We start from the raw sequence: 140,487 nt of genomic DNA on the forward strand, positions 1-140,487 counted from the left end.
AAGAATGCATTGACTAATCAAGTCTGGACCGATCAAAGCATGCCAGAACTTTTTCTTTTTAAAGTACCTGGCCACAGTTTACTGGCTGACTATGTGAAACAAGAAAATAATGAACGATCACCCACTGAACTCCCATCAAAATTGATGGAATGATTCATCTGGATCACGCTGGGTTTGTATTGGTGTGTAAAATCACAGACTCAATTAGGCAATTATTAAACATAATACACCATAGTAAACAGACTACCTCACCACTAGCCTGTTTATCATTAAACTTAAATTTAAAGCATTTGACTGCATGGAACCAAAGTATTTAATCAGTGATGAAAAGAATGCATTTGGCCCTAAAGTTGTCAGAATATTAGAAAATATGCATGATAGTACATCTCCTACAATTAGGATAATATGGATTCACAAAGAAATGTCCATTTAGCTGCAGGACAAAACAAGGTTGTCCATTATTTGCTCTAATTCAGGGGTGCCAATTTGAATAAAATATTGGGGAGGCCCAGCTAAGCCCCGCATAATCAATCACAAGATGTGGTGCACGCACACCATCTGAATGGCAATGCCCATCAACTTTGGGGGGCCAGTGCCCTCAAATATTTTACTGGGGGGCCAAAGGGACCTCCGCCCCATGAATTGGGTCCCAGTTGATAGAATAATAAGAGATGATGCAGAGTTCAGAGCCCCAGAGTTCAAATGGACTGCTCCTTTGATGCTGAAGGGAAGGCGATTCACAAGCAAAACAGAGAAAGGACCTTCTTTATGCAGCAGCGCAGAATTAAACTGTGGAACTCTCTGCCACAAGAAGAGGCAGTGGTGGCTGCCAGCCTGGATGGGTTTAGAGAGGGATTGGACCAATTTATGGAAGGAGGGGACAAGCACACCAGAGATGAAGAAGGTGGCAGCAGCTGCAGTGAGAAGAACGTGCTCCCTGCCCGCCCCGAAGAGGCTGCCGGTCAGAGTCCGCCAGCTTGGCCCGGCCTAAACCCTGCTGGTAGCTGTTGGTACGTTTTGTTCCGAGACGCGCCTGAAGGGGGCGATGACGAGACGGCGTCCGTCCTGGGCCCGTTCTCTGCCTCTTCTCTCTTCTGCATCGGCGCCCCCTGCCGTTTTCCGGCGACGCTCTCTCCGGACATCCGGACACCCTTTCCCTCTGTGGGCCCTTCCTGCTTCCGGTCCCTCCCTCCCTCGGCGGCGGCGGCGGCGGCGGCTTTTTCGTGAGGCGATGGCGGCGGTGCGGGGCCTCCGCATCTCCGTGAAGGCGGCCGAGCCGGAGCCCATGGAGGTGGAGGAGGGCGAGCTGCTGGTGGTGCAGGCCAGGCCGTCCCCACCGGGCCCAGACGCCGCGCCTCCTCCGCCCGACGCCGCCCCCGCCGGAGGAGAAGAAGAAGACGACGAAGACGAGGAGGACGACGACGACGGCGAAGAGGAGGAGCTGGAGGTGCCGGTGCGGCGCTCGCTGAGGGAGCTGCTGCCGGTAACGGAGACAGGGGGCTGGGGCGGGAATGCCTCGGGCCTGCAAAGTCGGGAGAGAAGAGAGTTCCCTTGGGCATGGGCAGAGTGCATTTTCACCACGGATAGAGGGGCCTCGTGCCCCCCATCCCCGCATGGCGATGGGTGGGGGCTACGACCCCTCCGCACCCGCCTCCTCACTCAGGGCCGGGCTCTGGCAGGTCGGCGAGAGCTCGGAAGACAAAGGGTGGCCCGTGGCACTCTCAAGCCCCGGGGTCAGCTTTCAAGAAGGCCCCGCTTTTGTTTTTTAAGTGGGCTACTGTCGCTTGGCAGAGGGAGCCGCTGGCTGCATTTGCCCTTTGCCCTGGCCGAGGGAAAAGCTGCAGCAGGTGGAAGCGGCCTTGTGAATTGGCCCTACGAAGAAGGTCACCTGGTTTGGAGCTCTTGACGGAAGGTGGGCAGCAGTAGCGGGCTCCCCACTTTTATCAGTAAACGATTTCTCGTCTGGTGTCCTTTGGCATTCTGAGGCCTCAAAAGCAACACCTGTGTATGGCCCGATGTAGAATTGTAGCTTGCTTATCTGCTTTACTTATGATTTTGTTTTCATTTCAGGACACCAGCAGAAGATACGAAAACAAAGCCGGGAGCTTCATCACTGGGATTGATGTCACTTCAAAGGTATTCCATGCGTGCTTGGAGGTTTTACACTAAACCTGAAACTATAGCACAGGCATGTCCAACTCCCAAGAGACTGCAGTCTACTCCCACCACAAAAATACTGGCAGTGATTTTCCCATTGGATTGACCAAAGGTGTCAAGCTTTTTTGGGGGAGGCTGCACCAAAGTTGTTGAGCTATTTTTTTTTGGGGGGGGGGAGCTTTCAGTATCATGCAGTCGTCCAGAATTAACAAGGGATGCCCTGCGGTCGAATGGTAAATTGTGATCGACAGGTTGGACATGCCTGCTCTAGCAAATGGCGGGTTTCAGACTCAGTTGGTCTATTTTTCTACAGCTGATATATCATTTGTTATGTTTCTAGTTTTTTACGCATTCAGTTGACAAGTGGGCACCTTTATGTTTGTGACACAAGCTGTCTTTGGCTGTTGCACACAGTATTTCTGTGCTGTAACACTTTATTGAAGAGGCTGGGTTTGTTACGGGGGTTGAGCCAAATGGCTCTTTCTGTGTTTTTGTAGCCTATGTAGGTATTATTTTGAAGGGCTGAGAATGCCACCTCTGGACGTGTAGGAGGCTCGTAAGGTGGCAGCTGCTGGGAATCCACCATCATCATTTTATTTGTATGCCGCCTTTTCACAGTTAAAACAATGCTCAAGGCGGCTTACAATATGAAAAGATTTACATAATTACAAACATAGCAAATAGTCATAAAAATAACACATTAAAATCTACATAACCAAACTGAACAATTTCCACATAAAAATATACAAAAAGTTAATATCAGTAACAACAGCAAAAACTCCCAACAAAACTTTCCCCAAAATACTCCAGTCCTTGTTGGACAGCAACCGCAGCAGCAGCAGTCCTTATGAGGCCAGTCAGGCCCTGCCCTAGCCCAGGTGGAGAGAGGCAGGCTCTCAGCAGGGGAGACCTCCCTAGGCAGCTGGAAAGCAGTTCTTGGCAGCTGTGGATTGCTGTGTCACAGCTACACGAAGTATCTGAGTGTCATGGCATTGAGGCTGCAAAGCCCCTCTACTGCTCTGTTTTATAAGAGGAGTTTTACTTCAGAAAGGAAACTCTTCCCTTTTTTGTTGGGGGGGGGGATCTGCTGGTACTAGCAGTAGAGCTAGGACTTGCTTCCAAACAGCCTTTTATGCCAGTTGACGCCTGTCTTCTGAGAGGAAGGTTCCAGCCATCAAACCCAAAGAGAGTTTGTGTCACCAAACTGTTGTAAGTACCTCAAAAGCCAGCCTCCAGCATTCTCCCTCAGATGTTTGCATCCCTGTTTTAAGCCACTCCTTTGGGCACTTTTTGCTGCAACGCTAACTTGGCTCCAGGTTTTACTTCACCCACCATACTTACTTTGGATTTCGTCACCGAGTTTGGGAGAGGCAGAAGTGTCCAAACTGCATGGAGGCTTGTTGTAAGGGAACAGGCCTGTCATTCCTGAAGTACCAGACCATAAGTTTTGTTGCTGATCTGTGTCAGGTAATGAGGCAATCCTTTGTCAGACGAGGGATTTAGCTGTAGGGTTTTGTGATGAACTTTCTCTGTTCCTCCTGTGTCAGGAGCCAGCTGCTCTATGACTCCTGGTTTGCCTATGATGCCTGACTAGCTGGCTCTTTCTCTTTTTGATGCCTTTGCTTTTTGTAGGAAGCCATCGAGAAGAAGGAGCAAAGAGCAAAGCGTTTTCATTTCCGTGCAGAGGTGAATCTCGCACAAAGAAATGTGGCGTTGGACCGAGACATGGTGAAGAAAGGTATTTGGAGCTGTGTGTGGCTTAAGCAACTAGAGATCTTGTTCTTCTGGAGCTTCAGTCTCCTTTCTGTATCAGGGGATTCCAGAGCTGGCCTTTGTGAAGGAGGGGCTTTTCCTCCTCGTGAGTTTTCTTGTTTTATAAAGCAATAAAATCTATTTACTTGGGAGAAGAGGCTGTTGGTGGAAAACTTCCAGTTTTTCACAAGCTATCATATCTGTAAGAAATGACTTGTGGTATAAATATGTGGAGCCTTCTGGCTAAGCACTTTGGGTTACAATGTTTAAAGTGTTCATGTGTAACAGGGGCGGTGGGGACATCAATATATAAAATTTCTGGAAATTTTGAAGCATTGGGGAAAATCGGTATTTTCTGGGTTTGTTTTTTTTTTAAAGGAAATGGAAATATATGCATTATTTCTTACCAGCACTAAACTTAGTTTAATATTAAGAAGCATAATTTGCTATGTTCTTCTAAATGTAATGATCACAGAAATAATACCGATATCCATGTGTTAAGTTATACACAAGCATATAAAATATACTTTTTACTGTCAATAAATTTAGAAATATAAATGTCCCAGTTTATTAAACAAGAATGGCAAATGTTAACGTTAGACAGGCATGCTAACTATACTGTTTCAGTTGGCAACACAGGCATAATCTAGTTATGTATGCCTATTTTGGGGGTGATTTTATTATTGAGAATTAATGTATGTACACTGCTTAGACTTGCTTTTATTAAGTGGTTTATAATTTTTTCTACGTAAATATGCCCCCATGTTGGAGATTGAGCCCAACAGCTTGGCTTTTACCTGTTGAGAATATATAGGAAAAGGGCGAGAGAAATGATACTGAATACAGAAAACATCAGCATTGTAGTAAACTAGAGGATTTTTAAAAATTGGAAAGAAGAGTCAGCTTTATCAACAAACTGGAGCAAGTGCTGCTACAATGCAAATAGTTTTAAACCCTCTCTTTAAAACATAACTGACTCAATCTAAAATAAAATAGTCGCAATAGTTTTTCTCAAACCCTGCCCCTAAAAAATGTCTCATGAGGTGGGTTGTTATTCTCCCCACCATCTTCCTCTCTTGCAGTTCTTTGCCTCTCTGCAAATTGCAATGACTTTTTCATCATTGCCACCTAGTGAGGCCTCTCGTGCCCTTCCTTTCCCTTTCCCCATCGTGTGTTTCTTCCTCCTGTTGCTGGCAGCTAAAGGAGATAATGGGTTTCTTTGCAGCCATCCCAAAAGTCCGGCTGGACACCATCTACGTTTGTGGTGTTGATGAAATGAGCACCCAGGACATCTTTGCCTATTTCAAGGAGTATCCTCCTGCTCACATCGAGTGGCTGGATGACACTTCATGTAAGTTGCTGAGGGTGTGTAACCCCCTGGCTCTCTTGGCTGATGTGGGGTGAATTGGGCCCAGTTCTGTCTGTCTGTCTGTCTGTCATGTCCCCCCGCTCCCCATTCTGTGTTTAGATGCTAACAGTGCAGGATTGTTCACCTCATGCACAAGGCAAACCGTAACAAAGCTTCATGCTTGCCCTGTGCATTGGGACATTGCAGCACTGTCATTTTATCTGGCTGGGCCACCGACTGGCTCTCTGCTTTGCTTGAAGGCAACGTTGTCTGGCTTGATGAGGTAACAGCCACCCGAGCGCTCATCAACATGAGCTCTATGCCTGAGGAGGAGAAGATGAAACCCCAAGAAAACAGCAAGAAGGTGGCGGTGGTGGAGGCAAGCAAGAAAGGTAGATGCTTCTGGAAGCTGACCTTTCCTTGGTCCCTGGGGAGGGAGCCCCTGAGCTCTGACATTTGAGGCATGGCTCGCCTGGGCATCTGCACTCAGAGCTGCTCAGTGCATGTCTGGAGTGCCACCCTTGGGACCAACTAGGGTGGCACACTGGTTGGAGTATTGCTTTCGGCTGTGTGAAGTGCTGGTTCAAGGCCTCACTGTTTCTCAGCTTTGCAAAGGACAAATCCCATTGTAAAGTCGCTGCTTCCTGGAGCTCCTTCAAGAAAAGGCAGGCTACAAGCGGGGTGGCAGAAGCCCAGGGTTCAAAGTTCAGTGTGCTGTGTCTCTGTCACCAGGGAGAAAAGACTCTGGGGTGGCAGGGCTGGGAAGGACCTCTGAGAGCTGCCATAGCTGCCAGCGGAATCTGGCAGCGTAAGGCAGCTGTGCACAGTCATATATTAAAAATTGATGTTTGTGGTCACATTTTCATCCTGGCACATGGGACCCTCAAGGTGGCTACCTGCAGCCCAGGTTAGATGTGCTTATGAAACTGCTTGCTTGGCACTGAGTTACATCACTGAGACAACGCTGAATGTTTTACAGAAAGGGCCTGAGCTCACTGGCAGAGCAACCCCTTGGTATGCAGATCCTTGGGATCACTGAAAAAACCCAGGGTGGCAACCATTGTTAGTGCTGCACAGAGCAAAGCCATTCAAACTAATAGATGTGACATCACATGCCCTTAAATTTTGTGAGACTGACATTGGTTACACCCTCTCTGCCCGAAGCCCTGGAGAGCATTACCAGTCCGTGTAGGCAGTATTGAGCTGGAGAGACCAGAGGCCTGTCTCGGTCTCATAGGGCAGCATCCTCTGTTCCTTCAGGGCTCCATGCCTTTCCCAGCCCCACTGCTGCTGCCTGGGGCCATATGCATGCAGAGCAGGTTCCCTGCCCTTCAGCTGTGTGCCCTTTCGAATATCATCATCCCTCGCTGTTCAGTGAGAAAGCAAAGCTCTACCTTGAGAACGTGCTCAGTTGAGTTCCCTCTTGTAGATGGACTTCTGCTTCTCAGCTCCACGTGGCTCAGGGTGCTGGTGTGTTGTTGCACAAGCTGCTTGCTCCTCTCCCCTCCTTCATGTGGAGGGATCCCACTTCATGGGGTGGTTTCTATGGAGTTGTGGCAGTTGGAGGTGGTGAAGCAGCACATCTTCCAATGGAACACACCACATTTTGACATTCATTTTTGTGTGAACTTCATTTCAGAGAAACAGGAAGAGAGCTCTGATGATGAGACGGAGGAGGGCGAGGTGGAAGACGACCATCCAAATGAGACCGAGGTCAGTGCAGGAGGCTGGGGCAGGAAATTTTCACTGCTTTATAGTTCCGTGGAAAATTCACTAGTAACAGTGAATGGGTGCTAGCGTCGGATAAACATTAGGTGAACTTGGCAGTTTCAAAAGAATAAAGAATAAAAGTAGAATAAACGTGCTAAATTAGGCATGTTTCACTTGGGCATCCGAACATTTTCTGATGCAGACTTACTCATTTCCCCATTTGCCTAGGAATATTTTCTACTGCTATCTGGGTTTGAGGACTGAAAAAAAGGATTGTTTATGGAAAGTAGAAGAGCAAGTATTTTGCATAAGTTTATATAGCTGATAGACAAAGAATCAGAAGTATTTTGCTTTCCCCCCTTCTTTTCTCTCTCTTAGTTTTTATGTTTAAAAAGTGCTTGTACTTGATGATGTTGTTATTTATTACATTTGTATACCACCCTATACCCCCCAGGGTATTCTGTATCATGTTTTCCTTGTTTTTCAAGCTGTAATAAAAAACTGATAATGTTAAGGCTGCCAGGAAGAGTACCTTTCAGCAATCAAATACTTGGCTATTTATCCATATAAGAACACTTCTCTCTTTCTCCTCCCTGCTCCCATGGAATGTCATGAGAAGGCAAGCAGAGCCTTGCTGGAGCACACCAAAGTGGCCTATCTGGTTAAGCCTCCTGTTTCCTCCCCTCAGAGGGCAGCCATATGCTTCCAAGAAGCCCTCCCCCACCCCTTACTGGGATCGTTCTCTGAACCCTGGGGTACAGGACCTCTGGGCTTCTCCGCACCCACAATGTGACTTCAGGCGAAGCTGAAATTGCTGCCCCTTTTTAACAATCAGGCCTTTGCAGTAGTTTCCACCCCTGCAGAGAGATTGAGCCTAACAGGTGTTCTTTCCACAGCTGGACACACTCTCCCAGGCGGAGGAAGACTCCCTCTTGCGGAATGACCTGCGTCCAGCCAGTAAACTGGCCAAAGGCAACAAGCTCTTCATGAGGTTTGCTACCAGAGGTAAAGTGCGTCCCCTGCAGGGATGGTTTGTTCTTATATAAAAATAAACAGGACGGGTGGTTCCTCCTCCAGCAGGACTCTCCCACTTCCTCCTGGCTTGGTCTTAGATGCTCTATGAAAACACATTTTCTGAGGTTAGGTGGGTGGAATGGCAATTGAGTCTTCCCTTGGCCTTTTTAGTTGTTGGGGTGTGTGTGTCTTGCCTGTGCTGCTGCCTTGCTGATTAAAATTGCATCCTGTTTTTTGAATTGTTTTCGATTGGGGGTTCTTGATCGGATGGGCACTTTTAAAGCAAGTATCCGACGGTAGTCCCTGAGCTTGTGCTTTGCTCCTGCAGATGACAAAAAGGAGCTTGGGGCTGCCAGGAGGAGCCAGTATTACATGAAATATGGGAATCCCAATTATGGAGGCATGAAAGGCATATTGAGCAACTCGTGGTGAGTGAGGAAGGGAGGCAGCCTATAGCTCTGTGACCCACCCTGCCGGGGAAGGGAACAGACAGGTATTTCCTTCTGTTCTTGGTGGTAGTGTATGTGACAGCTGTGTCCTCTCTTTGTGGCTTTCCAGGAAGCGGAGATACCATTCACGCAGGCTCCACCGCGACGTGATTAAGAAAAGGACTCTCATTGGGGATGATGTTGGCCTCACACCTCCTTACAAACATCGCCACTCAGGTACCTGAGAGCTACAGGTGCAATGTGTCCCCATGTGGTTTGTGGGCTTTGCAAAAGCAGAGAACAGCAAAGCCTTCCTTTAGGGTTCCTTTTCCCAAACAAAGACAGCGGCTGGATTCTGCATGCAGGCAAAACCCTTTGGCAGAAGAAGCTATTGGCTTGCAGAGGGGCCTTGTGGAATCGGCATGCTGGGGAAGAGGGTGACCTTGCTTGCCGTCAGGGGCTTGAGAGGTTCAAGCCAACACCTCTGGTTGCTTGAAGGGGTGTGGCTGCTTGAGGGGTCATGCAATTTGCTCTGGGAACCCCAAGGACATGTTGGGCAAAGACCTTTTTGTTTTCATTTGCTTTGCTTATTCAAAACATGGTTAGTTTGTTCCCAGAGTGGCTTACAAATCAGTAAAATACATGACTGTTCCTGCTTTCAAACTTACAGTCTAAGAGATATGGCCTGAAAGGAAAAAATGGAGGCAGGAAGAAAGATGCAAACTCAGGCATCAGTTGTTAAGCTGCAAAGGCAGCCGGTCTCTGAGCACAGCCAAGGGAAAAAGACCCTTTTGCTGCCCGATGTCTAGTCATTAAAAGATGTTGGGCTGGATTTTTCATTGTTGCTGTTCCCTGTTTTAGGTCACATAGAAAGCCTGCATGTGTCATGCAGCTTTGGCTCTGAAATGTGGCATTAGAATACTGTATACTAACCCAACAGCCTCTAAAGAGAGAGACACCTGGTAATGAAACACCCTGAAAAGCAGGCAGGGTACGGGATGAATATTTCAAGGAAGTACAGAAGAGTCTTGTGAGAACAAAAATGGTTCTAGTAAGCTGAGCCAGGCTCATTCCGGCTGACTACCATTTGAAGGCACAAAAATTACTCCTTATGAAAACCAGAAATGATTTTATTTAATTAAAAAAACAACCATACAAGACAAGAATACAAGGGAAAAACCATTTTATTCTTATACAGTTAATTTAAAATCCAACATAAGAACTTTCCAACAATATTCTGGAAGTTGTGATCTTGCAGCTAGCCCATTTATAGGGCTTATTTTAAAAACTGTTAAAATCCATTTCATATTATTGAGTACAATTATTTCATACCATTTCATTCTATTGAGTACAATTAGTGATGGTGATTTCAGAGCAGATAGGCTTGTGTTGGGATGCAAACGGGTCCATTTATTTTGCCTTGGCCTTTGCCTATTTTGTTTCCCCCATGTGCCCCTTGCTGCACCTTGGTAGGGCGGGTTCTGCCCCAGTATGGACTTTCCAGCCATTGCTGGGATACTTGGGAAGGTGGTGAGTTATCCTTTTGTAGAATTTTTCCAGCAGAGACCAGGAGAGGTCATCTCCCTTCAAGGGTGTTGCTGTGGTGAAGGCTTTCCTTCCCAAGACGGTTGGGCTGGATGACTTTGAGGTCGCTCCCTCCCAACTCTGCAGTTCTGATGCGGTCTCTTAAAATGACTTTCTTGCCCTGCAGGTTTAGTAAATGTTCCTGAGGAACCTATTGAGGAGGAAGAGGAGGAGGAAGATGATGATGATCAGGACATGGATGAAGACGACCGGGTGGTTGTGGAGTACAGGGATGAGCTGCAGGCCTTCAAGCAGTCGCAGGAGCGGAGTGCCTCTCGGCGGTCCAGCGCAGCCAGTGAGTCTGACTCGGATGAAATGGACTATGACCTGGAGCTGAAGATGATCTCCACTCCCTCCCCCAAGAAGAGCATGAAGATGACCATGTATGCCGACGAGGTGGAGTCTCAGCTGAAGAGTATCAGGTATGTCCACTAGGCCTCCGATTCTCAGAAAGGCAACCTAGTGAAGCAGCAGTGGCCTGAGCCATCCCATTAGGGCCAGGAGGGAGAGGTGGTGGCCAGAGTGCCAGTGTGTGAGCTCTGCCCTTTCTCGAGTGGACAGGGCTGGCTGGGCCTTCTGCATTCAAGGCCTTTAGTTTCCCTGGGAGGCACATCCCCATTGGCTCAGTGGGGCAGAGTGTGAGAGGGTCTTCCAGCTACACAGGGGGAATTTGCATATTTATTTTGGTATAAGGCCTGATCTGCTAGCCTCTCCACTACTTTTTGGGAGCACACTGAGGGAGAGAGAGGAGAAACAAAAGCAACGTGCCTCAGCTTTTTCTTTCCAGGGTGCAATATTGACCTCACCGCCAACAGGCACACCTGCACCCCAAAAAACCCCTCCCCCATGCAGAAAGGCCTTTTGGACAGCCTTGGGCCAATTAGGGATTGTTTTTCTTTTTTTCCTTAAACATCACAGGAACTCGATGAGAGCAGATAGTGTTGCAGCCAGCAACATCAAGAACCGAATTGGAAGCAAAGGGACTTCAGAGAAAGTGGCTGATGTGCGGCTCCTCTTGGAGGAAAAGCGGCAGGGAAACCCCAGCCCGCGCCAGCCACTGAACTCCGTGAGATCAGGTATGGGGGTCCTCTCTGTCAGGGGGCTGCTCCAGTCTGCTTCTGCTTTAGGGAGATCTAGTTTTTGTAAGCATTTTTGTATTATTGATATACAATGCCCTGGAAGCACTTTGAATACACACAGTACAGTGCATTGTACATAAATAAGAAAATTATTTGCCCGAAGAGGAAGGAGTTTCATGTCTTTTGTATGTTCAACAAAGTCTCCTCTGAGATCCCCCAACCCTCCAGTTTCCTTCTCGCATTTTCCCGTGCTTTGAAGCAAACATCTGGTGAAGCTGCAAATTGCTGTCTTGCCTTCTGATTGGCCCTTTTGATCCTTAAAAGTTGCCTGCTGGGAGGGTCCTCAGCTTCAGCACCTACCATGCTCCTACATGCCACCCTGGAGCTGGAAAGCCAACGAGGCTCATTGCTACCTCTCAGAATCCATTTCAGAAGGGGACGCTTTGTGATCTCATCCTGGGCCAGCTTTCCCCCTGCCTTCCCAGGATTGTCTTCCTCCTCTGCTCTACCTTTATCCTCTCCCACCCTTCTGTCACTGCTACCCTTCCATCTGACTTCTGGATCAAAGGCTTCTTACCATACACACAGCTTGGTACGGGTGCTTTGCAGCAGGTAGAGGAATGTGGGGATAATAGCAAGCAGAATTAAGTCCAGTGGGTGACTGTTCCTTCCATTGTTTCCAGATGTTCGGCAGAGGCTTGGCAAGAGGCCGCACTCCCCAGAAGCCCACACCCCACCTGGAAGCCCCTCCACGTCCCACCGTGAGCCTCTCTCCGATGTGCACAGTCGACTGGGCATCCCCAAGCAGGACGGAAAAGGCCTCTACTCTGATACCAGAGAGAAGAAGTCAGGTCAGTCCCTGGGGGAGAAGATGCTACATAATGTCAACCAACCTTGCCTATAGAAACAATGGTGGCCCAGAGAGGACCACAGAATCACCAAGTACGCTGAGGCTCAACCATTGGGCAGAAATGATAGTGTGGCAAAAGAAGATTGAGCAGGGATTTCAGCATGGTGGTGCTGGCTGGGTGAATCAGTCTCTTGGCCTAACTTTCACTCCTTGTTGCAAAGCGAGAATTCCGCTTTGTACTTCTTGGAAGATAATAACAATAATTATAATTATTATTATTATTTATACCCCGCCCTCCCCAGCCAAGGCCGGGCTCAGAGCGGCTTACAAGCAATAATAAAAACAAGTTAAATGATTGCAACTTAAAAACAAAATTAAAAATACAACATTAAAATATTGAAACATTAAAATATTAAAATGTAGCCTCATCGCAGGAGAAGGAAAAGAAAAAAGAGAGGGAGGGAATCAAATTGGCTCCAAGCGAAAGGCCAGGCGGAACAACTCTGTTTTACAGGCCCTGCGGAAAGAAATCAGATCCTGCAGGGCCCTGGTCTCATGAGGCAGAGCGTTCCACCAGACCGGAGCCAGAGTTGAAAAGGCCCTGGCTCTGGTTGAAGCCAATCTAACTTCCTTAGGGCCCGGGACCACTAGGGTGTTGCTATTTATGGACCTTGAGGCTCCGTGGGGCATACCGGGAGAGGCGGTCCCGTAGGTACGAGGGTCCTAGGCTGTGAAGGGCTTTAAAGGTCAAAAGCAGCACCTTAAATCTGATCCTGTACTCCACCGGGAGCCAGTGCAGCTTGAAAAGCACTGGGTGAATATGCTCCCATGGCAGAGACCCCGTGAGAAGCCTCGCTGCAGCATTCTGCACCCGCTGGAGTTTCTGGGACAGCTTCAAGGGCAGCCCCGCGTAGAGCGAATTACAGTAGTCAAGCCTGGAGATGACTGTCGCATGGATCACTGTGAGAGATCACTGTGAAGATGAGTATGATTTAGATGAAACTCTTTATTATTATTAAATTTGTGTACTGCCCTTTATCTGTAGATCTCAGGGCAGTTCACAAAATAAAATTACAATATAAAAACAGAAATGACATAATAAGAACAAAAACAAACCAATAATTCCCCCTCCCACAACTCATTTAAAAGGCCACAGAGTATTAATCAGCCAAAGACTTGGTGTATAATGAAGGTGCCAACCGAACCTCCCTGGAGAGAGCACAAACTGCTGAAAAGGCCCGTTCTTGTGTTGCCACCCTCTGGATCTCTCCTGGAGGCGGCACGTGAAGAAGGGCCTCAGATTACGACTGCAGAGTCCGAGTAGGTTCATATGGAGAGAGGCGGTCCTTGAGGCATTGCGGTCCTGAGGTGTTTCAGGCTTTATAGGTGAAAACCAGCACCTTGAATTGCACCTGGAAACTAATTGGCAGCCAGTGCAGTTGGGCCAGGATTGGTGTAATATATTCAAACAATGCAATGTATTGAATTAGTCTGGCTTCAGAAAGAGCCATTTGAAAATGTTTTGCTTTGTATCAAGAATTGTTTGCATTTGCGCCAGCCCTGAAAAGAGTGGCTTGGTGGAACTACAGTCAAGGAAACACAGGTCCAGGTGGAGCTATTGACAAGATTCAGTCAAAAATATTTCATGTGCCAACATTTGGCTCTTTGTTGTCTCTCCCCCCACCCCCACCCCAAACCAGCTGTTAATGTCCACCTGCCCTTCCATATTCAGCATTACCCTAGAGAGAGAGATGTGCTTACCTAGTCAAGGAAAGAGCAACAATGATGCTGGGTTTTTCTTTTTATTTGGTTCCAGTTGCAGAGTGGAATGAGCCACTGCGAGAACAGGATGCTGGACCAGATGGGCCATTGGCCTGATTCAGCAGGCTCTTCTTACGCCTCTGGCCTCACAGGTCTCAACAGAATAACAAAATGAGGAAGAAAGACTGATGCCTTTGTCTAAATGCTGGGGAAGCAAGGCAGCTTGCAGGCTTCTCAGAAGCAGCATGTGGTTGGCTGGTGTGAGGACAGAATGCTGGACTCAATGGGCCTCCTTTGGCCTGATCCAGCTGGGCTGTTCTGAAGTTCTTATGAATGAGGGGGATGCTTTGGTAAAGCAGGACCACACTTTGAGCCTCACCTTCACCCTCGGTGTGCAGAGAATGTCAGGGCCCATTAAAACCCCAGTTTGGGCAATGTGTCACTTAGGAGTTGGTGCTTATCTGGGAGTGCCCCCTTTCCTTGCTGCTAACAATTCTTCTTCCAATCTCTCTCTCCTTCTGTAAATTATTAGCAAACTTATGGACCCGTTTAGGATCCGCAGCAAAGGTGCAGGAGAAGGTCCCCGAGAAAGCAGAGAAGTCGTCGGCCTCTCCCGAAGAAGAGGACTCTGAGCTCCAGCGGGCCTGGGGGGCCCTCATCAAAGAGAAGGAGCAGTCTCGCCAGAAGAAGAGCCGCCTTGACAACTTGCCCTCGCTGCAGATCGAAATCAGCCGGGAGAGCAGCTCAGGCTCAGACACAGAATCGTGACGGCCTTTGGGGTGCTGCTGCTGCCGCTCCCAGGTGACTGTTGCCCTCGGCTCCAAAGTGGGAGCCGGGCCCGGCGTGACCCAGGAGCCTCTTGCCCTGCTGAATGTCCGATCCCTGCGGTGCAAGGTGGCCCTGCGGGGCAGAGAGAGGTGACCTTGGCTGAGAGTGCGTGAGTGAATGTCTGTGTGTTTGTTCCCCTAGAAAGCAGTTGGGGGTTTTGTAGGAGACTTGTATGTTCTTTAGGCTTTCCACGTACTGGTTTCTTTTAAGAGGGGAAAATGGTTCCAGCAGTTCCCTCAAAGGATTTGGGACTTTCCTTGATGACCTCCTTGGTCCTTCTGCGGGTTGCCAGCTGGGGCAGGCTCTGAGGGCCAGCTCCAGCGGCCGCTGCTGCCTGCTCTTCCTCCTCCGGAATGATAATGGCTGCAAATCCCAAGTGAAGGCAGCAACAGCCCACGCCAGCAATGCTGGATAGAACCCACCAGAACTGGCTTTCTGTTTCCAGGATCCTTTCCTACTTAAAATGAAGATTGAACAGTTGGAAGCCTCTGAAAAGGGTACACGAAATCCCGAAAGGTGCTTTTTCTTTGTCTTTGAAAGTAACTTTAAAATTATTTCCATCTGTAACGTTCAAAGGAATCCAGCATTGGAAATACTAACTTTTATATATATATATATTTGTGATTTTTATTTTTTGCTGTTGGCTACAGTGTGAAAGCTACCATGGTGGTTTCATATGTGCAGTTCAAATTATATATATATATATATATATGAAGAATATGGTTGTGTGTGTGCATAGGATTGAATGGAAGCTCCGCCCCATAGTGTGCAGGCCCTTTTGAAATTATCATTGTTCTTAGTAATAGTAGTAGTAGCCTTAGAAGTATTTATTGCACTTATTGCCCTGCCCTTCCTTTCACAAGAGCCCAGGGCAGCTTGCAACAATCCACAAAACCGACATCTAAAAACAAAGCAAAATCACAATTGGCAATAAAGTACAGTTGACAATTACATCAATTACGTTACCTAATAGAGGCCTGCAGGAACAAATAAATTTTAAATTGCCGCTTGAATGCATGCAAAATAAGGGATAGCCAGGTCGCCACAGGTGGAGAGAGGGACAGAGCTTCCGTTTGTAGGCTGCACCTGCACAGCCTCTCCTGATTCTGATGGAACAGAGAGGAGCAAGTAAGGTGTCATCTGCATATTGATGATGCTGCACCACAAATCCGTACTACACACCCCACTAGGAGAAGTAAAGCAGCATGTGGGACAAAATCTGGAACTTGCAGGCTACACAACGAGGCTGCCAGGCGGCTGAGCATTTGTCTGCCAGTGCTGGTGTCTGGTAGTGGCCCTGCAAGTAGGAGTGGAACCACAGCAATAAATGCCAACTCCCAGGATACTATGATCAGTGGTATTGAAAGCCTCAGAGGGTTTAAGCAGGGGATAGCATTCTGCCCCCTGCATCTCTCTGCTAAAACAAATCATCAGTTAGGGTGACCAAGGCTGGCTGTGTGTGGTACTCAGGCCTGAAGCCAGAGTGGAACTGGTGGGAGCAGCTGCAAGGGCCGGTTTCTGGTGGATCACTGCCCCCAGCATAGGAAGTGTGCCTACATTCTGTCACAATTTCTGTTCTCATGACATGAATGTCTTTGGTTGATTCATTCTCCCTTGCCACAAATGTCCCCCAATGCCAAAGGTGGTTGTTTCTTCCTTCTTCCTTGGGAAGCCCTTCTCTGTGTGGCTCTCCCTCCAACACCCTTCCCCTTTGTTCTGCAGGAAGTTGTGAAGCACCCAGAATATTTTTTGCCTGTAGCAGAAAAAGTTACTGCCTTGCCCTGTTGAAGTTTTCCATGAGTCTTCCATCTTTGGGTTTTCTGCCTCTTCCCCTTGGCAAAGTGGGAGCCCCCCTCCTTTCCCACTTTTATCCATAGACAAACGTTTTGGGCTTTGGGAAATTGAGGGATCATGAGCTGTGAGCTTTTATTTCAGAGAAGAGCAGCCTGGAGCCTAGGAAGCAGGGAGGATAAACTAACAGCATTTGGTCTCTAAAGCTTCCTTTTTAAAAAATTTAACTGAACCTCATGTGTTTAAATATGGCTTCTCAAGATCATACCTGACAAAAGTAAGTAAATGCAGTGTTTAACATTGTAAAAGACTGTTCAAGTGTGTGTGCCCCCCTAAGGCCTGATATGTAGCTACCTATCAATACAATTAATACTTTATCAAAGATTCATGTTGCAAGTAAAGTTCCTACCCTGGACTTGGCAGATCTCAGCATTTTCACTGTTTGTGGAGCCTGGAGCCTTAGTTCTGACTGCCATGTATTCTGCAGAAGAACTCTGTGACAGCTCAAGCAGAGCAAGCCTGTGGATGGCTTCATAGGCGCAAGAGTGACTGGGCACCAGGAAGTTGTGGCAGGCCTTGGAACAAATAGCTCAGCCTTTTCAAGGGAGCAGAGATACTAGAATGCTGCTTCTTTGCACAGGTTGGATGTTGGTGGCAGGAGTGAAGCTTGTACCTTGGATTTGCTATTTCACTTGCATGTTTCAGGTGCACATTTCATTGGGTGCTCTTCCCCAGCTTTCAAGATGGAGCAAGCTGTGAGGTCAAATGAACAGACCGCAGGCAGTAGTTGCTTGGTGGTTTTGAGATAGAATAGGGCTTCATTCCTTTGGAAGGAAGCATCTAATGTATACATTCCTTGTATTACCAGTTTGGAATCTTGCTAGCAGAGCTGCTGTGTGGCATCTGGAGTTCTTGCTTGCTGGTGGTCTTTAACCTGGCAGGGCTGCAGTCGTTGGTGTCTTCACTCAGAAGAGAGTCCCCTTCCAGCCAGCAGGGCTTCTTTCATACAAACACAGGAACAACAAAAGAGCCAGCCAAATCAGGCCAGCGGTCCATCTAGTCTAGCCTCCTGTTCTCACAGTGGCCCACCAGATGCCCTTAATGGGAAAAACACTAGTGCATGGGTAGGCAAACTAAGGCCCCAATCACCTTCTAAATCCAACCCACGGACAGTCCGGGAATCAGCGTGTTTTTACATGAGTAGAATGTGTCCTTTTATTTAAAATGCATCTCTGGGTTAATTGTGGGGCCTGCCTGGTGTTTTTACATGAGTAGAATGTGTGCTTTTATTTAAAATGAATCTCTGGGTTATTTGTGGAGCATAGGAATTCATTCATTCCCCCTCCCCCCAAAATATAGTTCAGCCCCTCACAAGGTCTGAGGGACAGTGGACCAGCCCCCTGCTGAAAAAGTTTGCTGACCCCTGCGCTAGTGGGACCTGAGCACAAGAGGCCTCCCTCCTGTGGTTTCCAGCAATTGGTATTCAAGAAGAGTGGAGGCAGAGCATAGTCATCATGGACATGCTCCATGAATTTATCCAATCCTCTTTTAAAGCCATTTTAGATTGGAGGCCACCACTACCTACTGTGCGAGCGAGTTCCATAGTTATACTGTGTGCTGTATCTGTCCGGAGGCTTCCAACTTTCACCTGCTTTGGATGTCCATTAGCTCTGGTGTTATAGAGGGGAAAGAAACCTGCTGTGGATTGGGGCTGAGGAGGGAGGAGCCACTGGGAAATTTTTATGCAATGATTATATTTCTAGGCTGCCTTTCCCTCATATGGAGCCTATCAACTTCTCAAGCATCCCCTGGGCCCTACTATGGCAGAGTTCCAGCATCAGGGACCACCTTGACTTTCGGGGAGCTGTGCAAAAAAAAAGGGGGGGTTTCCAAAGGCTTGATTTAGCAGCAGGCTGTTGGGGGCTGCCTTGTTCCATTGTGCCATGGTTCGAGTTGCACATGAGTAGCCCAGTGCTGAGGAAGATGCTGCTTCTGAGGGAAGGATGGGTGTAGTGTGTGCAGGAGGGCTTGAACCAGCACCTCTCAGTTGGAAGTACTGCATAGAAATATTCCAGGCATGAGGAACCTCGAGTGCAAGCCCCATCGAGGCTGATCATGGGTCATGCATGCTCACTAGTGATGGGAGTTGCAGTGAGATGACCGGGGAGGGGAGTCGCACTTGCCCTATCCCTCCCGGAGCCCCGTTAGAATAAGGAGGTGGGGTGGGAGGCAGAGAGAAACCGAGGGAGCTCATCCATCTCCCCCCCCCCCCACGCTTGAGTTCCACGGCGCATCTTGTCTTTTAAGTGTAACGCGCTTCTAAGCCAGTGACGGGTTACCTGACCTGAGGCTCACGAGGTGGAGCCACGAGGCAAGAGCCGCCCTTGCTGTGGAAGGGGCCTTTTATGCGACTGCCCCCCCTCCTCCGGCTCAACCTTTGCAGGGCGCAGCCGGGTCCCCCCTTGCCCAGAGCCCCAGCCGGCTCCTTTCCCTCCCTCCCGCCCTTCCCGCATTCTTAGCAGGCGCTTCGGAACTCCCTTTGCACTCGGGAGGGGCGGGGCTTGGCCGACGCTGCGCTGACGTCACCCAGAGCTTCCAGTTCGCGGGCGGCGGAGGAAGTCTGTCCCCGCTGCGCCGCCGTCGCGCTGCTTCTCCTCCCGGGCGGGGCAGCCGAGGAGGGTCTTCGCGCGGCGGCCGCGGCCGGGAAGCAGCCGGAGGGAGGAGGAAGAGGAAGATGCTGCAGCCCCGGCGCTGAGCCTGCCGCCGGTAAGCTCTGGGCGGGCCTCTACGCATGTGCAAAGTGCCCCCCACCGCAGCTAGTGCGTCTCCTTGGGCGGGGAGGGGAGAAGCCCCCCCCCCAGGTCCCGAGGCCTGTAGGGGCACACCGAGGAAGCGGGGAGGCCGAAGAACCGGGGGGGGGGCTTAAAATGAGGGATGGTCCTCCCCCCCCCCCAGCCAGCACACCTGATCTCCCCTCCATGCCCCTTCGCCCTCCTCGGATTTGGGCCTCCCCCCTCCCTCCCCGCTTGACGGTAGCGTCTGGTCAGGAGGAGGGAAACTTCCGGCAACAGGAGGGAGGAGCAGCCCTTTGGGTCCGGCCGCCGCCGCCGCCGCCCTGGAGCCTCTCTGGCTTTGCTCCTTGTGCCTTCGCGCGGAAGGGGAGGGGCTAGGGCAGGGCAGGCTTGGGCTTCTACTCCTTCGCTAAAGGCTAGAAGCAGGAGCATCTCCATCCCAGGTGAGGGGAGCACCTGTGGCCGGCGGGCGGCGCCCCTCCGGATGCTGCTGGCCTCCAGCTCCCATCCTTCTTATCCTTGCTCTTGAGACTGGAAGGCAAGCGCACCTGGGGGACCAGCAGTAGCAGAGAGGCTCCGCCCGCAGGTGACTTATTTCCTGTCCCAGGTGGACGGAACTTGGGGGGGGCCCTTCTGTCTCCCGTCTTCTGCCGTTATGCTTGCTTTTTGCACAAGGAAAGCAGGGTGGGTGAAGCAGTTCCAGGTATTGTGAGAGGACGCCTGCCGCCCCGCAACCCTTTTTGCACTGCTTTCCTTGCTCCCCACAGTTGCTGTTGGGATTTGGGTCAGCAGCAGGAGCAGAGACTGCTCCTGTGCAATGCCTGTTGCCAATCTCAAAAGCAGGGAGTGGGAAGGAATTGGCAACTTGCAGCTGAGTCCAGTGCCCTGCAGGGACTCCATGCACTGTGCCTGTGACTGACAGAATGTCTGGGAGCTCTGGAACAGTTGCAGAACCTCTCTGGCATTCACGGCAAATTCCCTGGAGGAAGCCTGGTGGGCAAGGTAGACAGACCCCTTCCAGTCCTCAGGTGGACTTGTTGAAGTGCTTCTGACATAAGACACAGGTGGCAAGCAATTGAAGGGAGAGAGCAGGAGGCCTAATAAGGTTAAGGTAAGTGCTCTCTCTGCAACCCACTTACCCTGACCTCAGCCTTCCTGCCTGGTTCACAAGCAAATGCTTGGTCAGCTGAGTCTGTTGCCAGAGTCAGGCCCAGGAGGACAGAGTTCTGAGGAGGCTGACGGAGAACTCTCTATTGAGATGATCAACACTGGCCTGCTCCTGTTTTGCCAGGAAAAGGGCCTGTGAGTAATCTCTGCGAGTAATATAGGTTCAAAGGGAGAAAACAGATTTATATATGTATGAAAATTATTATTTTATGAGTAATATATTGAGGCAATAGGTTTATTAGAGTGGAAAAATTGGGAAAGGACAGGAAGTCAAACTTATGTACTTATATATCGTAGGAGGACTTATATTCTTTCGTTGGATTTTCGTTTTGACAAAACTGACTTATGGGAAGTCAATAGGGAAGATATGTATTTGATGTACAGATGCAAGTATGAACAATAAAGCATATTTTTTAAAAAAGGAAAAGGGCCTGTGGCAGCTGTGGTTGAGCTCTGGTGCTCCCACCTGCCCAGGGAGGTCCACCTTCCCCCATTATGGTTTTCGGCCACTGTGCACCTTTCCCAGAAAGCCACCTGGCCTTTAGTAGCTCTTCAGCTGCTGCACTTAATGTCTGTCAGATGCTACCTTTATGAATTTTTAATTGCATTTATGTACAGTCATACCTTTGTTGTTGAATGCCCTGGAACTCGGACGTTTTGGCTCCCGAACACCACAAACCCAGAACTGATTGTTTCGGTTTGCAAACATTCTTTTGGAACCCGAATATCCAACGGGGCTTCCGCAGACAATGAGAAGCCGCAATATGGTTTTCGAACGTTTTGGAAGTTGAATGGACTTCCGGAACGGATTCCATTGGACTTCCGAGGTACGACTATTCCTCCTTTGTGAGCCACCTTCAACTTTTGCAGGAAAGTTGGATATTTTTTTTCTAAAACAAGTTAAGAATCCCCCACTGATGGAGGAAATGTCTGTCTGGGCATCACCTTAAACGCCTGGATGTATTCCAAGTGGCAGCTGACCTCGCCAAGTTTGCTTCCGTGCTTCAGAGACAGCCAGGCTCTTGAACTGATCTTTCCTGTTCTACAAGGCTTGGATCTTCATCCTGTGCTGTTTACCTTTGGGTAATGTTTGACAGTGTGGGGTGGTGGTGTTTTTCTCTCATTTTTCAACCAAAGGACACAAAGTGTTCCCAGCAAGTTAGATTGGTACACCCAGGCAAGTAGCTCTGCTTTTTAACCAGGGACTATCCAGTGTGTATGTGAAGAGGAAAAGCAGCAGAGGAAGAGAAGTGGACTTCTCACCACAAACTCACAAATGCATGTTGCTCATTTACATGCATATATCATTGGTGAGGTTAAATGTTGCTCTGAGAGCACAAAGATTTTTCAAAGTGGTGTTTGCCTCCTGTCTTTGAATGGTCTACTGAACATAAACACCATTTCTCTCTCTGGTTGGGTTGCTGGTTCACTTGGGGGGCTCCCCCCCCCTTTTTAATTTAGGCTTGAGCTGCAAGTAGCTTGCTGGGGTAGGGGGCTGTTACCTTGGACCATATTGCTATTCATTAGCTATGGAAAACTTCCCTGAAATTACCTTTAATTTTGATGAAGTATAGATAACTGCAGCTCCTGCACCAGAGTCCCAGCCCCGACGGCATGGAGGGACAACTTCTTTCTGCTGTAAAACAAACTTCCTGAATGTCAGTCTTGATACAGGGGAAGGATTTGTTTATGAAGAAACAGAATTCAAATCCAAGTTTTAGGAGACCTGGCATTTGTGAAGCAAATAATGACAGCTAATAAGATGGCTTTCTTCTGGTTCTGCTTGTTTTGATTCCCACTCTTGCAAACAAGGGGCTCCTTGACATCTCTCCTAGGCCTTCTCATCTGTCACCATGAACTGCTGACCTGGTAACAAGACCCTGGGAGGCTGCTGAGTGTCTCTCTCTGGCCACACCCAAGCGCAAGAGAAGGGCATGAGGCAGAGGTGAGGGGGCTGAGCTCTCAAGGCCACCTGGAGAACAAAAGCACCTGATTCAGGCAATGGGAGAGCAGGGAGGCCCAAGGCCTCGCTTGCCTAGGAAGTGCATGAGCTAGCCAGTGCTTGGGCCCAGGGGGTGGTGGGTTCGAGGTGAAGACATGGTGGTATGCGGATGCCACAAAATAATACAATCCAGTGTTTCTCAGCTGAGGTGGAAATAAAACAGGTTGCCCATCCTGTGTTCTTGAAATGGGACTTTTGCTCTTGAAACTAGAGCCCCTGAACTTGAATCTAATGATGGCTTGGGGAACTAGCAAGTCATCCAGCACCTTTCTTGAGGCTGTGTGTGTGTGTAGGGGGTGTGATCAAAAAGAGCAGGCAGAAGCCTCTTGGAATTCTTCTCCCTAAGGATCTTCCAGAATAATTGCAGCCCCTTTCGGTTTTCTTCATGGTGGGGAAGAATAACCTATCCCTCTATCTGCATAAATGAAATGGGGTGAATGCGAGGGGGAGGGGGTGCTACTTCTCCTTCTGTTTGCTTGCAGACAAGGTACTGACAAAAAGCCTTTGCTCTGGCAGAGTCTCACTGCTTCTCCATTTATCCTGAAGCCTTTGCAATTGTGTGCTTTGATATCATTGGATTAATCTGCAGGACGAGTTCTGGGCCATTCAGAGTAATCGGGCCTTTGGGGTTCCTGGCAGTGAGTGTGGTGCCCTCTCTCCAGTTTGCGGTTTCCCTGTTTTCCAGGTAGGCCTGACCAGAATAATGTTCAACATAAACCCTCTGGAGAACCTCAAGGTCTACATCAGCAGCCGCCCACCCCTGGTGGTGTTCATGATCAGTGTCAGTGCCATGGCCATCGCCTTCCTGACTCTGGGCTATTTCTTCAAAATCAAGGAGATCAAGTCGCCTGAAATGACAGAGGTAGATCACAAAGCATTGTCTGAATTTTTACACCCCAAGGGTGGATGTGCTCTGGAGGTTTGGCCTTTTGGGCCGGAGAGAAATACCACCACATGGACAGGAATGAATTTACTGCCTTATGAGACAGGAGCTTGGTTTATGGGGGGATGGAGCCAAAAGATAGCTTGTCTCTGCCCAAAGACTCTGGGCTGCCTGGGTCAGAGGAGTGAGGGGTCCAAAGGCTTAAGGCAGATTTCATTTTGATAAGACAATTCAGGTGCTTCCGTTCTGCAGCTATCCTCCTGGGACCACAAATGGGCATTGACCATTCAGGTTTGAAATGATAAGAATGGGGAAGGCCCACAAACGTGACAGTTGTTGTTTCATTGCATGTCTGTCTGCTGTAGAATTGTGGGAGGGAGGTTAGATCTCTTCTGTTTTCTTCTGGGACATTCTGCCTCATAAAAGATGATAGGATACTTGTGAAATTTGAGCCCCCTTTTGATTCCCTAACCAGCTGAATCAGAAATGCAGGATTTCACTGTGATTTAACTGACTTGATCACATTCAGAGGTTAGTTTTGTGTTGGGTTTGGCTCCCTGGAGCTGGTCTTAACAAAGAGTGTTTGGCACTGATGTGGTGAGGGTGAGAGCCAGAGGGGCACTCAAGACCCGTTTGTCTTTAAGGACTGGAATACTTTCCTTCTGCGGTTCAACGACCTCGACTTCTGCATTTCGGAGAATGAAACGCTAAAGCACCTCATAAATGACACCACGACCCCAGAAAGTGCCATGACCAGCAGTCAGGCCCGTCCTTCCACACCGTCGCCACAGACGCTCGAGGATTCTGGTCCAATCAACACCTCGGTTGCCATCACCCTGACACTGGACCCCCTCAAGCCCTTTGGGGGCTTCTCACGGAATGTCACGCACTTGAGCTCCACCATTTTCGGACACCAAATTGGACTCTCAGGTACAACATATAACAGGACTCACAGCTGGATTCATGCTGAGCCCTGTGAGAGATTGCCAAAGGAGCAGAAACATAGTCCACATGCCTCTCTGCTAATACAGCACCATGTGTGTCTGTGGCACTTTACAAGGGAGTGCCCAGGGTGGGGGGTGGGGCATGCATTCCAAAAACAGACACAGGGAAATGTTGGAGAATTAAGCTGGGAGGGAAGGGGGAAGTATTTGCAGTTATTCCAGTTATGTGTACTTCAGCTTAGACATGACTAATTTGGGCCCAGTAATTTCAGTGGGTCTGCTCTTGAGTATTGCGCTCTGCTTCAAATGAACCCTGAGCTGGCCGGAGCAAAGCCTTTGCAGTTCTTTGCAGCTGCAGCTTTCCCCTTGATTATTGCTTATTGAGCATAACTTCCTTCTACTTTGAACCTAATTCAATGTTTTTCTTTTCTCATCCCCCCTCCCCCCAAAGGCAGAGAAGCACATGAGGAGATCAACATCACCTTCACGCTGCCGGCTGCCTGGAATTCGGATGACTGCGTCTTGCACGGCCACTGTGACCAGGCTGTCTTCACAACCTGCATGACCGTCACGGCTACCACTGGGGTCTTCCCTGTCACAGTGTAAGCTGCTGCTTAATTCCTTCGGGTTTGCCTCTGAGACCCTGAGACAGTTCAAGAGGTGGCTTCCCTTGAGGGTTATTCATATGCTTCTTCATATTTTAAAAACTTTTAATTGGCATTTTGATACATATATTTCGAGAAGCAGCAAGCAGAGGCTGTAGTTTATCCACATACAGATTGGGCCCCCTTCCCAAAAATGAATGAGTGGGACTTGAGCTGAGGGGAGCAATCTTGCTAAACAACCCACGGAATATTTTTCTCTTCAATTTGCCCATGGTTGATTGAGTGCCTTTGGGGCGCGCACAGCTGCATGGAAGGGCTGCCCCACACCCTTGCATGGTAAATGGGTTGCTGGTGCCGGAGGTGGGGTGTGAGGGGTGGGGTGGAGGCAGAGCCAGCTTACAAAATGGGGCAGGAGCTCAAAGAGAGGGGCTTGAGAACGGGCAGTACGGGGAATCAATCCATCAAGGTATTAGAGGGGTGTGGAATGCTTAGCTACCTTAATGTGGCAGAGTTGCGTCTCAGGCCGGCTTTGTGCCGTGCTTTGACCAACCCAGCACACCCTTGTCTCTTTGCTCCTCAGCCAGCCGCCACACTGTGTGCCAGAGACATACATCAACGCGACCTTCTGGTACAAGATCTTCACCACTGCGAGGGATTCAAACACCAAATATGCCCAAGACTACAACCCTTTCTGGTGTTACAAAGGAGCTGTTGGCAAAGTCTACCACGCGTTGAATCCCAAACTGACAGTTATTGTCCCGGATGTAAGTGATGCGGTTACAGTGAATGGATCAATGTGCTCAGATTCTGCAACTGTACATGTGGCGGGGAGCTGGGGTGGGATCCACTGTGTACAAAACACAGCCTCGGGGATGCTTCCCTCCCTGCCCCCATCCTTGGTGGAAACTGCATGTAGAGTTCCTGCAGCCTCAGAAAAATCTCAGCCCTCCCCCTCTTCTTCCCTTTGTGCAGGACGACCGCTCCCTCATCAACCTGCATTTAATGCACACTAGCTACTTCCTCTTCGTGATGGTCATCACTATGTTCTGCTATGCAGTCATCAAAGGCAGACCCAGCAAACTGCGGCAAAGCAACTCAGAGTTCTGTCCTGAAAAGGTAGGTGGGCAAGGAGCCCTTGAGTGCCCACGTAATGGGATCTCGTTGCCTCAATTGACTGGGCGGCTTGTGCGCAGCCACCCCAGAGTCAGGCAGGCATGTGGGGGTGCGGCTGCTCTTCTGGTCAATGGCTCAGACAGGGGGAGGGAGTCTCCGAGACGGTCTCCTTTGTGACATGGGCTGCGAGACAGAACCTTGCCTGAAACCCTGGAGAGCCCATCTGCTTAAGAGACAGCACTGAGCTGGGTAGACTCCTGGCCTGCCAGGCTGCTCCCTCTGCCCCAGCCACTCCACGTTACTCATGCCAGCCTGGTAAATTAGCCCCAAGAATATTAGTGTACATAATGTTTTACCAGCTGCCTCCACCTCCTCCTCCATAGAAGGTTCTGGTGGAGGAGGATAGGCAGAGTGCTCCATTTCTCCTTTGCCTTCAGAGTAGAAAGCAGGCTGTGGGCTGGCAGAGTGGAAGCCAAGAGTGCTCCCCTCTTTCTGCCCACTTGGTACTGATGTGTAGCCTTCAGGAAGAGGATTTTTAACTCCTGCAAATCTTGTGTGAAAGCCCAGCAGAGGAGGAGAATGACTTGTCTCTCGACTATCAGCCTCCTTGCCGTCTGTGCTGGCCTTTGCACCCTGCACGTCCAACACCGAAATGCTGTGGGCTGGATTGCTATGACTTCTCCCAGCCCCCACACTCAGGGAAGGAAGGAAAGAAGGGGGCTTTTTTTCCTCCACAGCCAGTACAGAAACCAAGCAGGTTTGTAGAGGCAGGAGCAAAGTGTGACCAGCCCCTGCTGCACCATCCTGCTCACTTTCCTGGGTGGTGCTCAGTGAAGAGCTCAAGGCAAGTTGGACTTTTGTGCAGTTTCTAATTCCCACCCAGGCCCCAGTTCCTAGTTCTGCCCTGACAGTGACAGGCAGGGAGGAGGGGCACTGTACCAGCTTCCTTGATGGGTAGCTCTACCGCCCCTTTCTTTCTTTACTTCTCCTCCTCCAGGTTGCTTTCTCAGAAGCGTGACCCCCTGCCTCCTTTCTCCAAAAGTGACAGTGTCTGCTGCAACCATCGCCTGCCGAACCCAGAACTAGACCCTGGTTCGTTATGAATTAATTATCTTGTGACGTTGGGTTATTCCAACCAAAGACGTTTTAAGTGCCTGTAACGGTTATTTATAGGAGGCGGAGTCTACTTGGAATAAGTTAAGCCGATACAGCCCTGGGCTGTGGGGAGCCTCTTTGCCTGTTCGTGGCAGGCTGTTTTGTGAAGGAGCCAGAGACATTTCTGTGTGTGTCTGTCTTGCTGCAGTGGGACAGTCCGGATGCCTTTTGCAAGTGTCTCAGAAAAAGCACCTTATTTCCCCCCATGGTCTGTCCAGTGTGTTTGAGGCAGGGCACACCTCTCTGCTACTGTACTGCAGCTCTAAAGCCACTGAGTCAATGTGTTTGTTCCTCTTTCTTCCCAATTCCTCCCTGCTTGCAGAAAGATACCAACATTTATAGATTTCTTTAAAAACAAGACAAAAAAAACCCCACCTGGCATATTCATATTTTAATACTGGCTGTAGTTAGGAAAGATGGCGTACTTGTAATTTTAGTTTAAGGAAAGCAAGAGAAGCATCTTCCACTTTGCACTCTGGGTTTGTTTGTTTAAGTGTTGCTAATTTTTTAAGCCAACACAAGCAGAATCTCCATTGGTGCCATCCTGGACCTCAAATCATTGCACCCCCCTTAATGCAGATAAGTGACATGCTACAGAATTCCTGGGATTGCACCATTCCAGACAGTATGGTCAGGGTGTATGAGAGAAAGATTAGTTTGCTGAACCTGTGTCACCACCTTCCAGTCTGTAGAAAACTAGAATTTTGAGGCAAGATTCAAGGCTGGCTGCCTCTCTGACATGCTTGCTTTTTTAGGTGCAGGTATTTTTTATCTTCTTAATGTGGGAAGGTATCTGAGCGCCTTGTCTGGAATGATGCAGTTTTATTATTTTCATGTGTAGGTCAGCTCTTGCTCTTCAGACTGGGAACTTCTGCTGGGGTTTGTTGGGGGGGGGGTCCCTGATGGTGAAAGGAAGTGGCAGCCAGCATTGGGGCAAGCTGCCCCCTGGGTCCAGGCCTGGTGTTTGCCGTACCTTTTGCCTGAGGGGAGAGATGCTGAGGGCCAGTTTGTGCTGCGAAGGGATGCTGTCCAGGCGGGTACAACTCCGGACTCACTCGTTGGAATGGATTCCTAGTTTGCACTTCCAGTTTCACTCTTTAAGAATGTAGAGAGTTCTAGGACATCGCACCCTCCCCCTGCTCTGAAGACATTGCTGGTTGCCTTAACGGCCCCCCCTTCAGCTTCCCTCTCACATGGCAGCTGCGGCATCTTTCCATATCAAAGCAACCCTGTTTCTTCCCCCACGATAGTTTTGAGAATGGCTTTTTAGCGTTTGCACAGGACGACGCGATGTATGGCTTTGTTTTCATTGGGAAGAGTTCCTTCGTCTGTTCATTTGCTTGCTTGGTGTCTTGTCACGTCTCCAAGATATGGGGATGATCTCCAGAGACCTTCGGGGTCTAGGATTGGGCAAGGAGTCTGGTAGTGGATTCAAAAAAATAAAAATGCATCCTCTTCAAATTAAAATCCCAACCAAACAGAAGTTTTAAATGGAAAATAGATGGTGGGCCTCAGAAGAAGAATGTTGTTTCTCTTAACTTTTGCTTTTATGGTCCGTTCTAGACCATTGTAGTTAGTGGTTCAGAGCTGATCTGCAAGGAGGAGGAGGAAGGGCTGGTGGTGGGCATGTAGAAGTCAGACACTTCCAGGCAGGAGGGTACAAGTGGAATGTGACAGTGGCTGTTCGGATCATATTGATCTTGCCTCTTTTCTTTTTCATTTTCACTATTACTTGAATCAGTTTTGATTCTGTTTGTTTCCTCGTTAGAAACCTGCCATTCCAATTTGCTTCTCTGGCATGATATGAAGGTTTGTAATTTCCCTATTCTCCCCCCACCCACCTACAGCTTCCTCTGCAGGAGATGTTGTAGAGTTAAGGTGGCATTTGACTTACCTCTGGGCTTGGTGGTCAGTAACTGATTTGTTAATGACATTTCTCTCCTAGGTTAATTTTTTGTGTTTGTAAGATGTGGATATTGCTTTGCAAAATAAAAGTTTATTACTATCATTCAGTTCCCTTGAGAGTGTTTTGTTTCTGGAAGCACCTTACACCCAGTGTGAGACTTTCCTCCATGAATTTGTCTCGTCCTCTTTTAAAGCCACCGCAAACTATCTACAGTTAGGGTTGAGCAGTGAAGGTGGCCAACAATACCAAATTGTTCAGGGTATTTAAACAAAAAGGGCCTCTCTAAACCCAGGGAATGGGCAGTAAAATGGCAAATGCAATTCAGTATAAACAAGTTAAAGTGATGCATGTTGGGGCACAAAAATCTCATTTCACATATATTCTCATGGGGTCTGACCTGGCCAAGTAGAAGACTTTGGGTTTGTAGCAGCTAGCTCAGTGAAGATGTCAACCCCATATGGAGCAACTGTTTTTTGTTTTTGTTTTTTTTAAAAGAGGCAGATTCCTTACTAGGCATCATTAGGAATGGAAAGGGAAGTAAAACTGTCAATATCTCCAATATGCCATTACAGTCGTACCTTGGAAGCCGAACTCCTTGGCTCCTGAACAAACAGGACTCCTGAACACTCAAACCTGGAAATGAGTGTTCCAATTTTTGGATGATTTTTGGAAGCTGAATGTCTGATGTGGCTTCTGGTTGGCTGCAGGACGCTACTGCAGCCAATCGGAAGCCGCGCTTTAGTTTTTGAATGGTTCCGGGAGTCAAACGGACTCTCATAATGCATTCTGTTCGTAAACCAAGATACCACTGTATTCAAAACTATGGTGTGATAGTGTTTGGAGTGCTGAATACAGTTGTGGTCACCTTACCTCGAAAAGGATATTGTAGAGAGTTGGAAAAGGGCAGCTAGAATGATCACAGGGCAACTCTCCTATGTGGAACTTCTGCCTTCTATGGGGCCAGGATCTGGAGCTGTGTACCAGCATCTGAGCTTCAAATGGACGATAAGAAAAAATCATCAATGAGATCCAAACCATATGGGCTTTTTAGTTCCCAGCAGCCAAGAGGCAAGTGGGTCCAGTGGGTGGTACCCAGAGAACCAGGTCGGTGATTCTGGAAGGGAGTTCCTGGTTGAGTCACAAAGCCACCTTGAGGGCTTCCACTGCCTAGCATTTTGGTCCCGAGGTAGCACCATCTCACCCTGTTTTTACCACCCCAAGTTGCCAATCCAGATGCTGGGGCAATGTGGAGAGAGCCCAAACTGGCTTCTGTGAAATTGACCTTGGACCTCACCATTTATGTGTCAGGAAGCCATCACTAGATGGCGACAGGATCCCCTTTGAGGTAACTGGAATGGGTGAGTTTGGTCCAAGAGCAAGCAGGAATATTCATGCCTATGTTTCCTGTGACAACACTTTGGCTTGCCAGTTGATGCAGTTGCAGTTCTTGCTACATAACAGGCACCTGAAAATAAATACCCCCCTCCTAAAAGACTTAATACCCAAGGGACAGAAAGCAGAGAGGGCTTCCTACAACCCATCTGGTATTTTTAAAGTTGATATTAAGAGGCCAAAATCTACAATAAATGGAACCTCAGGGAGTTGCCTGCTTTTATGCTCACTAAAAATAGCGCTAAGGCGGCTTTGCAAAACATCTTTCCTGGCAAATAAAAAATAAAAATAGAGGGAACCTACTTACTTAAAGTGCTCTTGAGCCAGACTTTCTGAAGCCCAAATGTATTCAGGGAGGAAACTTTACTAGTGTGGGAGAGTTTTTGTCTGTTTCTGAAGAAGGGCTGCATCTTCCACACAGGCTGCTGCTCCAGGCTCAACCCCTTGCTTCTTAAGGCCACACTTGCCTCTTTCTTTCACAGTTATGTTGAAGGAGATGCAGAGCTGAGTTACAGCTGGGTATATTCTGTGGCAGAAGAGCAGCATTTGGGGCCATACCTTAAACGCCAGCCTGTGGAGAACGCCTACCGCCAGTCAGTGTAGACCCAATGGCCTGAGGCAGTAAAAGGCAGCTTCCTATGTTCCTCTGATGTATGAATCCATCCACTGCACCAACTTAGCAAATGAATTGCCACCGAATGAATTTCCACACAGAACGATCCAGCTGGCTTGTGGTGTCTGGTTTGGGGGGGGGGGCGTGGCAAGCTGTTCATTAGTGGATCCACTGCCCGCTGGCAAAAGCCCCCGATGAATTCTGCTTTCCAGGCTTGGATGGGTTGAGCATTTCGAAGGCGGCTCTGCAGTGCAGCTTTGCTGACGGCTCTAGATCCCATCAGCGCGGGCCAGCACAGCGGGATGGGAACTGTAGTTTTAACAGCGCCCCGAGGTCGCCAGGTCGCAGTCCGGGGCTGAGCCGCGCTCCTCAGTCCCAAACGCTTCGCGGGAAGCAAACCACCCCGGCGCGGGAAACCACACGCGGGATGTGGGGAGAGGAGAGGTGGCTCCTCCTCGTCTCTGAGGTGCTCCGGGCAGGAGAGGAGAGGCGCTCGGGACCCCGGGCCTCACAGCAGCTCCTTGGCCAGCTCCGGTCCCGCGGCTCTTCGGGGGCCAGTGTCAAGGGGGAGCCCCGGGAGGCGCCGCCTCACCCGAGTTGGGGCGTGCCTGGTTCTTGCATGGGGAGGCGTCTTCCACGCCCGTGTGTGTTGCCACTGAAGCACCCTTGAGCTCCACGCGGCGGCAGCTGCTCGTGAAGAGGACGGGCGGGGGAGCCCGAGGAGCTGCTTCTCCGTGGCGCGCGCGCTCTGCACGTCCTCAGATGCGCGCTCGTCACGTGCAGCCCGGTTGAGCAGGGCGAGGCGGCGGCGGCGGCGGCGGCGGCGGCGGCGGCTGTGCCTCTTCCCCCCCGCCGTCGGCAGGAGGAGCCAGGAGGAGGCCGGGCGGTCCCTCTCTCTCTCTCAGGCAGACACAAGGCCGCCGCCGGTCGGGGAGAGGCGGGCTCCGCCCCGCCTGAGCAGCTCCAGACGGAGGGAGGCGGCGGCGGCAACAGCAGCAGCAGCAGCAGCAGCAGCCAGAGCCTCGCTCGCTCGCTCGCTCGCCGGGGACACTCGGCGGGCACGTCTCGGTCTCCTCCTCCGTCGCTGGCGGCTCCTCCTTCCCTCCCTCCCTCTTCGGTCTGCCGTGCAACAGTTTTCCCGAAGTTGCCAGAGGGCGGGGGAGGGAGGCAGTTGCGGGCGCCGGAGGGGGCACTTGCTGGGCGCGCAGGAGATGCCCGGAGAAGGCGCTGCCGTCGTAGCTGCTGCTTCCCCCTCCTCCTCTTCGCCTCCGCGGTGTTTCCTGGGCCGGCGGCTGCCCCGCGCTTCGACGGCAGCGTCTGCTCCTCGTGGGCCGGAACCTGCCATGTCCCGCTGAAGGCCGGCCGGCGGCTGGGCACCATCCAGCATGGGCGCCAAGCAGACCAAGGGCTGCCCGCTGCCCGGCAGCCCCCAGGCCGCCGCCCCGGCCGCCCGCCGGAGGATACTGCCGTCGCCCCGGGAGCGCGGCGACTTCCTGGCCTCCCTCGTCGTGCGATCCGGAGAAAAGTTTGGCAAGGGGGGCGGGGGCGGAGGGGGCGGCGGCGGCGGCGGCCTCCCCCCGTATCACCGCCGGATCGGCCTTATCCAGGACATGCTGGGGATGGTCAAGCAAGGCAAGCAGGAGGAGGCCACCGACCTGCTCAAGCACCTGCGCCAGGTAAGAGGGATGGGGGTCGGGCGACCGAAGCGCCCTCCTCCGGGAAGCTTCGGCTTCGCATCCCCCACGTGCCCGGGGAGGCGGAACTGGGGGGCACCTAGAAGCTCCGCTTCTCCCTCTCCCTGTCCCTTAATGGAATGGAAGCCAACTTGCCCCCACCTCCCACCCCACTTGTCTGTCCAGGAGGGTCGCGATCAAAGCCGAGGGCAAGCGGGCGAGTTTCGCCTGGTTCGTGGAAGGTTCGCTGGTTTTGGAAGGGAAATTGTTGGTCTGATGGGTTTGGTGATTCCTCTGGAGCCTCCTCAGGGCAAAGTCTTCCTGGGGGGGTAGCCCGACCACGAATGAGAAAGAAGGGGGTTACCCCAGGAGGAACGTCTTGGCTCTCCTTGGGGGCCTTTCCAAGACCCACGGATGCTTTTAAGCATAGTATATCCTAACGCTTAGCATATGATCTGATCTGGATAAAAGGGGCGATGCTGCTCCTGGCAGGTGTCATGCAACAGAGGGTTGGGGTTGGCTTGTGTCTTGGCCCCAATTACCAACCTTTCTTGGGCTTGTGGACTCTTGCCCCTTAACCTGCACTTCTGGTTAAGGGCTTTGGTGCTCCCTTGAATTGTGCCTTGGAAGCCTCCATCTCCCTCAAATGAGCTCTGGGATGGAAGGCTCCTCCTATAGGCTCTGCTTTAGCAAGGGGAAAATTTATGGCTGCCAGACCACTTCAGCCAACTCATTTTTCACATTCCCCACATCTTGTAGGACACGCAGGTAAAAACTTGGCTCAGCTGAAAGGGTGTTTGGAGGTAGCTTCCAGTCAGAAACCCTTTGCAAAGCACTCTGCAAGACCCCTGCGGACAAAAAGGTCACCTGACATCATTGTGCTGTCACATGAGCAACTCCACCCACCTGTCAAATTTGGTCCCTGAATATAATGATTTGGCCTGCGTTTTTCTCCCTCCCCCCCCCCCCAACACAAAGCATGTTGTAAACAAGGAGAATTTGTGCACCAGGGCGGTCTGTGCCTGACACCTGACTTGGAGGGTGGCCTTGAGCTTGTTTAATGACTTCCTGTTTAGTGATTTCCACTTCTGCAAATTGTGGACAGAGATATCTGTCCCACTCTCTCCTGAATTGGACTTGTTTACGTTTCCTTCCTGGTTTGAGGAAATAAAACTGCCAAGTGGTGTGAAAACCGGTGTGAGACTGAAAGTGGGCGAAGTGCCATGGCAAGCGAATCCGCACCAGGCCCTTGTTGACAGGCTCTGCCAAGGGAAGCTGCTGCTGCTGCAGCTTCAGATTCACAGCCAGGCTCCAGTTTCTGCTGCGTGAGATTTCATCTTCTTCTCCACAGAGAGATCTGAGTGGGATTCTCCTCTTCTCTCTTCCTCTCTGAGGAGCCATTTCACAGAAGCTGAAGCCCGAGCAGAGCCATACTGAATCCTGAAGTGGAGAGTCTTTCGCCAGCCACCGTCTCCTTCCTCTTGCTGGGAATGGGGGCTCCAAGGCGGGATTATCTGAATGAATTTGGGAGCTTCCCTTCTTGCTCTTCCGTTGAGATAGGGGCAGGAAGTAGAGTTTTGATAGGCAGCAGAGGAGGCTTCTTGAATCCAAGAATATAAGTGTGGTCTGACTGACACAACTGAAGCCAGTTCTGCTACTCAAACATCCTTCCTTCAGTTGACTTCTCCAGTCTTAAATGACCAAGCCTTGCAAGATCATAGAGTCATAGAGAATCATAGAGTTGGAAGGGACCCTGTGTATCCTCTAGTCCAACCCCCTCCAGTGCAGGAATATGCAGCTATCCCTTACATGGATTGAACCTGCAACCTTGGCAGACCACCCTGGTGGCCAGAGCGGGGAGGGAGCCTCATGTTCCTTGCCATGAGGACCGTGAAGAGTTTGGGCCTCTGTGGGCTTGGGTGACACTACTATGGAGGAGATGGGCTCTTTGAACTTATGACTGTGGTGCTTGAAATGGGCTTGTGGAACATGTGAGCATCTTTCTGGCCCTGTTAGAGCCAGAGAAAGAGCAACAGACTCTCTCCCACCAAAGAGGCAGGTAGGCAGCACAGCTGTGCCAGTGGCTTATGATGAACAGGTGTCTTCCTGTGGCTGCTTGTGGGCTGGATGGTGGTGAGCATCTAGCAACCCCCCCCCGGCCCACATCTGACCCACTCTTTTAAAGAAACGGAGATGTGTGTGGCTGTGGCAGTGGAACTGGCCACTCGTGGGAAATGTGGTCCCTTCTGGCTAGGGGCACAGAGCCCTCTCCCTCCCAGTGGCCACTGCACCTTCTCAGTCTGTGATCCATGCATGCAAGATGCGGATTCCAGAGAGGCTGGATGGACAGTGTGTGCTTGGGCTGTAGGGTTGGGGAAGGGAACTCCCTATTGGCTGAGTTTGCTGAGGTCGGAGGCAAGCTGCCTGCATGTTTGGTTGCAAAGGCTGGCCAGCCAGCGCATTTCAGTGGTGGTGCGCAAAGGCTTTCTAGTAATTGAGTTACATTTGTTGAAAATTAATTAAAGGCAGGGAGGGAGACTGGGCCGGCCTTGGGAGCCTTGCGGAGGACTTGGCGTGTTTCGTTGCCAAAGGAAGAAAGGCACGTGTGCCCAGGAGGGGGAAGGGAAACAGCCTCCAGCTTTGTGCACAGCTATCGTGCAAGTTGCCTTATGGGAACGCAGCGTGTTTATGCTAATTTTATGCTAGTTAACTTGCATGGCTCCTTGTCCCTGAAAGAATCCTGGGAACGGCAGAGTCTGATCCCCCCTGCCCCCCCTGTTTTCTCCAGGAGGGGGAATAGCTCTTAAGCGGCTTTGCTTCCTGGGTGTCATCACGCACCCAGAGGGATATTGCTCAGCTCTGAAGGAAACTCAGCCAGAAAGTGAATGGGGACAGTTGGAGTGTGTGTGTGGGGGGGTGCCCCATTGTGGCGAGAAGGTGACAGCGAGTGGATGAGGGGAGGCAAGGGGGTCATCTACATTTCCTGGTTGCTGCGCCACCAAAGTCTTCCTTTTCCAGAAGTGAGCTCAGCTCAGAAATGGCTGGCATGGGCTGCCGCCTCCTGGTCGCTCCTTCGGAGGACCAGACTCTGCCTTGTTTCTCTCTGTTGTGGGTTTCTATCCTGACCTTCATTAAACCTTTCCGCATAAACACATGCAGAGCTACGGCAAGGAAATAATAAAACCCCAACCAATAAAACAGTATTAAAGTCCATAGAAAATCCCTTTGGCAGGAGACACCCCAGTGGCTTCCTTGCCAAGCAGAGTCTTCCACCACCAGCCTCCCAGAAGGGTGGTGCTGGGCCTGTTGGCTGCTATATTCTTCCTTTCGTATTCAGGGCACGATTTCCCCCACCTGCAAACAGTCCATATATTGATCCTTCTGTGTGACGGCCTAAGCTCTCTTAGGCTTAGCTGGTGGATCCAATGGAAATCTTTTCCCAAGGACAGCCTCAGGAATGGGTGGCTCAGTCCTTGGGGTGCTTTAAGGCAGCAGCAGCTGCCACCTGGATTGTGTAGAAAAGAGATTTTCTGGGGAGTGCGAAGCTGTCTCTTAAAGTTTCTTTCTGTTTTCCAAGCTCCCAGTAGCAGGCAAGTCCTTCCCCCCCCCCAGCTTGCACAATTGCCTTCCCCATGGCCAACATGCCAGCCTTTTGCCAGGGTAGAGGACAGAGCGCACCTCTTCCTGGGTCTGTCCATGGAGCTGCTTTGTGGCTGCTTGAGAGGTGAGTTTGGTGCGAGAGTCTGTCATTAACTCCGAGCTGTTCCATACCTGCTGTGCTTGTATTCTATCATTGCTGATTTCTGGGCGTTGTGTGTGACAACCCCCACTTCTAAGTCAATTGACTGAAAAGCCTTGCCTCACCATTCGCTTTGGGCTTGGAAGCTTTCTCTCTATGTGGGGGAGTGTACGTGTGTCCACGTGCATCTAGCCAGGGAGAAGGGATAGTGCCCTGGAGTTGTAAGCAGGTCTGGGAGCATATTCCAGATTCCTGGCTCTAGCAGGAATCTCCAGTTCTGGCTGAGTTCAGCAGCTCTGCTGGCACCTGGGGAGAGAGGCTTAACTGAGAGCAGGTGGGAAAACAGCCTTTCCAGGGCATTTCGTGGGGTCTTGATGCATCTTTCCCCCTCTCAGCTAGGCACTGTGTGTGTGCACACTTGTTCATGCATACATGATATGTGTGTAGTACATACCTTCATGCCAGTATGTAAACCGGCTTATCCCTCTTTGGCAAGGAATAAAAACAAGCTCACTAAGAATCTGGGCTTATTGAACCTAGAGGAAGAGGAGGAGATCTTTCATTTGGCTTTCTCCATAGTGTGAGGTGCAGGGGGACGGGGGACAGGCTCCTCACATTGCCTGTGCTCTTGCAAATAATACCTTGCAAATATATTTGTCCGTTTTGGAGAAGCAAGCTTTTGGGGGGAGGGCAGGGAGTGTAGGAGAGGCCCCGCCTGCCTCTTTGCCTGCACTTGGGCGGACTGCCTCCCCCACCCCGCCCGTAATCCATCTTGGCTTAAATGATGCGAAATTGCATTTGGAGCAGGGGGCTGCGTGGGAGAGAAGAGGCGATGAGGGAAGAGCGAAAGCCAAGGGCAGCCATGTGTGAGCAGCGAGGATAATGGAAAGCTCAGGGACAGGGAGGTCTGGTGCACATCCAATGGTGGAGACGGGAGGTCAAATCCTGCAAGGGGAAGCAGAAGGAAAGGCTTGTGCCCAGAGAGTCAGCTGGTGCTCCCCAGACAGGGCAAGCTTGCTGCTGATGGGCCAGGAAGCAGCTAACCCTTTGGCTCTGTGTGTCAGCTGCTCAAGGAGGGGGAGTTGTGCCACCTGGGCATGGGGGGGGGGGCTTGGGGTTTCTGCCAGCCAGCCATGGCTGAGCTCCAGAACTGCTTTTCCCTATGCTGGGGCTCATCCAGCGAGGGAAGCCCAGCGAGCTGGCCTGGGCAGGTGTGAGGATTCTGGTCTTCCTCTCTTGTGGGGGGTTCTCATTTGTATAATTTCACACAAGCACACCCCACACACTTCAACGCTTGGGCTTCCTTTTGGATGGGAAAGCGCAGCATGGCCAGTAGCAACCTGCAGGACAATACAGTAATCGCAAGAGGAGAAAAAGAGAAAGTGTGGGAAAGGCGCTTTGCTTTGCATTTGGTGCACAAGAGGCTTTGAGGCATGTGCAGAGCACCTTCCCACATTTGAACATGGCAGGGTAGGTGTGGCAGCTTCCTAGCAGGAGGCATTGGGCACAAGCAGACCTGTCCTCACCCCCGCCGCCCAACACAACTCAAAACGCTCTTGGCTTGGATAGGAGACCAGGCCTCCGATCCCAGCAACCAGCCACACACCTCCCCTGGCTGGGTCCAGCTTGTACAGTGGTACCTCAGGTTACAGATGCTTCAGGTTACATACGCTTCAGGTTACAGACTCCGCTAACCCAGAAATAGTGCTTCAGGTTAAGAACTTTGCTTCAGGATGAGAACAGAAATTGCGCGGCGGCAGCGGGAGGCCCCATTAGCTAAAGTGGTGCTTCAGATTAAGAACAGAACCCGAGGTACCACTGTATTTCTATGGGCAAATTCCACCCCCCCCCCGAAGGTGAGAAGAGAACTCTCCATCAAATGCAGAGTGGCTTTTTCTGGATGGTGGGTTGGAGAGGGGAAGGTTGGTGGCAGCAGCAGCAGCCTCAGTGGAAAGGAGAACTTTGCTGCTGCCTCTGCCACAGCACAGAGTCCCATCTCGCTCCCTCTACACACACACACACACACCCCTGGCCGGAAGCGGCACAGCTGCCTCTGTTGCCCTCCCACCCGCTGTGCTGCTGCCGGATGGAGGGATCCTCTTGGCAGTCTTCTGCTTCCTGCTCCGGCTTCCCAGCCAGTTTCTCTCCGCTGATGCTGGGGGAGGGGCAGCGCTGAGTCTCCCCCTGCTTTGTTTTCTCTCTGATGAGCCTGTGTGAACCATTGGGCAGGAGCCCCTCTGCATCTGCTTCCCTGTGCCTCTTCCTTGGCTCTCCTTGGCTGTGGGAGGAACAGAATAATGACCCCGGGAGCTGTTTCTGCAGAGAGAGGAGGAAGATTTCAGGGGGTGTGGTGTGAGAAATAAAAGGATCTGAATAATAAGAGCATTGAAAGCAGCCAACCTTGTCCGCCCTGCTCCTAAGAGAAATAGTGAGAGAGCTCTCCCCCCTGACCCTCCCTCACTGACTTCCACTTTCCATGTACAGTGCTACCTCAGGTTACAGATGCTTCAGGTTACAGACTCCGCTAACCCAGAAATAGTACCTCGGTTTAAGAACTTTGCTTCAGGATTAGAACAGAAATCGGGCGGCGGCAGCAGGAGGCCCCATTAGCTAAAGTGGTGCCTCAGGTTAAGAACAGTTTCAGGTTAAGAACAGACCTCCAGAACGACTTAAGTTCTTAACCCGAGGTACCCCACTGTAGATCTCTTTCTGACCTCCCCACCTGGACCCAGGAGGGGGCTGTACCATGTGCCGGTTGCGAGTGTGACTGTAGCTCACTCCCAAATCTGCTATTGTGGAAGCTTTTTTCTGCTTTATCCTCCAGCTTCTCCCAAAGGGAGAGATTTCTAAACTGGATTGGCACTGACAATGAGCGAGTGCCTGCGATGTGTGGATCTTTTGGAGGCTGAGTTTGGGGGGGGGGCAGAGATGGGCCCACCTACCGCACCCTGTGATCCAGTAGTCCCAGTTGGGGATGGGTACAAGGAGCAGGCATGCAGCCGCTGGAGAGACCTCCTGTAGCAGCATTTAATAGAATTATCTGCTGCTGCTGCTGCTGCTGCTGCTGCTGCTGCTGCAGCTGCTGTTGCTGGGGACAATTTCCATCATGGGGCAGGTGGGAGTTGGATACTTTAAGCAAAAGAGGGGTCGGGCAGTGTGTGTTTCCAGCTGCCTCGGAGCCCTGGACTGGAAGGTTGCTGCTGCCTCACATAAGGAGCCCCAAAGGAGTTCAAGATGCTCTGGTTCATCTTCCAAGGAAAGGGCTGCCCTAGGAGCCAGAGGGCAAGGACCCAGGGCCTGGGAACCGGCAGGCAGCTACTAGCTCCCCCTTCCTGAGTTCTGAGTTGTGCTGGATGGGCCCAGAGAACAGCCGGGAGTTTGGAAAAGGGGGTATAGGAGTGGGGAGTCTGTTAAAGTGGGTAAATGTTGGGGAGGCAAGGGATTCATGGTTTGAGCATGGCACTTCTAGAGGGAACAGCAGCTGCCCATTTGGAGAAACAGACTTGGCTACAGTATGAGGAGGAGGAAGAGGAAGTAAAGTAGTTAAAAGAGACAGAAAAGAATAGAGTTTCAGTGGTGGCTGGAGGTGGGGAGACAGAAGGAAGTTTGATAGCTGTTATTAATTCCTAGGGTTGCCACATAATTGAAGTTTTTGAACTATTTTTAAGGAAATTCGCCAAAAAATCAACACTTCTGACATGGGTTGCTATATGTCCAGGTTTTCCTGGACATTTTCTACCAATTTTCAGAAATTCCACCCAGATGCTATTTTCAGTGGACGAATCCCATATACATTTGGGAAATCCCAGTTGTATGACAGCCCCATATTTGCATACTGAGTATGTTAATGGGAAAAAAGTGGGAGGCCAATTGGAAAAGTTTAGGGGGACGATATGGAGTGAAATAACATTCTTCCTGTAATCAGGTTGTGGTAGCCCCACGAGTGGTCATTTGGGCATGGGGAAAGGTGGAAGAAGTGGAGAACTGGGAGGGCTGGGCTGTTAAAAGGATGTGGGAGTATAAATTCCTTGCCTCTAGCTCTCCAAAATAGTGGGTGCTGCTCCCAGGATGTCTTCACAAGCTAAAGAGTCTCTAGAACAGGAATCCTTAAAATCCTGCCCGTCATGACTCAAGGTCATCTGACCCCACGACTGCCACCAACTTTAATCATGGTCCCACCATGATCGCCTCGCTTCAAGGTCAGGTGCTCAGACCTTAAAATGTGAACCCCTTGAGAGACAGGCAAGGGTTATTTTAATGTCTGAGATAATGGGGAAAGTGTCCAGGTCAGTTTCTTGGTGAGCCCAATGTTTCTTAAGGTAGGACTTCCTTGTCCTATGGGACTTCTGAGCAGGAGAACTCCTAGGATCCATATCTTTGAGTCCTGCTGCTCTTGCTCCCTCTCTATTCAGGCCCAGAGGTACCAAGGACTCATGGCCACTTGAGTCACATGCCCAGACAGTCAGTGTGGGAGCCCTTGGCAGCCATCTGCTGGGATGATACGGGCTCTTTTATTCAAAAACATTCATCTCGGGGGGCTGTGGGGACCCTTGATGTGACAGCTCAGAAGAAGTTGACACTATTTTGCAAAGGCTTGCAGTTTGGCCTCAAGAGAATTACCTGCAGCTCTGTCTTCACTGGGGTAAAATGCTCTTCTCCCAAATTCTGCCCAGACTGGCGTCAGTCATCAGTGCTGTCTTCTGGGTGATGGCTTTGGCAAGGCTTGGCACTCACTTGGTGTCATCTATCCTTCCTGATGGGCATTTTTATTTTGGATGGGGATGAGAAAGGCCTTGCATTCTGTTCCCCCCCACCCCGAGGTCCATTGACTTGTAGAGAAACCCGGGTTTCTGGAGCCCTTATCCAAGTTGTCAGGTCACTTAAAGATTTGCTTCCTGTTCGTGGAACAAAGGCAGTGTGTCAGCTCTGTTGCAACATTATTTGCTGTTGCCAAATTTGACAGAAACGGTCAGTCGCCGTTGCTCAACTGATGCCTGTGTCTGGCAGTTCCTTCTCTTTCTTTGCATATTCTGCCCAAAAGATGCTTTGTGTGTTGCACGTTTCATCTCTGCTTTGGAACAAGAGTGTCCTCGTTTTTCTCTCTTCTTGTTGTGACTTTCTGTTGTGGTTGCAAATGACTTGCTTGAAGCTGCCCCTGTGGCCTTGGTCCCTCGTGCAGCTGAAGGTGGTTCAGGTGAAGTGGTCCCAGCTTCCCAGCCACTGAGGCCAATTCCAGTGACAAATTCTGTGGTGGGGTGGTAGACTGATGATACCTGTGGACTAGCCCACGAAAGGGCCCAACCACCAAGCAAACTAGCATCTCTCTCTTATGCTATTTAAAATGGCTTGTTGAGTCTTTTTGCTGAAGAGCAAAAAAAAGGGGGGGCATGTGATCACCCCACCAGCATTTAACAAGTTGATGATCTCAGGAGTGGGAAGAGACCCCTCTGCATTTCAAGCTCTCTCTCTCTCTTTCTCCGCCTCAGGAACTCCCTGAATTCCACTTGCACACAGAGTGGGTATTTCTGCAAATCACGAGGTGGAGTTTACTTCATGCACAGAGAAGCTGTGCGGGTGCATGGTGTTCTTGCTATGGGGGTATTTGCACAAAATTCCTTGCAGGAAATGCAATAAAAGGGGGGCTGCTGAAAGTCCTTGCACAGAAGGGGGTTTCACTCCTCAGAACAGATACAGGAGCCCGTTGGCACAGGCCCTAAACCTACCTTCCTTCCTCCCCTACTTCCCCCTGTTTACTGGGGAGGTTTGTTAACAGCCGTCTTGGTTAATAGATAGCCCAGTGTGCTCAGCTGGGAGGCAATTTGCCCAGTCAAGTCAGACTCTCAGTGACAGACTGTGCCAGGGATGAGCTCATCTGGCTTGGATGCTGCTCTCACTTGGGGAGGTTTCAACTATAGGGTGGGGAGGGGAAGCATCACTGTGCTGCAGCAATTTGGGGCTTGTGCGTGCGTGCGCTGAATGCTCATTTCAAGATGGGAGAGGGGCAGAATTTTATGGGCTTTGTATTTCAGAACATCCCTTACACAGGATCCAGAAGTGCTCGCAGAGACGTGATGCAATTGCTCCCCCAGCAACCTCCACTTGACCCTGGCTGGTTTTCAAATGTCAATGGGTGGCTTTGCCAGACTTGATGGCTCACCTTCCTTCTCCAGCTGACAGGGCTGGCAGGAGTTCAGTTTCTGTCACCTGTTCCATCCAACCACTGCTCAGGTCACACTTTGGAATGAATGAAAATTGGGGAAGCAGCAGGTTCCCCAGAGCAGCATAAGGGATCCCAGGCAGAAAGAAACCTTTTGGATTGCACTGATGAGGTTTCATATTGCTGTCTCCCACCCACCCACCAAGACCCCTTCTGTGGGAAGGAGCAGCCACCCACCCTCCTCCCCCTGTTTTCAAAAGTTAGAGTGGAGATGCAGTTGAGCAATTGGCCTGAATCTGTGTGGGGCTGCTCCCCATTGCTGCCTGTGCCTGGGGTTCTGCCCACCTAGGGACCTTTCCCTTTCAGAGGGGCCTGATCAAATGTCCTCTTGCAAGGGGAGCTGCCAAGGAGTGAGGGAGCAGAAGTTGGTCCAGGGCCATGGGGACATCAATGTGACCCACCTGGCTGGTTGAGCAATGTGGATGAGTGGGAGGGAAAACTCACCCTTCCCTCCTTGACCCACACAGCCCTACAAGTCCACTCGACCCATCAGGTGCCTCAGCAAACAGTTGGCATGTGAGGAAGTGAGTCAAATGACCTCTGCTCCTTCTCCCACTTCAGGGGTGCTCTTACACCAGGGGTAGGCAACCTAAGGCCCGGGGGCCGAATGCAGCCCAATCGCTTTCTCAATTCGGCCCGCGGACGGTCCGGGAATCAGCGTGTTTTTACATGAGTAGAATGTGTGCTTTTATTTAAAATGCATCTCTGGGTTATTTGTGGGGCATAGGAATTCTTTCATCCCCCCCCCCCAAAAAAAATATAGTCCGGGCCACCACGTGCTCTGAGGGACAGTGGACCAACCCATGGCTGAAAAGGGTTGCTGACCCCTGTCTTACACTCATGCGCAGAATGCAGCCTTCTCATTGGGGGCATCTGAGTGGCCACTGAAGACAGGCCTTTGGCCTGATCCAGCTGGCACCTCTTACCTACTTACTGGTGCCCGTCCAGACTTATGGAGCTTTTTGGGTCCCAACCCTAAAATCCTCAAATATTGGGGTATTGGCATTGTAGTGCAGCCTTCCTGAATGTTTGGGTGTAGGCTCTGGATATGATTGCAGGGCTGTGGCTGCTGGCATCGCCCAGTTGCTGAAGTTTGCCTGGTTTGCACGGGCACTCCAAGGTGCCCGCTCACCTGACTGGCTTTGCTCCTTTGCAGGACCTGGGCATGGAGTCAACTTCGTTGGATGACGTCCTGTACCGCTACGCCAGCTTCAGGAACCTGGTTGATCCAATTACCCATGACCTGATCATCAGCCTGGCCAGGTACATCCACTGCCCCAAACCGGTGAGTGCTTGGTGGGGTTTGCTTTGGGCTGTTGAAAGGAAGAGTGAGAAGCTGGGGGGGGGCTATAGCTGCTGCTTCCTCCTTCTCAAGAGGAGTCATATTGTGGGTGTGTTCATAAGCTCTGGACTTTGATATTCCAAAGTCTGGCCATGTTGGCTGGGGTGGGGTGGGAGGGAGGGTTACATGCCCAGCCCCAGAGTCAGGCATTGCTGGCCCCTCTCCTTCTCTTGCAGTCATTCCTACATTTTGTTACCGTTTAAAAGAGCGAAACATGCAGAAGAGGCAGCCTGTTTGGGGCTGAGGAACTGAAACCCAACTACACCCTTCCCCATCTCTCAAAGTCCAAGTCTCCTCTGCAGCAGAGTGCGGCATGTTAACATGATTGGCAGAAGCCGACAATTTTCTGCCATGATAAACTTCATTAGTGGTATTGCACTAAGTTTTGCTCAGACTAGCCCTACTGAAACGAAGGAGCATGACTAAATGAGGTCCATTCATTTCCGTGAACTTGGCCCAATGTCCCCCATGCACTCCTCAAGGTGACGACGCACCTGCCTCCCGGCTGCCCCCTCCTCCTTGTCTCACCTTCCTCTCCCTCCAGGCAGCCTTTGCTTATCGCTCCCTATAATGGGATTAGATTTCTCCTGGGAGATTTTCACAGACAAGTCTTCAACTGACGATGGCAGTCTCTTGAGATTTCTGGGTTACTCTCTGCAGCTGCATCTGATGGGAGGGGAGATGCTTTTTTGCTCTTCTGATGTGGGGGAGGGAAGTTCGGAAGAGTCTATGACTTTCTTCTCCTTGGCTTTGCTCTTCCTGCTTGCTCAGGGCTGGTATCATTCTTGGCTTGGCTCCTCTCCTGGGGGAGACATGCCTCCATTTCTTGCCTGTCCATAAGCCACAGCCTTCCACACCTCCCTTTGTTACTGTAGCCACTCAACGCTGACCGACATACATCCAACACCCATTCTAATACCATTTCCAGGTCCCCCCCCCCAAGGTTTTGGCCCTGATCATTGATCAGCCTTCCCCAGCCTTGGCCTCCAGCTTCCACCATCCCTGACCATTGGCCATGCTGGCTGGGGAAGATGGGAGTCCAGGTTGGGGAAAACTGTTGCAGATGGACTGGAATTTCCAAGGGTTGATCCCTCTGACTCCAGCCTCTGAAGGTTGTGGGTGAATCTTTGGTCAACCAGCCGCTGCCCTTGGGAGCCAACCTTGCAGGGTTGGTTGTGTGTTCCAGGGCAAGCTCCCTGCCAGTGAGACATCTTTCTACACAGGCACCCACAGCCTTCCAGATAAGCTGATGCAGTCTACATGACCCTTAACCCCCCCCAACAATAATGTTTTCAGGGTTTAAACCAAGCCAATGCTTCCTATCCAAGCAGGGATCCTGGACTAGCAATCCCATTCCTGGACAGTGGTGCTGCTCCAGAAAGAGGCGATGGGCCAGCTCTGAGCGACTGGTGCTGCAATGTTTTATTGATGCTTTGCGAGAGTAATTGCCGTTTGAGTTCAGTTCATTTAATAATGTAATTGAGGGATGTGAGTTACTAAACAGGTAGGAAGTGTATTGATTCTTTCCCCCCTCAGGCAAATCTTGTTTTTCTACAGGTGAGGAGCTGCGATGAGAATCTTCCCTTTAATTGAGAGTGAGGGGGGGCTGGGATATGCAGAGTGAAGGCTCAGGATATTTTTCTTCTCCCCCACCCAAAAAAACCCTGCTGTGCAGCAAGTGGGTCGAACAGACTTAATGTGGGTGAGATGAACGACTTAATCAAGGAGATGGGCGGCAGCAGAGGAAGAAAGACTTGCAGGGGGAACAGGCATACATGCAGAGGGCGTGTTGTTTGGAAAGCAGGGGCACATTGGTGGCTGCAGCCAAATGATGCAGCTTTGACCGCTAATAAACCCTCATTTCCTTGAAACAGGCTCCTCCCTCACTGTCGTCATTAAAACATGCTTGTTGACAACTGAATAAACAACAAATAGAATTCCTTAAAGTTAACAGTATTTTTGTTTTTTATAAAATGGCATATGATGCGTTGTTTACTCCAGCTGCATTTGGATAGTCGCTAGGAGTGAAAAGGAACACTCTGTTTTTCATTTCAGCATTTGGGCTCCTGTGTGAATGCAGTTGCCCTGAGCAAGGCTCCTTAACCTGCAGGCTGAGTTAGTGAGGTTTCAGAGGTCTCTGGGGCAAGGTTTACAGAAGAGAGGCTTGCTAGAGTTAGGCATTTTATTTTATTTTATTTTATTTTATTTTATTTTATTTTATTTTATTTTATTTTATTTTATTTTATTTTATTTTATTTTATTTTATTTTATTTTATTTTATGGAATGGATTCATGGAGCTGGGTGTGGGTGTATCTTTGTGTGCAAAGAGGGGGCCATCTTAGGTGGCACCTACTTGCCCCCCCCCCCCACCTGGGGTTTGGGGATGGACCTGGTGGCCGTGGGGGTGGGGGGCAGGTGGAGCAACCATGTTTCGGAATGTTATTCATTTGGCATTTTTTTCCTTTCTAAACAAAGCGCCTCTCTGTTATGATGGTTAAAGCAAGCCTGGAAATGTGTGAGCAAGAAAAAGGAAGTCTCAGTCCCTGGGTTCCCATTGCCATTGTAAATTCTTCCAGTTGCTCTTTCCTTCTCTTTTGTCGCACAGAATGACACTCATGTTTTTACTGGGGCTGTGGCCAATGCAGCTCCAGCACTTCTTAGAACACCACCCCTTCTGCTGGTACTTCTCCTGCGACCCTCTGTTTGGTCTCCAGGACAGCAAATGCAGAAACCTGCTTGCTATACACCCTCTCCGTCTGCTCCTGCGTACGTACACACACACACACACACACACACACACACCCTGCATCATCTCTCAGCTCTGCATTGCCAGTTAGCACTTCTCTGGCTTAGCGTCTCTCCTTCGGCCTCCTTGGCTGCGAGATGTTCGTGCCGGTACTTTTGCTGTGGGACGTGATGGCGGCCCGGCGTCTGCTGGTGACAAACTGGGCCAGCACATCCTCTGTGTCCCCAAAAGGATGTTGCAGGCAAGGGAACACGGAGTCTCTCCCCACAGGTTCTCCGAGTCGGATTGCAGCTGGTTGCCAAGCCCGGAATTAGTCTGGAGCAGATTGCTACTTTCCCCGACGGGAGTCTTTGGCATTCTGGTCTTCTCTGGGAAGGTGTTTGGCCTCTGGGAAGGGCTGGGAGCATCACCACTGTGAAGTCACAAGGGCGCAGAGTGACACAACTGAGCAAAGGTGCTTTCGCCTTATGCTGGAGGACTTTGAATAAAAGGTTTGTTCTCCTGGTAGAACAAAAACCCGCTATCAGTTAGCAGTCCGCTGTCTTTGCTTTTGCTGCACAAATATATTTCTCTCTCTCTCTCTTTGCCTGTCTACAAAGACCCACAGTCTTCCCAAATGTCACCATCCAGCCTGTGTCCACCCACGGAACAGGGCTGCTGCACATGGCCTTGTTTCTGCACATGGTGACATGGCCTCTGGGCGGTTGCCTAACTGATAGGACCCGTTAGATTCCCACTTCAAGGAATGCCCTGCCTGTCCCATGCCAAGGCCTCCCAAAGCTCTCCTTCCTTCCTCCAACCCCTCCGAAGCAGGAGGAATGATCCACAGTGCGCTGCTACCTGCCCTCCGTGGTCCATATCTTGCTTTGTAAAATAGGTCGCCATGAATATTTCACGCGGCTTGATAAAGAATTCATGCAGTAATTCAGCAGGGGGCTGGCTTGGATGGAGCAATTAGTTGCTTTCCTGTTGTGGGGAGGGGGGGGGGCACAGGGCACCTGGCTGAGTCACCAGTCCTTGCTAAGAGCTCCACACCCACCCAACCCTGCCTGCTGACCTGATAATCCTTCCCTGAGAATCCAAGTTTTGCTTCTGCGCAGAGTCCCACAAACGCAACACACAACCCAACCAGCAAAGGGAGCTCTCGGCCCTCTGCAACCTATGAGAATAGGGAGCCCTTACGGCCTAGCCTAGAGCGAATCCCAGAGAGCAGCAAACTCTGCGGCAGGGGATGCAGAACAGGGGTGGCAGTTTGCCTTTTCTGCCCCTAAGAATGGCAGCCAGCCAGACCATACCAGCTGTCTTTAGTTCCGGCAACCACAGAGGAAGATGCTCAGTTTGGGGGGGGGGGGGCAGCGGCAGAGACCTGGATCATACTCGTGCATGACTGACATTATGTCTTAATTCTCTCAGAGCAAGATGGGGGCAGGGAAGTGGCTTTTTGTTTCATTTTTTTTTTAAATGCAGTGTTGCAAAATATTAAAGGCACTTAGTTTGAAAGATATATATTACAGAATTATGCAATAAGCAACGGAAAGGTCAGGATGAGGAGGGGATCGGTATCAGTTAGCAGCTTATTTGTATATTTCTTAACAGTAACATGAGCATATAGGGAGAGGGAAAGTTGTGGCCTATACAGTGGTACCTCGTGTTACAGACACTTCAGGTTACAGACGCTTCAGGTTACAGACTCTGCTAACCCAGAAATAGTACCTCGGGTTAAGAACTTTGCTTCAGGATGAGAACAGAAATTGTGCTCTGGCGGTGTGGCAGCAGCAGGAGGCCCCATTAGCTAAAGTGGTGCTTCAGGTTAAGAACAGTTTCAGGTTAAGCACGGACCTCCAGAACGAATTAAGTTAATAAGTAGAGGTACCACTGTATGTGGCAATTAAGTTCTTAACCCGAGGTACCACTGCATTTTATTAAAGCAGCCATAGACTTCTGAATGCTGGATGCAGGTTCAAATTGTGCAAACCATCCTTTACATGCTTAATAAAAAAGCATGCCATATTGCAGAGAATTCATTAGTTTTATTTTGCCCTCTTGCTACTTTTAATTTGCAAGTAAGTTTTGCCAACAGCGCTATCTCACCCACTTTGTTCTACTATGCTAAGAGGGCAGCCCCATTTAAGTCTTTCCAGTGCCTGGCAAGAATAGCCCTGGTGGCCAATAATAAATGCAACACCATCTCTCTGCAGTGTGTAGGGACGTTTCCAGTTTCAAATCGATTTAGGAGTGCTATCTGCAGGGAGGCAACGATCTCACAGTCAACAATTTTACCTATTTCTTGAAAAAGTGAGGTCCAGAAGAGCTGTACTTTGGCACAGGACCACCACACATGTATATATGTGTAGCAGTTTCTTGGCAACCACTCCAGCATCTCGGCAAGGAAGAGGGAGCTGCATAAGCCAGTCTGCAAGTGGTTAAAGACCACCTATGGATTATTTCCAATGTCAGCTCTCCGTTTCTTGCTGAGATGTGTGTTGTTTGTGGGAGAGGATGGATTGTTGCCGTTGGTTTCTCGCATCTTTATTTTAGATTTTGTTGCGCTTTACAGTGGTACCTTGAGTTACAAACGCCTCAGGTTACAAACACTTCAGGTTACAAACTCCGCTAACCTGGAAGAGTTACCTTGAGTTGAGAACTTTGCCCCAGGATGAGAACAGAAATCGTGTCCCGACGGTGCAGCAGCAGCAAGAGGTCCCATGAGCTAAAGTGGTGCTTCAGGTTAAGAACAGTTTCAGGTTAAGAACGGATCTCTGGAACGAATTAAGTTAATAACTAGAGGTACCACTGTATGTGGCAATTGTTCGGTTTGGTTTTGTATTTTTAAAAAATGTTTCCTTTATTGTTTATGACCACTTTTGTCGGAGGTTTGCATTGTTTTCATGTCGTAAGCCACCTTTTAATCTTCAAGTACAGTATGTGGCAATTGTTTGGTTTGGTTTTGTACTTTTAAAAAATGTTTCCTTTATTGTTTATGACCACTTTTGTCGTAGGTTTCTATTGTTTTCATGCCGTAAGCCACCTTTTAATCTCCAAGTATGTGCGTTGATGCTGAGAGCCCATTGGCCTCCTCTCTGCCCTCCTTTCAATGACTGTAGACCATGGCTCTTCTCTACTCATTTAGCAGGCTGTTCCCAACTCCATCCCATGTGTTTTCTTTGTCGTGTTGGGAGCGATGCTCTCAGGGAAGCTGACCAGGGTGTCTCCCTGGACTTTGCCTCCTCCCTCTGGCTGCCTTTGTGCTAGGAATGCGAGTGTTTGCAGTGCAGCAGGAGGGTCGCCTCCTGCAGCCAGAGGCAGGTGGATCTGCTGAGCTCCCTGTCCGCATCATCTTCGGAACCGAAGCTCATCCATCTTGGTTTGGCTTGGTGAAGGCTGAGCAGGGAACCCTCAGTTGACTCAGATAAACATACTTTTACGGCCCTGGGAGTCAGATGGGGCTCCACCTGCCATCTCTTCCTCCTTTGCCATGGTTCTGATTTGGGGCTTTCTCTGCTGTTGTCATACGAAGATGCCAAATGGACCATGTGAAGCTGGCGGCATCAACCGCCCTGCCTGCTTAAGCCGGCATATGCTTGGGGGGTGGGGGTGGAGGTTGGCCTTCCAGTAAGGTTTGGAGTGGTGGGATTGAGCTGGAAAAGCATGCATGGGCCCTTTTTAATTAGATGCGCTATTTGAAGTTGCCTTAGGATGCCTCATGCTCTCGATGGGATGGCAAAGAGCTTATTGAGTAATGGAACCATAAGCTTTGAAGGGACCCCAAGGGTAACCAACCCAGGCCCCTCCAATATGGGAATCTCAGCTGAAGGATCCTTGAGAGGCAGCCATCCAACCAGGCCTAGCTTAGCTGAACCTCCCAGTGATGTTGCATCGTAAGGAGAAATGTCCTGCTGATATTTTGTTTTCTAGCTGGCCTGGGTAAGCTGAATGGGGGTGGGAGTTTCAAAGCCTTCCCCCACCCCAGGAGCTGGCGGAGGCACAGAGGCTGTTCTGCCTGCTCTTCCTCCTTGTTCTGTACTAAGCTTGGATCCTAGAACAATAGGCAAGCAGGATCCTAGAATGCAACAACTGATTGGCTTGCAGGAGCAGACCAATCAGGCTCCAGGAGGAAGTTAATCAGCCTATTAGGCTGGTAGGGTTGTAGATTGCAACAGCTGATTGGTCTGCAGGAGAAGACCAACCAGGCTTCAGGAGGGAAGCAGAATCAGCCAATCAGACAGGACTCACTTTGTAAATAATGTATATAAAGGCCTGAAGTTTGGGGGGAAATTCAGTCACTGTTTTACCAGCTGCAATAAAGAGCATGAAATCACTGCAGGACTCAGAGTATATTTCACTTCTCCTTTTGACTGGTGACTGTGCAACTGAGCCCCTTCCCAATTCCTCTTGCAGGAAGGCGACTCTCTGGGAACCATGGAGAAGCTCTGCAGGCAGCTGACTTACCACCTGAGCCCCCACTCTCAGTGGCGACGCCAGGGCATTGTGAAGAGGAAGCCGCAGGCCTGGTGAGTGAGGTGGGACTGCGGGCTGGCAGAGGGGCGTTCTTGGGGGAGTTGAGGGTGGGCTTGGGGCAGAGGTGGAGCCACCAGCAGTGCAAAGGAGCCTCCATCCCAAGTCACTGCAAAATGACTTGTGTCTCCTCCTGACCATAGAGTTGGAAGGACCCCATCTAGTCCAGCCCTGCAATGCAGGAATCCTCTGCCCATTGTGGGGCTCAAACCCTGAGATGAAAAGTCTCCTGCTCTACCAGCAGAGCTGTCCCAGTCATTTAACGTCTGTCTGTTCAGCCAAGGAAGAAAAAAAGACAGGAAATCTCGCCTTCAGTGGGTGGCAGCATTTGGTGAAAAGACTCTGGGCTCTGTGAACTAATGAACTCTTTCTTCTAGCCTTTTCTGTGATGTTGGAGCACATGGGGTAAGCCAAGCCCTGCTTGGAGGCACTGTCTGTCCCCTGCGTGGCTTGAATGGCAAAATGGCAAAATGTCAGGAGGGCTGTTGGATCGGGGCCTGGTACTTGGAAAGCAGATGAGGCTGGTGGAGTGCCCAGTTCAGCTGCCCAGCTAGCGCTTTCTGTGGGCTGCCACCCTCACACTGTGGTCCTTTTCTCTCTTCTCCATTCTCACTGAAGCCTCTCTTCCTGCTGTCGCCTGCCCTGCCCTCTCCAGGCTGGGAGTTTTCTGCTGGGGGCTGCAACCAGCTGGTTGGGGCATCCTTCAGACCCTTTATGTCCCCCACCAAAACAGAAAGAGGCTTGGAGTGGCTCTGAAAGCATAGCCTGAATAAGCAAATACTTCTTTGTATGCCCAGCAAAGCCTGGTCTGTCTTGGAGATGATGGGGGCGGGGAGAGGTGGGGACATGGCCTGCAGCCCACCCCCTGCGCTGATGTCCACTTAAGTTGGATATAATCCTGGTTACTTTTGATGTGGCCGTGTGGACCCTTTGGGAAGACAAGGGACCCGAGGAACTCTCTGAAGCATAAATTAAAGGATTTGGTTGGATGTTTCTAATTACCAGCCCCATTTTTAATTAGCAGTTTGCTCAGTGTGTGTGTTCCTGACTTCTAACAGACTTGATTGCATTATTTCCTGTCAAGAGATGCAAGTCGGTAGCTGGAGTGCAAAAGGCCTATTCTGGGGCAGAGAAAAACTCTCAGGCATCGCAGTCTCTCTGGGACTAGTTTGTGTGTGCAAAGACCATTGTGGGTGGGAGGGGGGGGGGTTGCAGGGGAGGGGGGAACGTGGAGGACAGCAGGCCCCAGGGAGAGCTCTACCTTTGCAAACCACTTGGAGCTTTGGAGAGGGATGGCAGAAGCCTTCCACATAAATTCCTAGCAGTGGCATTTTTGCTTCTTGAGTAGGGCTGGCCCTGAAGCCAGAGGAGCCTTCTCAGGCCAGCAGGGGTTTAATTTGGGCAGAAGCCATATAAGCCAAGTTCTTGCCCCCAAGCGATCTGCATACGAATGAGTCCTTTTGGCAGAAGTGGGGTTTTTCTTATCAGATACAGTGGTACCTCGGGTTAAGAACTTAATTCATTCCGGAGGTCCGTTCTTAACCTGAAACTATTCTTAACCTGAAGCACCACTTTAGCTAATGGGGCCTCCCGCTGCCGCCGCGCCACCGGAGCACGATTTCTGTTCTAATCCTGAAGCAAAGTTCTTAACCTGAGATACTATTTCTGGGTTAGCGGAGTCTGTAACCTGAAGCGTCTGTAGCCTGAAGCGTATGTAATCCGAGGTATGGGAGAAGACATTACAGGCGGTAGATAAAAGTACTTTGGAGCAGGAAAATATAAAAGAACAAGCCTTCTCCATTTAGGGTGGCCTTTCCCCATCTTGTGCCCTCCAGACGTTGGCAGCCCGCAGTTTTCTTGAGCCTGTGGAACTCTGTGCCGCAAGGCAACTGCTATGGCGAACCATTTAGCAGTTTAGAAAGATGGATTAGATAGCAGGCCGAAAGTGATTTTGCTAATTGCCAGCTGATTATGCTATCCCTTAGGACTGGCTCTGCCCCTGCACCACCACCCATTTTCAGCCGCCTCAAGTAGGCCCAATGGGTAGAAACTTCAAGGAAAACCTTCTCTAATGCTATAGATTTTGTCTGGCATGAAAGAAAACTTCACATTGCAGTGTGTCACTGAGCAGAACCTTTTCTTTTAAGAATTGTCAATCCTTCATAAACAGAATATTTTATAGGGAGCTGTTTTTTAGCCATTTCCAACATTTCCAATCTTTCTGTTGGGAAAATTGTTAAAATAGGAAGAAACTGAGGGTGCAGAGCTCCTAGCATTTTCCCATCCTCTCCCCTCCCCCCCCCCACCTTCTCATCTCTGCGTCTTAAGACTAGCCAAGTCTCTCATCTTTCCCAGAAGTAACTGTGGGCCCCTTCCTCCCCCAACACCCCACCAATTAGCAGCTAGGGCTGGCAGGGGCGGGATTTGGGGGAATATTGGGGTTGGGGGCAAAGGGTTAAACAGACAAAATGGTACAGATAGAAATGCCTGGTTTTTAAAACAAAAGAGATGTTGCATTCCACATTTTGTGGAATTGAGTCAGGTGGGCAAAGGCGGCTGTCAGAAGCTGCCAAGAAAAACAGAGAACCTCCAGCTTTCCAAATGTAATTATGAGCCAACGAGGACGATGATACTATTACAGTGGTACCTCGGGTTACATACGCTTCAGGTTACAGACTCCGCTAACCCAGAAATATTACCTCGGGTTAAGAACTTTGCTTCAGGATGAGAACAGAAATTGTGCTCCAGCGGCGCAGCGGCAGCAAGAGGCCTGCTGGATAAGAACAGACCTCCGGAACGAATTAAGTTATTAACCCGAGGTACCACTGTATTATTAAAAGATGAATAGTGGTTGAGCCCCTGTCTTTCCTTGCTGGGAGGAGAAGGGAGCCTTTTGCTGCCACCAGGAATCCTTCTGCGTTCCCAGCAAGAACGGTCTCTCGAGACTGAGCAGATTTGGCTGACCTAAGTGAGTGACCTCCTTTGCTCTCTCTTTTCTGCAAGCACAACACACACACACACAGCTCACAGTTTGCAAAGCAAAGCAAATGAGCTCAGCTCTGGTTAGGGATGTTCCCATTTCTGTAGGGTCTGGCCTGGCTCCATGGGAGCTTCCTCCTATCTCTTCCAGCCCCCACTTTCTCTGCTGCGCCAATCCCTTCCTGCCATTGCAGAGGCCTCGCTGGGCATGCAGATAAGCTGGCGCATGTAAAGGAGGAGGAGGCGGCGGCCTGGCGCAGTAGGGCTGTTATTGTCTCTCTTGTGTGGAGGGATTCCCCCCACCCCCTCCAGGGTTGGCTTCATAAGCACCTGGAGACCCTTAAATCTCCACTCTTGCAGAAAGAACAGTGCAGAGTTAGAGCGGCTGTGCCAGCCTCTCCGTGCAAAATGTGGCTGGGTTTGGCTGTTTGTTGCTTCTCTGTGCTGATGTTGCTGATTTATAAAAAAATATTTGTATGCTGCCCACTCACACAGGATATCAAGGTGCCTTAAAATATGATGTACAAATACAATAAAACAAGTTTCCTATCCACACCCTGCCCTCCGAGAAGTGCTTGACAATTTCAGAGGGCCTTGGGGGGTGCACGTAATGGTTTTTCTGCCTGCTGTAGTGCTTGCAATACACGGTGCTATATTACATTTAAGCGTATTGTTATTGCCTATTTTATTTTGTACCTACTGTGCACTGCTCATAAAGGCGGGGCTTCCCCTCCCTCTGACAGGGGAAATGCAGACTGAAGCCTCTTGTGAGCTCAGGAGCCAGAGGAGAGTGAGCTTGCAGGTTGTAGGATGTGCCTAGGGTGGAGATGCTCTGTTGCTGGGTAAAGTAAGGCAGGGATTGGTAGGGGTTCTTTCCTGGCTTCCTTACTCCACCCCCCACCCCCGCTTAAAAAAACCCACCATCTCACCCTGAGTGATCCTGGCTGGGCACCAGCCTTCCTTCTAATCTTTGTTCAGATTAATTGGAGATTAATTTCTGTTTGGCTTCATCTGCCAACCTGCTGTCAGAGAAATTGGAAGCACTTTGAAGTTTCCCTCCAGGGGGAAATCCCTGCTGATCTTGGAGGGGCAAGAAGATGCCTCCTGCCTTCCTGTGTTCTTGTCTTCAGGCAGAATGTTAATTTATTTAGGAGCTATTTCTTTAACGGAGAGCCTCTTTTTCATCGTGACACACAGTGACCTGGATCCCCTCCGCTTCGCCTTTGTGATTTTCATCCTACGAATTGAAGTGGGTTTTGTAGCAGCAGATGATGTGATTAAGCCATGAACCCTCTTGGAAAGAACTATTTTGTGGGGTTATTATTGAAGGCAGTAAAAGAGAGAGAATAAAAATGTATGCTTTTTGTTGCGTTGTTAAAATTTAATACTCTGCCCTTGTCTTTTAGATAATTCTGGCTAAAATTTCAGAAGAAAATACTTGCATCTCTACATAGATTACTCTTAGCTGTTAATGGTTGGTTAACGTCTAGTTATATGGTCACATGTGGCCCTTGACCCCTTTGCATGTGGCCCCTGATGCCCCTTGCAGCCACCTTATTCTCCCATTCCATTAGAGTTCTTCCTTCCTTCCTTCCTTCCTTCCTTCCTTCCTTCCTTCCTTCTCCTTTTCACTGGCTTTTAAGTTCCCTCACCCTACTTTTTATATAGTTTCAGAACAATTGGAAGCAGAAATATTTTATTTGATAAAAAGTAAAACATTTTCCAACAGAATAAACACACTTTTTTTACTGGCTGCGTGACTCTGGCAGGAGGAGACATTTCCCCCTCAGCTGCCTCTAACAAATTCGTAGGCTCTCTGTCTGTGTATCATGCTAAAGTCAGAAAGGGAATACTTGCATTTACTTCCCAGAGCAACGCATGCATTTTAATGCCCCAGACAGAGGCTGCAGGTAGCGAACCACAAGGGCTGCCCAAGAGGAAAAGGGTCTGTTCCCAGCAGCTGCCGCCTTGATATCTACCCTCTGCTCAGCAGGCCCTTGAAAAGTCTTCAACACCTGCACCTGCAAGTCTCCACGCCACCCAAAATGAGAGAGGGTTCTTGTCCCATCTGCCACTGTTTTCTGACAGTTTCTTTTTACATGCCGACATAACTACAGCCAGCCTGTAGAGCCAGCAAGGCAGCGGATTCCATTTTGCAAGGAAGGAATGTGCAACGGGATTGTTTACGGAGCAGTTCTCTCTCTCTCTAAATGCAGTAATTTGCAGTTTCGATGCAACGCAGGCTGGCCGGGCCTGTGATGGGAGGCAGGCGAGCTCCCAGGTGGGTGGAATCGCTCCTCTGGAAAAAGCAGAGACAGCACTTGTCTCTCGCAGGAGTTGCCTCCGTCCTCTGTTTTTCGGTGGTGGGGAACAACTTTAGGACGGAAATTTGATAAGCCCGTCCTCCCCACGTGGGCGAATGTTTTACAGGGTGACTCTTCAAAGGGAGCCCCCTCCTCTTCCCTGCTTTTTGCCAAACTTGAACCATTCTGGGTAGCAGCTGGACTGGAACGGTTCCTGGGGTCTTGAGCGGGGCTCCAGATCCTGCGGACATCTTGAGCCTCATCCTTAAGTTGTGCTCTCAGCCACCGAGCACCAGGGGGTGACCTTCCCCCCCACCGCACCCCAGCCTCCCTGGCAAACTCCTTCACCTCCTGCTGCTTCCTCGGCTGTGTCCCTCCAGGCTGCAGCTCCCAGCCAGCTGCTGCCTTCGCTTTAGCGGCACAAACGGCACTTGTCACTTCAGATTCTCTGCTGCCCTTTCTGGCAAGGCTGACTCCTGGCCAGCCAGCGGGAAGGTCAGAGCAGGCAGGCAAGCATCTGAATTGGCTTCCCTTCCTTGCTGCTTAGCATCACAGGGGACAAATTATTTACGTCTTAAAGCGGATGCTTCTCTCATGTTCACCAGAAGGGCTCCGCACCCAGCAGGAGAACCCTCTCCTGGCTGCAGCTGCCCCTCCGTTGGGGTGGAGTGTGGGGCATGGACTGGCTGGGGTTACAGCAGGAGCAGGCAGGAATACCCCTCCCTTGTAGGGCTTGGCTCTGGCACAGACCCTCTCTGGTTTTCTATGTGGCCAACTCTTCATTTGAGGGTCTTCCATTAAGGGAGAGAAAAGCCACCACAATGCCCAATAATCTTTTATTCCCTCCCCCACGAATCTCAGACGGACAGTAGCTCAGTCGGGAGCAGAAGAGCTGGGCTAGATAGGAGAAACACCGGATTAAAAAACAGCAAACCAGCGACGCATGTGCCTCTGAGCAAGAGCAGAGGGCCCCGTGGTGCAAGGTGACGGTGTACAGGGTGTACAGCTGCCCGCTGCCTTGCTTTTCAGCAGTGCTGCGTCGTACAATTGGATTTGGAGCAGGAGAAGTCAGCCCAGCAGTGACTGGTGGATTCTGGCTGTGCCTGTGCTTCTGCCCCCCTCACTTGATTCAGGGTGCGATGTGACTTGTTCTGCTTTTGAGTGGTCAAAGCGTGGCTGGATGCTCTCCAGGCGCCACTGTGGCTGTGACTCTGCATCCTTGTCGAGGCCACTGACTTCAGCGCTCCCCCCCTGCATCTGAGGCCCCAGAAGGAAGCTTCTTGAGGCGCCTGTGTGGGCAGCCGACAACAGTGCATCTGGGCTGCCTTCTGCTCCAGCCACGAGCCGTGTGATGAATGCCTTGCTTTTGGCCAGCTTCCGCCTGCGGGTCTGTGCCTGCCTGCTCTTGTGTTCAGAAGGGTCCTCGTGTGAGTCAGCGAGCCCTTTCCCCCAAGCAGGGAAGGTGGGTGCTCAGTGGCCACCCACAGGTGGCTCTGCAGGGTGAGGAAGAGCAGCTGGCCTTGGCAGCCGACTCTGAGCTTGGCAGAGACTCTCCACTGCAACGTCAGGCTCTGCAGCGTGGTGGGGTAAGGCGGTGCTTACAAAGGCAGAGGAAGGGATTTCATAGGCAGCAGATTTGCACCTCGAAAGCATCTGGCAGCCACAACCTCTGCAGCCCTTTTGCTGGACGGCAGATTACGTTTGAGGGGGAGATGCTGCCGCTGCCTGAGCCGCTTACCATGCTCTTGAGGAGCATTATAGAGTTGAGGGGCTCCCAGGTTCTTGTCCTGTGGGGTGGATTCCCCCCCCCCCAACTTAAAAAATAAAATGTGTTTCTGTAGGATTGAATCCTAGTTGACAGGGATCCTAAGGGTCATCTAGTCAAGGATTAACTATTTTATTTGGTTAACTAATTCCGCCCCCCCCCCCCGAAAAATAGCACTGTCTGTGCCTTTTGTCCAAACATATATGGAAGCTGAGATGAACCTGTTTTCTCTCTCTCTCTGTCACTTGCTGACCTTACAGGACAGCTTTCTCACCTAAAAATGTAAGTGGACTGCTTTAGCCATTTGGGGAACCCTAGGCTGAATTCTGAGCACACATGGGAATTTCGTAGCCACGATCAAAACCGATGGCTGCTTGAGCCTCTCTTATACCTGGCCCTGAAATGTCTGCCCGGTTTCTTTCCGTTTCTTCCTCTTTGTGTCCTTAACGGGAGGTTCTCAATGGTGCCTCCACCTTCCAGCAGTGTGAGTTAGGGACTGGCCAGAGACAATTCACGAAGCCCCTTCCTCTTCCCTCTTCCCTCTTCCTCTTCTCTTGCAGCTTGAAAATGATCCTGGTGGGGAATCCCCGGGACAACACCGTCGACCTGTCGGGCATCCCCCTGACCCTGAAGGAGCTGGACCGGGTCATCCCCTACCTCCAGCAGACCTCAGAGTACATTGAGAACGTGGAGCTCTGCTTCACGGACCTGACGGACGAGGTGTTCCTGCAGCTGCTGCCCGTCCTGAGCGCCCTGCCCCACCTGTCCACCCTCTCCCTCAACGGCAACAGGCTGACCAAGGCTATCCTGCGGGACCTGACAGAGGCGCTGAAGGACCCCAGGAACTTCCCCAGCATGACGTGGATCGACCTGGGCAACAACGTCGACATCTTTTCCCTGCCGCAGCCTTTCCTGGTCAGCCTCAAGAAACGCTGCCCCACCCAGGGGAACCTCCCCACCATCCTGGAGTTCGGGGAGGGCCAGGTGAGTGACTTGGAGAGTCAGGAGGGTCTGCCTTCCGTGGATGAGGACGCAAGTGGCGGTGGCGGCAGCAGCAGCAGCGTAGGCACTGCCAGTCCCGGAGAGCTGCAGACAGGCGAGGCGATTGAGGTCAGACTGCTGGAGAGTCAGGTGGCGGACGAGGAGGCGGATCCCCAGGGGCTGCTTCAGACATGAGGTGCAGGCACCTCTCACTTGGCCAGAATGCTCTCAGCAGACACCCACCCATTTCCCACCCCGATGACAGCAGCATCAGCAGCAAGAATCTTGGCCCCAGACTCCATGGATACTGAGGAGGGTCCTCTTGTGAGGATAATAAATGAGAGGACAGAAAGAAGTGATGTCGGGGAGGCAGGTTGCACCCTTCAGCATATTAGTGATGCTCTCGGCCCTTCAACTCCCAAGATCTTGTGACAAACACAGAGGGGAGATCTCTAGTGCTGCAGCCTCTTTAATTCCAGAGAACGAAAGCCAGACTGAGAAGGCAACATCACTACTGAGCCAGTCTTTGTCCGGTGTAGGTTCCCAGTTACGCAGAACTCTTCACCAGGACTTTCACGTTTGCTCATTTTCTGTTCCTTATAGTGGTTACAGATTGATTGCTTTTTTAAAAAAAGTTCCCAAGTATTTTCGTGGTAGAAGTTTCAGGAAAGGATTTTTATCCTTGCGTCAAAGGCAGGGGGCCAGTTATCCCACAGAACTGAGGGAAATGCTTATTTTTCAAATGTTAGGAGTGCATATCATCAGCCTGATCCAGAAGACCTGGGAAATTGCCTTTCTCCCCCCATTCCCACATGCAGCAGAGGAACAGACACTGTTCACTAGCACCAACAATGCAAGAAATAAGTGGATTTTGCCTCTCCCCTCCCCTGCCGCTGAGTCTCACAATTTAACATGCTGAGTTTCAGTGCAATGAAGGCAGGTGCAAAAGTTGCAGCCCTAAGCCTCAGATTCTAGGTCGGTTGATCCAGCAAAGCAGGAAAAGCCAAACTCCCTTTGCTTCACTCTCCCCTCCAAAGCTGCTGGGGCTTAAGTGTGGCCTGCTTTGCTTCAGGGGTCACCAACATGTGGCTTCTGGTGACAATACCAGAGGGAATCAAGCCAATGCTTCCAGATGTTCATGTCGCAATTGTGGTGTGAAATAGCTGTCGTGTGTCAACAGTCTCTCTGTGTGGTGTCTTCGGTTCTTTTGGATTTCCCATCACTGTGACAGGAGGAGACCGTAGAGGGGAGTTACTAGTTTACAAAACGCAGCCCTGGGGCCTCCACTAGTGGACCGTTTGCCAGCTAAGGCCTTGCTGAACTTCAGCTCCATGCGAGCGTATTAGCTCTTGTCGTTTTCCAGTCTGCCTGTGGACATGATAAGCCACCACTCCCCACTCCACCCACCCAGGATTAAGTCCGTAACCCCATATGCATTAAGTGCTTTAATTTAGGTAAACACCCAATTTGAAACAGGATCCTGCACAACTGCCAGGATCTTCTTAGAGGAAAGCCTATTTCAGCTTCCAACACCTCTCTTCTCCATGGGGGGCGGGGGGGGGGACACTGGACCAGGCTTATTTCAGCTGTTTTCCCCATGGCACAAATGCAACTCCACATTTTCAGTTGACCGGAGTGCCCACTTTTACACTCCAGAGGGACCAACCTAACCCTGCCCCCCACCCCCATCGGTGGCTCCAAATGTTGTCATAGTTTGCATGTAGCTGAAACTGTTTTTATATGCTTTGTCAAGCAGGCGTAACAATAAAAGTATTTTATTTAAATAGAAGGGTTTCTCAGCTGTCAGCTTAAGCGACAGCCTCCGTCTCGTGTGTTGGGAGCTAATCCTGCAATAGTGCTTTTAAGAGGCAAAGGCTGCAGCTGAAGCAAAGAGACACTGAACCAGAGAATGTGCTCTTTCCTCTGCCTACTAGCCAGGGTGGCTAGCACAGGGGGAGGGGGAGTGACAGGTGCTGCGGCAGAGTGGGGGTGTAACTGCATTACCAATGGTCTCTGTTAAGAGCCCAGGAGGCAGCAGCAGGGCCACAAGGCTCTTCTCCCACTACCTGAAGCTGGTTGGAAGAGCGAAGGCAAGATTTTGAGAGCCTAAGAGCGAGACTTTGTGTTGATCACCTTTATGTGTTCAAACAGCAGTCCAAGCTCTGCTCCAGTTTGAGATTTTGCCCTTGTGCATCTGGGCTTATCTGCAACACCTTCAGAATGAGTGTTGCCGTGACAAAAAGGCTGAATGCTCTGCATGCTGGATTGTGAGCCAGATACTCCCAGGCACGTGAACAGAATGAGCAAATCCACTGGCTGTTGCTCACCACAAGCTCTGGCTGTTTCAAAAGAGCGCCCAACAGTACTGCTTACATGCCAGCAGCTAAGATTTAGCCATCTATTGGGCTTCTCCCCTTGGATGGAATCAGTTGGGGGAGGCAGTAAGGGAAAGCTGCATGGCACAAGCATGCCTGAGATGTGACATTATCCCTTCCATTTTTGCTTCCTGTGCAGCTTCAGCCTTCAATTTGTAATTGTCAATGCACCTGTCTGCTTGGGAAATGCAGGCAGGCGCATTAATGAAGGCGACATCGTGCTGCCTGCGAGATAAAGTTTACTGCCTCACAGTCTGCAGTGCTTAAGACTATTATTACTAACCATGCCAGTCTCAGGGAGGGCCAAGTCTGTGATAGACTCACCAAGTGTCTCAGAACGATCAGCTACCCACCATTCACTGTACAGGGAATGAGCACACTCCCCTTTTGAGTGGACATGGGGTATATGAAATGAAAACCTAATAAAAAGCATATATATATGCTTATATATATATATATTTTAAAGGAGGGGCTGAGTGCCAAAACTACAGATAACTTGTGCATGAGGCTTCTATGGCCAATAGAATGAGCCCCTCTCACAGTATTAACTCAAATTGCTGGTGCCAAATCTCTCTGGTTAACTGAACTTCCAGAACTACAAAGTCTAAACCTCTTCTGTGCGCACACGCAAGTATTTGATTTGAGGGCCACCTATCTGGCCCAGAAGCCATCTCAAACTCAAGCAATGTTTCCTGGCTTGCTTTATACTTAAAAGGGCTAGCTTGTAGCCTTCCACACTACAACTCCTGGAATTTTAACTTACTGTCTGTGCTGGCAGAGGGTGATAATTGAAACCCACCAACACCTGCAGACTAGCCTGTTTGCATGCTTTCCCTCCTCAGGCACACGTAAAAAATCAGTGCAGTGCAGTTGTACATCAAAAATAAGTTTTATTCACTTTCACAGCTTATAAATATTTGTGGCCACATACAGACAGAAGAGACATTTCAAAACAGGTTTCTGTCTTCTGCCCTGTTCCCAAAACTTTGCAAAGATGAAGTTGGGATTGGACTTGTTTTCCAGGAGTTTTCCAGTTTTCCTCTACTTGTTTTCCAGGAGTCGCAGCCACACTGCCAGGTATGCCATATGCAAAGAGAGAGGTGGTGGGGTGCACCTGGGAAGGTCTTGAAGAAAATGCTGGGAAGGGGCTTTTGAGCTGCGTGTGGTAACAAGTCATCAGCCACTAACCTGAAAAACATCATGAAAATTTACATGTAAATACAGTAACTGGCACTCTTTCCAACAAACTCATTTCAGTAGAAATACCATGACCAGCACTGCTTAAGTTAACTGCACCATCTACTAGACTATGGCTGGGCAATATATCGCCCCAAACCAGTCCATATCATATTAGTTTCTCGTATGTCTGTGCTATGCAAAAATCACAATGTGGGAAAAACCTGAAGCCAGTCGATGCTTCCACCCTTATTTCAGACATTTTGATATATTGGTATATTGTGATGTTCAAAACCAGGTATCGCCCAGCCCTATCATAGGCCCTTATGATTAATCTTCACCCCTCTCCACTCTGCTGTGAAGAAGCAGGCACAAGGAATCTACAGCAGAGATTGCCTAAGGGCCAAGTGGTACCACACTTAATTACACCCAGTCACAGCAATTCAGATCCTACGAAACCAGAGTGCAGTGATTTGAAGGCAGTCATTACGTATTTGCCCTGCTAATGTGCCAGGCCTCAGTGACCAAGTGTAGGCAAGGGAGCACACATACCTCTTGGTTGGGAAGCATTTGGCTTTTCCAGGCTCTTGGAAATCCCTTGCCCTCTGTTCTTGACCCTACTGCCACCCAGAGGAGAAAACAAACAGTTGCTTCTTCTCACCCTCTATGAACAAGAAAGTACAAATGGTTTTCAGCAGAGGATTGCAGGTCCAATTTGTTTCCCCTTCAACATTTGCTACTTATTTTTTTTTTTTTTTTTATAATGATTTTTATTAATTTTCCACACATAAAATGAAGAACAATGTAACACAGTATTACTTCATAATCATCAATTCATAGCCTTTTTTCTTTGACTTCCCCATACCTCCCTATCCCTGCATCCTTGTTTAAAATTCTTTAGCAACCCTTAAGTCCATTGTCTTAGTTCTTTTTCATAAATATTTCTTAAGTTTTTTTTTTTGTTTACTGCTGCAATTCTTTACTTCTTACCCCCTGACATCTTAACATTCCTCAATTTTACAATTATTTTTAAGATATATCTTGAAGTTCTTCCAGTCCTCTTCCACTGTCTCTTTCCCCTGGTCCCGGATTCTGCCCGTCATCTCAGCCAGTCCCATAAAGTCAATCACCTTTGTTTGCCATTCTTCCAGAGTAGGTAGTTCTTGCGTCTTCCAATACTTTGCCAGTAGAATTCTTGCTGCTGTAGTGGCATACATAAAGAATGTCCTATCCTTCCTTAACACCACTTGGCCCACCATACCCAAGAGGAAAGCCTCTGGTTTCTTAGGAAAAGTCCACTTAAGAACCTTCTTAATTTCATTATAGATCATTTCCCAGAAAGCTTTAACCTTTGGGCAGGTCCACCAAAGGTGGTAGAAAGTGCCTTCAGTCTCATTACATTTCCAACACTTATTATTAGGCAAATGATAAATTTTTGCAAGCTTGACTGGGGTCATGTACCACCGGTAGATCATTTTCATAATATTTTCTTTTAAAGCATAACATGCAGTAAATTTAATACCGGTGGTCCATAACTGTTCCCAGTCAGCAAACATAATATCATGACCTATGTCTTGTGCCCATTTAATCATAGCTGATTTCACCGTTTCATCCTGTGTATTCCATTTTAACAGCAAGTTATACATTCTTGATAAATTCTTAGTATTGGGTTCCAACAATTCTGTTTCTAATTTTGACTTCTCTTTCTGAAATCCTATTTTCCTGTCCTGTTTAAACGTCTCATTTATCTGATGGTAATGCAACCAATCTCGAACCTTAGGTTTTAGTTTCTCATAACTCTGAAGTTTCACCCTTTCACCATCGTATTCTATAATCTCATGATATTTTGGCCATTTAGAATCCATATTAAGCTTTTTTACTTCCCTAGCTTCCATTGGTGACACCCACCTAGGGGTTTTGCTTTCCAACAAATCTTTGTATCTAATCCAAACGTTATACAATGCTTTCCTTACAATATGGTTTTTAAAACTTTTATACACCTTTACCTTGTCGTACCATAAATATGCATGCCAACCAAAACTATTGTCATACCCTTCCAGATCCAAAATGTCAGTATTCTCAAGAAGTAGCCAGTGTTTCAACCAGCAGAAAGCTGCTGATTCATAGTAGAGTCTTAAGTCCGGCAGGGCAAACCCCCCTCTATCCTTTGCATCAGTTAAAATCTTAAATTTAATTCTGGGCTTTTTGCCCTGCCAGACAAATTTTGATATATCTTTCTGCCACTTCTTGAAACAATCCATCTTGTCCACAATCTGCAACGTCTGGAATAAAAACAGCATTCTAGGCAATACATTCATCTTAATGGTAGCAATTCGGCCTAACAAGGAAAGTTTCAGCCTTGACCATATTTCCAAATCCTTTTTAACTTCTGACCAACATTTTTCATAATTATCCTTAAATAAATTCACATTCTTGGATGTTAAGTTTACCCCCAGGTATTTTACCCTTTTTGTAATTTCCAAACCTGTTTCATTCTGGAAACTCTCTCTTTCTTCCATTGTTAAATTTTTTTCCAACACTTTCGTTTTTTGTCTGTTCAATTTAAAACCTGCTACTCGACCAAATGTTTCAATTAATTCTAATACTCTTTTAGTACTAGTGTCTGGCTGTTGCAAAGTCAATACTAGGTCATCTGCAAATGCTCTTAATTTATAATGTCTAACTCCGACCTGAACTCCTTTAACCAACTGGTCCTTTCTAATCATGTTTAACAAAACCTCCAGGACCGATATAAAAAGCAAAGGGGATATTGGGCAGCCCTGTCGTGTACCTTTTTCTATAGGTATTTCTTCTGTTACCACGTTATTTACAATTAATTTGGCCTTTTGTTGAGAGTATATTGCACCTATACCGTTTTCAAAACCTTGTCCTACCCCCATCCCTTGGAGATTCTTTTTCATAAAAGTCCAACAAATGTTGTCAAAGGCTTTCTCCGCGTCCACAAAAATCAAAACTGCTTTCCTGTTAATGTCAACGTCCAGCAGCTCCAAAATGTCTATAATGTTCCTCACATTGTCTGACATATGTCTACCTGGGAGAAAGCCTGTTTGGTCCTTATGAATCTCATCTGCCAACACTCTTTTCAATCTTTTTGCCAAAATGTCTGCAAAAATTTTGTAATCCACATTAAGTAAAGATATAGGGCGGTAGTTTTTAACTTGGTTCTTCTCAGTCTCTGTTTTCGGTATAAGTGAGATGAAAGCCTCTTTCCACGATTCAGGTGCCTTTTTCCCCTTTAAAATTTCATTGCAAACTTCCTTCAATGGTTGTATCAGCCATTCTTTCAGCAATTTGTAGTATTTGGCCGTCAGGCCATCTGGTCCTGGTGATTTTCCCAATTTCATATTTTGAATGGCACCCTCTATTTCTTGTTCTGTTATTTCCTCATTTAAGATCCTTTTACTTTGTTCTGAGATTTTTGGTAAACCGTATTTTCTAATGAATTCTTCTATTTCTTGCTCGTTGGTTGGCCCTTGTGCGTACAATTTCTTAAAAAAGCTTTGAAAACAATTGTTAATCTCGTTGGGTTTGTGGATAATCTTTCCATCCATTTCTAAACTTGTTACCGTGTTCATTTTCTGCCTTTTTTTCAATTGCCATGACAGAAGTTTCCCACATTTATCCGCTGACTCAAAAGTTTTTTGTCTCATTTGCTTTATCTTCCATTCTATTTGTTGGTTCATAAGTTCCATGTATTGCATCTGATGAAACTTTATTTCTCTCAAAATCTCATGAGACTTTGGTTTAGACCTCAACTTCTTCTCTCCTTCTTTTATTTTTTCTAAAATTTTTTCCTTCTTTTCATTTTGTTGCTTCCTCTTAATAGAATTTTGTTGAATTAGGAAACCTCGCATCACGGCTTTGCTTGCGTCCCAGATTATTCTTTTTTCCACATCTGTTTTCCTGTTGATCTCAAAATAATCTTTTAATGTTTTAAGGGCCTTCTTATGGATCTCTTCATCCTTGAATAGGGTGTCATTCATTCTCCATCTAAAGGAACCAGTTGTTGTTAGTTTCATCTCCATCTTGACCGCATTATGGTCGGAGCACGTTTTTGGGCAGATTTCTACTTTTTTTGTTCTTGACGCCAGACTACTAGAAATCCAAATTTGGTCTATTCTTGTCCATGTCATTTTTGCTTCAGAGAAGAAGGTTCCCTCTCTCTCTAGAGGATTCTTTATTCTCCAAATATCAATCAAGTCCATAGTTTCAGTCATTTCGAAAAAGATCTTTGGTAGTCTCCCTTCTTTTGAAATCACTTGTCTCTGTGCTTTATCCATGTTTGTTGAAACAACTCCGTTCATGTCTCCCATCATTAGGATTTTATAGTCTAAAAAATCAACTAATGTCTCATGCAACTTCCTAAAGAATTCGGCCTTCCCTTCATTTGGGGCATAAACTCCCACAATTAATATCTTTTCTCCTTGAATTTGTATTTCAATTGCCAGGTATCTTCCTTGTTCATCTTTAAATATTAATTTTGGGGCCAACTTTTCCTTTGCATAGATCACCACACCTCTTTTCTTTACTTTGTCTGATGAGATGAATTCTTGACCGAGTCTCTTATTTATTAATAATTTCCTGTGTATCCTGGCAATATGGGTTTCTTGCAAACATATTATGTCTAATTGTTCTTTCTTCAGAATGTGAAAAACCTGTCTTCTTTTCCGAGGAAGGTTCAAACCATTACAGTTCCAACTAAGGAGTTGCAGAGACATTTTGTATTTAGGTAGCTGTTCCTCCAACTGCTCCTAGCTTCTGCTCTTCCTCCGATGGTGGTAGTGAAAGTCCAAATGACAAATTTGCTATATCGGGTGGTTCCCTCTCCTCCACGGTTCCTTTCTGCAAATCCTCCAGATACTTCTCTAGAAATAGTTCTTTATCCTGAATTGTTTTTATTTTAATCTTCCTTCCATTGAAGTTAAAGGACAATCCTTGTGGAAATTCCCATCTGAATGGTATGGTGTTTTTCTTCAGCAGGTCTACTAAACTCTTGTAATATGTTCTCACCTCTAAAATGTATTTAGGAATGTCCTTAAAAATCTGTATCTGACAATTTTGGATCACCAATGCCTTTTGGTAATGCAAATTCAGTATTCTATCTCTTTCTTCTTTTGATCTCAATGTAATTAAGCAATCCCTTGGTTTTTTGTCCTGCCTTCTGCCCAGTCGAAAGGCTGAAATTATCTCAAGTTCCTCATCTTCCTCCCATTCTTCCCGCCAAAAAGTTATAATGTTCTCTGTGAGAAATTTCACAAGGTTATCCCCTTCCACTTCAGGCACCAATCTAAATTTTAAATTCTTCTCTTTACGTTGAAGTTCCAGTAAGGAGAGGGCTGCATCATGCTCATTCACTTTTTTAACAATAGGCCCAAATTTTTCCCTTGTCTCTTCAGCTGTTATTTTTGCACTTTCTGCAATCTTTCGTGTTTCTGAATTTTCCTGAATTAATCTATTTATAGAATCTGTGTTCGATGCGACACTAGCCGTATTCACATCCAACCTTGTTGTCAACTCTGTTAATTTTTTAGAGTTCTCTGTCGAAAGTTTTGTCAATGCTTCCAGGGATTGATTTATTTTAAGTAGAGCCTGAGTCATAGGATCCATAGAAGCTGGTGTTTTTTCCTGCACAGCTGCAGTTCCTGATATAGAGGCCCTTTTCTTGTGAGCTTGTTTTGCTTTCTGCCTTGTTACTATCTCATCTGTAGGGGCACTCATATCCTCAAGGTCGTTCTCACAGAGTTGATTCCCAAGTGGAAAATCCCACTGTTACTTTTTCAGGTGCAACAGTTTCAGATAGAGCCCTCTAGAGGGAGCATTCAATTGTATCCAAATGGCAAAGATGGAAAAACAACAAAGAAGCAAGGGAATACAACAGTAGCCAAAAGTTTCCAATATCCAAATTGTAAAGTCTCTATTTTTCTATGTGGCCAAAATGCAACAAAGTACATCTAAGGTCCGATAACTTTTTTGCAAACAAGTCCCCACTTCTCAGAGTTTGACAGACCACGTCCCAGGTGTCTTGTTTGGGCAGCCCGACCCCAGGGGATTTGGCAATGGAAGTTCTTAATTTTCCAATAATTTTCCAGCAGATTAACAACGTTCCAATCCCTTCCCCCCTTCTCCTGCCAGTCTGGGGGGAGGTTTTAAGTCCGATGTCAGTTTGACAGCTTAAAAAAAATTAGAAAGGTTCCCTTTAAGTGCAGCTTGATTTTCGTTGCTTTATTCCTTCTGCAGTTCCTGGGAGGCAGACTTCCTTAATTTTTGCCTTTCCCGTTTTCAGCCAATTTTATTTTTTAAAAGTCCCGTTACTTTTCCAATCTTACTCACGGGTGTTGTGGTCAAATTCCAATTGCAGGAAGGAATCGGCGCTCTCCGCTCATGGCGACGCGGCTTCACTCCGCTAGCAGGGTGACGACTCTCAGCACCGCGCTTACCCCGATGCCGCTCAGAAGCCTTTAAAAAGGCTCCCTCACAATACCGGGGGGCGCAAAAGGTGCCCACCGAATCTCCTTTGTTCACAGGCTCCGCGCCTGTGATTTTAGGGGTCCCCCGCTTGCCGTAGCGGGTAAGACCCGAACTAACGGAGCAGTCCTGCCTCGGAGCTCGAGGCTCGGACCGCCATTAAGCGCTGGCGCCGACCGGAAGTCCCAACATTTGCTACTTAACAGACTGCTCAACATATAACAACACTAAGATAAGGGTGAGAGAACTCCCCTGGCAACCTATTGTGGCTCTCGGACAGAAAAAATGTTCCCCAAGCCAGTTTAGTTCCCAGACTGAAGGCTGCAGCTGCTCCAACCCAAATCCTGGTGCTAAATCCATTTGGACAAATGAGCCCTGATCCAGGTGGATTATAGAGGCATTATTAAACATCAATGATATATAAAATCATAGTTGGAAGGGATCACAAGGGCCATCTAGAAATTCAACATGGGGCTCGATCCCATGACCTTGAGATGAGGAGTCTCATGCTCTACTGTGCTACCTTAATCCAAACTGGCTTGGCCCAGGTGGTTTGCAATCTTCTGGCTCCAACATTTTCATTCACAGGAAGCATTAACCTAGCTTTAGATGTGAAGTGGGCTATCCTCAAGCAGTAAAACTAATGATCTTGCTCTCACCAGCCAGGACACAGAAGGACCTCCCCTCCCATTTCTGAAATCAAAAAAGCCTCATCATACCTTTGAAGCCAGGGCTACAGGAATCAGGAATGGTCCACTTGGGAAGAGGACAGCTTCAGCTCCCTGCAGAGAAAAAGGACAACCCTGTTAACCAGAGGTATTTTTTTGTGGAGGGAGCAGAAGCAACTGCACTTCCTCCCCACTGGGGTGTGGATTGCTCAGAAAGAACCTTCTCAACAGCAAAAGTCTGACGGTAATTCCAGCTTAGTTGAGGTTTTGTTTCATCACTGTGAGGCTTTCCCTAGGGAATACTACTCTGTATCAGAGACTTGTAGGCTTACCTTTAGGGCAGCTAGCTTCTAAGCAGGTGGGTCAGGATCCATCCTCTCTCCTGCCACTTCAGGTCTGGCCCCACGCGGCAAATGAAACAAACCTGCAACAAGAGAGCGAATGTCAGGGAGGAAGTAAAGTGAAGGTCTCCCTCTGCCTCAAAAGTAAGTGGCTCAAGGAAGAGGCTGGAAGAATCCAGTTCTGCAAGAGCCCAGCTGTGATATCAACTGACTGCGGAACCCAGTCAAATGGGTGGGGTACCAAAAAACTATTATTCCATGAGCCTATGGTGTATGTAAGCTGGAAAGCAACAACCCTGCACTTCGGAAGCCCACTGGCCCCCCTCGTGGCCGTCATTTCAAATGGGGGGCGGGTAGACAAAATAACTTCTGATATGGTCCCCCCTGCTAACCTCGTGGGCAGAGATCCTCCGTTTGGATCCGCAGATCCAGCCTCTCCACGAGCGCCCAACCCGCGCCTCGCAGCCAAGGCCAGATCTCGCCACCACGTGCTTTCAAGGGGGGACTCAAAACGCACCCACGGCCTCCTCCATCCCCACGCGGGGGTTATGGGGGGCAGCTTCTTCTTCACGGGCCTCTATGGGGCGGGGGTGAAAGGCGGCCCGCGTGGCTCTGCTCCGAGGTCAGCCGGTGGGAATCTCTCGTCAGTTCTCGCATCTGACGGCACTTCCTATCACGGCATCATCATCCCGCGGAGAGGGAAGCCCCCCTCCCAAGAAAAAGGCCCAGTGCTGAAGGAACCCCGAGGCTCGGCCGCGCTCCCCACCCCGCGGACAAACCTCGGCGCCTGCAAGGCCTCATCGTCTCCTTCCTCCCTTTGCAGAATCAAGTGCAAGAGGAGCAGCGGCGCAAGCGAAAGAACGAAGGAACCGCGTGCGGCTCCCTTTAAGCGCTCGGGACGTACCATGTAGACGGGCGGGAGGTGGCGGCAAAAGGGAGCTGGCGGCTGATTGGCTGGAACGTACCATCTCGGAATCTTGGGGGAGGTGGAGGGCGGCGGCTTCTGGGAGGAGCCGAGGACTCCATTTCGCGCGGCGGGAAGCGCGTCCCCGGCTTCCCTTGCAAGGCGGGAAAGCGAGGGAGGAGTACGGCTCCCAGCAAGCACCGCGGCAGCCCGCGAAAATCGCTCGGCTCGTCATTCAGCAGGCGGGCGAAGAGGGAGGGAGAGACCATTGTGCAGCGGCGGCGGGGGGGGTTGCGTTTCTGAGCTGGATCTAGTCCGTATTTCAGAGAGGGCGTATCCAGATGTTGCGGGCGGGCTGCAACTCCGCCCTCCTTAAGCGCCGCTGCCTATATGGGAGTGCAGCCCCACCAACATCTGGAGGGCATCTCGTTAGGTGCATCTGCTTGACTTATTCATTGATTAATTCCTCTTTTGGCATTTCAGCCACTGAAACCTAATGCGGCACTTTTCACGATTTTCCACCTCATTTTGGAATAAATGGACCCTGATTTGAGTCAATTTCTGTATCTGCATCGCTGATTTGAGCAAATCTCTCTCTTTTGGTTTCTCTCAAGTTTCATCTTTCCAAGTTTCAATTCAGTTCTCCACATTTCCAAAAAATATACAGTATAATGAAAATTAATCAGTATTCTACTGCAAATGTCTTCTAATATACACATTTTTGCATGCAATTTTGCCCAGTAAAGCACAATAAACTCTTGGGGGGGGTATTGTTTTTGTTTATGGCTGTTACGTATTTTTGAGTATTTATATTGTAAGCTGCCCTGTGATCCTCTGAGGAAGGGTGGTAAAATTTTAAAAAACTACTATATTAATAAAAGGATGGGTGCTGTTTTTCAGTTCTGGGAATTGCAAATTAGGGAGGTTGGCCTGCAACTGAATGGAATCAAATTTCTCAACCATCCAATAAGTCGTCGTATACCAGTTTACAGATCATATAATTCCAACTGAAAATGATCATATGCCAATTTACAAACCCTGACTTGGAAATAACTGGGTGTAGGTGTATATATGATGCAATGAAATTAAATTTGTGCCTTGAAAATTCTCCAGCTTCCTGAAGATCAAACAATACAATACAGTTTTGCCTTTCTAATATTATTAGAAGTCACAATCTTGTTCTTATTACATTATGTGGTGCTGCCAGAAATGTGATGATGTCTGTTCATCAAGCAGCCATTGGGGAAATGTGGGCCCATTTCCCCACTTATGGCAGAATACAGTGGTACCTTAGTTCTCGAATTTAATCCTTTCCGGGAGTCCATTTGACCCCCGAAATGGTTCGAAAACCAAGGTGCAGCTTCTGAATAGCTGCAGGAGAATCCTGCACTCAACCAGAAGTTGCAAAAGGCGCATCAGATGTTCAGCTTCTGAAAAACATTCGCAAACTGGATCACTTCTGGGTTTGTGGCGCTCGGGAGCCAATTTGTTTGGGAGCCAAGCCATTTGACTACCAAGGCACCACTGTACCTGTGTCAGGAGTTGAAGTGTACAATAAGGCAAAATGCAAAGTACAAAATGCAAATTCACAGCCTCTATAAAGTGATAAAAAAGGCAATATGATGCCATTATACAAATCTATGATGCAATTGCATATGGCATATTCTGTATAGTTCTGTTCTGTTCACCCGACCTCAGAAAGAATAGCATAGCAGTGATTGCTGCATTTCAGGAGGTTAGGCTAAATGACTCTTAGGGTCCCCTGGAGAAGGGCAACACCCCTATTTGCAGCATCTGGTTTTTAGTTTAGCAAATAGTTGAGTAAGAGGAGACGTGATAAAGGCCTATAAAGCTATGCATGGCATGGAGAAAGCAGACAGAGAAAAGTTTTTCTCCCTCATAACTTATAGACATCCAATAGAGCTGAATGTTGGAAGATAGATAAAACAAAGGACTTCTTTGTGCAGCAAGGACTTGAACTATGGAACTCATGCCTGCAGGAGACCGTGATGGTTGCCAACTTATAAGGAAGTTTTTTTAAAAAAATATTTATTAGCAGTTTAAAGATTACAAAAGAAAAGAAAAAGAATTAAACAAGACAATACAATACAATACAAAAACAAGAACACCCCAAACCCTAAAACATTTAATCAACCAGACAAAACAGAAACAATTAAAAACACATCCATTAATTTCAATATCATAACTTTCGTTCACTTGTTTCAGCGACCTCCTCACACCTCCCTTTTTGTATTCCACTTCAATTAACTGTTTCAGCAATTCCTTTCCATCTTCCTCAGGTTTTCTGTCCTGTAATTTATCTTAACATATTTTAACCTTGTTTTTTCCCTTTAATACATTTACAATCTGTCTGTACCTAATTCCTTATAACATTTCTGCTAAAGCCATATAACTTCATTCCATCATTTTTCTAACATTCATTAATTTTACAATATTTCTGTAAATAATCTTTAAACTTTTTCCAATCTTCTTCCACCAACTTTTCTCCCTGGTCTCGGATTCTGCCAGTCATTTCCGCCAGTTCCATATAGTCCATCAGCTTCATCTGCCATTCTTCCCGGGTGGGTAAATCTTGTGTCTTCCAATACTTCGCGATGAGTATTCTTGCTGCTGTTGTTGCATACATAAAGAAAGTTCCGTCCTTTTTTGACACCAATTGGCCGACCATGCCCAGGAGAAAGGCCTCTGGTTTCTTCAGAAAGGTATATTTAAATACCTTTTTCATTTCATTATAAATCGTCTCCCAGAATGTCTTAATCCTTGGGCATGTCCACCAAAGGTGAAAGAATGTACCTTCAGTCTCATTACATTTCCAACATTTATTTTCGGGCAAATGGTAAATTTTTGCAAGCTTGACTGGTGTCATGTACCACCTATAAATCATTTTCATTAAATTCTCTCTTAGGGCATTACATGCTGTAAATTTCATACCAGTGGTCCATAACTGTTCCCAGTCAGCCATCATAATGTTATGTCCAACATCTTGTGCCCATTTAATCATAGCAGATTTCACCGTTACATCCTGAGTGTTCCATTTCAACAGCAAGTTATACATTCTTGACAAATTCTTAATTTTATGATCTAGCAATTCTGTTTCCAACTTTGATTTTTCCACCTGGAAGCCAACTTTTTTGTCCAAATTATATGTCTCCATTATTTGGTAATAATGGAGCCAATCTTGCACTTTGTTTTTTAATTTTTCAAAACTCTGCAGTTTTACTCTGTCTCCATCTTGTTCCAAAATTTCCCAATATTTCAGCCATTTGGCCTCCATATTGAGTTTTTTTCTGTGCCTTCGCTTCCATTGGTGACAACCATCTTGGGGTTTTATTTTCTAAAAAATCCTTATATCTTATCCAAACATTTTCTAACAATATGGTTTTTAAACGCTTTATGTGCTTTTACCTTATCATACCACAAATATGCATGCCAACCAAATACATTATTAAAACCTTCTAAATCCAGCACATCAGTGTTTTCAAGAAGCAGCCATTCTTTCAACCAGCAAAAAGCAGCTGATTCATAGTAAAGTTTAAGGTCTGGCAGGGCAAATCCACCTCTTTCTTTAGCATCAGTTAATATCTTAAATTTTATTCAAGGCTTCTTGCCCTGCCAGACAAATCTGGAAATATCTCTTTGCCACTTCTTGAAACAGTCCATCTTGTCTATAATTTGCAATGTTTGAAACAAGAACAACATCCTTGGCAATACATTCATTTTTATCGCAGCAATTCGACCTAGCAATGATAGCTTCAAATTGGACCATATTTCTAAGTCTTTTTTCACTTCAATCCAACATTTTTCATAATTATCCTTAAACAGATTCACATTCTTGGCAGTCATGTTAACCCCTAAATATTTCACTTTCTTGACCAATGTTAATCCTGTCTCTTCCTGGAACTTCTCTCTCTCATTCACAGTTAAATTTTTCTCTAAGGCCTTAGTTTTCATTTTGTTCAACTTAAAGCCTACTACCTGTCTTATAAGGAAGTTGTTTAATGTTTTATTATGTTCTTATATGTGTTGGAAGCTGCTCAGAATGGCTGGGGAAACCCAGTTAAATGATGATGATGAAACAGGACGTCCCTATTTTCATTGGAGAAATGTTGGAGGGTATCCCCTGGAGTCTCCCACCTCTTGGAGATTGAACCCTAGAACTGTAGAATTGGAAGGGAACCCAAGAGTCATCTAGTCCTTGCAGGAATCACAGCTAAATAATCCCTGACAGATGGCCACCCAGCAATACATTATTCCATGGGTGGCCTCATCCATTTGCAACAGGGGATTACCAGACTGGCAGAGTTTTATTTTCTACCCCTTTCCTGGAGACGGACAGAGAGAACTTTGTACCAGATGGCTGCTGGGATGGCGTAATAAGGCTGATTCAGGGGGCTTCTCCCTTAAGTGATACCACCTGCCCACTGCCATAGGTTCTTGACCATAAAGCAACTGATAAGATCTCTGTTTCTACAGTTATCCAAAGAGGAGAGCGATGGGCAAATATTTACCTTGAAAGCTACTTCCCTTGTACCAAACAGACCCATAAAAGGTGTACCTAATGGCTGAAGGGAGTCTAGTATCACACCCAGCTGTGATTTCTGCATTGCAGGGGGCTGGACTAGATGACCCTTGGGGTGCTGTCCCTCATTTAAGCCCCACAACAAACCTGTGAGGTAGCTCAGGCTGAGAGGCAGTGGCTGGCCCCACAGGTCACCCAGTGAACTTCATGGCCCAGTTGGGGGGATATATAAATCCTGGACTCTTATTGGGAATAGTACCAGGAAGTCTAAAGGAAGAAGACAAGACTTTATATTTATACGCAACAGTAGCCGCAAAGCTATTGATTACGAAAAATTGGAAAAGTGGTATTATACCAACAAAAACAGAGTGGCTTGCCAAATTATTGCAGTATTACAATATATCCAAAACAATGGGAGAAATTGGAAGGATCTCAAAAGAGAAGAGGACTGGAAGATGTTTAAAGGATACAGTGGTACCTCAGGTTACATACACTTCGGGTTACATATGCTTCAGGTTACAGACTCTGCTAACCCAGAAATAGTACCTCGGGTTAAGAACTTTGCTGCAGGATGAGAACAGAAATCGTGCTCCGGCAGCGCGGCAGCAGTGGGAGGCCCCATTAGCTAAAGTGGTGCTTCAGGTTAAGAACAGTTTCAGGTTAAGTACGGACCTCCGGAACGAATTAAGTACTTAACCTGAGGTACCACTGTACTTGCAAAATTATATTGAAAAATCAGAACTCCTATTAGAATAAACAAGTTCTGTTATAAATACTGAAATACTAAATAAGATGGATAACAATGTGTAACAGAAAAAGAAGCAGAAAATTGGTTTAAAAGTACGTGAAAGAAAGTAATAGAAGTGGAAAGAAATTGCAGCTGAGTAGATTGGAAGTTTATCAGAAGGGTGGGGTGAGGGGTGAGGTGGTGGGAAAATGAAGTATTTGTGGGATTGAGTGTGGGTATGTATGAATATTTGTAAGGATTGTATGAAATGTATGTATGTTTGTATATTTGTAACATGTATATATTAATGCTGAATTATTTTAATAATAAAAAATTAATATTTTAATAAAATAAAATAAAAATAAACCTTGGGCTCTCGAAGGTCCTTAGTCTGACACTCTAACCACTACAACACACTAGCTGGGGGGAAATAGACTTGCAGGGTTGGAGAGATGGAAGGGCCCCCAGGGGTGTTCCTGGGCACACCAAGCAGCACATTCTATATAGTAAGACATTAGGTACTTTAAAAATAAAATAAAAATGAAAGGGTTCCCTTCACCTCTTTGCAACAAAGCGGTAGTATCTGGATTATTTGGGCCGCCTCCCTTAGACCCATTTATTGCTCCCTGCCAGCTGCAATAAAGGGCATCCAGCTATTTGCTGTAGGTGACCTTGGCAAATTTATCAGAACCTCTTGCATTAATGTCTCGAGCACAGCAGTAAAAATTGCGGGAGGGAGGAAGTGGAGCTTGGAAACCTGACATGGACTAAAGGCTAGAAATTAACAGGAATGTTTATGTTTCGGTTTGATTTGTAGCTTGCAACACTCTTCCATTGGTAAGAACCCAGCATCAGTTGGGATTCCTGTATTGCAAAGGGTTGGACTAGATCAGTGTTTCCCAACCTTGTGCCTCCAGCTGTTTTTGGACTACAATTCCCATCATCCCTTGCCACTGGTCTTGCTAGTCAGGGATGATGGGAGTTGTAGTTCAAAAACAGCTGGAGGCACAAGGTTGGGAAACACTGGACTAGATGACGCTTCGGGTCCCATCCAGCTCTACTGTTCTATGATTTTATCTCAAATTTGATTCTGGACAAAACCAAGGGTTCAAGTACAGTTACCAGACTGTAATTCACCTGGGAGAATTTTCAGTTTTCTGTGGAACGTTTCTCTCCAGTTTAGGAGAGGAATAGCTTAGTTTCTTCTGAGAAATAAGAAGAAAAACACTTTGTGCTGTGGAAAAATACCCTCAGCAGATAATCAGCATTTCCCCCCTCCCGTGTGTGTGTGTGTGTGTGTGTGTGTGTGCAATGCATTTGTCTCAACAAAGAATCCTCCTTATAATTTGAATTAGGAACCATTAGCAGGACATGGGATCTCATCCCTTAAGTAATGTAAGTCATTGGCTTTTCTCCCTGCAAAGGAGCAAGTTGGGATGGGGGGGGGGGGAGGATGGGCTTGAGATGGAGGGAGATGCCCAGTCTACAATTATAGGATTCTATGAAAAGTGAACATTAGTCAGTTGCAGGGGCAGAGAAACAGATAAAAGAAGGTCAGTGGTTCGAATCCCTGTGACGGGGTGAGCTCCCGTTCCTCAGTCCCTGCTCCTGCCAACCTAGCAGTTTGAAAGCATACCAGCGTAAGTAGATGAATAGGTACCACTGCGGCGGGAAGATAAACGGCGCCATACCCCATAGTCGCCTTTGACTGGACTTAACCATCCAGGGGTCCTTTACCTTTTTACCTTATTGTGTGACCTTGAGGGTCCCTTCCAGCTCTACAGTTCAATGGTTCCAGAGGTTGGAGGGAAGGCTGCACATCTGCTTGCTTCCTGCTTTATTTGCCCCAGGCTCACAAGGAACAACACTTTCATTAAGGCCAATAGGAAAGAAATTAACTTTGGCAAGAGTACAGATGCTCTTCCAGACATGGATTCTGGAAAATAGTTTTACAACAGACACCAATTGTGTAAAGGGCAATAAAGCTTTCAGTTTGTTTTATTATTACTGAATCAAGAAGTACTTTGCACTGTTTATCAAATGCCTAACAAATTCCCTCTGAGTTGTTAAAATGTTTGGGGCCTCTTGTCCTATTGCACCTCTTTAAATGGCTCAGATTTATTCCTCAAGTCCCAGAAGTGAAGCTAAGCACTTAAACAGTGTTTGACTAAGTCAGTTAGATGCTTGCAGGCAGAAAACATCCTGCAGGAACAACAACAACAATTTATTATTTGTACCCCACCCATCTGGCTGGGTTTCCCCAGCCACTCTGGGCAGCTTCCAACAAAGATGAAAAATACATTAAAATGTCACACATTTAAAACTTCCCTGAACAGGGCTGCCTTCAGATGTCTTCTGAATGTCAGGTAATTGTTTATCTCTTTGACATCTGATGGGAGGGTGTTCCACAGGGCGGGCGCCACTACTGAGAAGGCCCTCTGCTGGGTTTCCTGTAGCTTTGCTTCTCGCAGTGAGGGAACCGCCAGAAGGCCCTTGGCGCTGGACCTCAGGGTCCGGGCAGAACGATGGGGGTGGAGACGCTCCTTCAGGAAGAGATCTATGGTCTTCAAAGACTCCATGGAATGAGTTGTGAATCCTGCATTGCAGGGGGCTGGACTAGATGACTCCAGGGGTCCCTTCCAACTCTACAGTACTATGATTCTGTGATTCAAATGGGCCTCTGGTATCCCTCTCCCTGTTTTTCGGGGGGGGGGGCAGGGCTGTTTGCACCCTCTGCTTGCAACCCCAGAGTGCCCACCATTCTGAAGTAGCACCTGTCTCAATAAGAAAATGCACCTCCAACAGCCAGGTGCTGAACACATCAGAGCAATTATTTAAAAGGGACCAGCTCTGTTTGTGGCTGCAGAGATTGGAGCTTCTCTCCTGTTGCAGTTCTTATGCACAGTGCTGTGAGAAGAGGAGGCTGGACTAGATGGCCCTCTTTTGGCCTGATCCAGCGGCCTCCAATTTCAGATGTGAATTGATACCTTAAAACTATTTGTTCCAAGCAGTTACCAATCTATCCACCCTTAATGGTGGGTGGTGGCTGCATTTCCTGCTGCAAGCTAAAACTGATATTTTTATTTTTTATTTGGCTGGCATTAGAGTAAGGCCTGTGAGATTTTTCTGTCCACTTGAGATAAGCCCTCTGGGGAAGCAAGCTTTGCCGGATGCAATTTCAGTCGCTCCATGTGAACATCCTTTGCAGAAGATTTTATGGTAATTCCTCTCTGAGTCAGGGTAGCTTTTATTGCACCCCTAATAGCCAACTGCCTGAGAATTGCTAAGGACCAGAAGGAACATGATCAGCTCTGAACACAGAGCATGAATTTCCTCCCTGGAGTTTCGGTTGATAATGATACGTGTCACTTTTGCTGGCTGCTGAAGTCCTGTTAAGAACCCTCGCTTTATGTGAACTGCTCATGTTGTTTCAGAAGCTGGTGATGCTTCTGAATACCAGTTTCTGGAGACCACAGGAGGGGAGAGTGCTTCTGCACTCGAATCCTGATTGTGGGTTTCCCTTTGGAGCATCTGGTCAGCCACTGTGAGAGCAGGATGAATGGACTACCCCAGAAGGTAGACTCTCTTTTCTTGGAGGTTTTCAAAGAGAGATTGGGTGGCCATCCATCAGGGATTCCTTAGCTGTGATTCCTGCATTGCAGGGGTTTAGACTTAAATGACCCTCAGGGTCTCTTCCAGTTCTCCAATTCTAGGATTCTAGGATGCTAGAGTGGATGGGCCACTTGCCTGATCCAGAAGGCTCTTATGTTCTTAGTGCCATTCCAAGAATTTACTCCTGATGTCCCAGTGACCAACTTATGAGCCAGGCTTTCAAATCTCTCCCCACTGCCAATCATGCATCTCTGTCAGTCTGCTTCCTTCTTTCATCTTCCTCGGCTCCCACATGCAAACAGCCTGGCTTCTCCTTTGAAAATTAAACCACTACAGCCGATCTGGATGTTCTGCAGTATTTCCCTTCAAGCTGTTTTTGAGCCTTAAATAAGCAGCGTGTCTTAAAAATACAAGCTGTTTAAAATTTCCCAGGAGCTGGTTTCATTAGACTTTTGGGAAACTTATGCTGAAAAGACTAGTCCAGTAAAAAAAACCACAAACCAGGGTGAAAAAAGGACACTTTGCCTTGGAGAGTGTATTTAACTTGGAAATAAAGACAGAGTAAGATCTGCTTTGCCTCGTTAGGAAAACGACAGCAGCCCAGAGTTGTTCCAAAGTGGGCATCTCAGACTCCCTCTGAAGATGGTGGATTCTCCTTCCTTGGAGGTTTTCAAGCAGAGGTTGACTGGCCACCTGTCAGGTATTCTTGAGCTGTGATTCCCACATTGCAGGGAGTTGGACTAGATGCCTCTTGGGGGTCTCTTCTGACTGCACAAGTCTTTGATTCTATGTAGCAAGTTTTCATTCAGTGGCTAGTCCAGCAGAGGGCCCTTCTGTCAAGTATTACAGAGACAGCAACCAGGGTTGGTGGTAGGGAAGAACTGTGGACTCTCTTCCTTCTCCTCTTCTCTATATCTTATAGTCCCCATCTGGACAGTCTGAAGAGAAACCTTCCAGCAGGCTCCCTATTCAACAGAGAAAAAGTTAGACACACGCACAAAGGAAAGGCATTTATTTATTCCGTTTCAAAATGACCTGCGGCAGGAGAAGCAGAAAGAAGTAACCATCAAGCTGCCTGTATTTTATTCCTTTTCCACTTTTTATTACATCGCAAGGGGAGCCAGGCGCTTGTGGATGTCAGCCTTCGAAACAGCCTTGAAAGGGGATCTGGGGAAGCTGTGGACAGCACCTGGGTGGTTGGCGGTTGGGGATATTCTTTGACTCAAGGATGCAGTTCCTGTTCAACAGACCTCATTGGGATTGTTCGGCAAGCGACAAAACATTTGCACAGAAGGCAGCTGTCACCTTGTGCGGGATCCTAGCAGAGTAGAGGCAGAAGCGTCTTTACTGGGGAGCGGGCGCCTCTAAAGATTCCTCCTTTCCTGAAGTGATGATTTCCAAGTTCACCATGAAGCTGTTTCTGGTGATCCTCCAGATGGTTACAAGTAAGTGGATGTTTCTTTTTTTTTAAAAAACCCACCCTTTTCTCCTCTTGCACAGAACCCAACAGATCAGTCATGGGAGGGGAAATGTTAAGTGCTGGGTTGCCCAGATGGGTTGGCAAAAGGCAGAATATTTATTTATTTATTTATTTATTTATTTATTTATTTATTTATTTATTTATTTTCTAGCCCATCTTTTCCTCCAACAAAGGCTTGGTTCCTCAAGGTGGCTTGGTTTTCCTCCCCCTCCTAATTTAATCCCCACAATGACCCTGTGAGGTTGCCTAGGCTGAGAAGGAGTGACTGCTGGCCCAGGGTCACCCAGTGAGCTTCATGGCTGCGTGGGGATTTGAACCCCCGTCTCTCCCAGGTCCTGATCTGACACTCTAGCCACTACGCCACACTGGTTCTCAACCCTCTTTGGACCACAACTCTAGATCAGTTTGCATCATCTAATGGCTACCCTGGCTGGAAACGATGGGAGTTTGGAGGGCATCAGGCATGGGAATGGCAGCATCTGATCAGTTTCATGCAAACTGGTCATTGACTCTCAATTTCAATTTCTCTCAGGACACCCCCCCCCCCCATCATGCATTTTTGCACATATTTCCCATATTTTTGACATCATAACATTCAGCAGGTGGGTGAGAGCAAGCAGAGACCAGGAGGTGGGAGGAGGGGTTAAAGGCAGCGAAGATTGGGAGGGTTGGATGGTGGGTATCCCACTTTGCCCTCCCATAACGTTGGAGGGTATGTACCGTATTTTTCGCTCTATAAGACGCACTAGACCACAAGACACACCTAGTTTTTGGAGGAGGAAAACGAAAAAAAATATTCTGAATCTCAGAAGCCAGAACAGCAAGAGGGATCACTGCGCAGTGAAAGCAGCAATCCCTCTTGCTGTTCTGGCTTTTGGGATAGCTGCGCAGCCTGCATTCGCTCCATAAGACGCACACACATTTCCCCTTACTTTTTAGGAGGGAAAAAGTGAGTCTTATAGAGCAAAAAATACGGTAACAACTTGGGAATCTAGATAGCGTGTTCCGTGAGAGCCTCAGAAGAGCCTGGTGGTTAAGGCCAGAGGTTTCCACTCTTTTTGAGTCCACGGTTCTCTTGACCACTACATTTTTTTCTGTGCCACCCCTGTGGGGCTCAGGAGCCCGGTTATGCCACCCTTTGCCTGCAGAGCTGGCAGCCTCTCACCCTTTTTTGAACACCCTCCCTTGTGGAGTGTTCCCCCAGCTTCCTCTCCTCTCGCCTCTCCTTGGGAGTCTTCTGGGCAGCCGCTGCTGCCACCCCTGGTCTCTGAGCTGTACCCCCTGCCCCAAAGAGAGGTGCCTCCTCACACTGCCCCACAGAGGCCTGGGAAGAGGATGCCCCCAGCCTTAGTGGCCCAACAGAGACTGGCCAAAGGTGAACGTGAGACCAGGACCTTACCTTGGGAGGCAGCAGTGGGCACTGCTGTGCCTACATGTTGGAAAGACTCCCCTTCAGCTCCCAGGTAGACCTTGCACACAACAAGGACAAGATAGGCCAGCACACTGCCTGTCTGAATGTCTGCCCAGCCTCCCACTTGTCCATCCCTTCCCAACAGCAAGGGCTGCCAAACTGGCTGGCTGGGCTCCCTCACCTGCTTGCTTGCTTACTCTGAGGAAGCCTCAGCTCCTGGTAACCAGCACCCCCTGGCCAGCCCCAGAGGCACCATTCGCCTGGGGAGCTTGTAGCCAGGGCTGCTGCAACAAACAGCTGTGCAAGCCTTTGGAAGGCAAAGACACGAAAGGGCATCAGAGGAGGGAGGAAAGGAAAGAGGGGCAGAGGCCAGTGTTGCTCATGGCACCCCTGGCCAGCATTCAAGGCACCCCAAGGTGCCACGGCCTACTGGTTGAAAACCACTGGTTTAGGCCAATGGCTCATCCTCTTCTCCCAGGGTCCAAAGAGATGACCCAAAGGACCATAGCAGGGGCAGACTTGGGTCTTTCACATTTCAGCAGAGCTCTGCGAGAGGCCAAAATTCAGCATCCCTCTTGCCTTCTGTTCTGCTCAATTCACTATGTCATAGTTGTGATGCCCTGCGGCTCCCTCTAGGCTTGCGCTGCCTTAAATCTCCCCTCCTCGTTTGGTATTTGTGGCAGCTGACCCCCCCTTTCCTTCAGCTCTGCGGATGTCGTGTCCCTCCTCTGCATGAGTGAGTCTGTTTATGTGTGATGTCCAACGCTCAGAAATGCTTGAGTGAACCAGCCATTCAGCACGGATCCTGCGAAGTCTGTTTGCGTCACCATTTACGGGGAATGTTGGTCCACTGCTAATGGATTAAATGATCTTATGCTCCTACAGTTGTTAGGAGTCTAGAAACAGCAATGACAATTTGACGCTGTGATCGTCTTCTACAATATTACACTATTGCATCCACACATTTTGTTCAATGAGTGTACGACACCTGCTTGCCTGTGTCATAGCTGTCAACTCACAGATTTGAAAATAAGGGACCAGCAGCCTCGAAAATAAGGGATCAGCAGCCTCGAAAATAAGGGATTAGCAGCCAAAAGGGATTTTCAGGGTGCAGGTATGTTCAACTTCTGAGCCCCTCCGAGCCAAAGGCAGAAAGCCCAGCCAGCAGCCAAATGAAGCCTCATCAATAAGGGACAGCAGCAGGACATGGCACTGGGATAAGGGACTGTTCCGCCAAATAAGGGACGCTTGACAGGTATGCTGCGTGTGCAAACTGTTGAGATGTACACTCATACAATCATGGAGAGGCAACTTTCCTGTTGAGCCACCCTCTGGCTTCTGAGACTTCAGAATGTGGGCAGCCAGTGTGGTATAGTGGTCAGAATGTTGGCCTAGGACTTAGGAGAGTCCAGGGTTCAAATCCCCACCCAATCACGAAGCTCATTGGTCAACCTTGGGCCAGTTAGTCTCTCTTAGCCTAATCTACCTCACAGGGTTGTTGTGGAGAGAAAATGAAATGGGAGGAGGAAGGAATCTCATGTGTCGCCATCTTACCTTGAGCTCCATGGAGGAAAGGTGGGATGGAAATCTAATAAACAAATGTCACTGGCTCATTAAATCGGCCCGGCCCTAGCACTGGGCAAAGTGGGCTGCTTGCCTCAGGTAGCAGATGCTGGGGGAAGTGGGAGGGCAGTGGTGGCAGATCCCTGGCTGTTTTCTTCTGTATGTACTGAAGTGTAGGTGGGTTCCCATGGGGCAAGGCACGGTGATAACAGCAAGAACCTTTATTGAACTACATAACTGGGAAACAGAGGCAAAGCAACTGCTTATACAGTGGTACCTCGGGTTACTGACGCTTCAGGTTACAGACGCTTCAGGTTACAGACTCGGCTAACCTAGAAATAGTACCTCAGGTTAAGAACTTTGCTTCAGGATGAGAACAGAAATCGTGCCACCGTAGCATGGTGGCAGCAGGAGGCCCCATTAGCTAAAGTGGTACCTCAGGTTAAGAACAGTTTCTGGTTAAGAACGGACCTCTGGAACGAATTAAGTTCTTAACCCGAGGTACCACTGTACAGTCATACCTCGGGATGAATACGCTTCAGCTTAAATATCTTCGGGTTGTGCTCCGCAGCGACCCGGAAGTAACGGAGCGCGTTACTTCTGGGTTTCGCCGCTTGCGCATGTGCAGACACTCAAAACGCGCATGTGTGGAAGCGGCGAAACGGGACCCGCACACCTGCAGTCGCGTCTTACGTTCGCTTCAGGATGCCAACGGGGCTCTGGAACGGATCCTGTTCGCATCCAGAGGTACCACTGTATACATTTCTGAAAGCCTGGACCACTCCCACTCCCAAAATGATTGGCTGTCTAAACTTCCAAACTGCGAATCATGACTCAGAGTTCAAGGGTCAATGGCAGAGGCCCAAATCCTGAAATGTTCTGTGAGTAGACAACATGTATCGAATCAGAACACAGGAGCTCAGAATCCTTAGTCCAGACTCAAGCTCAGGTAAACACAGACCAATGAATACATAATATGTATCCTGTGGCCAGCTAAACTAGGAGGCTGTCCTCAGATGCCATGAAGAGTGTGGACCACTCGCTGGGCTTGACATGAGATTCAGCTGCCTGTCTGGTCAAGGTCTGTAGGTGGAAAAGGAAGATCCCCCATTTTGCCCTGCCCTGCAGGAAGCAAAATGCAATTACATTTTAAAATCATAGAATTGCACAGTTGAAAGGGATCCCTAAGGGTCCTTTAGTCCATCCTACTGCATTGCAGGAATTGCATGCTAAAGAATCCCAGGCAGATGGCCATCTAACCTCTGTTTGAAAAGCTCCAATGATGGAGCGTGCACCACCTTCCGACAGAGTCCAAATGTTGCTGACGATCACCAAAAACGGTCACACTTGGGCCATGCATTGGACCCCCCCCCCTGCTTTAGAAGGTGCTCAGATGTTGACAGCTGGACTCATACTTCTGGTATTCTTTATGGTCCAGACTCCCAACAACTCCTGGACCAGCTCTCATGTTTGGAGAGCGATTAATCAAAGCTGCAGGAAAACATTTGCTCCAGGCCCAGGACTTTTAAGTAGTTTGCAGAAGGTTGATTTAACTCCTGCAGGTTTTGTCTAGGATCCTCCCCCTGTCCCCGAATCCTCCCCAAGAGCAAACATTTCAGACACAAACAATAGTAAATTTGTGTAAGCTGCTGTTGGGCCTCAAAGGGACGGGTTTTTTTTGCAGAGCTTCAGGCCTTCCCAAATATTTGCCATCTATTTCTAACTTTGGCGAAGAGTAGTCAACAAGGCAGCTGAAATGTGGGCCATAATTCAGAGCTGATGTGGAAAAAATGCCTTGCCTGGAAGCGAACAATAGCTCATGGGATGTCAACTTTGGAAATTTTTTCAGGTCCTCTCCCCCCTCCCTGTCCCAGTGTGATGATCTTTCTTGCACGTAGACCTGGTCTCGAATCCTCAGGATGACTCTGGCCCAGTAGAGCAAACCTCTAGCTCCTTGCTGCCTGCCCGGGGGCATCTAATGGACTGCAGTCGGTCATCGTTTGAACAAGCTAGATTAGAATCACAGGATCATAGAAATGTAGAGCTGGAAGGGAGCCCAGGGGTCATCTAGTCCAGCCCCCCCGCAATGCAGAAATCACTCCTCAAGAATCCAGTGAATCATAGACTCAAAGAATTGTAGAGTCCAACGCCCTGCAATGCAGAAACCATGGCACAGTCCAATTGGGGACGGTGAGTCCCACCTGCAAATCCCAGGTCCTGATCTGACACTCTAACCACTACACAACACAGCCCTTGTGACAGAATAGACTTTGGTTTTAATTGCCTGTGAAGACACCTCCTTGATCAAAACTGACATTTCTGAAGGGTGGAACACAAGCCCCTTGAGGGTGGTGTAGTGGTTAAGGTGCAGGACCAGGATGTGGAAGATCCGGGTTCAAATCCCCCACTCGGCCATGAAGCTCACTGAGTGTGACGTTGGGAGTCAGTCCCTGCTGCTCAGCCTAACCTGCCTCGCAGGGTTGTTGTGAATACAGTATGAGAGGGGGGAGAGCCATGTATGCCACCTGGAGCTCCTTGGAGGAAAGGTGGGTTATCAAGGCATAAATAAACATAAACAAACAAGCAAAATGACTGTGAAGCCCCCATGGCTAGTGGACATCAACATTTTGAATAGGGCCAGCCTGCTCCCCCAGGGGTTAGTCTTCCTGACTCCTGGTCCTCCCTCCTAGGGACATTCCCTATACTTGCAAGACTGGCACTCTTTATATGCTCAGAGAAAGCATGCCAATATTACTGGATGAAGAAGCGGGATATAATATTTCTGGTGTTTTGTCTCAAATTCCCCTTTGACAGAGGCTTTTCTGGCTGACTCTCATCCAGATCATGGCGGCTGTTCTTCCGGAATGTTTCCATGCGAAAACATGACCATTTGCTTACCTCAGCTTCTCCATTGCAATGGGGTGATCAACTGTGACGATGGAGCCGATGAAGAGAACTGTGGTAATTTCTTCTTAGACTCTGTGAGGCTTTCCCCCCTCAAGAAGTGGCCAAAGAAAGCATTCTAACCTTTGGTGGCTCAGGGAGCCTTCAGAGATTCCTAGAATCACAGGATCGTAGAGTTGGAAGGGATCCTCAAGTCATCGAATTCAACCCCCTGCAGTGAAGGAATCACAGGTCGAGAATCTCTGACAGACAGTCATCCAACCTCTACTTATAAACCTCCAATCACAGAATTGTAGCATTACGAAGATAAAGCTCAGCTGTGAGATTCAGGTTTTTGGTGGCCCCAGAGTTCAGGTCGTCTGAAGTCCAAAGTTGGTGGCAACTGTTAAGGATAAACTTTAGGGTAACTTCTCAAGTTGGGAATGCAGGTATATGTATGGGAAGAAGGGAGCTTGGTGGTCTTAGTACATGGGCCAAGGCTCCCTGACAAAGAGAGCCAGTGTGGTGTAGTGGTTAGAGCACCAGACTAAGACCTGGGAGAGACCAGGGTTCAAATCCCTGCTTCGCCATGCAGCTCAGTGGATGACCCTGGAGGCCAGTCACTGCCTCTCAGCCTAGCCTACCACACAGGGATGTTGTTGTAAGGCTAAAATGGGGAGGGGAAGTACATAGGTCACCTTGAGCTCCCTGGAGGAAAATTGGGCTCTATAACTAACTAACTAACTAACTAACTAACTAACTAACTAACTAACTAACTATGCTAAGTACTGAGGGAGAGGATGAAGCTCAGGTGCCTGAACTTCCATCCATAACAGAATCTAAATCCTTCCTTGCAGTGAATGATGTTGGGTGGCCCAAGATTTTCAATGAACTTCTCAGCAACAACGGCAGCAGCAGCAGCAGCAGCAGCAGGATGAGTGATGGATCGAGAGTGGCCAACTGCAGTGAGTATATTTTTGTGTGCGGCCACATTCACACCATCCACAGCACAGGGATGGGCTAGATGACCCTTGGGGGAGTCCCTGCAATTCTATGATTCTGCAATTGTTTCCATCCATAGCCGTCTTCACCCTGCCATCCTTTTTCTTGCCTAATCTGCCCCCCCACCATCTTGTTCCTTGCGCAAAATCATCATTATTCCATTTCTGGACTCTTAGCCGGCCTTCCGCTCTGTTCCCTCAGCCCTAAATCAGTACCCAGCCGGATGCGGGTGTTCGGGGACCGCCGTGAACTGTCAGGATCGGGGCCTGCGTGCCGTCCCCCAGGTCTCACCCAGTGTGACGGAGCTGTGAGTAATGGCGGGCGAGATGTCCCTGCCATCCTAGTCTTTGGGCAGCCGGCACAGGGGTGGAGGAGGAACGCCATGGGTGGTGTGGAGGTGGCTTCATTCAACAGCTAGGAGCTAAGGCTACACAGGCCAAAGCCACTCTCTGCACCCCATGGCAGGTGGAAATATGTAGGGCAGAGGAAATGGCACTCCTGCATTGCAAACGGTTGCACTAGAGCAGCCTTGGGGTCCCTTCCAAGATTCTATGATTCTGTACACAGGTGTGATGCTGGCACCTGACAGGTGGGCTCACAAGTGGGGTGGTGATTTTAAATTCAGGCAGAGAGCAATGGGGTTAAACTGCAGGGAGAAAGGTTGATACTTCGAGGTAGGAGAATTACAGAGTTGCAGAGTTGGAAGGGGCCACAAGAGTCATCTAGTCCAACCCCTTGCAATAATGCAGGAATCACGGCCAACTTCTTATCTTTTTAAAAGGAGCAGTTAAGAATCTGACCAGCAGCCATTTAAGCATTGAAATCATTGGGATGGAAAGTGCTCAACTTTGACTGGATTTTGCCCTGAGGTTTCTGTCTGTCATTTTGTTAATCTCAACAGTATCTTTAACTGGGAGTGTTGGGAAAAGGTAATTTAAAAATATATAAATTTGATTATTTTTTTGCTGTCACATCTGATTTTTGTCCAAAGATTAATTCCTTCCCCCCACCCCGTCCACCAATGGCACTCCAGCCCTCCATTCTGGGTCATTCAGTTGTTAGGGATGACTCTGGGCATTCAGCAAAATCTCCTGATTATGCTGTCTCTAGGTCTACACCTAAAGTGTGAATGCATCCAACAGGTGTTTATAGACACCTGTTTCATACAGGTGCCCTCATCAGAGGGCCAGGATTGACCGTGCCTCTGTGGTGCACATACATTCATTTGCAAACTTGGGTTTGTTGCTGTGTAATGTGTGAAACCGCCCTCGCAGCTGCTGGAGTCACTTTTTGTTCTACTTTTCCTAGAGATCTGAAGAATAATGAGATCGTTTTCCTGCTGGACTATCAGTTCACTGCCTATGAGCAACTGGAGCTACTGTAAGTATGATACCCAATCCCTACATTTCTGCAACTTGCAGGGGGGGGGGGTTGGACTAGATGACCCTTGGGACCCTTCCAACTCTGCAGTCTGATGATTGTATGAACTGCACAGCCTAGGCAGGTGATTTGATACCAGCCTTAAAAAAATCTGCATTTTAGAACCCTCTGTTTTCATAGTGTTCTTTAAAAACACACACAATAAATTGCTCCAGCCTGGAATTAAATGTTCCTGAGCCAATGTGGAACAATCAGGTGTAAAATGCAACTAATCCAACAATGAACGCTGGTCTTTGCGATCATTGCATCACAGGGGGTTGGAGTACAAGACTCTTGGGGTGCCTTCCAATGCCACAATTCTACGATTCCATGATTGATTTCCCAGGTTCTGGTGGGAGGGGGCAGGAATACCATGGATACAATATTAATCCTGAGGATATCTCTCTTTTGTATCATTTTCTTTCCAAACAGCTTCCTACAAGATAACAGGATCCAGTCAATATCCGCCTCTGCATTTGCTGGACTTGTCAAGCTCAAGAAGCTGTGAGTGACGAGCTTTGGTTTTGCTGCATGGGATCAGGCAGGCCATGCAAAAAGGAAAGAAAAACTTCTGCATGGGGGCGGGGCAGGGAATCACCTTGCCAAACCCAGCTTTACACATTCCAGTAGGTTAACAGGGTGTCAGGGACTGGCTGGATACTGAGGAGTGGTGGCTGGAAGAAGTGGCATTGGGGACTGATGTGGAAGACGGAATCAGTGATCTGGGGGATCCAGTAACAGCCAGGAGACAAGAGGCAGAGGCAGGAGAAGCTGCAGGCTTGGAGAGGGAAGAACAGGTGCAGGAGGACAGAGAGGGAGAGAGAGATGATTCTCGCTGATTCTATAATAATAATAATAATAATAATAATAATAATAATAATAATAATAATAATTTATTTATACCCTGCCCATCTGGCTGAGTTTCCCCAGCCACTCTGGGCAGTTCCCAAGGTAAAGGTAAAGGGACCCCTGACCATTAGATCCAGTCGTGACCAACTCTGGGGTTGCGGCGCTCAACTCGCTTTATTGGCCAAGGGAGCCGACGTACAGCTTCCGGGTCATGGGGCCAGCATGACTAAGCCGCATCTGGTGAACCAGAGCAGTGCATGGAAACGCCATTTACCTTCCCGCCGGAACGGCTCTGCCCGAAGCAGGCATCGGACATCTGATCCCCCTTTCCAAAGTCTGAGCAACCTCTCTGCACTTTGAGATGGAGATCCAATTATTCCTCTGGCCCCCGGCAAAACAACAACAACAAACCGGTCCTGTAGGATTGCAGGGACTCTTTGGGATTCTGTTCCGCTAACTTCTTCTGTTAGAGCCAAGGTTAAGGGTAAAGGTAAAGGGGATCCCTGACCATTAGGTCCAGTCATGGCCAACTCTGGGGTTACAGTGCTCATCTTGCTTTATTGGCCGAGGGAGCTGGCTTACAGCTTCCGGGTCATGTGGCCAGCATGATTAAGCCGCTTCTGGCGAACCAGAACAGTGCACGGAAACGCCATTTATCTTCCCGCCGGAGCGGTACCTATTTATCTACCTGCACTTTGACGTGCTTTTGAACTGCTAGGTTGGCAGGAGCTGGGACCGAGCAATGGGAGCTCACCCCGTCGCGGGGATTCGAACTGCCGACCTTCTGATCGGCAAGCCCTAGGCTCTGTGGTTTAACCCACAGCGCCACCCACGTCCCAGGGCGGCTCCCAATCGAGTGTTAAAAACAATACAGCATTAAATATTAAAAACTTCCCTAAACAGGGCTGCCTATGACTTCGTATTGTCTATGGATGGCTTGGAGGTAGGAGGCTCTACACATGCTTTGTCTGGGGCAAAGAGAGCTTTGCCTTCGTGTGGCCCCTTCCTTGCTGGATGCAGAGCTCTGCTTCTTTAACCCTCACCCCACTGGGAGCCCAGCCCCACACCTCAGCGGATCCTGCCCCTTTCCCCACCTGCTCCTCCCACCAGGCTCCTTCCAGGTACCAGGTGTGGTTGTTTTCCAGCTTTCTAGGTAGAAATAATGACACCCCCCACCCAGACCAGGCATAGACCTGTAAAACCAGAATGCCGGAATGAGACCTCCATTGTCTATTCTCCATAGGAGTTAGGAAGCCTGAACCTTGACTGTATTATCCAGAACAAACCCAACCCTTCTCTTGTCATTCCAGGTATCTCAATTCCAACAACATCACTCATCTGAAGCCTCGCATCTTCCACAACTTGTTTCGTCTCAAATGGCTGTAAGTACATAGAATCATAGAACTGTGGAGCTGGAAGGGACCACGAGAGTCATCTAGTCCAACCCCCTGCCATGCAGGAATCTTTTGCCCCGTGTGGGGTTCAAACCCTCGACCCTGAGATTAAATATCTCATGCTGGATACGGCTATATCAGTAATCTCACTGATACCATGATCTCCATTTTGCCCCACCCTAGAATCCTGGAGAACAACAGCATAACTGAAATCCTCGCAACTGCTTTTGAGGGGCTGAAATCGCTTCTATTTCTGTAAGTATGGAGTTTATGGGGTGGGAAAGGGGGCACTGGAGTCTTGCTTCCACATCCTCTGCTCCAGATTCTGTCCTGGGAATGATGTCATGCTTAAATGAAATCTGCATGTCAGGGGCACTCACAGTCTTTAATTCACAGCAAGCAAATACAGGCGGAATATTAAGTTACACTCGGACTATAGAGCCATGGAATTGTGGTGCTGAAAGCTTGGCTTTGGCTGGGCTTCCTCCTCTAAACCCCCTACAATGAATCCCTGACAGGTGGCCATCTGGAACTACACTGGCTCCCAGTATGTTTCCGAGCACAATTCAAAGTGTTGGTGCTGACCTTTGAAGCCCTAAACGGCCTCGGTCCAGTATACCTGAAGGAGCGTCTCCACCCCCATCGTTCAGCCCGGACACTGAGGTCCAGCGCCAAAGGCCTTCTGGCGGTTCCCTCACTGCGAGAAGCCAAATTACAGGGAACCAGGTAGAGGGCCTTCTCGGTTGTGGCACCCACCCTGTGGAACGCCCTCCCACCAGATGTCAAAGAGAAAAACAGCTACCAGACTTTTAGAAGACATCTGAAGGCAGCCTTGTTTAGGGAAGCTTTTAATGTTTGATGGATTACTGTATTTTAATATTTTGTTGGAAGCCGCCCAGAGTGGCTGGGGAAACCCAGCCAGATGGGCGGGGTATAAATAATAAATACTTCTTCTTCTTCTTCTTCTGATGATGATGATGATGATGACGACTTGGTTTAAAAGCCTCCAATGAAGGAGAGCTCACCACCTCCTGAAAGAGTCTGTTTCACTGCTGAACACCCTAACCCTAGCTGCATTACGGCCTTGGCAATTCTGTTTTCAGTTCGTCTCCTTATGATCCCTGGCATGGACTTCTTTTCATTTTCTTGGGTGCACATTGTCCATCACCATTGATCCCTTTGTCCTTCCATTCCAGGGACCTGCACAACAACCTCCTGAGAGGCCTCCCCAACACGTCGATTTGTTCAGAAATGCCGAAGCTGAACTGGCTGTGAGTTCCTCCTGCCTTTGGATTTGGGGAACAGAGAGACCGGGAGGGACCCATCTGACTTGGGCGAGGTTCAGCCATCCTCCGCATTCAGCTCTGCTCTGGAGAGCTGCTTTGGCTAGAGGGTGGGTGGGATTGGAGAAGGGTGCAGCAGGCCGTGTTTAAGGAGAGACGGCAGTCAGAGGGACGTGCTGCTGTTGTCTGCCTGCACCCACATAGACGAGGGTCACCTGTCTCTGCCTCCTTTTTGAAGACTGTGGAGGGTTTGGCTGGTTGTGTACGGAGGGGTCAGGCCTTGGCACCCCGGCTGGGCGCCAAGAACGACTGGGATATGCAACGTCAAATAGAAAGCCTTGGGATTGTTCAAGTCCTTTTACAAAGGCAAGGGTGGCTTTTTGGTGGTGGCCCCATCTACATTATATATTTAAAGCTCTCTGAGGTCATGGATTCCCTCAAAGAATCCTGGGAAGTGTAGTTTGTTAATGCTGCTGAGAGTCATTAAGAGATCCCTCTTCCCCTCGTGGAGCTACAATTCCCAGAAGGCGAGATGGATCGTGTGTTTCCCGCATTGCAGGGTGTTGGGTTAGATCAGTTCTATGATTCTGCGATGGATAAACCACCTGCAGCTCTCTGAGGGGTCTCCTAATGCCCTTAACAAACTACAGTTCCCAGGATTAAAAAAATTCGCTGCTTGCTTTCTCCACCACCCAGGGATCTTGAGGGGAACCAGCTTCACACTCTGCAAAGTTCCAGCTTCCGAGGATGCAATGAAGTCACTGTTCTGTGAGTGTAATAGTCTTCCTTCATTCCCCTTGTATTTCTCTTTGTTTTTCATGCACACAGCCTTAGCCGCACAAATCGCAATCTGTTGGGATCCCAAACGATTAGAATAATAGAATCAAGGAATGGTAGAGCTGGAAGGGGTCACATAACTCAGTCATACCCTCCAGTATTTCTTTGATGAGAATAGAGGCATCCTAAAAAAAAGCAGGACATTCTGGGATGAAATATACTCGGAGTCAAGTGTGGATTTCATGCTCTTTATTCAGCTCATAGTAGTGAGGAATGGAAGTTCTCCCAAAATGTCTGCTTTATATACATTATTTACACAATGGCCCCCACGTGATTGGCTCAATATGTGATTCTTCTGTAGGCCAATCAGGTTGCGGATTCACTTCCACCTGGAGTTGGATTGGGTGGCTCCTGTGGACCAATCAGACTGCTGCATTCTGGATCCTATTGTTCTAGGACCAATCAGACTGCTACAATTTGGATCCTATTCAGCTGAGTACATAACATGGGATCAAATCAGAAACCGGGACGGCTTCTGTAAATCTGGGACTGTCCCTGGAAAATAGGGACACTTGGAGGGTCTGCTATCTGAGCCTCCCATGACAGAGTTGGATACAGAAGCACCCCCAAACTGCGAGCCTGCTCCTTCAGGGGGAGTGCCTCTGAATTCAGGGCAGGCAACTTAGCAATTTCTCAGACAGGGGAACAGCTCATCCACAGGGTCTCCATCTTGCCAGGATTCAAGCTCAGCTCGTTTTTCCTCATCCATGAAGAAGCCAAGAGTTTCTTCTGCAGAACATGCAGGTCTGACCCACATTCCACTCTTCTGAAGTGTGACAGTTTTGTTGCCTCCCTTGGAGAGGATTCAATCCACTTGCCCTGCATTGTGTATATCATCCCGGTACACATGACAAATTCCCTGCAAGACGGGGGAACGAAAGGCAGCCTTGGAATGTCCAGTTCCGCATGTCCAGCTCTTAAGAGTCAAAAGGAACACAGCTCTGGACTTGCTTCTACGGATATTCAAGGAGGGTGAGCCAGCCTTAGCAAGTCATTGGCCACACTTGAACCAGTCTCTTTTTGATCCGTGCAGAGAACGGGAAATCCATGTAGGCAGGGACAGAATTAGGCCTTCTGGCTCTGAATCTGAGCTCTGTCCACTTTCGTGTGGGATATCAGCAAAATGAGGAGGGCGATTGAGGGGATCAGGGGTCTGGGAACCAAGCCTTATGAGGAATGGTTGATGGAATTGCATATGTTTAGCTTGGAGAAGAGTTGATGGAAAGGTGACATGAGAGCCACCTTCAAATACCAAAAAAGGCTGTCACATGGAAGATGGAGCAAGCCTGTTTTCTGCAGCTGCAGAGTATAGGACCCAAACTGACAGATTAATACAGTGGTTCTCAAACTTTTTGTTTCATGGCCACACTTTCAGAATAAAAAATTGCTCATGCCCCACCAACTTTATTTTTATTGACAAAAAAATCCACTGGAAAACAAAAACAGAACAAATATAATATGATCGTGGGACATCCAGGAAGTATAAAACAATGCAGCTACGTAAGAACATGAATCATTCCCAAAATATAATATTGATTGTCCTTGAATCTTCCTGCCACACTTACCATCCTCTCCTGCCACACCAGTATGGTGATCACATCCTTTGAGAACCACTGGATTAACAGAATCATAGAACTGTAGAGTTGGAAGGCACCCCGAGGGTCATCTAGTCCAACCCCTTGCAATGCGGGAATTGTGGCTGAAGAATCTCTGATGGGTGGCCATTCAACCTCTGTTTAAAACCCTCCAAAGAAGGAGAGTCCACCACCTTCAGAGGGAATCTGTCCCACTGTCAAGCAGCTCTTACTGTCAGAGAGTCCTTCCTAAGGCTGTCGGACTCTCTTTTCTTGTCATTTGAATCCATTGGCTCGGCGCCTCCTCTCTGGAACAGCAGAAAACAAGCTTGCTCCAGATCTCTTACAAAGCACCGTTCCCCCCCCTCCCGCCTCAGGTGAGGGTTTCAGCAAGAGCTCCCCAAGGTATAACTGGCTTCATGGAAGCCAGAGTCTCTGCGCCATCAGCCTTTCCATCAGTGTGACGTCTCCATCATCTGTGGCTTTGCCCAGGAATGTGATCCCCAAGACCTTCTCATGTCAACATCACAGAAAGATAAACACAGGGAAGATGGGAGGCATAAACACCCCTGCCATTGACCCGGGCCCAGTGACAGTTTTATAGGGGAGATGAAGCAGACGAAGACCTTCTGTGTGAAGCAGGGAATGATGGAGCTCTTGCCCCCTCCATCTCCTCATTGTCTTCACTGCTGAAGGCTAAATCCCAAAGGAGCCAGGATGTAAGAGAGAGGCTTTCCTCCCTGTGAGAGGCTCCTCTGAGCCACACATTCGAAGAGCTCTGCTGGGTCAGGCAAGTGGCCCAACTTACCCAACATCCTGTTCTCAAGGTGGCCAAATGCTCCTAACATTCTAAGAATCCAGATAGACTGCCTCTGGGTCTGGAGGTTCCATGCAAGCACCAGAAGAGCCCTGACGGATCAGGTCAATGGTCCATCTAGCCCAGCATCCTTTTCTCTCACAGAGGCCAGCCAAATGACCCAATGGGGATACCCCACAAGCAGGACCTGAGCACAAGATCACTCTTTGCCTCACGTGGCTGTTGTGGGGATTAAATGAGGAGGCCAAGACCCATGTGTGCCAGTTGTCCTTGTGAGGGTGGCGAGACTGAGAGAGGCAGTGTGGTGTAGTGGTTAGAATGTTGGGCTAGGACAACTCCACTTGGCCACTGCATCTCACCTTAGCCTACCTCACAGGGTTGTTGTGGGGGTTAACTGAGGAGAAGGAGAGAACAACACTTTGAGTGACTTGAAGGAAAGGTGGTATACAGTGGTACCTCGGGTTAAGTACTTAATTCGTTCCGGAGGTCCGTTCTTAACCTGAAACTGTTCTTAACCTGAAGCACCACTTTAGCTAATGGGGCCTCCCGCTGCTGCCACACCACCGGAGCCCGATTTCTGTTCTCACCCTGAAGCAAAGTTCTTAACCCAAGGTACTATTTCTGGATTAGCGGAGTCTGTAACCTGAAGCGTATGTAACCCGAGGTACCACTGTATAAATGAGAATGGATGGATGGATGGATAATATAAACTTTTTTTAAAAAAAGAAAGTGGGGGGAGAATAACACATGATGAACCTATCCTCATCTTTGCTTGCCTTTGTCTTCCAGAGTGCTGAACGGGAATAAGATTGAGTGGATCCAGGCAGGGACTTTTTCCAACCTCAACAGCCTGGTGGAACTGTAAGTGTATCTGGCAAGCCTTCACGATAACTGGCCAGGCCTGCCTGGCCAGGATGGTTTGTCGCTGGAGGGAGAAAATCCAAGTGGTGCCTCCCACTGGCACCTGCTCCACATTACCTAACCTGAAAAGGTTGATTTGGATTCATTTATTTTGACATTTCTACATTGCCCTCTCTCTGCTGCCCACTTACATCTTCTGGCTGAGAGTTGTTAGGAGATTCCCTAGTCCCATCACAGAATTACAGTTCCCCGAGTTCCCTGGGAAGAGAGGCAGGGCAGTGTAGTGCTTAGTGTGTCAGACTAGGACCTGGGAGATCAGGGTTCAAATACCTGCTTGGCCATGAAGCTCATGGGGTGTGACTTTGTGGGCTGGTTTTTGCTGATATTCACCTGACGTACGCAAGGTTTTTGTGGAGAATAAATGAGGGACAGGACAACCAAGGCCACCACCCTGAGCTCCTTGGAGAGAAAAAACTGGGATAGAAATGCAGTCCATCCATGGGATTGCTAAACCTCTCTAGAAGGGGAATTGGGTGGGACTCTTTACAACTCCCAGCACCCTTAACAAACTACAGCTCCCAGAATTCTTTGAGGGGGGGGGGGAAGCCATAACTGCTTAAAGTGGTATTACAGCACTTTAAATGGATGGTGTAAACATGGCCTTTGTCTCCAGCCCTGCTGCCCTCAATGAGTGGGAAACCTGCCCTTCCTGCAACGGTCAACCTCTGCTGAGCTGCTTTTTCCAAAACCGAAATGACGGCAACCAAAGTCTCCATCATTTCAAATCCGGAACCTCCAGGCTGTTCCACTTCTCAGGAAATAAAGTACGGAATGCAACAGACCTTACCTCCAAGATGCATGTTGGTTACCATGGAGATAAAATATTGGTTTCCCTGGAGCCACCACCAACAGGCCCCAGTATGACTGGCCCCAGGTCACCCAGTGAGCTTCATGTCTGAGTGGGGATTTGAACTTGGGTCTCCCTAGTCATAGCCCAGCTCTCTAACCACTACACAATACACATATATATTAGTATCAGGTGCAGCAGTAAAAAATGTGTTACGCTGACCGGCTTTCCATGAATCAGCTCTTCTCAAACTTTCCTTTCTTCTCTTCCAACAGTGACTTGTCCTCCAACAGGCTGAAGGATCTCCTGCCGTCATCTTTCAAGGGTCTGCATGAATTGCAGCAGCTGTATGTATCTTGAAGATTTTTAAGTAGAGGTTGGGGAGCTGCTCCCAGGGATCCTTTAGCTGCGATTCCTGCATTGCAACGGGTTGAACTAGATGACCCTTGAGGTCCCTTCCAGCTCTGCAGCACGATGCTTCTATATGAAAACAATGTAAAAAAACAAAGGTTTTGATGACAGACAGGGCAGTAGCATCATAGAACAGTAGAGCTGGAAGGGTCATCTAGCCGAACTCCTTGGAATGTAGGAATCACAGCTCGATTGACTGTAATAAAACCTCAAAGCAGTTTGCAAAACCATCTGTCTGTAAGGCGTCAGATGCTTAATATTACTGCCTTCAAATTCACCAGCAAGTGTAACTTAAAGGTGCACAGAAACGAAACGTCAAAGTTTTCAAAATGTCAAATGCAACTTCTGAAATTTGTGTTTTTAGAAATTATGTTTATTAAGCAGATGATAACTGAGATTCCTTTCAAAGGCATCACCCACCAACCTATGCCCTTCCCCTCCTTGCAGGAATATTTCGAATAACCCTCTGCACCAGATCTATCCAGATGAATTTGACGATGTCCCTCTCCTGCGCTCTCTGTAAGTGTCCCAAGCAGCAAAACCCTGATTGGTTGGTTTTCCTGCTGATGCAAACCTCCTTAAATCCTTCCTTGCAAGAGCCAGCTCACATTCGTTGTTGCTGTTCATTTTGTAGGAGCTTGGAAGGACTGGAGATCCCCAACATTCACAGCCGCATGTTTGAGAAGCTCACCAATCTGCATCACATGTAAGTCACCCTTTCAGAGCTTCAAAACGCAGTGTGGGGCAGCCCCCTGACACAGGGCAGGCGCTCCCTACAAAACAAGCTGGTAGTAGCTGCAATTTTCTGAGTGGGGCATGGGCAGGGAAGACCACAGGGCTTACCCAATTTCACTTCACTTCAGAGTAGGGGAGCCCTCCACATCACCCCCACTTTGCTCGTTATTTATTGCTGGCATCCTCCCTAATATTTATAGGGGTGAAAATGTAAACATTGAGGCCCAATGACCTGGACGTACAAGTGAACTAAAAAATAAAACATATAGTGACTCCATGGCAATTCCCTGTGAAGTTCCATGACAATCTTCCTATATGCATAGAAACACAAGGTGTCATCAAGGGCTTCAGTTCACGGTGGCCATGCCACCTGCAACATAGGGAACAGCAAGCATTCCTAGTGGGTGGAGCTTAGGCAAGAGGGTTTTTTTGCCACTTATTTTTTATGCAAACCTAAGCCTAAATCCCCGTGATGGGGTGAGCTCCCGTTGCTCGGTCCCTGCTCCTGCCAACCTAGCAGTTCGAAAGCACGTCAAAGTGCAAGTAGATAAATAGGTACTGCTCTGGCGGGAAGGTAAACGGCAATTTCCGTGCGCTGCTCTGGTTTGCCAGAAGCGGCTGTCATGCTGGCCACATGATACGCTGGCACCCTCGGCTAGTAAAGTGAGATGAGCGCTGCAACCCTAGAGCCGTCCGCAACTGGACCTAATGGTCAGGGGTCCCTTTACCTTTTTAAGCCTAGGGTTTAGGGAGAGGATGGGTGTGTGTGCCTTCTTCCATTGTGCACCAAGAGATCTAAGAAACTTGAGTCATGCAATACTTTGCTCCACCCCTCATATCATTTGGAGAAGGAAAGAAATGTGTATAAGGAGGAATGAGTCAGGGGTTAGTTACCCCAAACTTCATCAGAAACCAGGAAGTTTTCTCATAGAATCGTGGCTGGAAGGTACCCCCAGGGATTTGCAGCTTCTCATCATTAAGTGCTGATCAGCAAGGGAATTCTCACGAAAGTGTTTCTTGCATGGTTGAGGCCAGGTGAATTCAATCTTCTAGCTGCAATTAATAAATGCAATTAGTAACACCACCACCAACAGTAATAATATTTGCATTGGTTGAGAAGACTACCTCCCACCCCCTCGACTCTAAATCTCCTCCTCCGCGGCAGCTACTTCAAGAAGTTCCAGTATTGCAGTTTTGCACCCCACGTCCGCAGCTGCAAGCCCAACACCGATGGCATCTCCTCCTTTGAGAACCTCCTGGCCAGCGGCATCCTCCGAGTCTTCGTCTGGGTCGTCGCCTTCATCACCTGCTTGGGGAACCTCTTCGTTATCCTCACCAGGTCCTTCATCACCACGGAAAACAGCAACCACGCCTTGGCCATCAAATCTCTCTGCTGTAAGCTTGGGAGGGAGGGAGAGGGGAAGTCAAGTTGGGAAGCGTCATCTAGTCCAGTGTTTCCCAACCTTGGGCCTCCAGCTGTTTTTGAACTACAATTCCCATCATCCCTGACCACTGGTCTTGCTAGCTAGGGATGATGGGAGTTGTAGTCCAAAAACAGCTGGAGGCCCAAGGTTGGGAAACACTGATCTAGTCCAGCTGGCTGCAACTCTGTGAGCTAAGATCAGGCTGAAGAAGAGCAGGGCAGGGCAGGGGTAGTTTCATAGGCACCTGACCGTCTTCTCCTTGCCTCTCCCACAGGTGCTGACTGCCTGATGGGCATCTACCTCTTCTTCCTTGGAGCTTTTGACCTCAGGTTCTCCGGAGAGTACAACCAGCACGCCCAAGCCTGGATGGCAAGCACAGCGTGCCAGCTGGTGGGCAGCCTGGCCATGCTCTCCTCCGAAGTCTCTGTTTTCCAGCTGACCTACATGACCCTGGAGAAATCCTTCTCCATCGTCTTCCCCTTCAGCCACCACAGGGCCAGCAAGAAGCGGACTCTCTCCACCCTGGCGGTCATCTGGCTCCTGGGCTTCTCCCTGACTCTGGTTCCCTTTCTGTGCAAGGAGTCCTTTGGGACGTATTACGGGAGGAACGGCGTGTGCTTTCCGCTCCAGTCCGACGGGACAGAGCGCCACGGGGCTCGGGTTTATTCCACAGGGATATTCCTGGGTAAGCACCCCTCACTCAGCTGGAGAGCTTTACGGATTTGGAGGGAGGGGTGGGGGGGGGTGCCTATGCTGCTGTGTTGGATGCCAGTTTTGTTAAGGGTAATGGTTGAATTTCCTGAAATGGGGATGTTTACTTATGTTAAATTTCCTTTGGCATTAGCTCACATGTAATTGGCTGGCTGTGAGTCACGTGAGAGAGCTATTCCATTCTGTTGTGACTGTCATTCAAGTAACTCTCGTTTTTAACTGTCTTCTCTCTCTACATGTGTAAGGGAGAATGGTTGCTGAGAGAAGTTTCTCTGGATACTGCTGAGGACAATGTGTGTTTCAGTGCGATCTGTCTGACGTGAAATAGACAGAGGAAGATCCCTAAACGTTAATAGGGAAAAACCGGTGCAGGAGCTCTCTATAAGGAACAAAGTGAATAAGAATGAGAATATTGTAAATATGTTCTTCAGAGTTACATGTTTATGAAAGCAAAGGTTTTTTTTTTTACAAGTCAGATGTCAGTCAACGTGCTCCCAGATTTAAAACATGTTTCAGTTTTAGCAGCCCTGAGTGGCGTCTGCAGAATTCAGAGCCTATTAAGGCTTCTCTTATCCCTTCCGCCCAACAGGTCTGAACCTGGTTGCCTTTGCCATCATTGTGCTGGCCTACGCGAGCATGTTCTACTCCATCCACACCACAGCAGCCAGGACAGGCGAGCGCAGCGCTGTCTCTGTGGAGGTGGCCCTAGCCAAGAGATTCTTCTTCATCGTTTTCACCAATGCTCTTTGCTGGATCCCCATCTTCCTCCTCAAGCTGCTTTCGTTGCTGGACCTGGACATTCCAGGTAGATGCCTTGACCTTACTCATCTTAGAAGCATAGAGTTGTAAGTGGGAAGGGACCCCATGGGTCATCTAGTCCACCCCCCTGCAATGCAAGAACTGCAGCTATAGAATCCCCGAAAGATGGCCACCCAGCCTCTGCTTAAAAACTTCCAATGAAAGAGTCCATCACCTTCCAATGGAGTCTGTTCCACATCTCTGTCTGGAAGGTCTTCCTAATGTTTAGTCGGAGGACAGTTAAGTGTTCAAAGCCCTAAACGACTCAAGCCCCAAATACCTGAAAGGCCACATCCTTCCCTACAGATCCTCTCGGGTGCTGAGATCAGCAGAGGAGGCTTTCTTGCTAGCTCCTCCACCCTTAAAGGCTTAGGAGGTGGCAGTCCAGGAGAGAGTCTTCTCTGTGGCAGCCCCTAAGCTGTGCAATTCCCTCCTCCCAGAGGTACACCTGGCACCTTCAATTTACAGCTTTTGGAGGATGCTGAAAACACACCTCTTTACCCTGGACTTTGACATTTGAGGCGCACATTTTAAGACCCACCTTCTGTTTGTAAGCTGTTTTTAATGTTGTGTTGTAATGTTGTGAGACTCCCTGGGACCACAGGGTGCAAGGTGGATGATTATATTAACACAAACTCCTCTTTCTGGACAGGCACTGTGACCTCTTGGGTGGTCATCTTCATCCTCCCCATCAACAGCGCTCTGAACCCGATCCTCTACACCATCACCACCACCTCCTTCCAGGAGAAGCTCAAGCAGTGTCTTCAGAAGAATAAGCCATCTCTGCAGGATACGCAAGGGAAGAGCTTTGTCTTGTTAACCGTCCACAGCAGCACCTGACCTTTAGGCCTTGGGGGGTGCTTAAAAGGTGTACAAGGACACTTGAGCAGGCTCCCCGTTTGACCAAAGTGACAGGGACTAGAAACTTTGACTGCAAGCAAAAGGGTCCACATTCATGCTCTCTTGCACCCCCTTCTTTTTTGCCCTAGAACAATTCAAAGACCTTCCTTGATTTCACCAGAAGGTTTGCAGTCAGGATTGTCAGTGGTGATATGCAGAAGAAAGTGCTCCAGGGGTCAGATGAATGGGACAGCATCTGCCCAGTTTCTTGAAGAGATCAGATTCTGTGCGGATTCCTTTGCCCTCCAGGGTGGAAAGCACATTCGTCATCTGACGAAGTGGTGGTGGGTGGACTCTCCTCCGTTGGAGGTTTTTAAAGAGGCTGGATGATAATCTGTCAGGGATTCTTTAGCACTGATCCCTGCTTTGCAGGGGTTGGACTAGATGACCCTTGGGTCCCTTCCAACTTTACGATTCTGTGAAAGGGGAGGTATTTGCCCTTAAGGAAAAAGAAAAATTAGGAATCTGCTTTAGGCCAGTATCTTCCTGTTCACCATTCAGTGTCAAGACAGGGCGAATTGATGGAGCACCTCTGGATTTAATTCCACATATGGAGGGGGGAAATTCAAATTACTTTGGACTTTGTGTGTGCAGGTTTCAGGAGTCTTTGACTGTGAAAGACCTTTGGCTGGTACTATAGCCTTCCTCTTATCTCCTGCAAGTACCACCTCCTGCTGCTTAGAAAACACCATCACTGCAAAAAAGGCAATTGTCCATCATTTGTCAGCTCACAGAAATCCCATCTTCCATGTGACAACCCTTTGGATATTTGAAAATAGCTATCATCTCTCTTCTCAGTCTCCTCTTTGCCAGGGTAGACATACCCAATTCTCTCAACCATTCCTCATAAGGCTTGGTCTCCAGACCCCTGATCATCTTGATCTCCCTCCTCTGCACACATTCCATCTTGTCAACATCCTTCTAAAATGGTGGTGTTAATAAGGTAATTCTCATTGTTTGTATTATTATTTTTTGCATTTCATTTCCACTTGACCTCACTTGACAATTCCATCCCACCGTGACTCATAACTGCGCTTCACACACCCAACAAAGTGATTCCTGCACTGCAGGGGGTTGGACTAGAACTAGATGACTTTCTGGACTTATTCCAACTCTATAATTCTATGAAGTGGACTATAATCCACAAACACTTATTGCAAAATATGTTTCTTAAGACTTTAAGGCAACATAATACTCTTATTTGGTTTTGCTGATTATTATTTTTTATATTTACGTAAATATGTAAAGATTATATACCACCGTTATCTTCCCAGGACCTCAAAGTTCTTCATGCAGCATAGTTAAAACCATGGCACTCACTCCACCAAGAGGCAATGATGGCCTAGATGGCTTTAAAAGAGCATTAGACAAATTCATGGAGGAGAGGGCTATTGATGGCTAATAGCCACTATTTTGGAGGCAACAATGCTTCTTTATACCAGTTCCAGGAAGCCTCAGGAGGTGAGAGTTGTTGCCCTTGTGCTCAGGTCCTGCTTGTGTGCTTCCCATTGGGGAATCTGGTTGGCCACTATGAGAACAGGATACAGAACTACATGGGCTCCTTTGGGCTTCATATACAAGCGCTATTTTTATGTTCTTAAAACACGGAGGGGCAGGGAAGAGAGCAAGACAGGAACTGGATACAAGTGCATTTATTCCAAATGCTGCAAAAGCAGTTCTGTTAAGTGTCACGATCTGAGCAGCCTGGGGAAGTGGGGGTGGGGCTACGTGCAGACAAGGCATGGCTGGACTCTTCCTCTGAGGTCCTTGTGAGCTCCCCGGTGTGTGTGTGTGTGTGTGTGTGTGTGGCGCCTTCTGCACATGCTCTACGGTACCCTCGTCCGCAGCTGCCACTTGGGGAGAGGCTCTGCGGGGCGAAAGGCAGATAGGGGAGATGTAAGGGCGGAAGCAGTACCATCTTGAGAGAGGCTGTGCGGGCGAAGAGAAGGCCGGACTAGGAGGAAGGGCGGAAGCAGCGCCATCTGGATGAGGTGCCAGTCGCGAGGGGCTTCTTCGGGGAGGCAATGTGAGCGGGTGGGAGCGGCGCCATCTTGACGGTGAAGGCGTGGGCGCCATCTTTGGAGAGGCTCTGGGACCGGAAGCGGGGAGCCGAAAGGGCGGAAGTAGCGAAGTCGGCGCCGACATCCTAAATGAGGGTTGGCCGACTGCCCACGTCCGCCATCTTGTTTGGGGCCTTCTTCCTTGACAATCTCCCACGTTTCAGGACGGGGGGAGGTGACCAGCAAAGTAGTCTAAAACCTGCCCCCCTGGGGCTGAGGTCCTTGCACTGGAGGCAGGCCGATGTCCCCATATTCAGAAAGGGGAAAAAGGAGGACCTACCATTCAGTTTTGGACACGGGTGGCGCTGTGGGTAAAACCTCAGTGCCTAGGACTTGCCGATCGTATGGTCGGCGGTTCGAATCCCCGCGGCGGGGTGAGCTCCTGTCTTTCGGTCCCAGCTCCTGCCCACCTAGCAGTTCGAAAGCACCCCTAAGGGCAAGTAGATAAAGGTAAAAGGTAAAGGTACCCCTGCCCGTACGGGCCAGTCTTGACAGACCCTGGGGTTGTGCGCCCATCTCACTTAAGAGGCCAGGGGCCAGCGCTGTCCGGAGACATTTCCGGGTCACGTGGCCAGCGTGACAAAGCTGCATCTGGCGAGCCAGAGCCGCACACGGAAACGCCGTTTACCTTCCCGCTGGTAAGCGGTCCCTATTTATCTACTTGCACCCGGAGGTGCTTTCGAACTGCTAGGTTGGCAGGCGCTGGGACCGAGCAGCGGGAGCGCACCCCGCCGCAGGGATTCGAACCGCCGACCTTTCGATTGGCAAGTCCTAGGCGCTGAGGCTTTAACCCACAGCGCCACCTGTGTCCCCAAGTAGATAAATAGGTACCGCTTTATAGCGGGAAGGTAACCGGCGTTTCCGTGTGCTGCGCTGGTGCTGGCTCGCCAGAGCAGCTTTGTCACACTGGGCACGTGACCCGGAAGTGTTTCCGGACAGCGCTGGCCCCCGGCCTCTTAAGTGAGATGGGCGCACAACCCCAGAGTCGGACACGACTGGCCCGTACGGGCAGGGGTACCTTTACCTTACCATTCAGTTTGATGTTGATGCCAGGGAAGGTCCTAAAACAGATAATTAAACAGTGATCTTATGAGCACTTAGAAAAGGATGCTGTGATTACAGTGGCACCTCGGGTTACAGAAGCTTCAGGTTACAGACTCCGGTAACCCAGAAAAAGTACCTCGGGTTAAGAAAATTGCTTCAGGATGAGAACAGAAATCGTGCAGCAGCAACACGGTGGCAGCGGGAAGCCCCATTAGCTAAAGTGGTGCTTCAGGTTAAGAACAGTTTCAGGTTAAGAACGGACCTCCAGAACGAATTCAGTTCTTAACCCAAGGTACCACTGTATTAAGAGCCAACATGGGTTTCCCAAAAACAAGTCATACTAGACCAATTTTTTCTTTCTTTTTTAAAAAAAGTTACAAGGTTGGTGGATCTGGGGAATGCTGTGGGCGTACTGTTTCCAGATTTCAGTAAGGATGTCGAAAATGCCCCCCATTATATTCTTGCAGAGAAGCTGGTAAAATGTGGGCTACACAATGTTATTATTAGGTGGATTTGTATATAGTTGACTGACCAAACCTGAAGAGTTCCTCATCATCCTTGAAAAAAAAGTGGCAAGTGGGGTGCCACAGGGTTTTGTCCTGGGTCCATAGTTCAATGTCTTTATAAATGACTTGGATGAAGGTATTGAGGGCATGCTCATCAAGTTTGCAGATGACACCAAACGAGGAGGTTTACAACAGTGCCATTAAGACTCCATTTAAAAAATGCATGTGTTGAACACTGTTGCATTGTATAGATATTCCACTAGATGGCAGCTAAGCTTTTCTAAAGAATATCCCCAGGAAAAGTAAAAAAGGTTCCAAGTTTTGAAGATGGAGGAAAAACCTTCATTTTCTACTGGCTAGACAATTTATGCCTGTGGATATTAAGGCATTGACTATGTCCTATATCTTGTAAGATTTCAAGGCCTGTTTCTCCTCCTTTAGAAATTATAGCTCCCTGAGGGTCGGTCATACCAATGACTGTTCTAGCACAAAACCCCAAGTTGCAGATACGTTACCCTTCAGGCAGATTGCACCAATGGAAATTTGTAAGGTTATCAGGCCTAAGTATTGGCCTAAGTATTGCAGAATCTCATTGCACAAGGTCAAAGTCAACAGGAGAGACGTTTGGATTGCAGGCAGAGCAACTGACCCCCAATAAGCCAGATCGTCCTCTTCTGTAAAATATTATGCCAATGGGGCAGAAAGAAAACCATTGCACATATGCAATGTCCACATGTGTGCTTATGACACAGAATTTATTGCCACACCTGTGTTCTCCCCTCTCCAGCTTGCTTCTCTTTCTCCCCCTCACCATTTCTCTGCTTTTGTTCTTCTGGGGTCTCATTTGCACCTTCTCTTTTCTTTCCCGACGCATCAATCATGGGCAGATTACAATGTGGAAAAGCAGATGGGAACCTGGGTGACATTTCAGCACATTGCCCCTGCACTCACAAGCAGGTGGGAGTTGTTTGCTTCCAAGCCAGCCATTCCAGAGGCCACTTAAATGGCCAACAGATTGTCTCCAATGTGAGTTGACGAGGAGCTGCATCCAACTGTCCAGATGTAGCTGGCGAAGGGTCACCGGAATCTTAAAACACAACTGAAGCAGCAACATCTTGCACTCCTAGCCAGCCCTATCATTTGTGGGCCACAGGCAGCAGATTAGTTGCATGTTAGCAGGGTTTGGCCTAATTACATTCTGTCCTTTTTTCAAGAGGCTGTTGGGCAATGAGTGGAGACGGAGGACAAATTTGCTTTGCTTTGCATTTTAATGAAAATAAACTCTTCTGAATTTGCATTTCTCAAGCCAATATACCAACATCAAAAGAGAAGCATCTTTAAAAGTTGCACTTGTACAAGTTTTATGCAGTTCTCCAAGCAAACAATATATACAAAAATTGTTTGTATATCTGTTAGGAGGAAATGTGCATAAAAATGTGTGTATTAGTAAAAATAACATACAAAAATGCACTATATTAGGGGAAATTGTTTGCAAAAACGTATATCAATCAAAATTAATATAATACAATACAATTAAATATAATAGAAAAATGTGTTTATGAGGAGAAATCAATTCATGAATGTTAATGATTTTAAAAATGCAAATATCTTCAGAAATCTGGAAAACTGAATTTAAGATTGGAAAAATGAGAAAATTTGAGCACCAAAATTGACAGATTTGCCTAGCTCCCTCACAGACAGCAAATGATCCCTCTAAGATACCCCGTCCCTGGTTGCCCACCCTTGCTCTGTGCCAGCAATGGGTGCCTGCAGCCTTCCAGTTGTTGATCTGCAACTCCCATCATCCCTGCCTGTTGCCTCCACAGTGGAACTGCAGCTTTTACCTACTGCACTCTAGCTCCATTACTGAAGGCAGCCCTGTATAGGAAAGTTTTTAATGTTTAATGTTTTATTATGTTATTGTATATGCTGGAAGCTGCCCAGAGTGGCTGGGACAACCCAGTTAGACGGATGGGGTACAAATAATAAAATTATTATTATCACCATCACAGGCACTGGCTTTAAGTACCTTGCTCTCTCTGGAAGGCTGAGATTTGTGCACTTCCAATAAGGGCCCAATGAAAGTTATCCAAAATTCTGCAGTGCACTTTGGTGGAGCGCAGAGAATTTCATTAGAATGGTAAAACGAGAAAAGTGAGTTCAGTGGCGGCAGTGTCACCAGGTGCAGCGCAGTTGCATGAGGTCCGTGGAAAATGGCCTCCTGGGCTAAATTAGGACCTGTTCCAGATCTAACTAGTTAGTAGACCACCGTTTTAAAGGCAGGCAGGGGACCATTTTGGAATGGGGCTTAACTTAGAGCAAAACCATTCCATTAGCTTCTATTCTACCTAACCCGAAGAACTCTTTGTGCTGTATTTCTTCTGTTTTGTGTGACCACATCAGAAGACACATGTCATTTCTTAACGCCATGTTACAAGCCGCAGCCACTATAAATCTCTCCCTGCCCCACCCTCCAGAGGTACCATTCTCCACCTGAAAATATTATTAACTGCAAACATCGGGCTCCCTTTCTGTGAATGTCGTTTTCCAGCCATGTTATTTCTCTCTCTCTCTCTCTCTCTCTCTCTCTCTCTCTCTCTCTCTCTCATCTCTATCTCTATCTCTATCTCTATCTCTCTCTTCTTCTGCATTGGGAAAGGGGGAATTCGCTTGACTTTATTAAAACTAATAAGTCCCCTTCCTCATACAACTTCCGACTCAAATACCCCTTTCTTCCTGAAACACTGCAAGCACGCTTCACATTCTCTCCACCTCGCAGGTCTGTTTCCCAAGAAAAGGAGAAAGGGGCGGGGGGAAGCCAGCTTCCTCCTTTCATTAAAAGGTATAAAAATGTCAGTGCCACTGAAAATACAATATCTTTATTCTCATCGTCTAGGAGACAGGATGTGGAGAGGGTGTTAAGTGTCAGCGATGTCAAGTTTTACTTCCTGCCCCCTAATCAATCCCGCATGAGGCCTGTCCTTCCAGGTAGGCCTTGCTCAGGCCCCGAACCTGACCTGTTCTGGGCCCCTTCGACTTCAGTCGCCTGGAGGCTCAGGGGAAAGGGACCTGGGCAGGTATTAGTCCCAGGCTGTCTCACCCCAACTCCAGGGTTAGAAATATGGAGGAAATTTGTCACGATCTGTTCAAATGGCTTGGGGATTATTTTCTGGATGATTTCATAGTCTGGCTATTAGCAGCTCTGAAACATAATGCCAGCGCTTGGGTTTGCCTCTCAGGAAAGGGGAACGTAGGACGGGGCTCAAGGTGAAGGAGCAGAGGTGCGGAAAGAGCGGCGGCAAACTGGGGGCCAGTTTAAGAGCATAGGAGGCTGACCCAGTCACACCCTTTGTCCCTCTCATTCCATATTGTCTACACTGACTGGCAGCAGCTCTCCAGAGTTTCAAGCAAGCGATAATTCCCAGTCCTACTGGAGATTGAAACTGGAACTTTTTGTGTGCAAAGCAGATGCTCCACCTTTGGCTCAGCTCTGGTTATGGTCTGGGCCTTCAAAAAGGGTTCTATCACAGTTTTATCAGTTACAACATGTTGCATTATCTCTACCTCTCTTTGCTGCAATAGGAGTGAAGATACCATGAGTTGTTGGGGTTCAAACAAACTAATGTACTCTTTCTCCCCACCCTGCGTTTTCTGTTTATTTTGCAGCAGACACTCAGCACATTACAGCTTCTGGAAAGAACTGAACAGGCTGAGTTATTACTGGACTCTGCTTATGTGTTTTTTTTGGGGGGGGGCTGGACCTCCCCCCCTTTTGCTTCTGCATATTTCAAGACTGACCCAAGCATTCGCACACCTCCCTTTCGTTTTCTCGATTGTCCCAGTCCTGAACTCACAATTAGGGGGAATGAGATGGTTCAAAGATGCACCATTGTTGCTAATGAAATGTTACATCTGCAGTTGCACTTGTTGCCTTGCTATAGTTTGTATGCACAACGCAAAGCTAAAAACAACAACCTGCCTGCCATCACTTGCCACCTGCTTGCCACCCACTGCCACCCCCCTGCCCTGGGATTTTCACACAACAAATCAAACTGCTTACTCTGAAGATTTCAGCAATGTACGGTACATTGTTGACAAACTGTATCTGTTGTAATACAGTGGTACCTTGGTTCTCAAACTCAATCTGATCTGGAAGTCCAACATCCAAAACGTTCACAAACCAAGGCACGGCTTCTGTTTGGCCCTGCAAACAGTGCCGACAGCAGAAACACACATCCGGCTTCCAAACAACGTTTGCAAACGAGAGCACTTCCGGGTTTGTGGCATTCGGGAGCCGATTTGTTTGGGAACCAAGGTACCACTGTATATGTGAAAGGCTGGTATCTCCCCACTCCTTTTTTTTTTTTTTTTTTTTACTTATAGCTTGTCAAAGTTCCTTAACAAATCAAACAAGAAACAACTGTTTATTTATTTCTGTAAATAAACATATCTCCAAAATGAATACAACTGGCTGCAGGCACATTATAAGGTGCAATATTTATTGTGCTGTTTTCTCTCTTTTTTTTTTTAATAGATTTTTATTAAGATTTTAAAAGTTACATGAATAAAAAAGATTTTAAAAGTTACATGAATAAAAAAATAGCAAAAAACCCCACCCAATTAAACAAAAAAGAAAACAAAACAATACATAAAAACAAGTCACATCAAAGAAAAAAAAATAAAAAAGGAAAACAGACAAAAAAGAAAAAAAATGCATACAATCAAAAAAAGAACAAATCAAACCTTTACATGACTTTCTTTCTTTAGCTTATTTCCTTGACCTCCTCACACCTCCCTTCTTTGTATTCTGGTTCAGTTAGATATTTCAGCAAATCCTTCATCTTTGTTTTTATCCTAATAATTTATCTTAATATACTGTAATTTTACATTTTCTTCTTTCACCAATTAACCATCCATTTTTACTTTATTTAATCTTATATCTCATTAAAACTTTATTTAATCTTATTTCTCATTAAAACTATTGTGCTGTTTTCTCTGCTATAAATATCTCCCTCATTAGTGCTGAGGTTTGGAGCAGTGGAGCAGGGAAAGAGGGTGCAGCAGGGGCAGAGTATGCTATGGCAGGCAGGAGGGCGCATGTCAAAGCCCAGAGGGTCAAAGCAGGTCACAAGCCAGGTCCTTGTTAAATGTTTCAGTGTGTTTGCACAAGAGGCGAACTGGCCACATTGGGCTGCAAAACGAGAATCGTGTTTCACGGTGGCAGAGGAGAAATGTTCAAGAAGGAAACTTATAGTTCCACAGCCATGAGAAAAGTGTGATGTAATGCGAGCGGCATGTTGATGCATCGCTGTCCTTTGGGAGTTTGAGAAAACAAGGTCTGCAGCCGCCCGACCTCATATTCTTCTGCATCCGTGGCCTGTCAGCAGCTAAGGTCCTTCAAGATCAATGCCTCAGCTCTGCGACAAAGAACTTGCATTTCTCTGTACGTAGGGCTTAATTTGAACCAGGCCCAGAACTTCTTCTTTTAAAGATGGGACTCTGTGGTGGAATATATAAGCAAAATGAAGAAGAGTGGGACAGGAAGGCTAGCTCACATATGCATGATATGGGCCGCTTAGGGACATGAGAAGCTAACTTAAAGCAGGCAAGACTCTTTGTCCGCCTCTGGCCTGTTAACATCTACTCTCAACGGCACCAGATTTCTGGGGTGGGATCCTCCAGGGCAATGGAAGCTGGTGTATTAGGGTGCTGTAGGAGGCAACTCCTAGGGGTCAAGGTTCATTCAGCTCCCCAATAAAATATTAGAGGGGGCTGGGTCCCCAAAGTTGACAGGCATTCCATTCAAATGGTGTGTGTGTGTGTGTGTGTGTGTGTGTGTGATTGATTATGCGGTGTGGGGCTTACCTCCCCCTCCATATTTTATTTACATTGGCACCCATGGTGGGTGCATTGAGCAGTGCTTCACAAATACAGCTTTAAGGTGCTGTGATCCTTGTGGCACATGTTGAAGGATTCAGCTACGTATATGGTGACCTATTTTATGTCTGTGGGAAATGAGAAAAGGTCACTAGAAAGGTAGGAACCTCCCCCCCCCCAAGTGGATGTGTGAAATGCCCCTTATCTTGTTAAGTTGCATTGCGAGTTGAACCCCTAAGTCGAGCCAACACAAATAAGTAGCAAGATATGCTGTTAAGACCCTGGAATTTTCTCTGGAGATTATGCAGGCAGCCATACATTCAGTGGAAGTGTAAGACTATCTGCTGGGGGAAAGCCCAGATCCTGCTTTGCGTTCAGACCACATTCCACTTGTGCGGTCTGATATTCCTGCACTCAGAAGCCATATGAATCGGTGGATATTGTTACCTAACTTTCTCGGTTCCTGTGGCACACCTATCTGATAAAAATATTATATGTGCACCTAAGGGCCAAAGTTAATACCTCACGACGGCGTCCTTTGCTGTACAAAGAAGGTGAAAATGATTGACTAGGCTCACTTGGCCTAAGAAACCAAAACAGGATACAGTCAAGGAAGCCTGCTAAGAAGAACAAGAATTTTTACAACTTTGCAGGGCTGGGAACGAGGGGGAGGAATTAGCAAAGACTAAGCAGTGCTTTTGAAAATGTGCTCCAGGATACCGTGCAGTTCCTTCCACAATTATTAAGCATTCCTCAATGAGAAGATCAGGAATTAAGGAAAGACCACCTCATTCCTACAGTTCCTCCCTTGTGGTGTACATCTGTGGTTGAGTGCTGTGCACTTTCTAGGGTGTACTTGCCTTTCATGACACCTGAGGGTGGATCTCAACATATGTAAGAACATAATCAGAGCCTGCTGGTTCAGGCCCATCTAGTCCAGCATCCTGTTCTCTCAGTGGCCAAACAAATGCCCCCAAACGAAACCCATGAGCAGGACCTGAGTTCAACAGTGCTTTCCCTTCCTGCAGTTTTCCAACAACTGGCGTTCAGCAGCATTGCTGCCTCCGACTAGAGGCAGAGCATAGCCACTCTGGCTAGTAGCCATCAATAGCCCTCCTCCTTCTTGAATTTGCCCAGTCCTCCTTTAAAGCCATCCAAGTTGGTCGCCACCTCTGCCCCCTGTGGGAGAGAGTTCCATAGTTTAACTGCACTGTGTGAAGGAATTATTTTGTCTGTCCTGAATCTTCCAACATTCAGCTTTATTGGATGCCCATGAGTTCTAATGTTATGTGAAAGGGAGAAAAACAACAACAACCCTCTGCCTTCTTTCTCCATGCTCAGCATCCTTTTATGCACTTCTATCACATCCCCTCTTACTTGCCTTTCCTGTAAGCTAAAAAGCCCAGAAAGGGACGCGGGTGGCGCTGTGGGTTAAAGCACAGAGCCTAGGGCTTGCCAATCAGAAGGTCGGCGGTTCAAATCCCCGCGTTGGGGTTGCTCGGTCCCTGCTCCTGCCAAGCTAGCAGTTTGAAAGCACGTCAAAGTGCAAGTAGATAAATAGGTACCACTCCGGCGGGAAGGGAAACAGCATTTCCGTGCGCTGCTCTAGTTCGCCAGAAGTGGTTTAGTCATGCTGGCCACATGACCTGGAAGCTGTACGCTGGCTCCCTCGGCCAATAAAGCAAGATGAGCGCCGCAACCCCAGAGTCGGCCACGACTAGACCTAATGACTAGACCTTTACCTTTAAATAGCCCAGATCTTGAAAATGCAAGCCCCAAAGGTGGCTGCATCCTGCTCCTTTGGGCTAAATGCTAGCCAAGCCCCTTCTCCATAGCCCTGTGCCAGACTGCTGCAGCGTGGAGCACTTTCTTGCGAGGAAGTGTTGCTTTCAGAGATGTGACCCAAAGGCTGCCTAGATGCAAAGGAAACGTGAAGAGCACCCGACATTTGTTCACTAAATCAAGGCCAATCAAAAAGCTACAATTTCATAGCTCATTATTCACAGGCTTGTGTGGGCTGGAGCACTAGCATTTGGATTTTTATTTTTTTTAAAAAAAGCCAATCATATGGAAGCAATTAGTCAAAACTTTGTTAAGGAAGAAAAGTGGGGGAAAGCATTAAGGTGCTTGTAGCATTAAAGCTCAAGTGATCCATAAGCTGGGACCATAATTCACCAACACTTAATGGCAGTGACCCTGCAGATGTGCTTTTTATACAGAAATATCAGCTTACCACTTTGAAAAATTAGCCCACTGAAGGCTATCGGGCTTGAAGCTGGCTCTGGGGGATATTAGATGTTGGCTGAGCAGCCGTCTCACTCCAAAGGGACAGCAAGCAGAGGTGGAAATTTGGCTTCGGGTGGTTGTTAGGAAGGGAATTTTGCTCCTCACAGGTCTGTGACTTCCTTGCGTTTCAAAACGGCAAGTGAAATACCTTTTCTCGTTCATCATTCGCCCCTGGGAGATCTGTCCCAGCTCCCGCAGCAGAAGTAAATGCTAAATGCTGTGGCTAAGATTACAGTGGTACCTCTGGTTATGTACTTAATTCGTTACAAAGGTCCGTTCTTAACCTGAAACTGTTCTTAACCTGAAGCACCACTTTAGCTAATGGGGCCTCCTGCTGCCGCTGGAGCACGATTTCTTTTCTCATCCTGAAGCAAAGTTCTTAACCTGAGGTAATATTTCTGGGTTAGGGGAGTCTGTAACCTGAAGCGTATGTAACCCGAAGCGTATGTAATCCGAGGTACCACTGTACAAAAGTGTTTCTCCACCAACATGATAAGAAGGGAAATGCACACACCCCTCCACCCTTCCTCATCCAACTAAAATACACCAGTGGTAGTTGAAAAAATCTTAATTTGGCTTGGACTCTCCCATTTGTTTGGGTGCTTACATGTACAACAATGCTCCGTGGGGTTCTGCCCCTCCATCCTTCTGCTCCACCATCGCTGGAGAGGAGCGAGGGTAAAGAAGTCCAGAGATTCAATTCAGTTTGCTTCTAAAGTGGAATTTATCCAATTCACACTTTCTGAAACAGTATGAGAATGGAACACACACAGGAGAGCACATGGTTCTGATTGGCTTTGGATGGGTTGATTGACACAGAAGGTTATGAGTATCTCACCCCTCATTATAAATCTTTGTGCACACTCCCTCTCCATGGCTTCTTACTGAGTTAAAAGGTGTGTGTGTGTGTGTGTGAATGAGCAAAAGAATCCCCCCCAAGCCATTTCTGTGGGAGAGAGATGCTGGAGACAGGGGCGGGACCTATTGGTTGTGATTATTGTGATTGGCTGAGCTGAGAAGATGGGCAGAAACATCCAAGAAGCCTCTCAGTCAGTGTATTAATTGGGATTATGGGTGATGGGGGACAAACTGGACTGTGGCTTCGGAGGTGGGCTTTTTTTTTGAGGGGGGGGGTTCAGAATCTTGGGAGAGCTCTGCCCTACTTTGGCCTTAGTCATACGGGTGGGAAAACAAAGGATTGCCAATAGTCTGCAATTTGGAAGAAGTGGCCACTAAAATCAGGTCCATGGAAATAATGGAAAATATAATTGGAATCAGAATTGCTGGAGAGGATGTACCTTTCAGTTCGAGACTGATTTATTTCATGTATGAATTGCTTCCCAGAGGCATCCAGAAGTGAATTAACAATAAAAAACATATATAAAAACAAGGACTTTCCTCGTTGTGTCCAGGGCTTTCCATATTCACTTAAGCTCCAAAATGCTAGGAAATTGCAGCTGTTGAGAGTCAATCCCTTAACAGATGGATAAGGTATAGTGTCCTGTTAGTTGCAGCTTCACCACCACCTGGGGGACGAATGGCCATCCATGGCAAAGTGGGGTGGGGTGGGGTGGGCAAGCCTAAGCCCCAGAGTTGTCTGTTGATACATGGAGTCTACGCAACTGATGCAATTGTGCAACTGAAGCCACCGTTCCACATTGCAAGTGCCCAACTTGGCAACTGATGCTATCCACTTAGGACAATAAGAGTTGGAACAGACCAGGAAGTGACAGGGTAGAAATGAACTAAAGGGAAGTTTTTCCTGAGAGGGAGGAATTAGTATTTCCGATCCAAAATGACCTCGCACACAACAGTTGGCATGTCTTTTTTTTTTTTATAATAATTTTTATTCGTTTTTCAAACAGATAACAAAAGTACCACAAAACAACATAATTTCCAACTGATCGTTTCATACCCTTCTTTCTTTTGACTTCCCCATACCTCCCCATCCCTGCATTCTTGTTTAGTGATTCTTTAGCAACCCTTAGGTCCATTATCTTAATTCCCTTTCATAAAAGTTCCTTTAGTTTTTTTTGATTACTGCTGCAATTTCTTTACCTCTTACCCCCTGACATCTTAACATTCGTCAATTTTACAATTGTTCTTGAGATATATTTTAAATTTCTTCCAGTCCTCTTCCACTGTCTCTTTCCCCTGGTCACGGATTCTGCCCGTCATCTCGGCCAGTCCCATAAAGTCAATCACCTTTGTTTGCCATTCTTCCAGAGTAGGTAGTTCTTGCGTCTTCCAATACTTTGCCAGTAGAATTCTTGCTGCTGTGGTGGCATACATAAAGAAAATCCTATCCTTCTTTAACACCAATTGGCCAACCATGCCCAAGAGAAAAGCCTCTGGTTTCTTAGGAAAAGTCCACCTAAGGACCTTCTTAATTTCATTATAGATCATTTCCCAGAAAGCTTTAATCTTTGGGCAGGTCCACCAAAGGTGGTAAAAAGTGCCTTCAGTCTCATTACATTTCCAACACTTATTGTTAGGCAAATGATAAATTTTTGCAAGCTTGACTGGGGTCATGTACCACCGATAGATCATTTTCATAATATTTTCTTTTAAAGCATTACATGCAGTAAATTTGATACCGGTGGTCCATAACTGTTCCCAGTCAGCAAACATAATATCATGACCGATATCTTGTGCCCATTTAATCATAGCTGATTTCACCGTTTCATCCTGTGTATTCCATTTCAACAGCAAGTTATACATTTTTGATAAATTCTTAGTATTGGGTTCCAACAGTTCTGTTTCTAATTTTGACTTCTCTTTCTGAAATCCTATTTTTCTGTCCTGTTTAAATGTCTCATTTATCTGATGATAATGCAACCAATCTCGAACCTTAGGCTTTAGTTTCTCATAACTCTGAAGTTTCACCCTTTCACCATCATATTCTAAAATTTCATGATATTTTGGCCATTTAGAGTCCATATTAAGCTTTTTTACTTCCCTAGCTTCCATTGGTGACACCCACCTAGGGGTTTTACTTTCCAGCAGATCTTTATATCTAATCCAAACGTTATACAATGCTTTCCTCACAATATGGTTTTTAAAACTTTTGTACACCTTTACCTTGTCATACCATAAATATGCATGCCAACCAAAACTATTGTCGTACCCTTCCAGGTCCAAAATGTCAGTGTTCTCAAGAAGTAGCCAGTGTTTCAACCAGCAGAAAGCTGCCGATTCATAGTAAAGTCTTAAGTCCGGCAGGGCAAACCCCCCTCTATCCTTTGCATCAGTTAAAATCTTAAATTTAATTCTGGGCTTTTTGCCCTGCCAGACAAATTTTGATATGTCTTTCTGCCACTTCTTGAAACAATCCATCCTGTCCAAAATCTGTAACGTCTGAAATAAAAACAGCATTCTAGGCAATACATTCATCTTAATAGTAGCAATTCGGCCTAACAAGGAAAGTTTCAACCTTGACCATATTTCCAGATCTTTCTTAACCTCTGCCCAAGTTTTTTCATAATTATCCTTAAATAAATTCACATTCTTGGATGTTAAGTTTAACCCCAGGTATTTTACCCTTTTTGTTATTTCCAGGCCTGTTTCATTCTGAAAACTCTCTCTTTCTTCCATTGTTAAGTTTTTTTCCAACACTTTCGTTTTTTGTTTGTTCAATTTAAAACCTGCTACTCGACCAAATATTTCAATTAATTCTAATACTCTTTTAGTACTAGTGTCTGGCTGTTGCAAAGTCAATACTAGGTCATCTGCAAATGCTCTTAACTTGTAATGTCTAACTCCGACCTGAACTCCTTTAACCAACTGGTCCTTTCTAATCATGTTTAACAAAACCTCCAGGACTGATATAAAAAGCAAAGGGGATATTGGGCATCCCTGCCGTGTACCTTTTTCTATGGGTATTTCTTCTGTAACCACATTGTTTACAATTAGCTTGGCCTTTTGTTGAGAATATATTGCACCTATACCGTTTTCAAAACCTTGGCCTACCCCCATCCCTTGGAGATTTTTTTTCATAAAAGTCCAGCAGATATTGTCAAAGGCTTTCTCCGCGTCTACAAAAATCAGGACTGCTTTCCTGTTAATGTCAACATCTAGCAATTCTAAAATGTCTATAATGTTCCTCACATTGTCTGACATATATCTCCCTGGGAGAAAGCCTGTTTGGTCCTTATGAATCTCCTCTATCAACACTCTTTTCAATCTTTTTGCCAAAATGTCTGCAAAAATTTTGTAATCCACATTGAGCAAAGATATAGGGCGGTAGTTTCTAACCTGGTTCTTCTCAGCTTCTGTCTTCGGTATAAGTGAGATAAAAGCCTCTTTCCACGATTCAGGTGCCTTTTTCCCCTTCAGGATTTCATTGCAAACTTCCTTCAATGGTTGTATTAAACATTCTTTCAGCATCTTGTAGTATTTAGCCGTCAGGCCATCTGGTCCTGGTGATTTTCCCAATTTCATATTTTGAATGGCACCCTCTATTTCTTGTTCTGTTATTTCCTCATTTAGAGTCCTTTTACTTTGTTCTGGAATTTTTGGTAAGCCGTATTTTCTGATGAATTCTTCTATTTCTTGTTCATTAATTGGCCCTTGTGCATACAATTTCTTAAAAAAGCTTTGAAAGCAATTGTTTATCTCATTAGGTTTGTGGATAATTTTCCCATCCATTTCTAAACTGGTTACCGTGTTCATTTTCTGCCTTTTCTTCAATTGCCATGACAGAAGTTTCCCACACTTGTCCGCTGATTCGAAGGTTCTTTGTCTCATTTGCTTTATCTTCCATTCTATTTGTTGGTTCATGAGCTCCATGTACTGCATCTGATAAAACTTTATTTCTCTCAGAATCTCATGAGACTTTGGTTTGGACCTCAATTTCTTCTCTCCTTCTTTTATTTTTTCTAGGATTTTTTCCTTCCTCTCATTTTGTTGCTTCCTCTTTATAGAGTTCTGTTGAATTAGGAAACCTCGTATCACGGCTTTGCTTGCGTCCCAAATTATTCTTTTCTCCACATCTGTTTTCCTGTTAATCTCGAAATAATCTTTTAATGTTTTAAGGGCCTTCTTATGGATCTCTTCATCCTTGAATAGGGTGTCATTCATTCTCCATCTAAAGGATCCAGTTGTTGTTAGTTTCATCTCCATCTTCACCGCATTATGGTCGGAGCAAGTTTTTGGGCATATTTCTACTTTTTTTGTTCTTGACGCCAGACTACTAGAAATCCAAATTTGGTCTATTCTTGTCCATGTCATTTTTGCCTCAGAGAAGAAAGTTCCCTCTCTCTCTAGAGGATTCCTTGTTCTCCAAATATCAATCAAGTCCAGAGTTTCAGTCATTTCAAAAAAGATCTTTGGTAGTCTCCCTTCTTTTGAGATCACTTGTCTCTGTGCCTTATCCATGTTTGTTGAGACAACTCCATTCATATCCCCCATCATTACGATTTTATAGTCTATGAAATCAACTAGTGTCTCATGCAACTTCTTAAAGAATTCGGCCTTCCCCTCATTTGGGGCATATACTCCAACAATCAGGATTTTTTCTCCTTGAATTTGTATTTCAATTGCCAGGTATCTTCCTTGTTCATCTTTAAATATCAATTTTGGGGCCAATTTTTCCTTTGCATAGATCACCACACCTCTTTTCTTCACTTTGTCTGATGAAATAAATTCTTGACCAAGTCTCTTATTTGTCAATAATTTCCTGTTTATCCTGGCAATATGGGTTTCTTGCAAACATATTATATCTAATTGTTCTCTCTTCAAGATGTGAAAAACTTGTCGTCTTTTTCGAGGAAGGTTCAAGCCATTACAGTTCCAACTAAGAAGTTGCAGAGACATTTTGTGTTTAGGTAGCTGTTCCTCCAACTGCTCCAAGCTTCTGTTCTTCCTCCGATGGTGGTGGTAAAAACAGTTGGCATGTCAAGTGGTTCATGGATGTGTCTGTGGAGTTCAAAAGCTATGCGTTGAATACGACAAAGTCATTACACCAGTGAAATATGCTTTCTGCTCAGATTTGAGGACCCGCAGGATGAGTAGTTGGAGGGGAAGTTCAGTTACATGAACGAAAGTAATCCCACTTGCGCAGTGAGATTGTTGGGTACATTCTTGTATCTGTACCAGGTGCTCACTAACTGGCAGATTTCATGGGCTGGTGAGCTCCTATCTGGACTACTGCAATGTGCTGTCAGTAAGCCTACCCTTGAAGACAGTCTGGGGGTTGGAGTTAGTGCAGAAGGCAGCTGCTTGAGTGGTAAGGGGGCAGTCCAGTGGGACCATGGGTCATTGATCCTAAAAGCACTGCATGGGCTGCCAGTGAGCTATCAGGACAAGTCTTAGTACCAGTGTATAAAGTCCTAAACAGCTTGGAACCTAGGGATATAAAAGAACACATCCCCCAGTATCAACCGTCTCAGATCCCACTACCAGCAGGTAAGGTTATGCCATCCCCGGAGCATGCCAGGTTGATGTTGACCCATGACAGGGTCTTTTCAGTGGTGGTTCTCTGCTTGTGGAATGCCCTTCCTTGGTGAGGGGTGTCTGTCTCCATCATTATTGACTTTCAGGAAGAATGTGAAAACATTCCTATTTACTCATGCATTTGGTGGCTAAACCGCAGTACTGTTCCCAGCAACACTGAGATCACCGGATGAGAGAATGTCTCCAACTGTTTTCATATTTAGTTATTTATTTATGTGCTTGCTTGTTTATTTTAAACACATTTTAATAGTGATGTGTTTGCCACCCTGGGCTTCTCTGGGTGGGGGGGAATGGCAGGAGAGCAATGGAATAAATAGGGCATTTTTAAAAGCCGGAACTTGCTGGAACTCAGTTCCGGCACCTCTCAGGTGTGCTCCATTGCCATCCTAAGAGAATGAGGGAGGCGTTCATGGTGAGTCCTGGCACCTCCTTTTCTAGAAACATATCACTGAAAATTAACAATATTGTATTGAAAACCCAAAGCACCTCCATCCTCTTGGAGGTGAGTGTTTTCTAAACTCAGACATACTTTCCCCTTACAGGGAAATGCAACAAAATGGAACCCCAGGGATCGCCACAAACTTTTGGCCTCAAAAGATGTTGTAGATCAAATAGGGACCAGGGTGCCTGCAGATCTCTGATCCAATGTGATGGAGTGTGAGAGTGGACCAAGCCGAAGAAAGACCCAAAGTTTATCTCCTCATGCCTTTCAGTTATGGGGCACAGTTATGGGCCTTCCAGTCCCAGGCACTGTGTGGAGGCCCTTGGTTATTTATTTGTTCCTGTAATTTGTAGCTTTTCCTCAGCAAGAGCTGAGATCACGCTCTTGTCTTGCAAATCCCTTTGAAGAACAATAAAGCCCAGTATATATCTATAATGCACACACATACATAGTTTTGAAGGGGGACAGATGTAATCTTATCTGGTGCTGGCCTCACAATAACAGGAAAAGGCAGGGAGGCCTGGAATCTGAGGGTGGAGAAGGGTTAAGAGCGAAGGCTTGTAATGGTCCCTGAGAGACATCTTTAATCAGAGGCCGGCTGCTGAGTTGGCACATAGCATTCTGGTTTGGAAGTTCTCTTTGAAGATGGAGGAGCAAAGGAAGCCCATGGCGGATGGGCAGGTTAGGAGCAACAAGGGGAGGAGCCAAAAGCTGAAGGTCGCTTGGCCTGCTAGCCTTTGCTAAATGAAGGAGATTGGCCTAACTTGCAACTCTTACGAAGTCATCTTCTTCTTGGCATTTGCTCCCACAAGGGCAACTTGGATGGCAATAAAACAGGTTTAGGCAAATTCAGGAAGGATAACACTGCCATTGACTACTTCTTTTGGCCAAATTGTTTTTTACTAATTTTCCAAGTTTTAGCAAAAACATTGTCATGGACTGCTATTCATCACAGTTATTCTCTGCCTCTGCTGTCGAATATAATATGCCTCTAAAACCCTGTCTTTTCAGCTTTAGGAGTCAGTGTGGTATACTGGTTAGAGTGTTGGACTAGGACCTGGAAGTCTAGCGTTTATATCTCCCCACACTTGGCCATGAAGCTCACATGCGTTGCTTTAGATTCTGATTGTAAAAAGCAATCTTTAGTGACTCATCTGCAATCGTATAAAGGTTGCTTTTTAATCAAAATCTAAAGCAACCAAGAGATTTTGGTTAAAATACAGTCTTCATTATGATCACAGGCCAGCCACTAAGTTACAGTCAAACAAACAGAGTTTGCAATTAGCAAGGCAGCAGCAGACTTTTAGGAATTAACAGCAAAGGATTAGGGTTGTAGGTGTGTGCATTGCTACACATTCCCTGTCCTGTTTAGACTGGATTGCTGAGTACAGTTGTCAAGGACATGCCCAGTTCCTAGCAATGCAAGCTGGTGCACAGAATTTTGCCACTTTTGCTCTACACAACCTTTGGAGTGTTCTTAAGCAAAAAACACGATCAGCTGGAGCAAAGTTCTTGCTACAATGATAGGGCTTGGAAAACAAGAATTTCTTCACCCAGAGTGCAAAATACCACCATTTAGGGGTCGGGTGAGCCTCTTGAGGTAAGTGGGGCACCATCACCTTAAAGATCCCCTGGTAGCCACCCAACACACTTCACTGGTGAGGCAACTCAGAGAAGGACCTCCAAAGAAGACCTCAAGTCCAGGCAGGTATATATGGGAGAATGTGATTCTTCAGTTAGTTTTGGTTCGAATCATTTATGGTTTACCCATGGCATGGTGGAGAAGCAGCATTTACCTGACCTCCCAGAAGCTGAATTGCTGCTTCTTACTAGGACGAAGGGAGGTGCAAGGCGGTGGGGAGGTTGGCATGGCACAAACACACTAGCAGAAGCCCCCCTGTTGCCTCACCCCGCCTCTCTTCCTTCAGGTATGTAGCAGTGACTTACCTGTTGGGAGGTCAGGTTGGCACAGTCGCCTTACCATGCCATCGACTGCTGGGCTTACTGGTCTTCTCTTTGAGGACTCCCTGTATTCCCCAGAGCACAGTTTAAGCTGAGTTGTGCTGACTCGTTCTGAGAAATACCGTATTTTTCATTCCATAAGACACACCTGACCATAAGGCGCACCTAGTTTTTAGAGGGGGAATTCAAGAAAAAAAAATTATTTAAAGGGAGCGCTGAGCAGAGCCTGTATGCATCCCAGGCTCTGCTCAGCACTCCCTTTCACGAGCCGCGTGGAGTGTGTGTGTGCGGCTCTTGGGGGCTTTTCCCCGAAGAGGGAGAAGGGCAGCCCATCACTGGCGGGCTGCCCTTCTCCCTTCTCGGGGAAAAGCCCACAAGAGCCACACACACACACTCCACATGGCTCTTTAAAGGGAGCATGGCTCTTGGGGGCTTTTCTGGGAGGTGGGGGAAGGGACTGAGGGGCTAAGCCAGAAGCTAGAACAGCAAGAGGGAGTGTTACGCAACAATCCCTCTTGCTGTTCTGGCTTCTGGCTTAGCCGCACAGCCTGCATTCACTCCTTAAGACGCATACACATTTCTCCAAACTTTTTAGGAGGAAAAAAGTGCATATTATAGAGGGGAAAATACGGTAATTGATCACCACCAAGACCAGAGTTGGGAAGAATCTGAGTGGTTGCAAGGACGGAGGCTGAGTGTTAGTAGAGGAGAGAGAATGAGAGGCAGCAGGCTGTGTGTGTGTGTGTTTGTCTTCCCAGCTCATGTTAGGACTTAGGAGGCCGAATGCTTACAAGGTGATGATCCCACCGCAATTCAGAGCAGCCATGTCTGAGGTTCTGAGTTCCACTTCCTGATATAAGCAAGGGAGAAAGTGTAAAAGCGAATGAAGCCTGGCTGAGGCAGCCTGGCTCTGAGATGCTTTGCAGGTGCTTCTTTTCACAGAGGAGGACAGATAATGAATAAAACGTGGTTGCTGCCTTTCATGGCAGGAAATGTGACAAGCTCAAAACCTTATGACTTGGAGAAGCAAGTGAAATATGACTTTGAGCTCATCCGAAAAGTGCCTAACTAATCCAAGATGTTGCTCCGTGTATTCCTGCTGATGCTGGTTATTGGATGGAACAGTTTTACAAGTAACTGGGATGGAGAGAGAGAGAAAGAAAGCTTGAGAAGTGGGGGGGGGGTTGCAATGATTTTTTTTTTAAAAGGACAACAGGATGTGGACTTTGAGCAAGGATGATATAATATCAGGCATTAAAGGTGGAGTCTCTCCCTCCCTCCCCTTTTCTTTTTACATGGTCATAACCCCATTGCCTGTGAGCCCAGAGGGAAAGCATAAGATAAAGACACAATCTATATAAAATTGCTTTACGTATGGAAATCACAAAGCAGAGGCCTTCCAAAAATAGACATTACAGGGACCCACAAAGTCTCTGTATTCTCAGAAGTTGCTCTATTCTCCAAGCAGGGGCCAGGAGTGTGTTCAGCTGCCAACCTGAGTGCTTTGCACATCAGCACAAGATGCCTCTAGATGGCTTGTTTATGGAACATTCACCCTGACTTGCTCCTGCATAAAGCTTCCAGAAGTTAGATGATGCTTGGACTTTCTTGAGCATTGGTTCTGATTTGTTTGCAGGGAAGCTGACGTGACAACAAGCTTTCGCCCTGATTCCCTTGTGCTGTGATTCAGCATCTTCCCATTAATCATCCCTTCACCCAATACTCCTCCGTGCATTTCCCTTTCCCTTTCCTAATCTCAAAAAAGTGGATTTATTGTGCCAGGGTGAAATAATGCTACAGTCTGCTTCAGTTGCCCAAACCTACATTTCTGGTATGTGTGTGAATCCCCTTTGCAAAATGAAAAGAACTAGACAGGCAGTTCAACTGGGTCTGCTTACGTTTCCATGTATGTGTTCCTGGCATTGCTCACACATAAAGAAAGATGTAGCACTTTAAAATGTGCAATATATACATGCGCTATACATTTATTTATTTATTGCATTAATATCCCACTTTTTCCTCCAAGGAGCTCAAAGGTGGCATACAAGGTTCTTCCAGTCCTTATGCAATCCCTACAACAATCTTGTGAGGTAGGTTGTGCTTCCTGGCCAAGTGGGGATTTAAACCCTGGTCTCGCAGATCCTAGTATGATACCCTACACCACACTGGTTCACTAGCATCATACCACTTCAAACAATAATGGATTCCTCCCCCCCCCCCAAGAATCCTGGGAACTGTAGTTTGTGAAGGCTGCTGAGGGTTCTTAGGAAACCCCTCCATTCCCCTCCCAGAGTTACAGTTGCCAGAGTGGTTCAAGAATCAATCCCTCTTTCCAGGGAACTCTTGTTCCTGGTCCACCCTCCTTTTTCAAGAGCAGCCTGTGCTTTGAGAAGATCCTATACATCACTATAGTTTTTCACAGCAGTGGCTTCCATTTCTCCTTTTTAAACGTGTTCTCCTTTTGTCAGTGTAGTAATAACATCTCTCATGTTTTCCTTGGGGACCGTCTGCTCCAGTTCTCCTGGACACTGTTTATCATCTGGCGCGGTTATTAATAGCAATTCTGCCTGTTGGGTCAACTGAGTTCTCCTCACAGAATGCTTTGGGTTATTCTAAATTGCTCTGGCTGTGTTGCTTTAAGAGCAGGGCTCATTCATAACCGCATTCCCTGGTGGACTGAAGCCCTGACCTTTTGAGTATTTTTCAGTTTGATTCTTACACAAACCTAGGCCACTATGCGAAATCATTTTCTTCCAATCTGCCTCAAAACCCTTCTCTGTGCTTTTTAAACCCAGATGGCCTTTCTCCTGTCAAAAGTATTAACTGTCAGGCTAGTAAATGCAGCTGCTACATGAGGTTTTGGATTCTCTGCACTTAGAAGGAACCTTTAGCCCCCTTGAACTGGGAGAAAAATATATATATGTCTTGTTACCAGTTTGTGAGGTGCCTGGACTTCCCTTTCTAATTCTGGACCCTCCTTTCTAATTCCAGGGTGCCAGATATTGAAGTTAGCATGTTAAAATATAAGCCATGTTTAAAAGAAACAAGCTGGACTTGCATCTCAATAAAGTAATTGCCTGGAGAGATGAACCATTAAAAGAGCACCAACAAATGGGGGAACGACCCAGGAAAAAGGCCCTTGACAGAGACTCTCTGGGTTGGACAGCAAAGGGGGGGGGGGAAGTTTCTCCCTGAGGCGATATATAGCAGAGACAAAAGGCCAGAGTTTCAGGAGGGAGAGGCAGAACTGCAGTGGCCGATGAGGTAGGTGGAAAGAAAAATCGTTGCATTTTTTGCAAGCAGGGAAGGGTTGGGGGGGGGCAAAGCAGAATGACTGCTGGAAGTTTTTGGATCAAGGGCGCCGACTTGCCCCCCACATTGCAGGGGTGCATCACGTGACACATCATGTTACACATCACATGTCCCGTCCGCACCTAGCGTGTGAGTGATCGTGTGTCGGGCTGGGACTTGCAGGTGTCCTGCCGTCGCGATGCTGGCACTCACATGTTGGGTGGGGAATGGGGCTCAGCCTCCTCTTCCCTGCGTGACATCGGGTGGGCAGGAGGAGGTGGAGTGGGGCCACAGGATTTTGGGAGAGCCCAGCCCCCTCCTTAAAAAATTTGGGGGGACTGAAGAGCCCTCAGCACCCTCCCGGCATGCCTGTTTTGGATCCAACATGGCAGCCTTGAGAACGACAAGAGAACTGTTGCTGTGCCTATGAGAGAAACAATAGACCCTCTTGGAGTGTAATGCTGGGCACCCCTTCCATCTAGACCTGGGTTTCCCAAACATGGGTCTCCAGCTGTTGCTGGACTACAACTCCCATCATCCCTAGCTAGCAGGACCAGGGATGACGGGAACGGTAGTCCAAAAGCAGCCGGAGACCCAGGTTGGGAAACTCTGATCTAGATTCAGGTTGGATATATGTGTAAATAAACCATATATCATAAAGACACCGCAGTCTCCGCTGTGCCTCATTCCTAAAAGGAAACAGAGACCTTGAGTAAGCACTCCCGAATCCCCTGGAATCCTGCACCGCTCAGAGGTTAGGGTGGCATGCAACAGTTTAAACAAATTACTCAAAGTTAATTCTGATTTGCCATTTTGTGATGGAAGATCCACCCCATTCCTATCAAAATCATCTTCACTTTATTGTATCCAGAGTTCTTGGTCTGCTGGTGCGAGGGCTCTGATGTCAGCAGATGGTGGTATTTTAATGTTGAGCAACAGAGGGACTCAGTGCAACAGTTACACAGTGGGGAATTTGTTGCAAAACAGATGGCTGGTTTGATGTGGCCATCTCCGTTCTACTCACCAGAAATCAAAATGCATACATAGGTGATCACTCCCTTCCCCCAAATTCTCATGGTACCCCTTAGGACCAGCAGAACTGTATCCTCCAGACCAAATTCTTTCAGCTTGACCACAAATTAGATAGTTCTCAAAAGCCATTGCCATTGCAGCACATGGCTTTTCAGTAGAAAAGTTGGGGGAGAAAACCTACCCAGCTCGCACTTCCAGAAACTATATGTGACCTGAGACCCGGTCACCCTCAGGAATGTGCAGTTCTTCAAATACTGTGACGAAGTTCTCTAACCGAAACATGTGGACAAAAAAAAAAGTGCATTAGCAAAAATGCATGTATGAATATGCACCTATTAATATGTAAAAAATGCATATATTAATGAAAACAGCATACAAAAATGCATTATGTTAGAGGGAAATGGCTTGAAAAGAGTGTGCACAGTGCAATAATGTATATCCGAAGAAATTTGCAATAAAATGCTGGTGAAATTTCATGGGGACTCTGCAAATGTTTGAGGAAATGTGGAAACGGAATTTGGAAGACTGGAAAAAATGACACAGAGACAGAAGTTGAAATGGTCAAATTTATCTGCCCTGCTCTAGCTCATTGCACCTGTGCCCTGGTGGTAGATCCTGGTGGGTTTGTGTTATCTAGTTTCATCTAGCAGAGGCTGTTCCCCCACACTCATGGCAAGGAGTCCGTGTACCAGGCCTTTTGGCCTTTTCTGGCTTTCTTCTGAAACCCTCCAGTGACGAGAAGCAGAAACGAGATCTCTGAGGGGAGAAATCTACTTGCCAGCTTCATTTTTCACATGCAGGAAGCCACAAGATGGGGAGCAAAAGCCAGCTGCACACAGAGAGAGAGAGGGAAAGAGAAAGAGAAAGAGAAAGAGAAAGAGAAAGAGAGAGAGAGAGAGAGAGAGAGAGAGAGAGAGAGAGAGAGAGATATGCAGAAGGAGGAGAAACTTCTCGAGTCAACACAGGTCTGACTCCAGCCAATAAGGAGCCCTTTCTGGGCTCCCAACAGAAACCACAATACTCATGTGCAAGTCAAGAAATTGTAAGCACCACGGAAAGCTAATTCCTCGCCCGCCCACCCCTCCAGCTCCAGCTGCTGTGCCTGAGATGCCTGGCCGTAACCTGTGCATTTGTTTCCCTTCCCAATAGGCAAACCCCAAGGCCTTCCCGACGTGCTTCCAAGAGTCCAAAATAGAAAGTGGAAGGAAGTGACCTCCACGCACACAGGCACTCACACACAGGCTTTTCCCACCGCAAACCGTGCCTGGAACTTGGCAAAGCTTCCTCGCCTCTAATTGATTCCAAGTGCCTCAGGCCGGCTGCTAGGAAAATTTCCTGCTCTCAGCTGAAGGGAAAGATGGGGAGTGGGAGAAGCTGTGCCGCCCCGCTCCCCACTCCCAGTCTCAAATTATTAAAATATGTTCCTCATTTGCCCCTGATCACATCTAGTTAGTTTTCAAAGGGTGTTTGTGTGTGTGTGGGAGAGTTTTATAGTTGGCGATGCCGTTCTAGCTTGGAGCCAAGAGGAAAGCTGCCCCTTGCATTTCACAGGGGCTGAGAGGGCACTGAAGGGGAACAAGTCTGCCCCATAGACATCCTGCTAGTTGTGGCAACGTTTGGTGACATAGGGAGCAGTGGTTTCAGATTTCCAACCCCTAGAAACCTATTTCCACACCAGTGTATCTGTCGAAGTAGCTCCTTCTGCCATGAATTTTGTGCATGTTGCAAAGGATTCTGGGATATGCTCAAAGCCACTGTAAGTTGCAGAACCAGGAAGTAGGGACTCAGCTATCCAACTGCAAATATGATGTTTTCAGTGTGCTTTAAGTGCGTTATACAAATGTGACACTAGATGGCGATGGTGAGCTGATGGCAAATTCAATGTACTCTTGTACGTGTACATGTACCCAATGTAACCTTGGGTTAAGAACTTAATTTGTTCTGGAGGTCCGTTCTTAACCTGAAACTGTTCTTAACCTGAAGCACCACTTTAGCTAATGGGGCCTCCTGCTGCTGCTGTGCCGCTGCTGCACAATTTCTGTTCTCATCCTGAAGCAAAGTTCTTTACCTGAGGTACTATTTCTGGGTTAGCGGAGTCTGTAACCTGAAGTTTCTGTAACCTGAAGCGTCTGTTACCCAAGGTACCACTGTATTTTCCAAAATGCTTTAAATAAAAGCATTTTCACAGCGTTTTTTAATATGTGGAGTCCGAAGGAACTGGACGCAGTGGAGGAGGATGTTGACTGAAGCGTCTGTTACCCAAGGTACCACTGTATTTTCCAAAATGCTTTAAATAAAAGCATTTTCACAGCGTTTTTTAATATGTGGAGTCCGAAGGAACTGGACGCAGTGGAGGAGGATGTTGACTAGTCAAATCTCAGCCTGATCTTCATTCATTGTATTCTTTCTGGCTCAGAGGGGAATCACTCCAACTGCTAGCCTATGTGTCTCACCACTAGGGGGCAGCAACTAGGACCAGGGCTGGCTCACCCATGAGGGAAGGTGAGGCGACTGCCTCTGGCGGCAGGATTCACAGGGGCAGCAGATCTGGCCTCCAAGGAATGCATTGCCCATTGCTGCTCCCATGGTGACAACAACGGCTGTGGTGTGTTCCTTGGAGGCTGAATCCTTCACTGCCTTGGCAGCCCACCCCCCAATGCAGCCTCTGGGCAAATAAGAATCACTGCTGGTCTCTTCCTAATCTTGTTTCTGATGTAGATCTTTATTCCACTCTTGTTCCCGATGCAAATCTTCACTCATCCCTTTTCCCCCGGTGTGGGAGGCAGTGGCCATTTTGTGGATTCCCTCAGGGGCCAGCCCTGACAAGGACAGCTGGCTGTTTCATCAAACTGAATTGCAATGGCCGCATTCACACCCTGCATTTAAAGCACTCTGATACCCCTGTAAGCAGTCATGGCTTCTACCACAGAATTCTGGGAACTGTAGCTAGTTGGGTCCCAGTTTACGTATGAAGCTCTGCGCAATGAAGGCTTTAAACTAGGCCTTCACAATTGGGGTAAGGCATGCCCAGTACTTGGTAGTCCCTGCCTTTGTGATCTTAAGGAGAGAAATATTAACTAAAACACCACCAACACCCTTGGTTGGGTCCCCTACGGAGCTGAGTGTCGGCATTTGGCTTGGCGAGTCCCAGACTGTGCAGGACTGTGTCAAATTTACATGGAAAACACTACAACTGTGTAACACCACTAGTAATGGGAAAGATATTCAGTTGGAGTCCGATTTTAATGCAAACCTACGTAATTCACACTTCCCACAATCAGTGCTTTTCTTCTAGAAAAAAAGGTGTCGGTGCTGCCTGAAACAATATGTGAACTAGCTACCTTTTGAAAAGCACAGGATTCTCCTATTGCCTGGCCTGGACTGCCTCCTTCCCCAACCAACTGATTTCCCCACTTGATGGCTTTTGATCTGATTTCATTCTAATGTACATTATGAACTACTGCTCCCTGTTTATTTCTTACTATGGCAAATGAAGATGATGTAAGCAACCTATGCGCTTCACTCAGTCACTGTCACGGTTATGGCTATGTTTTCCCCCCTTTGATTAATTTGTACATCTTATTGATTTTTTTAGGGATGCGGGTGGCGCTGTCGGTAAAACTTCAGTGCCTAGGACTTGCCGATCGTATGGTCGGCGGTTCGAATCCCCACGGCGGGGTGAGCTCCCGTCTTTCGGTCCCAGCTCCTGCCCACCTAGCAGTTCGAAAGCACCCCTAAGTGCAAATAGGTACCACTTTATAGCAGGAAGGTAAACGGTGCTGGCTCGCCAGAGCAGCTTCGTCACGCTGGCCACATGACCCGGAAGTGTCTCCGGACAGTGCTGGCTCCCGGCCTCTTAAAAGAGATGAGCGCACAACCCTAGAGTCGGACATGACTGGCCCATATGGGCAGGGGTACCTTTACCTTTTAATTGATTTTTTACAATTGCATTCTCAAAAATTAATAAACACATATTTTTTCAAAGAGAAAATTACACATCTCTGAATTTTGCAATGCCGTGCTCCAACCAAAATATATTAAAAAGTGCATATTTTTAGGGAAAGTATGCATACAAATGGATAGAATAGCAGAAAGAATGTGCAAAAATATATTATATTAGGGGGCATTCCTTGCAAAAATACGTACATTAGGAAAGACGCATACTAAAATGCTGATGAGGACTTTAAAAACAAATCACAAACTGGTGCAGATATGTAGTGAACTGAATTTAGGATTGGAAATGGAGAGAGACAAAAATTGGCAGATTCACCCTCCACCCCCCCAACACAACACATCAAGGATGCTCTGTGGCACTGCAGACTGGTAGAGTGGGGAGCTGGCCACAGTAAGCGACTACATTACCCAGAAGGCCTTGCTGCTGCTTCCTTCCTCCTCTCATACTTCCATTGAACAAATAGCTGTTCACTGCTGCTCTGGAGAGAAGGAAAAAGTGTCATAAGCATTTGGATCAGATTGGCTCTTTCGAGCATTCCAGGACATCTCACATATCTTGTTACAGGCAAAGAAGAAGAAGGGGGTGGAGAAAACATTTTTAAAGAAATCCCAAGAGGGCTCTGAACAATAATCTAAATTTTGATTCTGCTGCCAGGATTCAGGCTTGAAATCTGAGGTGTCGGGAGTGGAAAGAAAACAGAGAAAAATTGTCCAAGGAAAGCAAAGGCTGAGAAATTTTCCCCAACACTTTCAACGGCAATTCCTTCCCCCTCTGGGACTTCTCATAAATGTAGTTCTTATTTCCTAGGGAAAACAAGCAATGCTCTCAACCAGCGACAAGTTCCAGGGTTCTTTGAAGTTAGAAGGCATATAAAACTGCATGTTTGCAGTGGTAAAAAAACATGCCTTCAGAAGGATCATCAAAAGTGTTTTCAACCCAAACCCATACAGTGATATCCCAGCAAATAAGGAAGTAAGATTATTGGATTGCAGGGGGTTTGACTAAATGACCCTTGTGGTCCCTTCTACCTCTATGATTCTCAGAACCAGTTTGTTGCATTGTAAAGGTAAAGGTAAAGGGACCCCTGACCATTAGGTCCAGTCGTGGCCGACTCTGGGGTTGCGGCGCTCATCTCGCTTTATTGGCCAAGGGAGCCGGCGTACAGCTACCGGGTCATGTGGCCAGCATGACTAAGCCGCTTCTGACGAACCAGAGCAGTGCACGGAAACGCCGTTTACATTCCCTCTGGAGCAGTACCTATTTATCTACTTGCACTTTGACGTGCTTTCGAACTGCTAGGTTGGCAGGAGCAGGGACTGAGCAACGGGAGCTCACCCCATCGCGGGGATTCGAACCACCGACCTTCTGATCGGCAAGTCCTAGGTGCTACGTTTTGCATTGTAGTGGCATGCAAAGCAGTGGCCTAATGCTGGTGAAGTGTGAACAGGTGCGGTTTTGACACACCCACCCCTCTCGACCCTCCATCCACACTCATGCAAGAGGCAACGTCCAAGTCCAAAGCATGTCTCAGCCAGGAAAAGCTACCTGGGGTATCCAGCAGAACCAATGAGAGGTGTGGCCTGGGGAGAGTCAGAAAGAGACCTGGGGGCCGGATTCATCCCTTGAACAGAGGACCACCATCCCCACCTCTGCGCTGGACCATGATGCCCAACTCATTGATGCTTGCAATGTAGAAATGCACCACTCCAGACCTTCCAAGTGTCCCTATTTTCCAGGGACATTCATGGATTTACAGAAGCCATCCCAGTTTCTGATTAGATTCAAGGATGTCCCGCTTTTCCTTAGGATGTCCCTATTTTCATCAGTGAAATGTTGGAGGGTATGGAGTTATGTGACCCCCCCCCCCAAGCCAAGGAGATAAGTCACTATACAACCTTTAGCAGACATATGAAGGCAGCCCTGTATAGGGAAGTTTTCTTAATGTTTAATGTTTTATTATGTTTTTATATATTGTATGTCGGAAGCTCCCCAGAGTGGCTAGGGCAGCCTAGTCAGATGGGTGGGGGAATAATAATAATAATAATAATAATAATAATAATAATAATAGGACATCCCTCTGTTGATCAGAGAATTGTTGGAGGGTATAGCACTTTTGCTACTCTTTGCCTTTTCGGACTATATGCCACAGTTATTAAACGCTGTCCCGCTGTTGCATTCCTGACGAATCTCCTTGCATCTCTGGTGGGCTATACTTGCTTTTATCTTATCAGCAGAAGATATTTTCTCAAATAGTGAAAGGGCAGGAAATGGTGAAGACTTTTTATTCATAGGCAGAATCACTCATCAGGTTGCTGTGGTGGGATGGGGGGGTGGGAGACAGACATGAACAGAAAAAATAAAATAAAAAACCCACCCCACCATTTTTCTTCTTGACTCAGAAGACATGGCCACCTAGAGGTTGGTGTTGCTGCAGGAAGTCAAGGAGGTCAGAAGGAGCCAAATTAACCAAGCCATTCTGAAGGTGCTGATAGATACCAATAAAGACCAAGCAGGTTAAAAATGTTCCAGGGCAAGAAGAGGTTCTTCTGCCAACGACAGATGCATCTGGGCTGTATTCCTGGCTGGATCATATATCTGACAATATCCTCCCCTTAATGCTTTGCAGACCGAAGGTATATTATCATACCCCAAACATGAACTCTACGGGGAAATTATGTCAAGGAATAACCAAGGAAGCTGGCTCATATAAAACGGGGAGGAGGGTGTCTCAGAGACGCATCAGAGCAGCTTCGGAGGAGGCTGGCTGTAGCTCATGATAAGAACCAAGAGATGGTGCTCTTTGACTGCAGGACTGTGGGAAGGGAACCACACAGGGTTGCTGGCACATGGGGATGGCAAGAATGTGTGCTTCTACAGGACAGAAAGGAAGAAGCACATGTATTGCAGCCTGGGATATCTCCAGCCCTTATCTCTGTGCACTCAAAACTGGCTTTGAATTCTCATATGCGATAATCCCCTCAAGTTTTATTTTCTTCCGGCACAGACAACCGATTACCCAAAGAGACAGGAAACCAGCCCCTTCTTGTAACATGTGGCGGCGCATGGCACATGACTTCTAATTCTCTCTGCCATGTGCTGTCTTAACTCAATTATGTTAAATCAACGCAGCACTTGTTTTTTCTCCTGCTGAAGCTGCTGTAACGTCTGTGCTAAGCCGGAGAATCAATAGCGTGTGATTTTGGAGGCTGCGGCTGCATTTTGCCTGTTCTGTGTGCGTATGTGCGCGTGCATGCATTATTATTTTTTTAAATGCATTGTTTTACCTTCACATTATTTTGGCTGAAGCAGACTGGGCTCAGGAAATGAGCCAGAACGGCAGACATTTACTCTCAGAAAGAAAGAAAAAAATCGGGAAAGGGAAGCAGTGGCTGGGGACAAAGTGGAGTTTCTCAGACTTTGCGGAGTCCAGCTGTCTAATGGAATTCACGTGAAGTTATGAAATCAATGAGTGCCGTGCCGATAATTTCTTCTGCATTTCCCCCCTTCCGGCCGGACTCCATCAGTTAATGAGAAAAGAAATTGTGTTCCAAAATTTTCAAAGAGGACGGAAAGCTTCGGCAAAATTCTCATGGACGGGAAGGAGGTGAGGTTTTAGTTGCACTTATTTTCCCGTTGAGGATCTCAAGGGCTTTTGTGAGCCCCTCCTTCCATTCTATGAACCATCCCTCTGGCACACAGCATTCTGCCACTTTCCTGGGTACCTGGGGTTCCTAAGACCTCACATGTCCTTGTCTGGGCTTTCCTGCAAGCATGGTGTCAGGGAACTGCCATCGGCTCAAGGGCGAGGGGGGGGGAGGCGGATGGATTACAGAGAGCCCCCAAAGATCATGGGAAGCAGCACCTCCTCAGCAGACGAAGGAAGCCACGCCTCTAGTGGGGAGGAGATGCAGGGCTCAGAGGATGCAAGGCGGTGCCAGGACACCTTGCCTGAGCAAAGCGGGGAGGAGGGAGGGTCCCCTTTACCCAGGCCTTCCTTGCGCAGTAGGCTTTCGCGCAGAGAGGGGAGGCGTAGGCTGGGGGTCAAGAGACTACTCTGCTGGGGAAGATTTAAGGACCGCCCACTCTCAGATTCTGCTAGTGAATGAGCAAGACATGGAATAGAGGCGCTCTGCATTGTAAAGGTTTTTAGCACCAATAATAAAGCTTTAGAACAGACCAGTGAGGCACCTTGCCTGATTGATCTCGAGCAACCACCCGATAGACTTAACACATGGGGAGTGTGAGAGACTGCCCCACATGGTCCAGGCAGCCAACTGTATATATTTTTTTAAGTGCTTTTACTTTTTTATCATCATCATATTTAATTTTTATACTGTCTTTCTATCTTACAATACTCAAGGCGGTTTACAAGCTGAAGAAAAAAAAAATGTACATCTTATAACAATCTAAGGCAATACTAAAATGTGATAATAAAACATAACTTTAAAATAGGCAACCTCCACCAAAAAAGTAACATTCAACAATCATTAGAATAGTATAAAATAATAATATCAACATAGAAAAGTTAAACAGAAATCCACTCAACAGTTACAATAATATCTAAACTATAATCAATAAACAACGGCAAGCCACAGTACATAAAACAATACAATACACATTGAGAAGCAGAGAGTGGGGCAAGGCAGGTGGAAGGAGGCCTTGCCTGGTGGAGTCTCTCCATCAGTGCAGAAATATTTATTTTAAGATAAGCGGACGGATGCTCCTTAAAAACAAAATCAGGGTGCATGAGGGATGGGGGAGAATTTAGATTCCATTTGCATTTAACTCGCACTTTCTGAAACACTCTGCAAACCAAAGCACCACCACCCTCCAGAATTTGCACTTCTCTGAATTTTGCAATGCAGTTGTCCAACTAAAAAATGCTTGTAAAAGTGCCTATTTTAGAGGGAAATGCGCCTAAAAATGAATATTTTAGTGAACAGAATGTACAAAAATGCATTAGAACAGGGGAAGTTGCTTGCACAAATATGTACAGTACATTAGCCAAAACTGCATCCAAAAATGTGATAAGAAAAATTTGCACTGAGATGCTGATGAATGTCCATGAGGGTTTTTGTTCTAAGAATTGCAAATTGCTGCTGAAATGTGGTGAAATGAATTTAAGACTGGAAAAATGGTAAACCAAGAGAACCAAAAATTGACAGATCCCTCCCTCCCTCCCTCCCTCCCTCCCTCCCTCGTGAGCATAATGTTCTCAGACACTCAATCTCCAGCCTCCCTGGCTCCCCACACTTCAATTTAAGCCAAGGAGAAGATGTCATTTAGCAATTCCTCATGCGGAACTTTTTCAGATCCAGAAATGTGGGCAGCGAGGGAGACTGCACAACACTGCCAGAAAAACACGCAACCCTCAGCCACACTTCTCTGTTAAGATGTGCTCAATCCTGCATGCCCTGAAATCCTAAGTAAATTCGGAATTTCCCTGCAAATGAAGCAGCGAAAGAGAAGCCCTTTTCATGGGTGAAAGCAACACTCAAAGCCAGCTTCCTCTACTGGATTTCCCTTCTCAACTGCTGAAGGGGCAAGAAATGATTGTGTGTTCGATCCCCTGGCTTACTCAGAGACAGGGTGGGGCAGGGAACAATAGTGCTGGGTTTCAATGTATGGAATCCAGTTTGCAAATATTATCAGGCTATGATGCCAAACATTCAGCAAAAATCTGGCAAGCATCCTGAGTTTATCTGAGGAATATTCAATGTCAGCATTTTCTTTTATTTTAATGCTTTATTGATTTTAAAAACAACAACACGAAACAGTCAACAAAAAGGGCTGTCAGATTGCTTTAGGGTGACCCAAAGTTTTTTGGCACCAGAGGCGAAACACCTTGCTTCTGCCCCCACGATGGGGGTGCAAATTCTGCAAGGCGTTTCCCTTGCTGGGCCAGGCAGGAGGGAAGAGATCCTTTCCAGATCCCCTCCTGCTTGGCCCAGTAGGGGCTTTGCCCGAGCTCCTCCCTTCGTGCTGACTCACCAGGAGGAGAGGTGATCCGCAGATCCTTGTCATGAATCCCTCCCTGCCCCTAGAGGCCGAGGAAACCAGCGGTAGAGATGGACGATGGAATGGGAACCCCACCCCTTGAGGACTGCCGCCTGAGGCAGTCGTTTCACCCAGCCTCATGGGTGGGCCAGCTCTGGAGTGCTTTAAATGTATAGTTTGGATGTGACACCAGTAAGCTGTGTGGCTGATAAGGTATCTGATCCTGGAGTAAGTTCAACATTTTAACTGCTACCACACTGCATGGTGTCTGTCTGTGTTGCTGTTGTTGTTGTTGTTTTAAATTATTGGTTGACTGTGTTAAATGATATATTTTTTAAAAAATAAATTTTATTAAGGTTTTGTCAGAAGGTGGTGTGGTTGCTCATGAGTAAACAGGCAAGACTGTCTTTTCCAGGCTTTATTCTTGGTGCAACCTATTTACAGTGAAGAGCGTCATAATTTCATGTCTGGCTCAATCGCTAGCAGAATCTGGGAGTGGTCAGTCTTTGTTTGGATTTGGATTTGATATCCCGCTTTATCACTACCTGAAGAAGTCTCAAAGCGGCTAACAATCTCCTTTCCCTTCCTCCCCCACAACAAGCACTCTGTGAGTTGAGTGAGGCTGAGAGACTTCAGAGAAGTGTGACTGGCCCAAGGTAAAACAGCAGCTGCATGTGGAGGAGCGGAGGTGCGAACCCGGTTCACCAGATTACGAGCCCACCGCTCTTAACCACTACACCACACTGGCTCTCTTTGTACCTTCCCCAGCATAAAGGTTGCGTGACCCCCCAGCCTTTTCCGCCCCTCCCTGCGCCGAAGCCTACTGCGCAGAATGGGTGCTGGCAAGGGCGCATTTCCCACCTCTCCGGTTTGCGCAGGGTCGGTGTCGAGGCTCTCCCTAGCATCCCCTGGTCCCTGCACCTCTTCTTCACTGGAGGTGGGGCTTCCCTCCTTGCCAGAGGAGGAACTGCTTCGCAAGATTTTCGGAGGCTCCCTTTAACACAACTGTCCTTCCATCTCTCGCCTCTGAGCTGATGGCAGTTCCCCAACAGGTTTATAGAGAAAAATACAAAACTTGATATATTTCCCCATTTTCAAACCAAACCAAGACTTTTCAATAGATACAATAAAAATACAGAAAGTGGGGACGGGAGAAATAGAGGAAAAATATTTTTTTTAAAATAGGAAAGAGGTTAAAATAGAAAGATAAGATTCAGAAAGTAAAGAACTTCTGATTCTTCATCTGATTCTTCATATTCACTTTGTCCAATTCAGTATAACACCCCACAAAACCACATTCTATAAACAAACATTAACTTCAGTCCTCAAATCCAGATGTCATGGTTTCATTTTCTTTTTCACGCAAAAAGTCTATGAGAGGTTTCCAGCCTTTAACAAATGTTAGCAATGACTTTTCTCTGGTTAAACATGTCAATTTCGCCATCTCAGTGAAGTCTTTTAAACACTGGCAATTTCTGAAATTTGCACGATGAAATCCAGATCATTCATAGAATCGTAGAATTGCAGAGTTGGATGGTACAACAAGGAGAAGAAGAAGAGAAGAAGAGAAGAGTTTGGATTTGATATCCCGCCTTTCACTCCCCTTAAGGAGTCTCAAAGCGTCTAACATTCTCCTTTCCCTTCCTCCCCCACAACAAACACTCTGTGGGGTGAGTGGGGCTGAGAGACTCCAGAGAAGTGTCACTGGCCCAAGGTCACCCAGCAGCTGCAGGTGGAGGAGCGGGGAATCGAACCCGGTTCACCAGATTACGAGTCCACTGCTCTTAACCACTACACCACATTGGCTCTCATCAAGCCCAACCACCTGAAATGCAGGAATCTTTTGCCCAATGCGGGGCTCGAACCCACAACCCTGAGATTAAGCGTCTCAAGCTCTGCCAACTGACCTTCTCTCTCTCTCTCTCTCTCTCTCTCTCTCTCTCTCTCACACACACACACACACAGATCCCCATATTGGTAATACTTCCTACACTGCGCGGTTTCTTCATCTGACTCTTGTATGCTTATGATGCAACAAATAGACTCTGAATAATGTCTCATCCACCAGCTATTTTTGGCCATCTGCATAAGACAAGAGCGTTTCAATGTCTGCGCATGATGATAGTGTTGGCTGGGAAAGCCCATCTCACGCGGAGCGGCTAGCTCAATCGAGCCAATATTTCTGGGCCTCGCTCTTTGGGGTCTGAATAACGTCCTGCCCTCTGGAGCAGCGATAAGACCGAGAGGCAGAAACGATGACAGAAGTACAATTGATAAAATGCCCGGCGACGCTGGATCGGTGCCAAAGACAATTCCGACAGCCACATACCTTCATTTCATTCATTAGCCGACCAATTCTTGAGAAATGATATAATTTCCTCCCTTCAGAGGGACTTGTGTGTGTGTCAGAACTGGGAGA

At 47.7% G+C, this 140,487-nt stretch overlaps 4 protein-coding genes and 2 long non-coding RNA genes across 10 annotated transcripts; 4 read left to right on the top strand and 2 right to left on the bottom strand.

Moving 5' to 3' along the window:
• The first annotated feature begins 1,182 nt into the window (after nucleotides 1-1,182).
• NCBP3 (nuclear cap binding subunit 3) lies at nucleotides 1,183-15,124 on the top strand. 2 transcript variants are annotated; one of them, XM_079956160.1, is made up of 13 exons: nucleotides 1,185-1,483; nucleotides 2,071-2,136; nucleotides 3,790-3,895; nucleotides 5,135-5,260; nucleotides 5,518-5,649; nucleotides 6,897-6,970; nucleotides 7,864-7,972; nucleotides 8,310-8,409; nucleotides 8,540-8,646; nucleotides 10,121-10,415; nucleotides 10,912-11,069; nucleotides 11,756-11,923; nucleotides 14,216-15,124. In XM_079956160.1, the coding sequence occupies exons 1-13, from the start codon at nucleotides 1,232-1,234 to the stop codon at nucleotides 14,449-14,451; spliced, it is 1,929 nt and encodes a 642-aa protein (XP_079812286.1). In that variant the 5' UTR covers nucleotides 1,185-1,231; the 3' UTR covers nucleotides 14,452-15,124. The 2 variants fall into 2 exon arrangements, with proteins under 2 accessions (XP_079812287.1, XP_079812286.1); XM_079956161.1 differs by lacking the exons at nucleotides 8,310-8,409; nucleotides 8,540-8,646 and having other exon boundaries at nucleotides 1,183-1,483.
• Nucleotides 15,125-18,910: 3,786 nt separating this feature from the next.
• Nucleotides 18,911-28,971, top strand: TMEM248 (transmembrane protein 248). Of its 4 annotated transcripts, XM_079954605.1 has the most exons (8): nucleotides 18,961-19,068; nucleotides 22,097-22,206; nucleotides 22,949-23,125; nucleotides 23,791-24,076; nucleotides 24,542-24,692; nucleotides 25,276-25,459; nucleotides 25,668-25,811; nucleotides 26,806-28,971. In XM_079954605.1, the coding sequence occupies exons 3-8, from the start codon at nucleotides 22,967-22,969 to the stop codon at nucleotides 26,824-26,826; spliced, it is 945 nt and encodes a 314-aa protein (XP_079810731.1). In that variant the 5' UTR covers nucleotides 18,961-19,068; nucleotides 22,097-22,206; nucleotides 22,949-22,966; the 3' UTR covers nucleotides 26,827-28,971. The 4 variants fall into 4 exon arrangements, with proteins under 4 accessions (XP_079810734.1, XP_079810733.1, XP_079810731.1 ...); XM_079954608.1 differs by lacking the exon at nucleotides 22,097-22,206 and having other exon boundaries at nucleotides 18,911-19,068; XM_079954607.1 differs by lacking the exon at nucleotides 22,097-22,206 and having other exon boundaries at nucleotides 18,950-19,068; nucleotides 22,953-23,125.
• LOC307203678 lies at nucleotides 27,340-31,401 on the bottom strand. Its single transcript, XR_013833327.1, has 2 exons — nucleotides 30,569-31,401; nucleotides 27,340-29,861 (listed from the first exon to the last, which is right to left on the bottom strand). It is a non-coding gene; the product is annotated as an uncharacterized lncRNA (long non-coding RNA).
• Nucleotides 31,402-31,721: 320 nt separating this feature from the next.
• On the top strand, nucleotides 31,722-60,924 carry LRRC75A (leucine rich repeat containing 75A). The gene is made up of 4 exons (XM_079954573.1): nucleotides 31,722-32,550; nucleotides 43,660-43,788; nucleotides 50,991-51,103; nucleotides 58,715-60,924. Exons 1-4 carry the CDS (start codon nucleotides 32,260-32,262, stop codon nucleotides 59,328-59,330), a joined length of 1,149 nt encoding a protein of 382 aa, XP_079810699.1. The 5' UTR covers nucleotides 31,722-32,259; the 3' UTR covers nucleotides 59,331-60,924.
• A 1,641-nt stretch (nucleotides 60,925-62,565) lies between these two features.
• On the bottom strand, nucleotides 62,566-71,107 carry LOC307203666. Its single transcript, XR_013833313.1, has 5 exons — nucleotides 70,961-71,107; nucleotides 70,173-70,264; nucleotides 69,892-69,954; nucleotides 63,239-63,350; nucleotides 62,566-62,698 (listed from the first exon to the last, which is right to left on the bottom strand). It is a non-coding gene; the product is annotated as an uncharacterized lncRNA (long non-coding RNA).
• Nucleotides 71,108-81,142: 10,035 nt separating this feature from the next.
• LOC307203611 (relaxin receptor 1-like) lies at nucleotides 81,143-104,363 on the top strand. The gene is made up of 18 exons (XM_079954531.1): nucleotides 81,143-81,409; nucleotides 87,233-87,379; nucleotides 88,159-88,266; nucleotides 88,505-88,610; nucleotides 89,612-89,683; nucleotides 90,155-90,226; nucleotides 91,882-91,953; nucleotides 92,149-92,220; nucleotides 93,162-93,236; nucleotides 93,945-94,016; nucleotides 97,266-97,337; nucleotides 98,460-98,531; nucleotides 99,043-99,114; nucleotides 99,230-99,301; nucleotides 100,496-100,725; nucleotides 101,029-101,439; nucleotides 102,055-102,270; nucleotides 102,916-104,363. Exons 1-18 carry the CDS (start codon nucleotides 81,355-81,357, stop codon nucleotides 103,101-103,103), a joined length of 2,184 nt encoding a protein of 727 aa, XP_079810657.1. The 5' UTR covers nucleotides 81,143-81,354; the 3' UTR covers nucleotides 103,104-104,363.
• The last annotated feature ends 36,124 nt before the right edge of the window (nucleotides 104,364-140,487 follow it).

This window comes from Podarcis cretensis (assembly GCF_951804945.1).
Source record: "Podarcis cretensis genome assembly, chromosome: 15".
In the NCBI taxonomy this organism is placed as follows: Eukaryota; Metazoa; Chordata; class Lepidosauria; order Squamata; family Lacertidae; genus Podarcis; species Podarcis cretensis.

Excerpts from the sequence above, each read along its gene's own strand:
- NCBP3 (XM_079956160.1), top strand. The coding sequence starts at position 1,232 with ATGGCGGCGGTGCGGGGCCTCCGCATCTCCGTGAAGGCGGCCGAGCCG. Across the intron at positions 6,971-7,863 it reads ACCATCCAAATGAGACCGAG|CTGGACACACTCTCCCAGGC; the intron begins GTCAGTGCAGGA and ends TTCTTTCCACAG. Across the intron at positions 11,070-11,755 it reads ACTGAACTCCGTGAGATCAG|ATGTTCGGCAGAGGCTTGGC; the intron begins GTATGGGGGTCC and ends CATTGTTTCCAG.
- TMEM248 (XM_079954608.1), top strand. The coding sequence starts at position 22,967 with ATGTTCAACATAAACCCTCTGGAGAACCTCAAGGTCTACATCAGCAGC. Across the intron at positions 24,077-24,541 it reads ACACCAAATTGGACTCTCAG|GCAGAGAAGCACATGAGGAG; the intron begins GTACAACATATA and ends CTCCCCCCAAAG. Across the intron at positions 24,693-25,275 it reads GGGGTCTTCCCTGTCACAGT|CCAGCCGCCACACTGTGTGC; the intron begins GTAAGCTGCTGC and ends TTTGCTCCTCAG.
- LRRC75A (XM_079954573.1), top strand. The coding sequence starts at position 32,260 with ATGGGCGCCAAGCAGACCAAGGGCTGCCCGCTGCCCGGCAGCCCCCAG. Across the intron at positions 43,789-50,990 it reads ACATCCACTGCCCCAAACCG|GAAGGCGACTCTCTGGGAAC; the intron begins GTGAGTGCTTGG and ends TTCCTCTTGCAG. Across the intron at positions 51,104-58,714 it reads AAGAGGAAGCCGCAGGCCTG|CTTGAAAATGATCCTGGTGG; the intron begins GTGAGTGAGGTG and ends CTTCTCTTGCAG.
- LOC307203611 (XM_079954531.1), top strand. The coding sequence starts at position 81,355 with ATGATTTCCAAGTTCACCATGAAGCTGTTTCTGGTGATCCTCCAGATG. Across the intron at positions 87,380-88,158 it reads AGCCGATGAAGAGAACTGTG|TGAATGATGTTGGGTGGCCC; the intron begins GTAATTTCTTCT and ends CCTTCCTTGCAG. Across the intron at positions 99,115-99,229 it reads GTCCCTCTCCTGCGCTCTCT|GAGCTTGGAAGGACTGGAGA; the intron begins GTAAGTGTCCCA and ends TTCATTTTGTAG.